The 116,711-nt window shown below is 47.9% G+C and overlaps 2 protein-coding genes across 2 annotated transcripts; one reads left to right on the top strand and one right to left on the bottom strand.

The window, feature by feature from the left end:
* Positions 1 to 27,037: 27,037 nt before the first annotated feature.
* On the bottom strand, positions 27,038 to 39,063 carry RPL9 (ribosomal protein L9). The gene is made up of 7 exons (XM_063922768.1): positions 38,981 to 39,063; positions 38,780 to 38,895; positions 38,202 to 38,297; positions 37,278 to 37,410; positions 28,259 to 28,339; positions 27,446 to 27,555; positions 27,038 to 27,093 (listed from the first exon to the last, which is right to left on the bottom strand). Exons 1-6 carry the CDS (start codon positions 39,024 to 39,026, stop codon positions 27,449 to 27,451), a joined length of 579 nt encoding a protein of 192 aa, XP_063778838.1. The 5' UTR covers positions 39,027 to 39,063; the 3' UTR covers positions 27,038 to 27,093; positions 27,446 to 27,448.
* Positions 39,064 to 40,377: 1,314 nt separating this feature from the next.
* LIAS (lipoic acid synthetase) lies at positions 40,378 to 101,028 on the top strand. Its single transcript, XM_063922779.1, has 11 exons — positions 40,378 to 40,828; positions 86,809 to 86,975; positions 87,460 to 87,553; positions 88,169 to 88,249; positions 88,378 to 88,534; positions 90,221 to 90,278; positions 91,859 to 91,987; positions 94,431 to 94,576; positions 97,121 to 97,191; positions 98,579 to 98,690; positions 100,465 to 101,028. Exons 1-11 carry the CDS (start codon positions 40,778 to 40,780, stop codon positions 100,515 to 100,517), a joined length of 1,119 nt encoding a protein of 372 aa, XP_063778849.1. The 5' UTR covers positions 40,378 to 40,777; the 3' UTR covers positions 100,518 to 101,028.
* Positions 101,029 to 116,711: the final 15,683 nt, after the last annotated feature.

Genomic DNA, 116,711 nt, shown 5'->3' on the forward strand with positions numbered 1-116,711 from the left:
CTTTTACAAACGTCTGAACTTCAGGGACTGAAGCTAGTTTTTTTTTTTGGAAGAAAATTGACAGGGCCGAAATTTGAACCTTAATGGACCCCAATTTCAGGCCCATAGACACTCCTGTTTGCAGGAAATGTAGGAATCGACCCAGTTGAATTTCCTCCGTCGGGCCTTACTGGCCTCGCACCACGCAACATATTTTCGCCAATTGCGGTGATAATGTTTTTGCGGTTACATCCTTCCTGGCTTTGATCAGGATAGGGATGACTTCATCCGGAATGCCTTTTTTCCTTCAGGATCCGGCGTTCAACCGCCATGCCGTCAAACGCAGCCGCTGTAAGTCTTGGAACAGACAGGGTCCTTGCTGGAGCAGGTCCCTTCTTAGAGGTAGAGGCCACGGATCCTCCGTGAGCATCTCTTGAAGTTCCGGTTACCAAGTCCTTCTTGGCCAATCCGGAACCACGAATATAGAGCTTACTCCTCTCCATCTTATCAATCTCAGTACCTTGGGTATGAGAGGCAGAGGAGGGAACACATACCCTGACTGGTACTCCCACGGTGTTACCAGAGCGTCTACAGCTTATTGCCTGAGGGTCCCTGGACCTGGCGCAATACCTGTCGAGTTTTTAGTCATGTGGAAGACTTCTGGGTGAAGTCCCCACTCTCCCGGGTGGAGGTCGTGCTGAGGAAGTCTGCTTCCCAGTTGTCCACTCCCGGAATGAATACTGCTGACAGTGCTATCACATGATTTTCCGCCCAGCGAAGAATCCTTGCAGCTTCTGCCATTGCCCTCCTGCTTCTTGTGCCACCCTGTCTGTTTACGTGGGTGACTGCCGTGATGTTGTCCGACTGGATCAACACCGGCTGACCTTGAAGCAGAGGTCTTGCTAAGCTTAGAGCATTGTAAATGTCCCTTAGCTTCAGGATATTTATGTGAAGTGATGTCTCCAGGCTTGACCATAAGCCCTGGATATTCCTTCCCTGTGTGACTGCTCCCCAGCCTCGCAGGCTGGCATCCGTGGTCACCAGGACCCAGTCCTGAATGCCTAATCTGCGGCCCTCTAGAAGATGAGCACTCTGCAACCACCACAGGAGGGACACCCTTGTCCTTGGTGACAGGGTTATCCGCTGATGCATCTGAAGATGCGACCCGGACCATTTGTCCAGCAGGTCCCACTGGAAAGTTCTTGCGTGGAATCTGTCGAATGGGATTGCTTCGTAGGAAGCCACCATTTTACCCAGAACCCTTGTGCATTGATGCACTGAGACTTGGCTCGGTTTTAGGAGGTTCCTGACTAGCTCAGATAACTCCCTGGCTTTCTCCTCCGGGAGAAACACCTTTTTCTGGACTGTGTCCAGGATCATCCCTAGGAACAGAAGACACGTCGTCGGAACCAGGTGCGATTTTGGAATATTGAGAATCCAAATCGTGCTGCCGCAACACTACCTGAGATAGTGCTACACCGACCTCCAACTGTTCCCTGGATCTTACCCTTATCAGGGAATTGTCCAAGTAAGGGATAACTAAAATTCACTTCCTTCGAAGGAATATCATCATTTCGGCCATTACCTTGGTAAAGACCCGGGGTGCCGTGGACCATCCATACGGCAGCGTCTGAACTGATAGTGACAGTTCTGTACCATAAACCTGAGGTACCCTTGTTGAGAAGGGTACATTTTGAGATGAAGGTAAGCATCCTTGATGTCCCGAGACATCATGTAGTCCCCTTCTTCCAGGTTCGCAATCACTGCTCTGAGTGACTCAATCTTGAATTTGAACCTCTGTATGTAAGTGTTCAAAGATTTTAGATTTAGAATCGGTCTCACCGAGCCGTCCGGCTTCGGTACCACAACAGTGTGGAATAATACCCCGTTCCCTGTTGCAGGAGGGGTATCTTGATTATCACCTGCTGGGAATACAGCTTGTGAATGGCTTCCAAACTTGTCTCCCTGTCAGAAGGAGACATCGGTAAAGCCGACTTTAGGAAACGGCGAGGGGGAGACGTCTCGAATTCTAATTTGTACCCCTGAGATATCACCTGAAGGATCCAGGGGTCTACTTGCGAGTGAGCCCACTGCGCGCTGAAATTCATTGAGACGGGCCCCCCACCGTGCCTGATTCTGCTTGTAAAGCCCCAGCGTATACTGAGGGCTTGGCAGAGGCGGGAGAGGGTTTCTGTTCCTGGGAACTGGCTGATTTCTGCAGCCTTTTTCCTCTCCCTCTGTCACGGGGCAGAAAATAAGAATTTACTTACCGATAATTCTATTTCTCGTAGTCCGTAGTGGATGCTGGGGACTCCGTCAGGACCATGGGGATCAGCGGCTCCGCAGGAGACAGGGCACAAAAGTAAAAGCTTTTAGGATCAGGTGGTGTGCACTGGCTCCTCCCCCTATGACCCTCCTCCAAGCCTCAGTTAGGATACTGTGCCCGGACGAGCGTACACAATAAGGAAGGATTTTGAATCCCGGGTAAGACTCATACCAGCCACACCAATCACACTGTACAACCTGTGATCTGAACCCAGTTAACAGCATGATAACAGCGGAGCCTCTGAAAAGATGGCTCACAACAATAATAACCCGATTTTTGTAACAATAACTATGTACAAGTATTGCAGACAATCCGCACTTGGGATGGGCGCCCAGCATCCACTACGGACTACGAGAAATAGAATTATCGGTAAGTAAATTCTTATTTTCTCTGACGTCCTAGTGGATGCTGGGAACTCCGTAAGGACCATGGGGATTATACCAAAGCTCCCAAACGGGCGGGAGAGTGCGGATGACTCTGCAGCACCGAACGAGAGAACTCCAGGTCCTCCTCAGCCAGGGTATCAAATTTGTAGAATTTTGCAAACGTGTTTGCCCCTGACCAAGTAGCAGCTCGGCAAAGTTGTAAAGCCGAGACCCCTCGGGCAGCCGCCCAAGATGAGCCCACCTTCCTTGTGGATTGGGCATTTACAGATTTTGGCTGTGGCAGGCCTGCCACAGAATGTGCGAGCTGAATTGTACTACAAATTCAACGAGCAATCGTCTGCTTAGAAGCAGGAGCACCCAGCTTGTTGGGTGCATAAAGTATAAACAGCGAGTCAGACTTTCTGACTCCAGCCGTCCTGGAACATATATTTTCAGGGCCCTGACAACGTCTAGCAACTTGGAGTCCTCCAAGTCCCTAGTATCCGCAGGTACCACAATAGGTTGGTTCAGGTGAAACGCTGACACCACCTTAGGAAGAAACTGGGGACGAGTCCGCAGTTCTGCCCTGTCCGAATGGAAAATCAGATATGGGCTTTTGTAAGACAAAGCCACCAATTCTGACACTCGCCTGGCCGAGGCCAGGGCCAACCGCATGGTCACTTTCCATGTGAGATATTTAAAATCCACAGATTTGAGCGGTTCAAACCAATGTGATTTGAGGAATCCCAACACTACGTTGAGATCCCACGGTGCCACTGGAGGCACAAAAGGGGCTGTATATGCAATACTCCCTTAACAAACGTCTGGACTTCAGGAACTGAAGCCAATTCTTTCTGGAAGAAAATCGACAGGGCCGAAATCTGAACCTTAATGGACCCCAATTTGAGGCCCATAGACACTCCTGTCTTCAGGAAATGCAGGAATCGACCGAGTTAAAATTCCTCCGTGGGGGCCCTCCTGGCCTCACACCACGCAACAATTTTTCGCCAAATACGGTGATAATGTTGTGCGGTCCCCTCCTTCCTGGCTTTGATCAGGATAGGAATGACTTCCTCCGGAATGCCTTTTTCCTTCAGGATCCGGCGTTCAACCGCCATGCCGTCAAACGCAGCCGCGGTAAGTCTTGGAACAGACAGGGTCCCTGCTGAAGCAGGTCCCTTCTTAGTGGCAGAGGCCATGAGTCCTCTGTGAGCATCTCTTGAAGTTCCGGGTACCAAGTCCTTCTTGGCCAATCCAGAGCCACGAGTATAGTTCTTACTCCTCTCCGTCTTATAATTCTCAGTACCTTGTGTATGAGAGGCAGAGGAGGGAACACATACACTGACTGGTACACCCACGGTGTTACCAGAGCGTCCACAGCTATTGCCTGAGGGTCTCTTGACCTGGCGCAATACCTGTCCAGTTTTTTGTTCAGGCGGGACGCCATCATGTCCACCTTTGGTCTTTCCCAATGGTTCACAATCATGTGGAAGACTTCCCGATGAAGTCCCCACTCTCCCGGGCGTCGGAATGAACACTGCTGACAGTGCTATCACCTGATTTTCCGCCCAGCGAAGAATCCTTGCAGTTTCTGCTATTGCCCTTCTGCTTCTTGTGCCGCCCTGTCTGTTTACGTGGGCGACTGCCGTGATGTTGTCCCACTGGATCAATACCGGCTGACCTTGAAGCAGAGGTCTTGCTAAGCTTAGAGCATTGTAACTTGCCCTTAGCTCCAGTATATTTATGTGGAGATAATTCTCCAAACTTGATCACACTCCCTGGAAATTTTTTCCCTGTGTGACTGCTCCCCAGCCTCTCAGGCTGGCATCCCTGGTCACCAGGACCCTTCCTGAATGCCGAATCTGCGGCCCATTAGTAGATGAGTACTCTGCAGCCACCGCAGAAGAAACACCCTTGTCCTTGGAGACAGGGTTATCCGCTGATGCATCTGAAGATGCGATCCGGACCATTTTTCCAGCAGATCCCACTGAAAAGTTCTTGCGTGAAAACTGCCGAATGGAATCGCTTCGTAAGAAGCCACCATTTTTCCCAGGACCCTTGTGCAATGATGCACTGACACTTTTCCTGGTTTTAGGAGGTTCCTGACTAGCTCGGATAACTCCCTGGCTTTCTTCTCCGGGAGAAACACTCTTTTCTGGACTGTGTCCAGAATCATCCCTAGGAACAGCCGATGTGTCGTCGGAAACAACTGCGGTTTTGGAATATTTAGAATCCACCCGTGCTGTCGTAGAACTACTTGAGATAGTGCTACTCCGACCTCCAACTGTTCTCTGGACCTTGCTCTTATCAGGAGGTCGTCCATTTTCTTTGAAAAAGAATCATCATTTCGGCCATTACCTTGGTAAAGACCCGGGGTGCCGTGGACAATCCAAACGGCAGCGTCTGAAACTGATAGTGACAGTTCTGTACCACGAACCTGAGGTACCCTTGGTGAGAAGGGCAAATTGGGACATGGAGGTAAGTATCCCTGATGTCCCGGGACACCCTATAGTCCCCTTCTTCCTGGTTCGCTATCACTGCTCTGAGTGACTCCATCTTGATTTGAACCTTTGTAAGTGTTCAAATATTTCAGATTTAGAATAGGTCTCACCGAGCCTTCTGGCTTCAGTACCACAACATAGTGTGGAATAATACCCCTTTCCTTGTTGTAGGAGGGGTACTTTGATTATCACCTGCTGGGAATACAGCTTGTGAATTGTTTCCAATACTGCCTCCCTGTCGGAGGGAGACGTTGGTAAAGCAGACTTCAGGAACCTGCGAGGGGGAAACGTCTCGACTTTCCAATCTGTACCCCTGGGATCCTACTTGTAGGATCCAGGGGTCCTGTACGGCCCCAGCGTCATGCTGAGAAACTTGGCAGAAGCGGTGGAGGGCTTCTGTTCCTGGGAATGGGCTGCCTGCTGCAGTCTTCTTCCCTTTCCTCTATCCCTGGGCAGATATGACTCTTATGGGGACGAAAGGACTGAGGCTGAAAAGACGGTGTCTTTATCTGCAGAGATGTGACTTAGGGTAAAAACGGTGGATTTTCCAGCAGTTGCCGTGGCCACCAGGTCCGATGGACCGACCCCAAATAACTCCTCCCCTTTATACGGCAATACTTCTTTGTGCCGTTTGGAATCTGCATCACCTGACCACTGTCGTGTCCATAAACATCTTCTGGCAGATATGGACATCGCACTTACTCTTGATGCCAGAGTGCAAATATCCCTCTGTGCATCTCGCATATATAGAAATGCATCCTTTAAATGCTCTATAGTCAATAAAATACTGTCCCTGTCAAGGGTATCAATATTTTTAGTCAGGGAATCCGACCAAGCCACCCCAGCTCTGCACATCCAGGCTGAGGCGATCGCTGGTCGCAGTATAACACCAGTATGTGTGTATATACTTCTTAGGATATTTTCCTTGAGGACGGCCCTATCTGGAGACGGTACCGCCACTTGTTTTGATAAGCGTGTGAGCGCCTTATCCACCCTAAGGGGTGTTTCCCAACGCGCCCTAACTTCTGGCGGGAAAGGGTATACCGCCAATAATTTTCTATCGGGGGAAACCCACGCATCATCACACACTTCATTTAAATTTATCTGATTCAGGAAAAACTACAGGTAGTTTTTTCACACCCCACATAATACCCTTTTTTGTGGTACTTGTAGTATCAGAAATATGTAACACCTCCTTCATTGCCCTTAACAAGTAACGTGTGGCCCTAAAGGAAAATACGTTTGTTTCTTCACCGTCGACACTGAAATCAGTGTCCGTGTCTGTGTCGACCAACTGAGGTAAATGGGCGTTTTAAAGCCCCTGACGGTGTTTGAGACGCCTGGACAGGTACTATTTTGTTTGCCGGCCGTCTCTGTTGACATTATCACGTAATTCCTTGAATAAGCCATCCATTCCGGTGTCGACTCCCTAGAGAGTGACATCACCATTACAGGCAATTGCTCCGCCTCCTCACCAACATCGTCCTCATACATGTCGACACACACGTACCGACACACAGCACACACACAGGGAATGCTCTGATAGAGGACAGGACCCCACTAGCCCTTTGGGGAGACAGAGAGAGAGTTTGCCAGCACACACCAAAAACGCTATAATTATACAGGGACAACCTTTATATAAGTGTTTTTCCCTTATAGCATTTTAATATATATAGTCATATCGCCAAATAAGTGCCCCCCCTCTCTGTTTTAACCCTGTTTCTGTAGTGCAGTGCAGGGGAGAGCCTGGGAGCCTTCCCACCAGCATTTCTGTGAGGGAAAATGGCGCTGTGTGCTGAGGAGAATAGGCCCCGCCCCCTTTTCGGCGGGCTTCTTCTCCCGTTTTTCTGAGACCTGGCAGGGGTTAAATACATCCATATAGCCCCCAGGGGCTATATGTGATGTATTTTTAGCCAGAATAAGGTACTATCATTGCTGCCCAGGGCGCCCCCCCCCAGCGCCCTGCACCCTCAGTGACCGCTGCTATGAAGTGTGCTGACAACAATGGCGCACAGCTGCAGTGCTGTGCGCTACCTTATGAAGACTGAAAAGTCTTCTGCCGCCGGTTTCTGGACCTCTTCATTTTTCGGCATCTGCAAGGGGGTCGGCGGCGCGGCTCCGGGACGAACCCCAGGGTGAGACCTGTGTTCCGACTCCCTCTGGAGCTAATGGTGTCCAGTAGCCTAAGAAGCCAATCCATCCTGCACGCAGGTGAGTTCACTTCTCTCCCCTAAGTCCCTCGATGCAGTGAGCCTGTTGCCAGCAGGACTCACTGAAAATAAAAAACCTAACAAAACTTTTACTCTAAGCAGCTCTTTAGGAGAGCCACCTAGATTGCACCCTTCTCGGCCGGGCACAAAAATCTAACTGGAGGAGGGTCATAGGGGGAGGAGCCAGTGCACACCACCTGATCCTAAAAGCTTTTACTTTTGTGCCCTGTCTCCTGCGGAGCCGCTGATCCCCATGGTCCTGACGGAGTCCCCAGCATCCACTTAGGACGTCAGAGAAATGAGGAACCTTTTGCCCGCTTGTCCACGAAAAGACTGCGCCTGATAATACGGCGTCTTCTCATGTTGAGAGGCGACCTGGGGTACAAACGTGGAATTCCCAGCTGTTGCCGTGGCCACCAGGTCTGAAAGACCGACCCCAAATAACTCCTCCCCTTAATAAAGCAATACTTCCAAATGCCGTTTGGAATACGCATCACCTGACCACTGACGTGTCCATAACCCTCTACTGGTAGAAATGGACAACGCGCTTAGACTTGATGCCAGTCGGCAAATATTCCGCTGTGCATCACGCATATATAGAAATGCATCTTTTAAATGCTCTATAGGCAAAAATATACTGTCCCTATCTAGGGTATCAATATTTTCAGTCAGGGAATCCGACCAGACCACTCCAGCACTGCACATCCAGGCTGAGGCGATGGCTGGTCGTAGTATAACACCAGTATGTGTGTATATACTTTTTAGAGTAGTTTCCAGCCTCCTATCAGCTGGATCCTTGAGGGCGGCCGTATCAGGAGACGGTAACGCCACTTGTTTTGATAAGCGTGTGAGCGCCTTATCCACCTTAGGGGGTGTTTCCCAGCGCGCCCTAACCTCTGGCGGGAAAGGGTATAATGCCAATAACTTTTTAGAAATTAGCCCTTTTCTATCTGGGTTAACCCACGCTTCATCACATACATCATTCAATTCCTCTGATTCAGGAAAAACTACAGGTAGTTTTTTTCACCCCCCACATAATACCCCTTTTTGTGGTACTTGTAGTATCAGAGATATGCAAAGTCTCCTTCATTGCCGTGATCATATAACGTGTGGCCCTACTGGAAAATACGTTTGTTTCTTCACCGTCGACACTAGATTCAGTGTCCGTGTCTGGGTCTGTATCAACCGACTGAGGTAAAGGGCGTTTTACAGCCCCTGACGGTGTCTGAGACGCCTGGGTAGGTACCAACTGGTTTGACGACCGTCTCATGTCGTCAACTGATTTTTGTAATGTGCTGACATTATCACGTAATTCCATAAACAAAGCCATCCATTCCGGTGTCGACTCCCTAGGGGGTGACATCACCATTACCGGCAATTGCTCTGCCTCCACACCAACATCGTCCTCATACATGTCGACACACACGTACCGACACACAGCAGACACACAGGGAATGCTCTATTGAAGACAGGACCCCACTAGCCCTTTGGGGAGACAGAGGGAGAGTTTGCCAGCACACACCCAAGCGCTATAATATATATGGGAACAACCCTATATAAGTGTTGTATCCTTATAGCAGCTTAAATATAGTAATATCGCCAAAAAAAAGTGCCCCCCCTCTCTGTTTTACCCTGTTTCTGTAGTGCAGTGCAGGGGAGAGTCCTGGGAGCCTTCCTCACAGCGGAGCTGAGCAGGAAAATGGCGCTGTGTGCTGAGGAGAATAAGCCCCGCCCCCTATTTCGGCGGGCTCTTCTCCGGAGTCTGTGAGATCTGGCAGGGGTTAAATACATCCATATAGCCTCAAGGGCTATATGTGATGTATTTTTAGCCATAAAAAGGTATTATACATTGCTGCCCAGGGCGCCCCCCCAACGCCCTGCACCCTCCGTGATCGCTGTGTGAAGTGTGCTGACAACAATGGCGCACAGCTGCAGTGCTGTGCGCTACCTCAGGAAGACTGAAAAGTCTTCTGCCGCCTGCTTCTGGACCTCTTCCATCTTCGGCATCTGCAAGGGGGGTCGGCGGCGCGGCTCCGGGACGAACCCCAGGGTGAGACCTGTGTTCCGACTCCCTCTGGAGCTAATGGTGTCCAGTAGCCTAAGAAGCCAATCCATCCTGCACGCAGGTGAGTTCACTTCTCTCCCCTAAGTCCCTCGACGCAGTGAGCCTGTTGCCAGCAGGACTCACTGAAAATAAAAAACTTTTTCTAAGCAGCTCTTTAGGAGAGCCACCTAGATTGCACCCTGCTCGGACGGGCACAAAAACCTAACTGAGGCTTGGAGGAGGGTCATAGGGGGAGGAGCCAGTGCACACCACCTGATCCTAAAGCTTTATTTTTGTGCCCTGTCTCCTGCGGAGCCGCTAATCCCCATGGTCCTGACGGAGTCCCCAGCATCCACTAGGACGTTAGAGAAATACCTTTTAGGATACCCTCCTGCTTTCTATCAGCAGGATCCTTAAGGGCGGCCATCTCAGGCGAAGGTAGAGCCCTTACAAGCGTGTGAGCGCTTTATCCACCCTAGGGGATGTTTCCCAACGCACCCTAACCTCTGGCGGGAAAGGATATAATGCCAATAACATTTTAGAAATTATCAGTTGTTATCGGGGGAAACCCACGCATCATCCCACACCTCATTTAATTTCTCAGATTCAGGAAAACTACAGGTAGTTTTTCCTCACCGAACATAATACCCCTTTTTTGGTGGTACTCGTATTATCAGAAATGTGTAAAACATTTTTCATTGCCTCAATCATGTAACGTGTGGCCCTACTGGAAGTCACACTCGTCTCTTCACCGTCGACACTGGAGTCAGTATCCGTGTCGGCGTCTATATCTGCCATCTGAGGTAACGGGCGCTTTAGAGCCCCTGACGGCCTATGAGACGTCAGGACAGGCACAAGCTGAGTAGCCGGCTGTCTCATGTCAACCACTGTCTTTTATACAGAGCTGACACTGTCACGTAATTCCTTCCAACAGTTCATCCACTCAGGTGTCGACCCCCTAGGGGGTGACATCACTATTACAGGCAATCTGCTCCGTCTCCACATCATTTTTCTCCTCATACATGTCGACACAAAAGTACCGACATACAGCACACAAACAGGGAATGCTCTGATAGAGGACAGGACCCCACTAGCCCTTTGGGGAGACAGAGGGAGAGTTTGCCAGCACACACCAGAGCGCTATATATATACAGGGATAACCTTATATAAGTGTTTTTCCCCTTATAGCTGCTGTATAGTTAATACTGCGCCTAATTAGTGCCCCCCTCTCTTTTTTAACCCTTTCTGTAGTGTAGTGACTGCAGGGGAGAGCCAGGGAGCTTCCCTCCAACGGAGCTGTGAGGGAAAATGGCGCCAGTGTGCTGAGATAGGCTCCGCCCTCTTATCGGCGGCCTTATCTCCCGTTTTTCTATGTATTCTGGCAGGGGTTAAATGCATCCATATAGCCCAGGAGCTATATGTGATGCATTTTTTGCCATCCAAGGTGTTTTTATTGCGTCTCAGGGCGCCCCCCCCCCCCCCCAGCGCCCTGCACCCTCAGTGTGCTGAGAGCAATGGCGCACAGCTGCAGTGCTGTGCGCGACCTTGTTGAAGACAGGATGTCTTCTGCCGCCGATTTTCCGGACCTCTTCTGCCTTCTGGCTCTGTAAGGGGGCCGGCGGCGCGGCTCTGGGACCCATCCAAGCTGGGCCTGTGATCGTCCCTCTGGAGCTAATGTCCAGTAGCCTAAGAAGCCCAATCCACTCTGCACGCAGGTGAATTCGCTTCTTCTCCCCTTAGTCCCTCGATGCAGTGAGCCTGTTGCCAGCATGTCTCACTGAAAATAAAAAACCTAAACTAAAACTTTCACTAAGAAGCTCAGGAGAGCCCCTAGTGTGCACCCTTCTCGTTCGGGCACAGAGATCTAACTGAGGCTTGGAGGAGGGTCATAGGGGGAGGAGCCAGTGCACACCAGATAGTCCTAAAGCTTTCTTTAGATGTGCCCAGTCTCCTGCGGAGCCGCTATTCCCCATGGTCCTTACGGAGTCCCCAGCATCCACTTAGGACGTTAGAGAGATGACAGGGGTTCCCCCATATTTAAGCAACCAGCATCGGGCTCTGCGCCTGGTCCTGGTTCCAAAAATACGGGGGACAAAAAGAGTAGGGGTCCCCCGTATTTCTAAAACCAGCACCGGGCTCCACTAGCTGGACAGATAATGCCACAGCCGGGGGTCACTTTTATATAGTGCCCTGCGGCCGTGGCATCAAAAATCCAACTAGTCACCCCTGGCCGGGGTACCCTGGGGGAGTGGGGACCCCTTCAATCAAGGGGTCGTCCCCCCCCAGCCACCCAAGGGCCAGGGGTGAAGCCCGAGGCTGTCCCCCCCCCATCCAATTGGCTGCGGATGGGGGGCTGATAGCCTTTTGTGAAAATGAAAAGATATTGTTTTTAGTAGCAGTACTACAAGGCCCAGCAAGCCTCCCCCGCATGCTGGTACTTGGAGAACCACAAGTACCAGCATGCGGCGGAAAAACGGGCCCGCTGGTACCTGTAGTACTACTACTAAAAAAATACCCCAAAAAAGACAATACACACACACCTTGAAAGTAAAGTATTACATGCATCCACACAAACATACATACTTACCTTATGTTCACACGAGGGTCTGTCCTCTTCTCCAGTAGAATCCATGGGTACCTGTTGAATAAATTCTACTCACCAGATCCAGGGTCCCAGGCTCCTCGTAGCATCCATTTGTAATCCACGTACTTGAATAAAATAAAAAAACGGAGAGCCGAGCCACGCACTGAAAGGGGACCCATGTTTGCACATGGGCCCCCTTTCCCCGAATGCCAGAAACCCACTCTGACTGATGTCTAAGTGGGTTTCTTCAGCCAATCAGGGAGCGCCACGTTGTAGCACCCTCCTTATCGGCTGTGTGCTCCTGTACTGACTGACAGGCGGCACACGGCAGTGTTACAATGTAGCGCCTATGCGCTCCATTGTAACCAATGGTGGGAACTTTCTGCTCAGCGGTGAGGTCACTTTCGGTCAACCGCAGGGCAGAAAGTTCCCACCATTGGTTACAATGGAGCGCATAGGCGCTACATTGTAACACTGCCGTGTGCCGCCTATCAGTCAGTACAGGAGCACACAGCCGATAAGGAGGGTGCTACAACGTGGCGCTCCCTGATTGGCTGAAGAAACCCACTTAGACGTCAGAGTGGGTTTCTGGCATTCGGGGAAAGGGGGCCCATGTGCAAACATGGGTCCCCTTTCAGTGCGTGGCTCGGCTCTCCGTTTTTTTATTTTATTCAAGTACGTGGATTACAAATGGATGCTACGAGGAGCCTGGGACCCTGGATCTGGTGAGTAGAATTTATTCAACAGGTACCCATGGATTCTACTGGAGAAGAGGACAGACCCTCGTGTGAACATAAGGTAAGTATGTATGTATGTATGTTTGTGTGGATGCATGTAATACTTTACTTTCAAGGTGTGTGTGTATTGTCTTTTTTTGGGTATTTTTTTTAGTAGTAGTACTACTACTACTACTACTACTACAGGTACCAGCGGGCCCGTTTTTTCCGTCGCATGCTGGTACTTGTGGTTCTCCAAGTACCAGCATGCGGGGGAGGCTTGCTGGGCCTTGTAGTACTGCTACTAAAAACAATATCTTTTCATTTTCACAAAAGGCTATCAGCCCCCCATCCGCAGCCAATTGGATGGGGGGGGGGGGGGGGGACAGCCTCGGGCTTCACCCCTGGCCCTTGGGTGGCTGGGGGGGGGGGGGGGGGGGGGGGGGACACCTTGATTGAAGGGGTCCCCACTCCCCCAGGGTACCCCAGCCAGGGGTGACTAGTTGGATTTTTGATGCCACGGCCGCAGGGCACTATATAAAAGTGACCCCCGGCTGTGGCATTATCTGTCCAGCTAGTGGAGCCCGGTGCTGGTTTTAAAAATACGGGGGACCCCTACTCTTTTTGTCCCCCGTATTTTTGGAACCAGGACCAGGCGCAGAGCCCGATGCTGGTTGCTTAAATATGGGGGAACCCGTGTCAATTTTTTCCCCATATTTCTGCAACCAGGATCGGCTCAAAGAGCCCGAGGCTGGTTATGCTTAGGAGGGGGGACCCCACGCAATTTTTTTAAAGAAAATAACCACTTTCCCACCCCTTCCCACTGATATACATGCCCGGATCTCATGGATCCCTGCATGCCTATACAATCACGGATTAAAAAAGCAGGTCTGTTTTTTTTAGCACTTTTTTACGAGTTGTAATTTTTCACGGCAGTGTTTTTTTTTTTTTTGCTTTGCACTTCTTAGTAAATTACCGAGATTCATTCTTAAACAGCCGCGTTTTGACCGATGGTGTATTCATTCGTATTTTTTTTGTTGGACTTCCAAAAAAATAAGATTTTACTTACCGATAAATCTATTTCTCGTAGTCCGTAGTGGATGCTGGGACTCCGTAAGGACCATGGGGAATAGCGGCTCCGCAGGAGACAGGGCACAAAATAAAAGCTTAAGGATCAGGTGGTGTGCACTGGCTCCTCCCCCTATGACCCTCCTCCAAGCCTCAGTTAGGATACTGTGCCCGGACGAGCGTACATAATAAGGAAGGATCTTGAATCCCGGGTAAGACTCATACCAGCCACACCAATCACACCGTACAACTCGTGATCTGAACCCAGTTAACAGTATGATAAATGCAAAGGAGCCTCTGAAAAGATGGCTCAAACAATAATAACCCGAATTTTTGTAACAATAACTATATACAAGTATTGCAGACAATCCGCACTAGGGATGGGCGCCCAGCATCCACTACGGACTACGAGAAATAGATTTATCGGTAAGTAAAATCTTATTTTCTCTGACGTCCTAGTGGATGCTGGGACTCCGTAAGGACCATGGGGATTATACCAAAGCTCCCAAACGGGCGGGAGAGTGCGGATGACTCTGCAGCACCGAATGAGAGAACTCCAGGTCCTCCTCAGCCAGGGTATCAAATTTGTAGAATTTAGCAAACGTGTTTGCCCCTGACCAAGTAGCTGCTCGGCAAAGTTGTAAAGCCGAGACCCCTCGGGCAGCCGCCCAAGATGAGCCCACTTTCCTTGTGGAATGGGCTTTTACGGATTTTGGCTGTGGCAATCCTGCCACGGAATGTGCAAGCTGAATTGTACTACAAATCCAACGAGCAATCGTCTGCTTTGAAGCAGGAGCACCCAGCTTGTTGGGTGCATACAGGATAAACAGCGAGTCAGTTTTCCTGACTCCAGCCGTCCTGGAAACATATATTTTCAGGGCCCTGACAACGTCTAGCAACTTGGAGTCCTCCAAGTCCCCAGTAGCCGCAGGCACCACAATAGGTTGGTTCATGTGAAATGCAGAAACCACCTTAGGTAGAAATTGAGGACGAGTCCTCAATTCCGCCCTGTCAGAATGAAAAATTAAGTAAGGGCTTTTATATGATAAAGCCGCCAATTCTGACACACGCCTGGCTGAAGCCAAGGCTAACAGCATCGACACCTTCCACGTGAGATATTTTAAGTCCACAGTGGAAAGTGGTTCAAACCAATGTGATTTTAGAAAACTCAATACAACATTGAGATCCCAAGGTGCCACTGGAGGCACAAAAGGAGGCTGTATGTGCAGCACCCCTTTCACAAATGTCTGAACTTCAGGTACTGAAGCCAGTTCTTTCTGGAAGAAAATCGACAAGGCCGAAATTTGAACCTTAATGGACCCTAATTTTAGGCCCATAGACAGTCCTGTTTGCAGGAAATGCAGGAAACGACCCAGTTGAAATTCCTCTGTAGGGGCCTTCTTGGCCTCAGGGATGACTTCTTCTGGAATGCCCTTTTCCTTTAGGATCCGGCGTTCAACCGCCATGCCGTCAAACGCAGCCGCGGTAAGTCTTTTAACAGACAAGGCCCCTGCAGTAGCAGGTCCTTTCTTAGAGGTAGAGGCCACGGTTCGTCCGTGAGCCTCTCTTGAAGTTCCGGGTACCAAGTCCTTCTTGGCCAATCCGGAACCACGAGTATAGTTCTTACTCCTCTCCTTCTTATGATTCTCAGTACTTTTGGTATGAGAGGCAGGGGAGGGAACACATACACTGACTGGTACACCCACGGCGTTACCAGAGCGTCCACTGCTATTGCCTGAGGGTCCCTTGACCTGGTGCAATATCTGTCCAGTTTTTTGTTTAGACGTGACGCCATCATGTCCACCTTTGGTTTTTCCCAACGGTTTACAATCAGGTAGAAGACTTCTGGGTGAAGTCCCCACTCTCCCGGGTGAAGGTCGTGTCTGCTGAGGAAGTCTGCTTCCCAGTTGTCCACTCCCGGAATGAATACTGCTGACAGTGCTATCACATGATTTTCCGCCCAGCGAAGAATCCTTGCAGCTTCTGCCATTGCCCTCCTGCTTCTCGTGCCGCCCTGTCTGTTTACGTGGGCGACTGACGTGATGTTGTCCGATTGGATCAACACCGCCTGACCCTGAAGCAGAGGTTTTGCTTGACTTAGGGCATTGTAAATGGCCCTTAGTTCCAGAATGTTTATATGAAGAGACGTTTCCAAGCTTGACCACAGGCCCTGGAAATTCCTTCCCTGTGTGACTGCTCCCCAGCCTCTCAGGCTGGCATCCGTGGTTACCAGGATCCAATCCTGAATGCCAAATCTGCGGCCCTCTAGTAGATGAGCACTCTGCAGCCACCACAGGAGAGACACCCTTGTCCTTGGCGACAGGGTTATCCGCTGATGCATCTGCAGATGCGATCCGGACCATTTGTCCAGTAGATCCCACTGAAATGTTCTTGCATGGAATCTTCCGAATGGAATCGCTTCGTAAGAAACCACCATTTTCCCCAGGACCCTCGTGCACTGATGCACTGAGACCTGTCCTGGTTTTAGGAGGTTCCTGACTAGCTCGGATAACACCCTGGCCTTCTCCTCCGGGAGAAACACCTTCTTCTGGACTGTGTCCAGAATCATTCCTAGGAACAGTAGACGTGTCGTTGGAATCAGCTGCGATTTTGGAATATTTAGAATCCACCCGTGCTGACGTAACACTACCTGAGATAGTGCTACTCCGACTTCTAACTGTTCCCTGGATCTTGCCCTTATCAGGAGATCGTCCAAGTAAGGGATAATTAAAATGCCTTTTCTTCGTAGAAGAATCATCATTTCGGCCATTACCTTGGTAAAGACCCGAGGTGCCGTGGACAATCCAAACGGCAGCGTCTGAAACTGATAATGACAGTTTTGTACTACAAACCTGAGGTACCCTTGGTGAGAAGGGTATATTGGGACGTGGAGATAAGCATCTTTGATGTCCAGAGACACCATATAGTCCCCTTCTTCCAGGTTCGCTATCACTGCTCTGAGTGACTCCATCTTGAATTTGAACCTTTTTATGTAAGTGTTCAAGGATTTCAGATTTAAAATTGGTCTCACCGAGCCGTCCGGCTTCGGTACCACAAACAGCGTGGAATAATACCCCTTTCCTTGTTGCAGGAGGGGTACCTTGATTATCACCAGCTGGGAATACAGCTTGTGAATGGCTTCCAAAACTGCCTCCCTGTCGGAGGGAGACTTTGGTAAAGCAGACTTCAGGAAACGACGAGGGGGAAACGCCTCGAATTCCAGTTTGTACCCCTGCGATACTACCTGTAGAATCCAGGGATCCACTTGCGAGTGAGCCCACTGCGCGTTGAAATTCTTGAGACGGGCCCCCACCATATCTGAGTCTGCTTGTAAAGCCCCAGCGTCATGCTGAAGACTTGGCAGAAGCAGGGGAGGGCTTCTGCTCCTGTGAAGCGGCTGCATGGTGCAGTCTTTTTCCTCTTCCTCTGCCCCGGGGCAGAAAAGAGTGGCCTTTTGCTCGCTTGTACTTATGGGAACGAAAGGACTGAGTTTGAAAAGACGGTGTCTTTTTCTGCTGATGTGGAGTGACCTGGGGTAAAAAGGTGGATTTTCCAGCCGTTGCCGTGGCCACCAGGTCCGATAGACCAGCCCCAAATAACTCCTCCCCTTTATACGGCAATACTTCCATGTGCCGTTTGGAATCCGCATCCCCTGACCACTGTCGCGTCCATAACGCTCTTCTGGCAGAGATGGACATAGCACTTACTCTTGATGCCAGGGTGCAAATATCCCTCTGTGCATCACGCATATATAGCAATGCATCCTTTAAATGTTCTATAGTTAACAAAATATTGTCCCTATCCAGGGTATCAATATTCTCGGTCAGGGAATCCGACCATGCGACTCCAGCACTGCACATCCAGGCTGAGGCGATTGCTGGTCGCAGTATAACACCAGTATGTGTGTATATACTTTTTAGGATATTTTCCAGCCTTCTATCAGCCGGTTCTTTGAGGGTGGCCGTATCAGGGGACGGTAACGCTACTTGTTTAGATAAACGTGTGAGCGCCTTATCTACCCTAGGGGGTGTTTCCCAGCGCGTCCTAACCTCTGGCGGGAAAGGATATAGTGCTAATATTTTTTTAGAAATCAGCTGTTTTTTATCGGGGAAAACCCACGCTTTTTCACACACCTCATTTATTTCATCTGACTCAGGAAAAATAAGAATTTACTTACCGATAATTCTATTTCTCGGAGTCCGTAGTGGATGCTGGGGTTCCTGAAAGGACCATGGGGAATAGCGGCTCCGCAGGAGACAGGGCACAAAAAGTAAAGCTTTTCCAGATCAGGTGGTGTGCACTGGCTCCTCCCCCTATGACCCTCCTCCAGACTCCAGTTAGGTACTGTGCCCGGACGAGCGTACACAATAAGGGAGGATTTTGAATCCCGGGTAAGACTCATACCAGCCACACCAATCACACCGTACAACTTGTGATCTAAACCCAGTTAACAGTATGATAACAGAGGAGCCTCTGAAAGATGGCTCCCTAAACAATAACCCGAATTAGTTAACAATAACTATGTACAAGTATTGCAGATAATCCGCACTTGGGATGGGCGCCCAGCATCCACTACGGACTCCGAGAAATAGAATTATCGGTAAGTAAATTCTTATTTTCTCTATCGTCCTAGTGGATGCTGGGGTTCCTGAAAGGACCATGGGGATTATACCAAAGCTCCCAAACGGGCGGGAGAGTGCGGATGACTCTGCAGCACCGAATGAGAGAACTCCAGGTCCTCCTTTGCCAGGGTATCAAATTTGTAGAATTTTACAAACGTGTTCTCCCCTGACCACGTAGCTGCTCGCAGAGTTGTAATGCCGAGACCCCTCGGGCAGCCGCCCAAGATGAGCCCACCTTCCTTGTGGAATGGGCCTTAACAGATTTAGGCTGTGGCAGGCCTGCCACAGAATGTGCAAGTTGAATTGTGTTACAAATCCAACGAGCAATCGACTGCTTAGAAGCAGGCGCACCCAACTTGTTGGGTGCATACAGTATAAACAGCGAGTCAGATTTTCTGACTCCAGCCGTCCTTGAAATGTATATTTTTAAAGCTCTGACAACGTCCAACAACTTGGAGTCCTCCAAGTCGCTTGTAGCCGCAGGCACTACAATAGGCTGGTTCAGGTGAAACGCTGATACCACCTTAGGGAGAAAATGCGGACGCGTCCGCAGCTCTGCCCTATCCGAATGGAAAATTAAATAAGGGCTTTTATAAGATAAAGCCGCCAGTTCAGATACTCTCCTGGCGGACGCCAGGGCCAGTAACATAGTCACTTTCCATGTGAGATATTTCAAATCCACATTTTTTAGTGGTTCAAACCAATGGGATTTGAGGAAATCTAAAACTACATTTAGATCCCACGGTGCCACCGGAGGCACCACAGGAGGCTGTATATGCAGTACTCCTTTGACAAAAGTCTGGACCTCAGGAACTGAGGCCAATTCTTTTTGGAAGAATATTGACAGGGCCGAAATTTGAACCTTAATAGATCCCAATTTGAGACCCATAGACAATCCTGATTGCAGGAAATGTAGGAAACGACCCAGTTGAAATTCCTCCGTCGGAGCACTCCGATCCTCGCACCACGCAACATATTTCCGCCAAATGCGGTGATAATGCTTCGCGGTGACTTCCTTTCTTGCCTTAATCAAGGTAGGAATGACTTCTTCTGGAATGCCTTTTCCTTTTAGGATCTGGCGTTCAACCGCCATGCCGTCAAACGCAGCCGCGGTAAGTCTTGGAATAGACACGGTCCCTGCTGAAGCAGGTCCTGTCTTAGAGGTAGAGGCCACGGATCGTCCGTGACCATCTCTTGAAGTTCCGGGTACCAAGACCTTCTTGGCCAATCCGGAGCCACTAGTATCGTTCTTACTCCGCTTTGCCGTATGATTCTCAATACCTTTGGTATGAGAGGCAGAGGAGGAAACACATACACCGACTGGTACACCCAAGGTGTTACCAGCGCGTCCACAGCTATTGCCTGCGGATCTCTTGACCTGGCGCAATACCTGTCCAGTTTTTTGTTGAGGCGAGACGCCATCATGTCCACCATTGGTCTTTCCCAACGGTTTATTAGCATGTGGAAAACTTCTGGATGAAGTCCCCACTCTCCCGGGTGAAGATCGTGTCTGCTGAGGAAGTCTGCTTCCCAGTTGTCCACTCCCGGGATGAACACTGCTGACAGTGCTATCACGTGATTCTCCGCCCAGCGAAGGATCCTGGCAGCTTCTGCCATTGCACTCCTGCTTCTTGTGCCGCCCTGTCTGTTTACATGGGCGACTGCCGTGATGTTGTCCGACTGGATCAACACCGGTCTTCCTTGAAGCAGAGGTTCCGCCTGGCTTAGAGCATTGTAGATTGCTCTTAGTTCCAGAATGTTTATGTGAAGAGACTTTTCCAGGCTCGACCACACTCCCTGGAAGTTTCTTCCTTGTGCGACTGCTCCCCAGCCTCTCAGGCTGGCGTCCGTGGTCACCAGGATCCAATCCTGTATGCCGAATCTGCGGCCCTCCAATAGATGAGCCCTCTGCAACCACCACAGAAGAGATACCCTTGTCCATGGAGACAGGGTTATCCGCAGGTGCATCTGAAGATGCGTGCATTGATGTACAGACACCTTTCCTGGTTTTAGGAGATTCCTGACCAGGTCGGATAACTCCTTGGCTTTTTCCTCGGGAAGAAAAACCTTTTTCTGAACCGTGTCCAGAATCATCCCTAGGAACAGCAGACGAGTTGTCGGCATTAATTGGGATTTTGGAATATTCAGAATCCATCCGTGCTGCTTTAGCACCTCGAGATATTGCTAATCCCATCTCTAGCTGTTCTCTGGACCTTGCCCTTATTAGGAGATCGTCCAAGTATGGGATAATTAATACGCCTTTTCTTCGAAGAAGAATCATCATCTCGGCCATTACCTTTGTAAAGACCCGAGGTGCCGTGGACAAACCAAACGGCAGCGTCTGAAACTGATAGTGACAGTTTTGTACAACGAACCTGAGGTACCCCTGGTGTGAGGGGTAAATTGGAACGTGGAGATACGCATCCTTGATGTCCAAGGATACCATAAAGTCCCCTTCTTCCAGGTTCGCTATCACTGCTCTGAGTGACTCCATCTTGAACTTGAACTTCTTTATGTACAGGTTCAAGGACTTCAGATTTAGAATAGGCCTTACCGAGCCATCCGGCTTCGGTACCACAAATAGAGTGGAATAATACCCCTTCCCTTGTTGTAGAAGAGGTACCTTGACTATCACCTGCTGAGAGTACAGCTTGTGAATGGCTTCCAAAACCGTCTCCCTTTCGGAAGGGGACGTTGGTAAAGCAGACTTCAGGAAACGGCGAGGTGGATCTGTCTCTAATTCCAACCTGTACCCCTGAGATATTATCTGCAGGATCCAGGGATCTACCTGCGAGTGAGCCCACTGCGCGCTGTAATTTTTGAGACGACCTCCCACCGTCCCCGAGTCCGCTTGAGAAGCCCCAGCGTCATGCTGAGGCTTTTGTAGAAGCCGGGGAGGGCTTCTGTTCCTGGGAAGGAGCTGCCTGTTGCTGTTTCTTCCCTCGACCTCTGCCTCGTGGCAGATATGAATAGCCCTTTGCTCTCTTATTTTTAAAGGAACGAAAGGGCTGCGGTTGAAAAGTCGGTGCCTTTTTCTGTTGGGGAGTGACTTGAGGTAGAAAGGTGGATTTCCCGGCTGTAGCCGTGGCCACCAAATCTGATAGACCGACTCCAAATAACTCCTCCCCTTTATACGGCAAAACTTCCATATGCCGTTTTGAATCCGCATCGCCTGTCCACTGTCGCGTCCATAAAGCTCTTCTGGCCGAAATGGACATAGCACTTACCCGTGATGCCAGTGTGCAGATATCCCTCTGTGCATCACGCATATAAAGAAATGCATCCTTTATTTGTTCTAACGACAGTAAAATATTGTCCCTGTCCAGGGTATCAATATTTTCAATCAGGGACTCTGACCAAACTACCCCAGCACTGCACATCCAGGCAGTCGCTATAGCTGGTCGTAGTATAACACCTGCATGTGTGTATATACTTTTTTGGATATTTTCCATCCTCCTATCTGATGGATCTTTAAGTGCGGCCGTCTCAGGAGAAGGTAACGCCACTTGTTTTGATAAGCGTGTTAGCGCCTTGTCCACCCTAGGAGGTGTTTCCCAGCGCTCCCTAACCTCTGGCGGGAAAGGGTATAATGCCAATAATTTCTTTGAAATTATCAGCTTTTTATCAGGGGCAACCCACGCTTCATCACACACGTCATTTAATTCTTCTGATTCAGGAAAAACTATAGGTAGTTTTTTCACACCCCACATTATACCCTGTTTAGTGGTACCTGTAGTATCAGCTAAATGTAACGCCTCCTTCATTGCCAAAATCATATAACGTGTGGCCCTACTGGAAAATACGGTTGATTCGTCACCGTCACCACTGGAATCAGTGTCTGTGTCTGGGTCTGTGTCGACCGACTGAGGCAAAGGGCGTTTTACAGCCCCTGACGGTGTTTGAGGCGCCTGGACAGGCACTAATTGATTGTCCGGCCGCCTCATGTCGTCAAACGACTGCTTTAGCGTGTTGACACTATCCCGTAATTCCATAAATAAAGGCATCCATTCTGGTGTCGACCCCCTAGGAGGTGACATCCCCATATTTGGCAATTGCTCCGCCTCCACACCAATATCGTCCTCATACATGTCGACACACACACGTACCGACACACAGCAGACACACAGGGAATGCTCTAAACGAAGACAGGACCCACTAGCCCTTTGGGGAGACAGAGGGAGAGTCTGCCAGCACACACCAAAAAACGCTATATATGACAGGGATAGCCTTATAATAAGTGCTCCCTTATAGCTGCTTTATATATATATCAAGATATTGCCATTAAATTTGCCCCCCCTCTCTGTTTTACCGTTTCTGTAGTGCAGTGCAGGGGAGAGACCTGGGAGCCGTCCTGACCAGCGGAGCTGTGAGAGGAAATGGCGCCGTGTGCTGAGGAGATAGGCCCCGCCCCTTTTTCGGCGGGCTCGTCTCCCGCTATTTTGTGAATACAGGCAGGGGTTAAATATCTCCATATAGCCTCTGGGGGCTATATGTGAGGTATTTTTAGCCTTTATATAGGTTTACATTTGCCTCCCAGGGCGCCCCCCCCCAGCGCCCTGCACCCTCAGTGACTGCGTGTGAAGTGTGCTGAGAGGAAAATGGCGCACAGCTGCAGTGCTGTGCGCTACCTTTAGAAGACTGCAGGAGTCTTCAGCCGCCGATTCTGGACCTCTTCTTACTTCAGCATCTGCAAGGGGGCCGGCGGCGCGGCTCCGGTGACCATCCAGGCTGTACCTGTGATCGTCCCTCTGGAGCTGATGTCCAGTAGCCAAGAAGCCAATCCATCCTGCACGCAGGTGAGTTCACTTCTTCTCCCCTCTGTCCCTCGTTGCAGTGATCCTGTTGCCAGCAGGAATCACTGTAAAATAAAAAACCTAAGCTAAACTTTCTCTAAGCAGCTCTTTATGAGAGCCACCTAGAATTGCACCCTTCTCGGCCGGGCACAAAAATCTAACTGGAGTCTGGAGGAGGGTCATAGGGGGAGGAGCCAGTGCACACCACCTGATCTGGAAAAGCTTTACTTTTTGTGCCCTGTCTCCTGCGGAGCCGCTATTCCCCATGGTCCTTTCAGGAACCCCAGCATCCACTAGGACGATAGAGAAAACTATTGGTAGTTTTTTCTCACCCCACATAATACCCTTCTTTGTGGTACTTGTAGTGTCAGAAAGGTTCAATGCCTCTTTCATTGCTGTGATCATGTAACGTGTGGCCCTGCTGGACATCACGTTTGTCTCGTCACCGTCGACACTAGACTCAGTATCTGTGTCTGTGTCGACCCACTGAGGTAACGGGCGTTTTAGCGCCCCTGACGGTGTCTGAGACGCCTGGACAGGCACTAATTGATTTGCCGGCTGTCTCATGTCGTCAACAGTTTTTTGCAAATTGCTGACATTATCACTTAATTGTTTAAATACAATCATCCAGTCAGGTGTCGACTCCCTAGGGGGTGACATCACTAACACAGGCAACTGCTCCGCTTCCACCTCATTTTCCTCCTCATACATGTCGACACACGCGTACCGACACACAGCACACACACCGGGAATGCTCTGATAGAGGACAGGACCCCACTTAGCCCTTTGGAGAGACAGAGGGAGAGTCTGCCAGCACACACCCAGCGCTATATATATATATATATATACAGGGATAACCTTATATAAGTGTTACTCCCTTATAGCTGCTGTTAATATATTTATTTGCTGCCAAACGTGCCCCCCCTTCTCTATTTTACCCTGATTCTGAAGCAGGACTGCAGGGGAGAGTCAGGGAGCCGTCCTTCCAGCGGAGCTGTGAGGGAAAATGGCGCTTGTGTGCTGAGGAGATAGGCTCCGCCCCTTCACGACGTCCTTATCTCCCGCTTTTTCTGTGTAAAATGGCAGGGGTAAAATACATCCATATAGCCCAGGAGCTATATGTGATGTATTCTTTTTAGCCACCTAAGGTATATACTGTAATATTGCGTCTCAGGGCGCTCCCCCCCCAGCGCCCTGCACCCTCAGTGACCGGAGTGTGAAGTGTGCTGAGAGCAATGGCGCACAGCTGCGGTGCTGTGCGCTACCTTAGTCTGAAGACAGGATCGTCTTCTGCCGCCGATTTCACCGGACCTCTTCGTCTCTTCTGGCTCTGTAAGGGGGACGGCGGCGCGGCTCCGGTGACCCATCCAGGCTGAACCTGTGATCGTCCCGCTGGAGCTAATGTCCAGTAGCCTAAGAAACCCGATCCACTCTGCACTCAGGTGAGTCCGTTTCTTCTCGCCTTAGTCCCACGATGCAGTGAGCCTGTTGCCAGCAGGACTCACTGAAAATAAAAAATCCTAAACTAAACTTTTATTCTAAGCAGCTCAGGAGAGCCACCTAGATTGCACCCTTCTCGGCCGGGCACAAAAATCTAACTGAGGCTTGGAGGAGGGTCATAGGGGGAGGAGCCAGTGCACACCACCTGATCCTTAAGCTTTTATTTTGTGCCCTGTCTCCTGCGGAGCCGCTATTCCCCATGGTCCTTACGGAGTCCCAGCATCCACTAGGACGTCAGAGAAATTACGAATGCCCTCATCACTGCCGTGATTATTGCTTAGTAAATTACCGAGATGACACTTTGATGAAAAAACGGCATCTCGGTCAAAATCGGGACCTTAGTAAATATACCCCCTTGTGTCTTTGCACATTGGATTACCTTCTTACTCTCCTGTCTAACTACATAGATATCTAGGTCTCCATTATTTTGAGTCTCCTTATATTTCCTAAAAGCAATTTTTTTTCCCCCATTCACACTACTTGCTATTTATTACACAAACCACACTGGCTTCCTTTTCTTTGTTTTTCCCTAACACTTTTGATACAAATGTCTGTTGCCTTTAATATTACACTTTAATGTTTCTCAACACTCCTTGAAAGTTCCTCCACTTTGCCAAATAATCACTTACATATATTTTCCCATCCCTACAAAATTAGCCTTCCTACAACGGAACACCTTTGTTTTTGTATAGGATGAGTCAGTATCTGTCTTTATGCTGAACAGGGGAGTAACGTGACTGTTCTTTATACCGTGACCAGTTGGCAGATGAAAGTTCCAAGAAAGATGTTAGATTTCGAAGACTTGCATGTTCAGCATTGGGGAGACTGGCAGAAAATGGAGTAAATCCCAAATATTGTTCCGGAGAACCAACACCCTCCACTGATTCGTAAAAAAACTAAATCCATCTGATCTTAATCTATTTCAGTCTCCCAAGGACCGGAAAGAATTAAATGTCTGATATTTCTCAATAATGGATGGAATGAGCTGGTCTGCGTTACACTGTACAATGCAGTGCATGCATCTTGGTACAGCAGGCAGTTTACATTATTATAGTTCTGTATGGATATTGTTTTACCATTTACATCAATCCCTGGCCCAGTGGCAGATAAAATATGAACCTGTTCTGAGGAGGGCACAGACTAGCTGATGTGCCCAGTTTCATGCAGATAGATATTTTATATCTTTAGTTTCCATTTCCTTCATCCGCTGTTAACTTTAACACCATGCCAGACCATCCAAGGAAAGTGCTCGCCCTGTCTACTCTTCTTCCTGGATTTAGTGGATATCAAGACAATGCACATTTTTTCAGTTTCTTGGTCACAGCAGCACAGTGCACTGCCGACTTACTCTGTGCATATTGCCTAGCCACATACTGAAGTTGCACCCTTCTTTTAGCATCAGATCTAGCACAATGTTTGTCAGGAGCCTTCTCACAGACACGAAGTAGTAATGCCTGTGAGAGGCAGAGTCAGGCTGAAGGATGTGTGGACACCTCTTGAGGTTCACATGGTCCTGCATAAAGTGCAGCCTCATGAGGAAACATTCAGCACCAAACTCACACAGCTCACCATTGTGGTAAACCTCTAATACTAACAGTTGCCGAGCCTCCATAAGTTCACATAAACCGCCATAAGTAAAGGGTTGGAACATATTAAGGAGGTACGCAATGGAGCTGGGGTAGTTTTCCCCCTTGTTACAAGACACAATGGAGAAGTCCTGGCAGTTGTCCTCATGAACCTCCATAGCCATGAGCAGTGTCATACATGAGTTAGGAGAGTGCCCAGAACAGACAGGCTTCCATTGCCTGTGATGGTTACAATGGTGTGACATTCAAAGTGAATTGCCATGTTCGATAAAATGCAAAAGCCAAATACAAAGCAAGTATCCAAAAAGGAAAAACCTAAGCAAAGTGTTAAGTCCTTAGCAGTGGCTGCTAGAGTGGTGGGGCTGCAGCACAGTCCATTATTCATATAGGGGAGACACCCGATAATCACTGGCAGCTGCCGTGGCTCCAACATTTGAATAATGGACTGTGCTGCAGCCCCACCACTCGAGCTGCTGCAGATAAGATTTTACTCCTTTGGAGTAAAATTTTAGTTTTTTTTAAACCCTGCTCAGTGGGTACTTACATCATGGAAGTAATATAACCTTCCCCTCTGAATTTTATGTTTCTAGGTCCAGGGATTTGGTTTGGGTGCTGATCAGCCAGGACACCTGTATAAAATAAGTCTCTCTAGCTGCAGAGGAAATGTGATTCATTATGAACTACTACAATGCAGTTCTACGTACAGGCCAGCTACAAGAAAGCAAGCAGTAACAGCCAAACACTTAGATAAATGGACTTTTAATCGATGTAGCATAGGATTCAAACTTCTGAGTACACACTGTAGAAAGAAAAGAAACAAAACACTTGTTAATGCTTTCAGTACAAGTAATGACCAAGCAACACATCAGATGCTCCAGTAACCAATGAATCTACACTAATACATATATAAGTATCTGGGGATGGGTTCAGACTGCAATGTGTCAATATTTGTTACACTCCATTGCGCCACAAGCAGGAATGTATAAGCTCTCAGAGTAATCTGTACAACGACAACACAAGTACAGAGCTGCTTTATCTAGCACAGATATATTACGATTTATGCTTAAGGAAAATATTGGTACAGACTACAGTAACAAAAAAAAAAAAAAAAAGACTCAGTCGCCCACATGAAGTGAAAATACCACACTAACCTTTTACTCTTCCTGCTGCTGAACTGTTCCCTTCTCGGAGACATAGATACCATCCAAGAACTTTCTGATATCCTTATTCTTTACTGTGGTGGCTTGCTGGATCAAGGCCGCTACACCCAATAAGGAGATAAAACATGACAACGATGTTTATATGGACTGGCTATATAAAGAAATCTACACTCTAGAAATACTGCCAGACTACTGTGTGCCAACTAAAGTGTTGTAAATGTATCAGTGCGGCCCATTACATGTCAAAGTCATTTCAGTATTTACAGAGGGGGCATTCCAGAGTCACATTACACTCATATGTACTTGTTTTAGGCCACAATCGTTTTCAAGAATGAAATATGCTGTGATCTGAATCGCCTGTGCCACACAAAGTTTCCAGGATGATGCAGGTAACACATTTAAAGAAACAGATTTGGAAAAACAGCCAATAAAATGGACATAACGCCACCAAGCATATGCTCACTCTGCCGTTTAATTACACGCACTCAGTTATACTACACAATTAGTCACCTTTCACACCCTGAGAATATATTAGGATTTTGAAAGGGTGGATGTCAACTGTGATATTCAAGAGAGCGAGAGGTATGGACATTTTACAAATGTATCAGTTATCCATTAGCAGAAGCAGGCACGCTTCTATCACATCCACTGTATGCACAGACACAGCTCTTATCCAAGTGGTAATGTGCCTGCGGCTGAGTGTACAGTTCTGGGTAAGTAACATGGTCCACCTCCTGCAATTCTAATCTGCTTGGATGAAATGGCTAATAACGGGAGTGTGAGGGAAAATAAGTCTTCACTTACCTGAGTTTGACACAAGTTCAATGTCATTCCCCTCAAGTATCAGCTCGTCCTTCTGGGCCTGAGACACAGCACAGTAGACACCTAAAGAACCAACAGATTCAGATCACTGCACTGGGCCAGTCCTTATCTAAGGACACAAAAGCTACAATCAACCTATTCCTAAGAACCTGCCATGTTTGGCTTAAAGCCTATTTTACATAGTGCCCACTACAATATAAGCATGCCTCTGACTGTGCATTCAATGCATGCTAAACATTCAAGTAGGTTATTAACAAGCTACTTTGTAACGGCAGTACCGGTAGTATTCCCCACACCCAAACCAGTAGGCAACAACACCAGTAAGTACTGCCAACTAGCTAGTAGCAGTACTAGCTGTATGCCCCACACAAAAACCACTAGATCAGTAGTTCAACCGGTCAGGTTTGGTACAACTGGCCATGTTTAGTACAGTCACCACACGCAAGCTGGATAATAGCGCAAAGGGTAAATTAGGTCAGGTCATAAATAGCATTTACTTAACCATTTTGAAATTGGGGGGTGGAGTTGGGGGTAGAGAATACAGGGTAGTTTGAGCGCCCTAACCAGAGCTGTAGACTGTTTAGCAGTGCTAAACCAAAGTACTAATGGGCACACACAGTAAGGTGGGTGGGGCACTGTACAACTGAATAGCTTTGGTGGGCACCCATTATGCTTGGGTGCCCACAAAAAAATTGAATTCTGCCCAAAGAAACCAATGAAGCGTCAAACAAGATCAAAATACACAAGAATCCAGCTTCATCAAGAAAACAGGCAGAGGTAACAGATTTTTTTTGTAGAAGGCCTTCCCAAGGAGGATTAATAAGTGGGGCTGTATAAAACAGAATTGCAATTTACTTAAAGTATAAACACAGGGTTCAGATTACGTAGAGACAAAAAATAAGAATTTACTCACCGGTAATTCTATTTCTCGTAGTCCGTAGTGGATGCTGGGGACTCCGTAAGGACCATGGGGAATAGACGGGCTCCACAGAAGACTGGGCACTCTAAAGAAAGATTCAGTACTATCTGGTGTGCACTGGCTCCTCCCTCTATGCCCCTCCTCCAGACCTCAGTTAAGGAAACTGTGCCCGGAAGAGCTGACATTACAAGGAAAGGATTTTGGAATCCAGGGTAAGACTCATACAAGCCACACCAATCACACTGTACAACTTGTGATAAACTTACCCAGTTAACAGTATGAACAACAACTGAGCATCATTCAACTGATGCTACATAACCCTTTGTTAAGCAATAACTATATACACGTATTGCAGAAAGTCCGCACTTGGGACGGGCGCCCAGCATCCACTACGGACTACGAGAAATAGAATTACCGGTGAGTAAATTCTTATTTTCTCTAACGTCCTAGTGGATGCTGGGGACTCCGTAAGGACCATGGGGATTATACCAAAGCTCCCAAACGGTCGGGAGAGTGCGGATGACTCTGCAGCACCGAATGGGCAAACACATGGTCCTCCTCAGCCAGGGTATCAAACCTGTAGAATTTTGCAAAAGTGTTTGAACCCGACCAAGTAGCAGCTCGGCAAAGCTGTAATGCCGAGACCCCTCGGGCAGCCGCCCAAGAAGAGCCCACTTTCCTTGTGGAATGGGCTTTCACCGATTTCGGCTGCGGCAATCCCGCCGCAGAATGAGCCTGCTGAATCGTGTTACAGATCCAGCGAGCAATAGCATGCTTTGAAGCAGGAGCACCCAGCTTGTTGGATGCATACAGGATAAACAGCGAGTCAGTCTTCCTGACTCCAGCCGTTCTGGTTACATAAATCTTCAAAGCCCGGACTACGTCCAGCAACTTGGAGTCCTCCAAGTCACGAGTAGTCGCAGGCACCACAATAGGATGGTTCAAATGAACAGATGACGCCACCTTTGGCAGAAACTGCGGACGAGTCCGCAATTCTGCCCTGTCCATATGGAAAACCAGATAGGGGCTTTTACATGACAAAGCCGCCAATTCTGACACACGCCTAGCTGAAGCTAAAGCCAACAGCATGACCACTTTCCACGTGAGATACTTTAGTTCCACGGTCTTAAGTGGCTCAAACCAGTGGGATTTCAGGAAATCCAACACCACGTTAAAATCCCAAGGTGCCACTGGTGGCACAAAAGGGGGCTGAATATGCAGCACTCCCCTTTTCACTCTTCTTTTCCTTACGATTCTCAGTACCTTGGGTATGAGGGGAAGAGGAGGAAACACATTGACCAACTGGAACACCCACGGTGTTACCAGTGCGTCCACAGCTATCGCCTGAGGGTCCCTTGACCTGGCGCAAAACCTTTTTAGCTTTTTGTTAAGGCGGGACGCCATCATGTCCATTTGTGGCAGTTCCCACCGACTTGCAATCTGCGTGAAGACTCCCCACTCTCCCGGGTGGAGGTCGTGCCTGCTGAGGAAGTCTGCTTCCCAGTTGTCCACTCCCGGAATGAACACTGCTGACAGTGCTTGCACGTGATTCTCCGCCCAACAAAGAATCCTGGTGGCTTCCGCCATCGCCACTCTGCTTCTTGTGCCGCCCTGGCGGTTTACATGAGCCACTGCGGTGATGTTGTCCGACTGAATCAGCACCGGTTGGTTGCGAAGCAGAGGCTCCGCTTGACTCAGGGCGTTGTATATGGCCCTTAGTTCCAGGATATTTATGTGCAGACAAGCCTCCTGACTTGACCACAACCCTTGGAAGTTTCTTCCCTGAGTGACTGCCCCCCATCCTCGGAGGCTCGCATCCGTGGTCACCAGGACCCAGTCCTGTATGCCGAACCTGCTGCCCCCGAGGAGGTGAGCCCTCTGCAGCCACCACAGAAGAGACACCCTGGCACTGGGGGCCAGGGTGATCAGCCGATGCATCTGAAGATGCGATCCGGACCACTTGTCCAACAGATCCCATTGAAAGATCCTCGCATGGAATCTGCCGAAGGGAATGGCTTCGTATTATGCCACCATCTTTCCCAGGACTCGCGTGCAGTGATGCACCGACACCTGTTTCGGTTTTAAGAGGTCTCTGACTAGAGTCACGAGCTCCTGAGCCTTCTCCGCCGGGAGAAACACCTTCTTCTGGTCTGTGTCCAGAATCATGCCCAGAAAGGGCAGACGCGTCGTAGGAATCCGCTGCGATTTTGGGATATTCAGAATCCAGCCGTGCTGTTGCAACACTTCCTGAGTGTGCTACGCTGATCAGCAACTGCTCTCTGGACCTCGCCTTTATGAGGAGATCGTCCAAGTATGGGATAATTGTGACTCCTTGCTTTCTCAGGAGCACCATCATTTCCGCCATTACCTTGGTAAATATTCTCGGTGCCGTGGAGAGCCCAAACGGCAACGTCTGGAATTGGTAATGACAGTCCTGTACCACAAATCTGAGGTACTCCTGATGAGGTGGATAAATGGGGACATGCAAGTAAGCATCCTTGATGTCCAGAGACACCATAAAATCCCCCTCTTCCAGGCTTGCAATGACCGCTCTGAGCGATTCCATTTTGAACTTGAATTTCTTCAGATAAATGTTCAGGGATTTTAAATTCAAGATGGGTCTGACCGAACCGTCCGGTTTCGGTACTACCAGCATAGTGGAACAGTAACCCCTTCCCTGTTGAAGGAGAGAAACCTTTACAACCACCTGCTGGAGGTGTAACTTGTGAATTGCTGCCAGCACTACCTCCCTTTCATGGGGGATACTGGCAAGGCCGATTTTAGGTAACGGTGAGGGGGCGTCACCTCGAATTCCAGTTTGTATCCCTGAGACACAACTTGTATAGCCCAAGGATCCACCCGTGAGCGAACCCACTGGTGGCTGAAATGTCGGAGACGCGCCCCCACGGCTCCTGGCTCCACCTGTGGAGCCCCAGCGTCATGCGGTGGATTTAGTGGAAGCCGGGGAGGACTTTTGTTCCTGGGAACTAGCTGCGTGGTGCAGCCTCTTTCCTCTACCCCTGCCTCTGGCAAGAAAGGATGCACCTCTGACTTTCTTGCTTTTTTGCGAACGAAAGGACTGCATTTGGTAATACGGTGCTTTCTTAGGCTGTGGCGGGACATAAGGCAAGAAATTTGACTTCCCAGCCGTAGCTGTGGAAACTAGGTCTGAGAGACCGTCCCCAAACAATTCCTCACCCTTATAAGGTAAAACCTCCATGTGTTTTTTAGAGTCGGTATCCCCTGTCCATTGCAGAGTCCATAAGACCCTTCTGGCAGAAATGGACACTGCGTTAACTCTAGAGCCCAGCAGGCAAATGTCCCTCTGGGCATCCCGCATATATAGGACCGCGTCCTTGATATGTGCCAGGGTCATTAGAACAGAGTCCCTGTCCAGGGTATCTAACTCCTCAGAGTATCCGTCCATGCAGCTACCGCACTACACATCCAGGCCGAAGCAATTGCTGGCCTCAGCAGCGTACCAGAATGTGTGTAAACAGACTTCAGGATAGCTTCCTGCTTTCTATCCGCAGGATCCTTTTGGGCGGCCGTATCCTGAGACGGCAGGGCCACCTTCTTAGATAAGCGTGTCAACGCCTTGTCTGCCCTGGGGGAGGATTCCCAGCGTAACCTGTCCGTTGGCGGGAAAGGATACGCCATCAGCAATCTCTTGGAAATTACTACCTTCCTATCAGGGGAATCCCACGCTTTTTCACATAATTCATTCAATTCATGCGACGGGGGAAAAGCCACTTCTTGCTTTTTCTCCCCATACATATAAATCATCTTGTCAGGGACAGGATTTTCCTCAGAAATGTGTAACACATCCTTCATTGCCACAATCATGTAGCGGATGGCTTTAGTCATTTTAGGCTGCAACTTTGCATCATAGTCATCGACACTGGAATCAGATTCCGTGTCGACGTCTGTGTCAACTAACTGGGATATTGGGCGCTTTTGAGACCCTGACGGCCTCTGCGCTGTGGGAGCAGGCATGGGTTGAGACCCAGACTGTCCCAAGGCTACAGCTTTATCCAATCTGTTATGTAAGGAGCTTACATTATCATTTAACACCTTCCACATATCCATCCAATCAGGTGTCGGCCCCGTCGGGGGCGACACTACATCTATTTGCACTTGTTCTGCCTCCACGTATCCTTCCTCATCAAACATGTCGACACAAGCGCACAGACACACTGCACACATACAGGGAACGCTCTGACTGAGGACAGGACCCCACAAAGGCTTTTGGGGAGACAGAGTATGCCAGCACACACCCCAGTGCTATATAACCCAGGGATTACACTGTACCTTAGTGTTTACCCAGTAGCTGCTGATCTCTGCGCCTAAATTTATGTGCCCCCCCTCTCTTTTTTACCCTCTATTGCACCTGTATACTGCAGGGGAGAGCTTGGGGAGCATCCTTCCAGCGGAGCTGTGAAGAGAAAATGGCGCTGGTGTGCTGAGGAAGAAGGCCCCACCCCCTCAGCGGCGGGCTTCTGTCCCGCTTCTCATGTGTAAAAATGGCGGGGGCTCGCACATATACAGTGCCTGACTGTATATATGTATACTTTTGCCATCAGGTATCTTAATTGCTGCCCAGGGCGCCACCCCCCCCCCCCCCTGCACCCTACAGTGACCGGAGTGTGTGGGTGTGCTGCGAGAGCAATGGCGCACAGCTGCAGTGCCTTGCGCTACCTTAAGTGAAGACAGGAGTCTTCTGCCGCCGATTTCAATGTCTTCTTGCTTCTGCTGCTTCTGTACGTCTGGCTCTGCGAGGGGAACGGCGGCACGGCTCCGGACGATCAAGGTTAGGTACCTGTGTTCGATCCCTCTGGAGCTAATGGTGTCCAGTAGCCTAAGAAGCGCAACTTAGCTGCAGTGAGTAGGTTTGCTTCTCTCCCCTCAGTCCCACGTAGCAGAGAGTCTGTTGCCAGCAGAAGCTCTCTGAAAATAAAAAACCTGACAAAATACTTTCTTTTCTAGCAAGCTCAGGAGAGCCCACTAGGAGCACCCAGCTCTGGCCGGGCACAGATTCTAACTGAGGTCTGGAGGAGGGGCATAGAGGGAGGAGCCAGTGCACACCAGATAGTACTGAATCTTTCTTTAGAGTGCCTAGTCTCCTGCGGAGCCCGTCTATTCCCCATGGTCCTTACGGAGTCCCCAGCATCCACTAGGACGTTAGAGAAATGAAGAATTACTATGCTGCACATAATGAGTCAGTCCAATGGTAAAGCCAACTGCCCTGTAAGAATTGAAGCACTGACCAGTACAAAGGTGCCACATGCTAAAGCAGCAACGGCACAGAAGCACTGTAACGTGTGCTCATCCAGTATAACAAAGCAGTGTCAGGAGGCTTTAACCAAATCTATCTCCGCAGTCTACCTAATTATTACCGGTAATGTATATAGCGCACACATTCCGCAGCGCTTTACAGAGAATATTTACCCATTCACATCTAAAATAGCGTTATTACAGAAGACACTGGATAACAAAACCCCAAGTTTATTAAAATAAAGCAAAGACTCAAAAGTAGTAAAAATGACCTAACTTAAGCTTCTGGAGTTGATATATCAAGCAGTGAAAAGAGGAGACGAGGACCAGTGGAGAAGTTGCCCATAGCAACTGATCTACATCATAGAGGCAGATACCAACTATTCTATAAAGTGATAGGTAGTTGCCGATTGGTTGCATTGGGCAACTTCTCCACTCTTTCCACTGCTCAATACATAAATCCCAGAGAGCTATTTGGCCAGAGCAGTAAATGGGAATGACTGGAATCTGCCCGACTGCTTCCGGATTACACTGAGGCCAGCACAGCAGGATTGTGAATGCTCAGCAGTATAGGGATCACTCTCCCAACACGTCCACTACCATTCAGATTCATTTCAAGCCACACATCATAGTTCAAAGGTTCTCAAACGCAGTGCTCAGAGCACCCCAACGGTCCAAGTTTTAAGAATATCCAAGCTTGACCACAGGTGACTTAACTAGCACCTCAGTTAATTTGATTTAACCTTCTGTGCCGAGCCATGGATGTACCCAAAACCAGGACCGCGTTTAGAGAACCTCTGGCATAGTTCAACAAAAATCAGTGATAGCGTGTTAAGATTTCACAGAACCTTGAAAGGAATTCTGGACCTTACTCTAAACGAATTTAACAAATACCATATCACTACTCTGATGTTTAACAAATATACATTTAATGGGTGATATTTCCATCTGTAAACTATAAGGACAGTAATGTCTAGATGGTATATCACTGTTACACCCATATATGCCGCTACATGAGAGCCAACAAAGTGCAAAGGATAAAGCTCTTACTACTCTGAATTGCAAGCTCTCAAAAACATAACCAGCTGACCTGCTAAATAATTTCTTCCCCATACTGTGCAAGCTGAAGCACATAAGGTACAGCCATTCAGTTAGACATGTTCTACAAGGCGCAGCAGCTCTGCAACATCCATTAGTATTCCACATCACAACTGCCAACTGTTACATATTCTGGTGTATATAGACATATACCTACATATCTGAGGAAGTTTTAAACTGGGCATACACTATACAATTATCTGACAGATAATATGTGGTTGGAAAAAAAACCTGGTAAAGTATGAGCAACGGATTGCTACCAAACACTGGAAAATGGACAAAACCTGTTCGTGATTTAACCAATTTCTATAAAATGACAAGTTGTGCAATTTCCAGTGTTTGCGAGCAAATGGTCGATTGTCAGTTGCTCGCATCCATTACCAGGTTTTCATTCCAACCCCAGATTATCTGCCAGACAATTGTATAGTGCACAGGTTCTCAAACTCAGTCCTCAGGACCCCACACAGTACATATTTTGCAGGTAACCCAGCAGGTGCAAAGGTGGAGCTAATTTCACTTGTGATTCTGAGGAGACCTGCAAAACATGCACTGTGTGGGGTCCTGAGGACTGAGTTTGAGAACCTATGTTATAGTGTATGCCCATTTTAAGTTAGAACTATAATGTTCAACTGTAAAATGGAGAAAGAGGAGAGGGGGGGGTTTACCAAACCTGTCCAGCCAATGATGAATATGATGAATATGCAGAAAACTTATAAATTCACCCCTAGTCTGAAACCATAGCAAACTCTTGCCTAAACATGCCACCCCTGAAGCATATCATGGTGGACAAGCTAGAAGTATCCTAGAGACGTATTAGGCTGTCCTCAGCATCCAAGACTTCCCTGTTCAATTGATAAGAGTTGGGTGGTTGGAGTTAAGCGTTCTATTAAATGGAAGTTAGAGGAAAGTTCTAGGGAATCACTAATTCTCCCAAAAAGGAGTGACAAAACCCTCCAGCATCCAGACAATCATCCTTTTGGTTAAAGTGCTCCCAGTCTAGACAAAATCCAGACCATCAGTGAGTATCCCAAAACTCAAGAGGCCCACACGGGATAAGGCTCTCCATGGAGGCCCACACGGGATAAGGGTCTCAATGAAGACTTCACAGCTTTAAAATAAACAGATCAAATTCCACATTAGCTAAATAGTCACTATCTTAGTTTAGTGGTGCCCTCCCTTATATGCTTGTAAATTACATCAATCCCAATATGTTCTGCTGAAGTAATCAATGAAGGTTACTCCAGCAATGTTTAACTACTGTCTGCTGCCCATGCTATAAGCAATGACAGGGGGGAGCAGCTCATATCAGACTGTTTGAGCAACAAATGTTTAGGAAACCACAGAACCTGAACATTAAGGGCAGGACTGAAATGTCCTCGGCCCCCTCCATCACGCCTGCTGGCAGCTATTCTAATGTTGCTGCCGACAGGCGCGACAAGTTCATTTCAGCTTGCTACAGCCGGGGGTAGAAAGCCGAGATGTGTGTAAACGCACTCATTACCTTAGTTGTGTTTAGGTGCTTTGTGAGCCTAAACCAGAGTGTAATGGGCGCGATCAGCGGGATAAGGGGAGACATTTGAATATAGTTTCTTAATCTCCTGTCACTTTAGATGGGAGATGGGGGGTGCAATAACATTTGAATTCCCCCAAAATGTCCAGCAGCAATCAGGTAAGTTATCCCAGACTGAGCATATAAAGTACTGTACATACCTTGCCTCATGCGCACCCTGCGGATGTACTTTTCACCCAAGAAGTTTCTGATCTCGACGAGTGAGCCGGTCTCCTGGATAACTACGTTGATGGGAAAGTGAGCGTACACAGACCTCATCTTGTAACGAAAACCCTGTGAATGAGATGATCATGGATGACTATTACCTGCAGAACTAAATCTACTGTTCCAAGCAGCAAAATACACTAAAACGGATTATACCGACACAATGATATATTGCTGTGTAAATAGTAAATCTCTCATGCTTTCTATAATTAGCTGTGTATTAATGGATGTGTAGATTGCCAATCTACACATCCATTAATATACCCCTAACAGCTGCCAATGCCACTCGTAACCGAGACTATGCATTAAGCACTGATTTAACTCAGTCTACGCAGGCTAGCGTCAGTCTTTACAGCCATGAACCTGATGTGATACCACGATGGAGGAGTGTATTTTCCCGAACACTGTGCTAGTCCTTCATGGAAAAGGATAAAAGATAAAAAAGGCTTTCCATAACCTAGCCACATCACATTATGGGTTCGATCCAACTACCAGCAAAGGTTGCAAGTTGCTGTAACTTTAAGATGTGGGCAAGGGCACTGCATCATCTCGCACCCCATATTTCACACTTTCAGCCCAACTTCGCTCATTATCACAGCCCGGAGCAGTTTTGTGCAAGTCCAGATTATGTTAAAGTTGTCAGTGACTGAAACGGTGACCTCATCCCTGTGCCTCCACATTCTAATCAGGGAGGTTTCGCAGTGGGACAGTCATACTGGTTGGATGTATTCCGCTATATGCAGAGTTTTCTGCTTCTACACACAATGTTGTCATAAATCTAAAATGCTCTTTAGAATACAAACTGCCCAACCGCTTTCAGCAAGGAGACTGAGCACCTCTGGTATGAGGCTGCCACTTACCAGCGTGACTCCCTTGATCATGTTTTGTACATGGCTGCAGATTGTGCGCACTGTGGCCAGCTCCTTCCTGTTACCCCACCATTTGTCTACACGGAGCTGGGGAGGGAAACAAAAAAACAAAGTCAAACCACAAATACAGACACCACTTGTGCCGATGGACTAAATACTGTACACTCATAGGTCACAAGACTGCTCTACTGTAAACCTATTAATGGCTTGCCAATTATCACTGAAAACAGTCGAGTCAACTATGAGGTTCCATTACATAGAGGGACATTTACTTAAATGCTTGTACAAATGTTGACACTCCTTTCAGTACCTTCCTAGAATAGCAGTGGAGGCCTAATATCTTGAATTGCCCAGCCGCTGCAAATACTGAGAAACCCCATACAATACAATGGTAACGTGATCGTGAGAGGGTGCACCATTTATATTACAACCTTTGCAAGGTACTGACAAACATCACTTGACCACGGTAATTAAAATAAACGCATATAAACCGAGATGTAGCGTAAATAATCCACCCATAAGTTTAAGCTTTTGGAACCAAAGAAAAAAGCAATATTGTAGATCCTCACCCTCCGCTTCTTCTTGCCCAGCAAGCACAGTTCTACATTGATGTGGTTGAAGTTTTTCCGCAGGGTTCCTCTGGGCCCCTTCACAGTTACTGTGCGGCCCTTCAAGGAAATTTCAACTGTTGAAGTAAACAAAGCTGTCAGAAAGGACTAAGCTCAAAGCAAGCAAAACAATGCAAGGACTGTTATGGGGTGGAAACTCACCCTTGCTGGGTATGTCAACAGTCTGGTTGCTGAGAATGGTCTTCATTCTAGAGAAGAGAACAGTCTATTTAGTTTCATTAAGTGCTGAACACAGTGCAAGGATAAGACCTTCATAAACCAAACACTACAATACCAGCTCCAGCAACATATAGTCCCAATACTCATACATATGGCAGTGATTAATAACTTCCTGCGTACACTGTACTAACCAAACATCTCTGTTCAGAACCACACACTTAATCATATAGTAATAATGTTATTTATATATTCAAGTCAGTTACATACTTATTGTATGTTATGTATTCCCACCACATGCAGGGAATTTCCCAGAAGTCTCATTGCCACTGCAGATCAGTCCTCATTAGCAATGGGGGACTACAGATTGACCCCTAATATCAAACTGGCTCTGGCGGTTTACGCTATTCTCAGATGACAAACTGCCTTATACCTATGGAGGCATTCTCACAATCCCTCTCCTGCAGACTCCAGCAGACACGCAAGCACACAGTGTCAGACTCTCAAAACGTTATACTACTCCAATATGCCAGGGATGTAACTCAAGCCCTGCAGTAGCATTTTTGGGAAAACAAAACAAAAAACTCCCCTGCAACTATTAATACATGGGCCCCTTAGTTGGCTGGTTGGCACAATCAAGCAGTGTATCGTTAGCCTAAGTCAACTCAAACATTAGAAAAACTTCCAAAAGAAAAATCAGCACAACACATTCTGACAGGTCCATAGTGTATAAGATCCATGTGTTCAGCCATTACCACCGGAACCAATCTTTGGTACTCTATGGGGGAGGCAAATAAACTGAGGAAAGACTAAACAGGTTATTGCTGCAAGCCCACAGGAGGCCCCTGCACAACCCAGACACCAGCACATACTGTACATGCTCAGCACTAGACACCAGTACATACATGCTCAGCACAAGTGGCATCAGAGCGGTCAGCTGCAACACAGAACTTGTTATGTACCACACACATACACTGCAAGTTACACTGCGCACACCGCCGGCGTGAAGGAGCCAGACTAATCAGAGGAAGTACCTGGGTGCAGGCAATGTCACAGAGCGGAGCGCAGCCCCCAGCACACTCACTACCTACAGCCGCCACCAGTGCTAGGCCAGGCCGGGGGAAGGGGACGTCACCACACCGTTACCCCGCGCACACAGCACGCCCATATCTCGCACAGCATCAGCCACACACCCCGAGGGGGCCGCTACACCGTGCCCGGCAGTATGGTGACCGGCACACAGTCAGGATGGACCGGGATTCCGGCATCCAGCCAGTCGATGGCCGCCATCTCCTTACCTCGCTGGTGACAGAGGAAAGGGAGGACGTCTGACGTCATCACGTATTTATACTGCCGGCGTCGCCAGGGACAAGTCAGCAACGCCATCAACGCAGCCGTGATCAATCGATTGCCTGATGCAAGAGTAGGGATAGTAGTAGATGGCAGCCTGCTGTGGTCTAACAGCTGCTGTGACACTACATGCCCCGGCGTGAGAGACTAGCAAGGCTGGCTGCGACTTATGGTTTCACAGCAGCTGTGGTGACCTACATACAGTGCTACGACTGCTGTACATCTGAAGCGCATAGCCTCAAGGAACAAATCAACTACCGTTTTTTTTTTTTATCAACTAGCACTGGCTGGCTACGGAAGCCCGCGGGTGCCTATCTTAGCGCGAGCTGATTGTAAAGTATGTGTATGTGAAGGCGCGACCAATCGCTGCCAGAGCAGTGCCCTTACGTGCAGTCAGCCCAGGAGCAGACACTCAGGAGAGTGAGTGGCACGATGAGGCTGGTCGGGCTGAGAAAGTGCGCAGAGCTGATTCGGGTCACTGGGGTGAGATATTACAATGATGTAAATACAATGGCTCTGTGATATGCACACCCATCCTTTGCTAACCCGCACCTTTACTCATTTACTCAGGGCAAGGGTGCTTGTTGGCTTTGCAGTGCAGTCATGGGGGAGGGAACCCAGATAATCTTGGGGAGAACATCAGAACTCTTCACAGATAGGGCCCTGGTCAGCATGAGCGAGCCCCGGCACTATTAGGTTGTAATACTTACCACTGTGCTGCCACACTTACAGCTGTACATAATTTTATTATCTGGTGTACAGCTTCAGCACAGCGCTGGTCTTCTCGCACCGATTATATATATATATATATATATATATATATATATATATAATTTCTCTAACGTCCTAGTGGATGCTGGGGACTCCGTAAGGACCATGGGGATAGACGGGCTCCGTAGGAGACATGGGCACTTTAAGAAAGAATTTAGGTTCTGGTGTGCACTGGCTCCTCCCTCTATGCCCCTCCTCCAGACCTCAGTTAGAGAAACTGTGCCCAGAAGAGCTGACAGTACAAGGAAAGGATTTTGGTAATCCAGGGCAAGATTCATACCAGCCACACCGTATAACATGTGATAACAACCAGTTAACAGTATGACAAATAACAGAGCATCAGGTCAAACCCTGATGCAACCATAACTTAACCCTTATTGAAGCAATAACTATATACAAGTATTGCAGAAGAAGTCCGCACTTGGGACGGGCGCCCAGCATCCACTACGGACTACGAGAAATAGATTTACCGGTAAGTAAAATCTTATTTTCTCTAACGTCCTAGTGGATGCTGGGGACTCCGTAAGGACCATGGGGATTATACCAAAGCTCCCAAACGGGCGGGAGAGTGCGGATGACTTGGAAGCACAGATGGAGCAAACACAAGGTCCTCCTCAGCCAGGGTATCAAACTTGTAGAACTTTGCAAAAGTGTTTGAACCTGACCAAGTAGCCACTCGGCAAAGCTGCAATGCCGAGACCCCTCGGGCAGCCGCCCAAGAAGAGCCCACCTTCCTAGTGGAATGGGCCTTAACTGATTTTGGCAGCGGCAATCCAGCCGCAGAATGAGCCTGCTGAATCGTGTTACAGATCCAGCGAGCAATAGTTTGCTTTGAAGCAGGAGCACCAAGCTTGTTGGAAGCATACAGGATAAACAAAGACTCTGTTTTCCTGACCCTAGCCGTTCTGGCTACATAAACCTTCAAAGCCCTGACCACATCAAGTAACTCGGAATCCTCCAAGTCAGTAGTAGCCACAGGCACCACAATAGGTTGGTTTATATGAAAGGATGAAATCACTTTCGGCAGAAATTGTGGACGGGTCCGCAATTCTGCTCTATCCGCATGGAAAACCAGATAGGGGCTTTTATGTGACAAAGCCGCCAACTCTGACACACGCCTAGCCGAAGCCAAGGCTAATAGCATGACCACCTTCCACGTGAGATATTTCAACTCCACCGTTTTGAGTGGTTCAAACCAGTGGGATTTCAGGAAACTCAACACCACGTTAAGATCCCAAGGTGCCACTGGAGGCACAAAAGGGGGCTGAATATGCAGCACTCCCTTTACAAACGTCTGAACTTCAGGTAGAGACATGGGCACTTTAAGAAAGAATTTAGGTTCTGGTGTGCAATGGCTCCTCCCTCTATGCCCCTCCTCCAGACCTCAGTTTGATACTGTGCCCAGACGAGCTGGGTGCTTTTCAGTGAGCTCTCCTGAGTTTGCTGAGAGAAAGTATTTTGTTAGGTTTTTTATTTTCAGGGAGCTCTGCTGGCAACAGACTCCCTGCATCGTGGGACTGAGGGGAGAGAAGCAGCCCTACTCTCTGAAGCTAGGTCCTGCTTCTTAGGCTACTGGACGCCATTAGCTCCAGAGGGATCGTACGCAGGATCTCACCCTCGCCGTCCGATCCCAGAGCCGCGCCGCCGTCCCCCTCGCAGAGCCGGTGGACAGAAGCCGGGTGAGTATGAGAAGCAAAGAAGACTTCACAGGCGGCAGAAGACTCCGTTCTTCACTGAGGTAACGCACAGCACTGCAGCTGTGCGCCATTGCTCCCACACACCTCACATACTCCGGTCACTGTAAGGGTGCAGGGAGGGGGGGGCGCCCTGGGCAGCATTTGGGACCACTTTTGGCAAAAGTTAAACATATATACAGCTGGGCACTGTATATATGTATGAGCCCCCGCCAAAAATTGCATATTTAAGCGGGACAGAAGCCCGCCGCCGAGGGGGCAGAGCTTCTTCCTCAGCACTCACCAGCGCCATTTTTTCTCCACAGCTCCGCTGAGAGGAAGCTCCCCAGGCTCTCCCCTGCAGATACATGGTAGAAGAGGGTAAAAAGAGAGGGGGGGCACATAATTAGGCGCAAAAAACATTATATAAACAGCAGCTACTGGGTTAACATTAAGTTACTGTGTTATTCCTGGGTTTATAGCGCTGGGGTGTGTGCTGGCATACTCTCTCTCTGTCTCTCCTAAGGGCCTTGTGGGGGGACTGTCTTCAAAAAGGGCATTCCCTGTGTGTGTGGTGTGTCGGTACGCTTGTGTCGACATGTCTGATGAGGAAGGCTATGTGGAAGCAGAGCGGAAGCAAATGAATGCGGTGTCTCCGCTGACGGCGCCGACACCTGATTGGATGGATATGTGGAAGGTTTTAAATGATAATGTTAATTCCTTGCATAAAAGGTTAGAAAAAGCTGAAGCCTCAGGACAGTCAGGGTCCCAACCCGTGCCTGATCCTATGTCGCAGAGGCCGTCAGGGTCTCAGAAGCGCCCACTATCCCAAATTGTTTACACAGATACCGACATGGATTCTGACTCCAGTGTCGATTACGATAATGCAAAGTTACAGCCAAAATTGGCTAAATCCATCCGTTATATGATTATAGCAATTAAGGATGTGTTGCACATCACAGAGGAAATCCCAGTCCCTGACAAGAGGGTACATATGTATGGGGAAAAGAAGCCAGAGGTAACCTTTCCCCCCTCACACGAGCTAAATGAGTTATGTGAAAAGGCTTGGGAACCTCCAGATAAAAAACTGCAGATTTCCAAAAGGATTCTTATGGCGTATCCTTTCCCGCCAACGGACAGGTTACGCTGGGAATCCTCCCCTAAGGTGGACAAAGCTTTAACATGCTTATCCAAGAAGGTAGCCCTGCCGTCGCAGGATACGGCTACCCTCAAAGATGCTGCGGATCGCAAACAGGAGGTTACCCTGAAGTCCATTTATACACATTCAGGTACCTTACTGAGGCCGGCGATCGCGTCGGCCTGGGTGTGTAGTGCTGTAGCAGCATGGACGGATACCGTGTCTGAGGAAATTGATACCTTAGACAAGGATACTATATTGTTGACCTTGGGGCATATTAAAGACGCTGTCCTATATATGAGAGATGCTCAAAGAGACATTAGTCTACTGGGTTCTAGAATAAATGCTATGTCAATTTCTGCCAGAAGGGTCCTGTGGGCTCGGCAATGGACAGGTGATGCCGACTCAAAAAGGCATATGGAGGTTACTTTACAAGGGTGAGGAATTGTTTGCGGAGGGTCTCTCGGACCTGGTCTCCACAGCTACTGCTGGAAAGTCAAATTTTTTGCCATATGTTTCCTCACAGCCTAAGAGAGCACCGTATTATCAAATGCAGTCCTTTCGATCACAGAAAAACAAGAAAGTCCGAGGTGCGTCCTTTCTTGCCAGAGGCAGGGGCAGAGGAAAGAAGCTGCACAACACAGCTAGTTCCCAGGAACAGAAGTCCTCCCCAGCCTCTACAAAATCCACCGCATGACGCTGGGGCTCCACAAGCGGAGCCAGGCCCGGTGGGGGCACGTCTTCAAAATTTCAGCCACAAGTGGGTTCACTCCCAGTTGGATATTGTGTCTCAGGGATATAAGCTGGAATTCGAGGAGATGCCCCCTCACCGATACCTCAAATCGGCCCTGCCAGCTTCCCCCCACGAGAGGGAAATAGTGTTAACTGCAATTCACAAATTGTATCTTCAACAGGTGGTGGTCAAGGTTCCCCTCCTTCAACAAGGAAGGGGTTATTATTCGACCATGTTTGTAGTCCCGAAACCAGACGGTTCGGTCAGACCCATATTGAATTTAAAATCCCTGAACATATATCTGAAAAGGTTCAAGTTCAAGATGGAATCGCTGAGAGCGGTCATCGCAAGCCTGGAAAGGGGGGATTTTATGGTGTCTCTGGACATAAAGGATGCATACCTTCATGTCCCCATTTATCCACCTCATCAGGCGTACCTCAGATTTGTGGTACAGGATTGTCATTACCAATTTCAGACGTTGCCGTTTGGTCTCTCCATGGCTCCGAGAATATTTACCAAGGTAATGGCGGAAATGATGGTACTCCTGCGGAAGCAAGGAGTCACAATTATCCCATACTTGGACGATCTCCTCATAAAAGCGAGATCAAGAGAGCAGTTGCTGATCAGCGTAGCACTTTCTCTGGAAGTGTTACGGCAACACGGCTGGATTCTAAATATTCCAAAGTCGCAGTTGGTTCCTACGACTCGTCTGCCTTTCCTGGGCATGATTCTAGACACAGACCAGCAACGGCTTATCTCCCGATGGAGAAAGCTCAGGAACTCATGACACTGGTCAGGAACCTATTAAAACCAAAACAGGTGTCAGTGCATCACTGCACTCGTGTCCTGGGAAAGATGGTGGCATCATACGAGGCCATTCCCTTCGGCAGGTTCCATGCAAGGACTTTTCAATGGGACTTACTGGACAAGTGGTCTGGATCACATCTTCAGATGCATCAGTAAATCACCCTATCCCCCAGGGCCAGGATGACACTCCTGTGGTGGCTGCAGAGCGCTCACCTTCTCGAGGGCCGCGGATTCGGCATTCAGGACTGGGTCCTGGTGACCACGGACGCAAGCCTCCGAGGTTGGAGTGCAGTCACACAGGGAAGAAATTTCCAAGGTCTGTGGTCAAGTCAAGAGACTTGCCTTCACATCAACATCATGGAACTAAGGACCATATACAACGCCCTACGTCAAGCGGAGACCCTGCTTCGCGACTAACCGGTTCTGATTCAGTCAGACGACATCACCGCAGTGGCTCATGTAAACCGCCAAGGCGGCACAAGGAGCAGAGTGGCGATGGCGGAAGCCACCATAATTCTTCGCTGGGCGGAGAATCACGTCAGCGCACTGTCAGCAGTGTTCATCCCGGGAGTGGACAACTGGGAAGCAGACTTCCTCAGCAGACACGACCTCCACCCGGGAGAGTAGGGACTTCATCAGGAAGTCTTCGCACAGATTACAAGTCGGTGGGAACTGCCACAGGTGGACATGATGGCATCCCGCCTCAACAAAAAGCTACAGAGGTATTGCGCCAGGTCAAGAGACCCTCAGGCGATAGCTGTAGACGCCCTGGTGACACCGTGGGTTTTCCAGTCGGTCTATGTATTTCTTCCTCTCATACCCAAGGTGCTGAGGATAATAAGAAAAAGAGGAGTGAGAACAATACTCATTGTTCCAGATTGGCCACGAAGGACTTGGTATCCAGATCTGCAAGAAATGCTCACAGAGGACCCGTGGCCTCTTCCTCTAAGACAGGACTTGTTGCAACAGGGGCCCTGTCTGTTCCAAGACTTACCGCGGCTGCATTTGACGGCATGGCGGTTGAACGCCGGATCCTAGCAAAGAAAGGCATTCCGGATGAGGTAATTCCTACGCTGATAAAGGCTAGGAAGGACGTGACAGCTCAACATTATCACCGTATATGGCGAAAATATGTTGCTTGGTGTGAGGCCAGGAATGCTCCTACGGAGGAGTTCCAGCTGGGCCGTTTCCTTCACTTCCTACAGTCCGGAGTAAATTTGGGCCTAAAATTGGGTTCCATTAAGGTCCAGATTTCGGCCCTATCCATTTTCTTTCAAAAAGAGTTGGCTTCTCTACCTGAAGTTCAGACGTTTGTAAAGGGAGTGCTGCATATTCAGCCCCCTTTTGTGCCTCCAGTGGCACCTTGGGATCTTAACGTGGTGTTGAGTTTCCTGAAATCCCCCTGGTTTGAACCACTCAAAACGGTGGAGTTGAAATATCTCACGTGGAAGGTGGTCATGCTATTAGCCTTGGTTTCGGCTAGGCGTGTGTCAGAGTTGGCGGCTTTGTCACATAAAAGCCCCTATCTGGTTTTCCATGCGGACAGAGCAGAATTGCGGACCCGTCCACAATTTCTGCCGAAAGTGGTTTCATCCTTTCATATAAACCAACCTATTGTGGTGCCTGTGGCTACTACTGACTTGGAGGATTCCGAGTTACTTGATGTGGTCAGGGCTTTGAAGGTTTATGTAGCCAGAACGGCTAGGGTCAGGAAAACAGAGTCTTTGTTTATCCTGTATGCTTCCAACAAGCTTGGTGCTCCTGCTTCAAAGCAAACTATTGCTCGCTGGATCTGTAACACGATTCAGCAGGTTAATTCTGCGGCTGGATTGCCGCTGCCAAAATCCGTTAAGGCCCATTCCACTAGGAAGGTGGGCTCTTCTTGGGCGGCTTCCCGAGGGGTCTCGGCATTACAGCTTTGCCGAGCGGCTACTTGGTCAGGTTCAAACACTTTTGCAAAGTTCTACAAGTTTGATACCCTGGCTGAGGAGGACCTTGTGTTTGCTCCATCTGTGCTGCAGAGTCATCCGCACTCTCCCGCCCGTTTGGGAGCTTTGGTATAATCCCCATGGTCCTTACGGAGTCCCCAGCATCCACTAAGACGTTAGAGAAAATAAGATTTTACTTACCGGTAAATCTATTTCTTTATCATCCACTAGGGGTCACTGGAGTACTCTTGGGATATGGACGGGCTTCCGTAGGAACAGCACTGAATATTTAAATTTAGAAACACTCCACCCCTCCATATCCCCGAGCACTTCTCAGTGTTTTTTCTGTGCTACACGTGGCAACAGCTCTGTAACTGAAGTCACGGTTACTTGAAGAATTTTTTATTTTTTATTTTTTTTCTACTATTTGACACATCCCTTTCCCCCTTCCAAAGGCAGGGTCAGGGATAGTGCAGCTGCGGATAGCAGCACGGGCGTGTCGGGCCTCTCTGAAAGAGCTCCCTCACAGCCACACACACAGCCTCTTGCACAGGCTGGCCGGCGCTTGTTCAAGAAGCCCCGTCGGAGCCTCCGCACAACTGCAGGATTCAGGTATGTGAAGGGGGCGGTCAGCTCCCGCTGCCGCCCCGAGGTGTGGGGACATTGTAGTGCTTAGCGCTCCAGGCCGTCTGTCCACGCCGCTGCTCTCCCCACTCAGCGCCCTCCCAACGGCCACAGTCTTCAGACCTCCGTGCAGGCCACCGCTGATCTCCTCTCAGAGGCCGCCGGCCGCCGCAGCTCTCTCGCTCACGGGGCTGGCCGCCGTTATTGCTCCGGGTCCCAACACGCGGCTCACTCGGGCTCACAGCGCTCTGCGATACCCGCTGGGGCCCCACACGCTGTGCTGGCGCTGCTCTGAGTCGAAAAGAGCAGGCAGCCATTACAGGGGGGACAAACAATAATAAATACAGGGGCAATAAGCGGCATATGAAATACTGCAGCAGCAGATAAGAGGCTGCAGGGATTGTTGCATTATAATCAGTGAAAGTTTTGTAACCAGCACTAAGATTATATGTATAAGATAGCATGGCAGCCATGTTTAACCATGCTTCCTGTGTCTTCCTGCTGTGATTCCAGAACGTTCCTGTCCTACATCTCTACTCCACCGGAGGCGCAGGGGTGTTAGTGGGAATTTGGGATCACATTTCTTAGTACTGGCCACGTGTACTGCACTTGGCCAGATATATATACAGAGACACCTTATTGCTATTTTACTGAGTCGTGCAGGTGTCTGGTTTTTTGTGTATTGTATTGTCTGTCGCCATAATGAGTAAGGCACCAGCAAAAACTAAAAAGCATAATTGCAAAGTATGTGGCAGTGTGTTACCGGATGCATCTACCACATGTACAGTATGTTTTGTGGATTCCGTTCAGAATACCATTTCTGCGCCAGTTTTACAACCAATGTCCTCACCGGACCCGCCGTGGGGTATGTTAGTAAATGTACTGGATAGATTACAGACAGAAATGACCGCTGCTCGTCTGGAGCGAGAAACGATAAGATCTGAGTCTAGGGTGAGACCGCCAGAACTACCGGAGGCATCTCAGCCTTGCGTAAGGTCCAAATCCATTTTGGGCAAACGGGATAATTTTCATATGTCTTATGATTTTCCAGTGTCTGCTATGTTGCATTCTGACGATTCCATGCCAGACCTCACGGAACACGATGAGGGTGAGGAGGGCGAAGTGGAGTCAGATGGCGAGGATTTTAACAGTTCCGGCATTGATGATCTCATCAGAGCGGTACGTCAGTCTCTAAGGTTTCCTGAAGCTGAGCAGCCTCTCACCAATGATCAGGTCGTATTTACTAAACGACGGAAGACGCCAGTAAGTTTTCCTGTGTCGGATTCTCTAAATCAGATGTTAGTAGAAACACGACAGAATCCAGATAAACGGTTTTCTATACCTCGCAGATTTAAGTCTAGTTATCCGTTTCCAGACTCGGTAACGTGTACATGGGAGAATCCACCAATAGTTGATTCTTCAGTGTCGAAGCTTACCAAGAAATTAACCATACCAGTGCCAGCAGCTACTACGCTTAAAGATCCTTCAGATCGCAAGATAGAAACTATGCTAAAAACCATGTATGTAGCAGCAGGTGTGATGCTAAGACCTGGATTGGTTGGCATTTGGGTAACTAAGGCGCTCATAATATGGCTTACAGAACTCAAATCTTCTTTACATGACGAAAACCTGATAATTCTTGTAAATCAAATGATTGAGGCTGTAGAGTATCTCTGTACAGCGTCTACTGACGTCTGTCAGCTCACTTCTCGTATTTCATCGTCGCTAGTTACGGCACGAAGAGCACTCTACCTGCGTACTTATCAGGCGGAGGCAGAGGTCAAACGAAGTATAGAGGCGTTGCCTTACGATGGCAAGAAGTTGTTTGGTCCAGAATTGGACGCATGGATTGCGGAGGCTACGGGAGGTAAGTCTGTTTTCTTACCATTGCCTCCACCGGCTCCAAGACGAAGGTACGCTGGACCTTCGTTCACATCCTTTAGACCTCAGCCCTTTCGAGGACGTGGCAGAGGATCAGCCACGCCTGCTAGACGTGGTCGAGGACGTGGTTTCCATCAAACCAACACAACTCGCCAAGACGCTAAGGTTACCGACAAGCCAGTGGCATGACGGGTTACCAGCCCATCTCGGTTCTCCAATTGTGGGAGCACGCCTTCAGACGTTCCATGTGGCGTGGTTCCACACATCCGCGGAGGGCTGGATCCGCAATTTAGTGTTAAAAGGTTTTTCAAGACAGGATTGCCTCTGTCGGACGACAAGAGGACGGTTTTGCAAATTGCCATTCAGTCCTTACTGGATTCGGCAGTGTTGATTCCGGTCCCTGTACACCAACAGGGTCAGGGTTATTATTCAAGTCTGTTTGTGGTCCCGAAGCCGGATGGCTCAGTTAGACCAATATTGAACTTAAAGGGGCTCAATCAGTACGTAACTTACTACAGATTCAAAATGGAGTCTCTACGTTCGGTGATTACGGGGTTAGAGACAAAGGAATTTATGATTGCGTTAGACCTCAAGGATGCGTACTTACACATTCCAATTTGGCAGCCTCATCAGAAATTCTTGCGGTTTGCAATACGCCAGAACCATTACCAGTTTCAGGCTCTACCGTTTGGCCTGTCATCAGCGCCTCGGGTATTCACCAAAGTGATGTCTGTGATGATAGCTCACCTCAGATCCCTGGGAGTGACAATAGTTCCGTATTTAGACGATCTGCTCATCAAAGCTCCGTCTCAACAGATACTTACCCAACATGCGCTGCTAACATACAATGTACTGGTTCACCACGGTTGGATTGTAAACTTCAAGAAATCACATCTAATTCCGTCTCAACGCCTTCAGTTCCTAGGTATGATTCTCGATACGGTCAATCAAAGAATTTACCTACCACAACAGAAAGTACAAATGCTACGCCATCTAGTACAATTAGTGCTCAAGCCACGCACAGTGTCGGTACACTTGTGCATTCGCCTTTTAGGCACAATGGTGGCAGCTTTCGAGGCGCTTCAGTTCGGAAGATTTCATTCTCGTCCATTTCAGCTGAACGTGCTTGCCCAGTGGTCGGGCTCGCATCTGCAGATTCACCACAGGGTGAGGTTGTCGCCAACAGCAAGAGTATCTCTGCTCTGGTGGCTCAAGGAACACAATTTAACCGCAGGAAGACGGTTCGGAGGTTGGAATTGGATAATTCTAACTACGGACGCCAGTCTCAGAGGTTGGGGAGCGGTAATTCAAAATTGTCAGCTCCAGGGTCTCTGGGCGGATCACGAGAAATTGCTGTCTATAAATGTTCTAGAACTCCGCGCAATTTACAATGCGCTACGACAAGCAGTGCATATGCTTCGCTGTCAGCCTGTCCAAGTGCAGTCGGACAATGCGACGGCGGTCGCATACATCAACAAACAAGGAGGAACGAGAAGCCGCATGGCAATGCGGGAAGTAGCTCGAATCCTCAATTGGGCGGAATGTCACCAAGTGATATTGTCGGCCGTGTTCATTCCGGGAGTGGACAACTGGGAAGCGGATTATCTCAGTCGTCGGGATTTTCATCCAGGCGAATGGGCATTAAATCCAGAAGTGTTTCACATGTTGGTTCAGCGGTGGGGTTATCCTCAGGTGGACCTGATGGCATCTCGACACAATCACCAAACGTTCCAGTATGTGTCCAGAACAAGAGATCCAAAGGCAGTGGCGGTGGATGCTCTCACTGTAGCGTGGCCGTACAGTCTTGTGTATCTGTTTCCACCGTTTCCGTTGCTCCCTCTGGTGCTAAAACGGATCAAAAGAGAGTCGGTCACAGTCATACTAGTGGCACCTCATTGGCCCCGGAGAGCTTGGTTCTCGGATCTCCGAGGATTACTCGCAGACGATCCTTGGCCGCTCCCGCTACGTACAGACCTGTTACAACAGGGTCCGTTCTTTTACCCCGATTTAGCGCGGCTGCGTTTGACGGGGTGGCTGTTGAGACCGCCCTCTTAAGAAGAGAGGGCATTCCAGATTCGGTTATACCAACCATGTTACGAGCTAGGAAGCCGGTTACGGCAGCTCATTATTACAGAATATGGCGTGCCTATATAGGTTGGTGTGAAGCTCAGAAATTTCCGACATCAGCTTTCAAAGTATGCCGCCTGTTGTTGTTTCTACAAACAGGGTTAGATGGAGGACTGCGTTTATCTACACTAAAGGTGCAGGTATCTGCTTTATCAATTTACTTTCAAAGACGATTGGCTCTATTGCCGTCTATACGCACTTTTCTCCAAGGTGTACTCAGGGTACAACCTCCATTCATTCCACCTACAGCGCCATGGGACTTGAATTTGGTTTTGGAGTTCTTACAGTCTTCATATTTTGAACCCTTACAGCAAGTGGATATAAAGTTTCTCACTTGGAAAACAATTTTTCTCCTAGCCTTAGCTTCGGCAAGGCGTGTTTCGGATTTGGGTGCCTTGTCATGCAAGGCACCGTATTTGGTATTTCATGATGACAGAGCGGAACTTCGGACGAATCCCGTTTTCTTACCAAAGGTAGTGTCATCTTTTCACATCAATCAACCAATAGTAGTTCCTGTGTTGACAGCACATTCTGGAACGCTGGATGTGGTACGCGCTTTACGCGTTTATGTATCCCGAACGTCTGCAGTTCGTAAAACGGATACGTTGTTTGTTCTATATGATGCGGCCAAGATGGGTTGGCCAGCGTCTAAACAAACCTTATCCAGATGGATAAAACTGACCATACGTCAGGCTTACCTTCATGCTAGGTTACAACCGCCTACGTCAGTAACCGCTCATTCCACACGTTCTGTGGGAACTTCATGGGCAGCTGGTCGTGGGGCTTCTGCGACGCAGCTTTGCCGGGCGGCTACATGGTCTTCAGTGCACACGTTTGTGCGCTTTTACAAGTTTGATACTTTTGCGGCATCAGCATCTAGCTTTGGCCGCCTAGTGTTACAAGTGCCAAACAGCTCTCCCGCCCATGGGGGAAGCTTTGGTACGTCCCAAGAGTACTCCAGTGACCCCTAGTGGATGATAAAGAAAATAGGATTTTGGTACTTACCAGGTAAATCCTTTTCATTGAATCCATAGGGGGCACTGGACGCCCACCCAGAGCAGTTTTACCTACTTGTGGTTAGTTCTGAGGATCTTATGGTAACACACTTTCACCGACTGGTTCAAATTACAAGTGCTGGTTAGGGTGTCAACTGTTTAGTTGTCAGTAACGTTATGTGTTAACTTCGTTATTGTCAGTTATGTTATATAGTAATACTCCATTGTCAACATCTCTATAGTTCCTGTTCGGCTCAGTAAAAAACACTGAGAAGTGCTCGGGGATATGGAGGGGTGGAGTGTTTCTAAATTTAAATATTCAGTGCTGTTCCTACGGAAGCCCGTCCATATCCCAAGAGTACTCCAGTGCCCCCTATGGATTCAAAGAAAAGGATTTACCTGGTAAGTACCAAAATCCTATTTTCTTGTAGTCCGTAGTGGATGCTGGGCGCCCGTCCCAAGTGCGGACTTCTTCTGCAATACTTGTATATAGTTATTGCTTCAATAAGGGTTAAGTTATGGTTGCATCAGGGTTTGACCTGATGCTCTGTTATTTGTCATACTGTTAACTGGTTGTTATCACATGTTATACGGTGTGATTGGTGTGGCTGGTATGAATCTTGCCCTGGATTACCAAAATCCTTTCCTTGTACTGTCAGCTCTTCTGGGCACAGTTTCTCTAACTGAGGTCTGGAGGAGGGGCATAGAGGGAGGAGCCAGTGCACACCAGAACCTACATTCTTTCTTAAAGTGCCCATGTCTCCTGTGGAGCCCGTCTATCCCCATGGTCCTTACGGAGTCCCCAGCATCCACTACGGACTACGAGAAATAGATTTACTGGTAAGTAAAATCTTATTTTCTCTAACGTCCTAGAGTATGCTGGGACTCCGTAAGGACCATGGGGTATAGACGGGCTCCGCAGGAGACATGGGCACTTTAAGAAAGACTTTGACTCTGGGTGTGCACTGGCTCCTCCCTCTATGCCCCTCCTCCAGACCTCAGTTTGAGACTGTGCCCAGAGGAGGATGGGTGCACTGCAGGGAGCTCTCCTCAGTCTCCTGCTAAGAAAGTATTTTGTTAGGTTTTTTATTTTCAGGGAGCACTGCTGGCAACAGACTCCCTGCATCGAGGGACTGAGGAGAGAGGAGCAGACCTACTTAAATGATAGGCTCTGCTCCTTAGGCTACTGGACACCATTAGCTCCAGAGGGATTGGAACACCGGTTCGTCCTGGGCGTTCATCCCGTAGCCGCGCCGCCACCGTCCTCCTCACAGAGCCGTAAAAAAGAAGAAAGAAGGCTTCAAAGGCGGCAGAAGACTTCGTGAGCTTCACTGAGGTAACGCACAGCACTGCAGCTGTGCGCCATTGCTCCCATACACCTCACAAACTCCGGTCACTGTAAGGGTGCAGGGCGCAGGGGGGGCGCCCTGGGCAGCAATATAAACCTCTCCTATGGCAAAATTAACTATATACATGTACAGGTGGGCACTGTACATGTATATTAAAGAGCCCCCACCATGTTTTACATATTTTGAGCCGGGACAGAAGCCCGCCGCCGAGGGGGCGGGGCTTCTCCCTCAGCACTCACCAGCGCCATTTTTTTCTCCACAGCACCGCTGAGAGGAAGCTCCCCGGACTCTCCCCTGCTTGACACACGGTGAAAGAGGGTTTTAAAGTAGAGGGGGGGGCACATAATTGGCGCGCATATATACTTTCTCTGACGTCCTAGTGGATGCTGGGAACTCCGTAAGGACCATGGGGAATAGCGGCTCCGCAGGAGACTGGGCACAAAAGTAAAGCTTTAGGACTACCTGGTGTGCACTGGCTCCTCCCCCTATGACCCTCCTCCAAGCCTCAGTTAGATTTTTGTGCCCGGCCGAGAAGGGTGCACACTAGGGGCTCTCCTGAGCTTCTTAGTGAAAGTTTAGTTTTAGGTTTTTTATTTTCAGTGAGACCTGCTGGCAACAGGCTCACTGCATCGAGGGACTAAGGGGAGAAGAAGCGAACCTGCCTGCTTGCAGCCAGCTTGGGCTTCTTAGGCTACTGGACACCATTAGCTCCAGAGGGACCGAACACAGGCCCAGCCTCGGAGCTCGGTCCCAGAGCCGCGCCGCCGGCCCCCTTACAGAGCCAGAAGCAAGAAGAGGTCCGGAAAAATCGGCGGCAGAAGACATCAGTCTTCAACAAGGTAGCGCACAGCACTGCAGCTGTGCGCCATTGTTACTCAGGCACACTTCACACTTCGGTCACTGAGGGTGCAGGGCGCTAGGGGGGGCGCCCTGAGCAGCAATGTAAACACCTTGGCTGGCATAAATACACCACATATAACCCCCAGGGCTATATGGATGTATTTTAACCCCTGCCAGAACTCACCAAAAAGCGGGAGAAAAGGCCGCCGAGAAGGGGGCGGAGCCTATCTCCTCAGCACACAGGCGCCATTTTCCATCACAGCTCCGCTGGAAGGACGTCTCCCTGACTCTCCCCTGCAGTCCTGCACTACAGAAAAGGGTAAAAAAGAGAGGGGGGCACTAATTTGGCGCAGTTTTAATACTAACAAGCAGCTATAAAGGGAAAAGCACATTTTATAGTGGTATTCCTGTCTATATATAGCGCTCTGGTGTGTGCTGGCATACTCTCCCTCTGTCTCCCCAAAGGGCTAGTGGGGTCCTGTCCTCTATCAGAGCATTCCCTGTGTGTGTGCGGTGTGTCGGTACGATTGTGTCGACATGTTTGAGGAGGAAAATGAGATGGAGGCAGAGCAATTGCCTATTATAGAGTTGTCACCCCCTAGGGAGTCGACACCTGAGTGGATGAGCTTATGGAAGGAATTGCGTGACAGTGTCAGCTCTTTACGACAGACAGTTGACGACATGAGACAGCCGGCTACTCAGCTTGTGCCTGTCCAGGGGTCTCAAACGCCATCAGGGGCTTTAAAACGCCCGTTACCTCAAATGGCAGACACAGACACGGATACTGACTCCAGTGTCGATGATGAGGAGACAAACGTGACTTCCACTAGGGCCACACGTTACATGATTGAAGCAATAAAAAATGTATTGCATATCTCTGATAATACAAGTACCACTAAAAAGGGTATTATGTTTGGTGAGAAAAAACTGCCTGTAGTTTTTCCTGTATCCGAGGAATTAAATAAAGTGTGTGATGAGGCGTGGGTTTCCCCCGATAAAAAACTGATAATTCCTAAAAGGTTATTGGCATCGTACCCTTTCCCGCCAGAGGATAGGGCACGTTGGGAAACACCCCCTAGGGTGGATAAAGCGCTCACACGCTTGTCTAAACAGGTAGCACTACCTTCTCCTGATACGGCCGCCCTAAAGGAACCTGCCGATAGAAAGCTGGAGAATATCCTAAAATGTATATACACTCACACGGGTGTTATACTGCGACCAGCAATCGCCTCAGCCTGGATGTGCAGTGCGGGCCTGGCGTGGTCGGATTCCCTGACTGAAAATATTGATACCCTAGATAGGGACAGTATATTACTGACTATAGAGCATTTGAAGGATGCATTTCTATATATGCGTGATGCACAGAGGGATATTTGCCGACTGGCATCAAGAGTTAGCGCGCTGTCCATTTCTGCAAGAAGAGGTTTATGGACGCGGCAGTGGTCAGGTGATGCGGATTCTAAAAGGCACATGGAAGTATTGCCTTATAAGGGGGAGGAGTTATTTGGGGTAGGTCTATCAGACCTGGTAGCCACGGCAACTGCTGGAAAATCCACATTTTTACCCCAGGTAGCTTCTCAACCCAAGAAGATGCCGTATTATCAGGCGCAGTCCTTTCGGCCCCATAAGGGCAAGCGGGCAAAAGGCGCCTCATTTCTGCCCCGTGGCAGAGGGAGAGGAAAAAGGCTGCAACAAACAGCCAGTTCCCAGGAACAAAAGCCCTCTCCCGCCTCCGCAAAGTCCTCAGCATGACGCTGGGGCTTTACAAGCGGACTCAGGCACGGTGGGGGCCCGTCTCAAGAAGTTCAGTGCGCAGTGGGCCCACTCGCACTGTGGACCCCTGGATCCTTCAGGTGGTATCTCAGGGGTACAAATTGGAATTCGAGACGTCTCCCCCTCGCCGTTTCCTAAAGTCTGCTTTACCGACGTCTCCCTCAGACAGGGAGGCAGTATTGCAAGCCATTCACAAGCTGTATTCCCAGCAGGTGATAATCAAGGTACCCCTCCTGCAACAGGGAAAGGGGTACTATTCCACACTATTTGTGGTACCGAAGCCGGACGGCTCGGTGAGACCAATTTTAAATCTAAAATCCTTGAACACTTACATACAAAGGTTCAAATTCAAGATGGAGTCACTCAGAGCAGTGATTGCAAACCTGGAAGAAGGGGACTATATGGTCTCTCTGGACATCAAAGATGCTTACCTACATGTCCCAATTTACCCTTCTCACCAAGGGTACCTCAGGTTTGTGGTACAGAACTGTCACTATCAGTTTCAGACGCTGCCGTTTGGATTGTCCACGGCACCCCGGGTCTTTACCAAGGTAATGGCCGAAATGATGATACTCCTTCGAAAGAAGGGAGTTTTAGTTATCCCTTACTTGGACGGGGTGGTCTTCTGTTTGCCGGCGGTCGGGCTCCCGGCGCTCAGTATACCGGCGCCGGGAGCCCGACAGCCGGAATACCGACAATTATTTTCCCTCGTGGGGGTCCACGACCCCCATAGAGGGAGAATAAACGCGCCACCGTGCCCGTAGCGTGGCGAGCGCAGCGAGCCCGCAAGGGGCTCATTTGCGCTCGCCAAGCTGTCGGTAAGCCGGCGGTCGGGCTCCCGGCGCCGGGATGCTGGTCGCCGGGAGCCCGACCGCCGGCCAGCCGTAGTGAACCCCTTGGACGATCTCCTGATAAGGGCAAGATCCAGGGAACAGTTGGAAGTCGGGGTAGCACTATCTCAGATAGTGCTGCGGCAGCACGGTTGGATTCTCAATATTCCAAAATCGCAGCTGATCCCGACGACACGCCTTCTATTCCTAGGGATGATCCTGGACACAGTCCAGAAAAAGGTGTTTCTCCCGGAGGAGAAAGCCAGGGAGTTATCCGAGCTAGTCAGAAATCTCCTAAAACCAGGCCAAGTCTCAGTGCATCAATGCACAAGGGTCCTGGGAAAGATGGTGGCTTCTTACGAAGCAATCCCATTCGGCAGATTCCACGCAAGAACCTTCCAGTGGGATCTGCTAGACAAGTGGTCCGGGTCGCATCTTCAGATGCATCAGCGGATAATCTTGTCACCAAGGATAAATATCCTGGAGCTAAGGGCCATCTACAGTGCTCTAAGCCTAGCAAGACCTCTGCTTCAAGGTCAGCCGGTGCTGATCCAGTCAGACAACATCACGGCAGTCGCCCACGTAAACAGACAGGGCGGCACAAGAAGCAGGAGGGCAATGGCAGAAGCTGCAAGGATTCTTCGCTGGGCGGAAAATCATGTGATAGCACTGTCAGCAGTGTTCATTCCGGGAGTGGACAACTGGGAAGCAGACTTCCTCAGCAGACACGACCTCCACCCGGGAGAGTGGGGACTTCACCCAGAAGTCTTCCACATGATTGTGAACCGTTGGGAAAACCCAAAGGTGGACATGATGGCGTCCCGCCTCAACAAAAAACTAGACAGGTATTGCGCCAGGTCAGGGGACCCTCAGGCAATAGCTGTGGACGCTCTGGTAACACCGTGGGTGTACCAGTCAGTGTATGTGTTCCCTCCTCTGCCTCTCATACCCAAGGTACTGAGAATCATAAGAAGGAGAGGAGTAAGGACTATACGCGTGGCTCCGGATTGGCCAAGAAGGACTTGGTACCCGGAACTTCAAGAGATGCTCACAGAGGACCCGTGGCCTCTACCTCTAAGAAGGGACCTGTTCCAAGACTTACCGCGGCTGCGTTTGACGGCATGGCGGTTGAACGCCGGATCCTGAAGGAAAAAGGCATTCCGGATGAAGTCATCCCTACCCTGATCAAAGCCAGGAAGGATGTAACCGTACAGCATTATCACCGTATTTGGCGTAAATATGTTGCGTGGTGCGAGGCCAGGAAGGCCAGGCGTGTCTCAGAATTGGCGGCTTTATCCTATAAAAGCCCTTACCTAATTTTTCATACGGACAGGGCAGAATTGAGGACTCGTCCTCAATTTCTCCCTAAGGTGGTTTCAGCGTTTCACTTGAACCAGCCTATTGTGGTACCTGCGGCTACTAGGGACTTGGAGGACTCCAAGTTGCTGGACGTAGTCAGGGCCCTGAAAATATATGTTTCCAGGACGGCTGGAGTCAGAAAATCTGACTCGCTGTTTATCCTGTATGCACCCAACAAGCTGGGTGCTCCTGCTTCTAAGCAGACTATTGCTCGTTGGATTTGTAGTACAATTCAGCTTGCACATTCTGTGGCAGGCCTGCCACAGCCAAAATCTGTAAAAGCCCATTCCACCATGAAGGTGGGCTCATCTTGGGCGGCTGCCCGAGGGGTCTCGGCTTTACAACTTTGCCGAGCAGCTACTTGGTCAGGGGCAAACACGTTTGCTAAATTCTACAAATTTGATACCCTGGCTGAGGAGGACCTGGAGTTTCTCTCATTCGGTGCTGCAGAGTCATCCGCACTCTCCCGCCCGTTTGGGAGCTTTGGTATAATCCCCATGGTCCTTACGGAGTTCCCAGCATCCACTAGGACGTCAGAGAAAATAAGAATTTACTTACCGATAATTCTATTTCTCGTAGTCCGTAGTGGATGCTGGGCGCCCATCCCAAGTGCGAATTGTCTGCAATACTTGTACATAGTTATTGTTACAAAAATCGGGTTATTATTGTTGTGAGCCATCTTTTCAGAGGCTCCTCTGTTATCATGCTGTTAACTGGGTTCAGATCACAGGTTGTACGGTGTGATTGGTGTGGCTGGTATGAGTCTTACCCGGGATTCAAAATCCTTCCTTATTGTGTACGCTCGTCCGGGCACAGTATCCTAACTGAGGCTTGGAGGAGGGTCATAGGGGGAGGAGCCAGTGCACACCAGGTAGTCCTAAAGCTTTACTTTTGTGCCCAGTCTCCTGCGGAGCCGCTATTCCCCATGGTCCTTACGGAGTTCCCAGCATCCACTACGGACTACGAGAAATAGAATTATCGGTAAGTAAATTCTTATTATAACAGCGCTACTGGGTAAACATTGTGTTTTTTCCTGGGTCATATAGCGCTGGGATGTGTGTTGGCATACTCTCTCTCTGTCTCTCCAAAGGGCCTAAAAGGGGAACCTGTCTTCAGAAAAGAGATTCCCTGTGTGTGTGGAGTGTGTCGGTACGCGTGTGTCGACATGTTTGACGATGAAGGCTCACCTAAGGAGGAGGGGGAGTGCATGATTGTCAGGCCGCCGTCGGCAACGCCGACACCGGACTGGATGGATATGTGGAATGTCTTGAATGCTAATGTAAATTTATTACATAAGAGATTAGACAAAGCTGAGGCTAGGGAACAGTCAGGTAGTCAGACCGTGCCTGTCCCAGTGGCACCGGGACTTTCCGGGTCTCAAAAGCGCACATTATCCCAGATCACTGACACAGATAGCGACACGGATTCAGATTCCAGTGTCGACTATGAGGATGCAAAGTTACAGCCAAAAGTGGCTAAGGGTATTCGTTACATGATTATTGCTATTAAAGAGGTTTTGCATATCACGGAGGAACCCCCTGTCCCTGACACGAGGGTACACATGCATAAAGAGAAAAAACCTGAGGTCACCTTTCCGTCCTCATATGAGCTAAGCGAATTGTGCGAAAAGGCTTGGGAATCTCCAGACAGGAGATTACAAGTTTCCAAGAGGATTCTTATGGCGTATCCCTTCCCACAAAAGTACAGGATACGATGGGAATCTTCGCCTAAAGTAGACAAGGCGTTGACACGCTTATCAAAGAAGATAGCACTGCCATCCCAGGATACAGCTACCCTCAAGGATCCTGCTGATAGTAAGCAGGAAGTTACCATGAAGTACATTTACACACATTCTGGTACTATTATTAGACCGGCTATGGCATCGGCCTGGGTTTGTAGTGCTGTCGCAGCATGGACAGATTCCTTATCTACGGAGATTGAGACCCTAGATAAGGATACCATTTTAATGACCCTAGGGCATATCAAGGATACTACGTTATATATGAGGGATGCTCAAAGAGACATTTGTTTACTAAGCTCCAGAATTAATGCTATGTCTATTTCTGCTAGGCGACTCTTGTGGACCCGGCAGTGGACGGGGGATGCCGACTCAAAGCGGCATATGGAGTCGTTGCCTTACAAGGAGGAGGAGTTGTTTGGTGACGGCCTCTCTGACCTTGTCTCTACTGCTACAGCAGGTAAATCGATTTTTTTGCCTTATGTTCCCCCGCAACCTAAGAAGGCGCTGCATTACCAAATGCAGTCCTTTCGTTCCAATAAAAACAAAAAGGTACGGGGTTCGTCCTTTCTTGCCAGAGGTAAAGGCAGGGGAAAAAAGCTGCACACAGCTAGTTCCCAGGAGCAAAAGTCCTCCCCTGCGTCTGCAAAATCCACCGCATGATGCTGGGGCTTCCCTGGGGGAGTCAGCTCAAGTGGGGGCACGTCTTCGATTTTTCAGCCACATCTGGGTCCACTCGCAGGTGGATCCCTGGGCAATAAAGATTGTTTCCCGGGGATGCAAGCTGGAATTCGAAGAGGTGCCTCCTCGCCGGTTTTCAAATCGGCCCTACCAGCTTCTCCTTCAGAGAGGGAGTTAGTGTTAAATGCAATTCAAAAATTGTGTCTTCAGCAGGTAATAATCAAGGTTCCCCTTCTGCAACAAGGGAAGGGGTATTACTCAACCCTGTTTGTGGTCCCGAAACCGGACGATTCGGTCAGGCCCATTTTGAATTTAAAATCCCTGAACCTGTACTTAAAAAGGTTCAAGTTCAAGATGGAATCGCTCAGAGCGGTCATCGCCAGCCTGGAGGGGGGGGATTGGATGGTTTCCCTGGACATAAAGGATGCATACCTTCATGTTCCGATATTCCCTCCTCATCAGGCGTTCCTGAGATTTGCGGTACAGGACTGTCATTACCAATTTCAGACGTTGCCGTTTGGGCTTTCCACGGCCCCGAGGATTTTTACCAAGGTAATGGCGGAGATGATGGTGCTCCTGCGCAAGCAGGGTGTCACAATTATCCCATACTTGGACGATCTCCTCATAAAGGCGAGATCTCGAGAGAAGTTACTGGACAGCGTTTCACTGTCTGTGAGGACGTTACAGCAACACGGCTGGATTCTCAATATTCCGAAGTAGCAGCTGGTTCCTACAACGCGTCTGACCTTTTTGTGCCTGATTCTGGACACAGACCAGAAAAAGGTTTTCTTCCGATGGAAAAGGCTCAGGAGCTCATGGCTCTTGTCAAGAACCTATTGAAGCCAAAGACGGTTTCAGTGCATCACTGCACACGTGTCCTGGGGAAGATGGTGGCGTCTTAAGAGGCCATCCCCTTCGGCAGGTTCCATGCGAGGACTTTTCAATGGGACCTACTGGACAAGTGGTCCGGGTCTCATCTACAAATGCATCAAAGGATCGTTCTGTCTCCCAGAGCCAGGGTATCTCTCCTGTGGTGGCTGCACAGTGCTCACCTCCTAGAGGGCCGCAGGTTCGGCATTCAGGACTGGATCCTGGTGACCACGGATGCAAGCCTCCGAGGTTGGGGAGCAGTCACACTGGGATGAAATTTTCAAGGTCTCTGGTCAAGTCTAGAGACTTGTCTTCACATCAACGTCCTGGAATTGAGGGCCATATACAACGCCCTACGTCAAGCGGAGGCATTGCTTCGCGACAAGCCAGTCCTGATTCAGTCGGACAATGTCACAGCAGTAGCTCATGTAAACCGCCAAGGCGGCACAAGGAGCAGGGTGGCAATGGCAGAAGCCACCAGAATTCTTCGCTGGGCGGAAGGTCATGTAAGCGCACTGTCAGCAGTGTTCATTCCGGGAGTGGACAACTGGGAAGCGGACTTCCTCAGCAGACACGACCTGCATTCGGGAGAGTGGGGACTTCATAAGGAAGTCTTCGCACAGATCGTGGGTCAGTGGGGACTGCCCCAAATAGACATGATGGCGTCCTGTCTCAACAAAAAGTTAAAGCGGTATTGCGCCAGATCAAGAGACCCTCAGGCGGCAGCGGTAGACACCCTGGTGACACCTTGGGTGTTCAGGTCGGTCTATGTGTTTCCTCCTCTTCCTCTCATACCCAAGGTGTTGAGAATAATAAGACAAAGAGGAGTGAGAGCAATCCTCGTGGCTCCGGATTGGACACGAAGGACTTGGTATCCAGATCTGCAGGAGTTGCTCACAGAAGATCCGTGGCCTCTTCATCTACGGCAGGACCTGCTGTAACAAGGGCCCTGTCTGTTCCAAGACTTACCGCGGCTGCGTTGACGGCATGGCGGTTGAACGCCGGATCCTAGAGGAAAAAGGTATTCCGGATGAGGTCATTCCTACCCTGATCAAGGCTAGGAAGGACGTGACATCGAAACATTATCACCGCATATGGAGAAAATATGTTTCTTGGTGTGAGGCCAGGAATTCTCCTACAGAGGAGTTCCATTTGGGCCGTCTCCTTCACTTCCTTCAGACTGGAGTGAATTTAGGCCTAAAATTAGGGTCCATAAGGGTTCAAATTTCGGCCTTATCCATTTTCTTTCAAAAAGAATTGGCTTCTTTTCCTGAAGTACAGACTTTTGTAAAGGGAGTACTGCATATTCAGCCCCCGTTTGTGCCTCCGGTAGCGCCTTGGGACCTTAATGTGGTGTTACGTTTCCTTAAGTCACATTGGTTTGAACCTCTCAACACGGTGGAGTTGAAATACCTCACTTGGAAGGTGGTCATGTTGTTAGCCTTAGCTTCAGCAAGGCGAGTTTCGAAACTAGCGGCTTTGTCACATAAAAGCCCCTATCTGGTTTTTCATGTGGATAGGGCGGAATTGAGAACTCTTCCTCCGTTCCTTCCTAAGGTGGTCTCATCTTTTCATATGAACCAACCTATTGTTGTGCCTGTGGCTACGTGTGACTTGGAGGATTCCGTGTCCTTGGATGTGGTCAGGGCTTTGAAGATTTATGTGGCCAGAACAGCTAGGGTCAGGAAGACAGAAGCACTGTTTGTCCTGTATGCAGCCAACAAGGTTGGTGCTCCGGCTTCTAAGCAGACTATTGCTCGCTGGATCTGTAACACGATTCAGCAGGCGCATTCTACGGCAGGATTGCCGTTACCAAAATCGGTTAAGGCCCATTCCACTAGGAAGGTGGGCTCTTCTTGGGCGGCTGCCCGAGGGGTCTCGGCTTTACAGTTGCCGAGCAGCAACTTGGTCGGGTTCAAACACCTTTGCAAAGTTCTATAAGTTTGATACCCTGGCTGAGGAGGACCTTCTGTTTGCTGTATCGGTGCTGCAGAGTCATCCGCACTCTCCTGCCTGTTTGGGAGCTTTGGTATAATCCCCATGGTCCTTACGGAGTCCCAGCATCCCCTAGGACGTTAGAGAAAATAAGATTTTACACCTACCGGTAAATTTATTTCTCGTAGTCCGTAGAGGATGCTGGGCGCCCGTCCCAAGTGCGGACTTCTCCTGCAAGACTTGTATATAGTTATTGCTTTAATAAGGGTTAAGTTATAGTTTCATCGGTTTGGACTGGGACTATGTTGTTTGTTCATACTGTTAACTGGGTAGTTTATCACAAGTTATACGGTGTGATTGGTGTGGCTGGTATGCATCTTGCCCTTGGATTAACTAGAATCCTTTCCTCGTACTGTCCATCTCCTCTGGGCACAGTTTCTCTAACTGAGGTCTGGAGGAGGGGCATAGAGGGAGGAGCCAGTGCACACCCAGAGTCAAAGTCTTTCTTAAAGTGCCCATGTCTCCTGCGGAGCCTGTCTATACCCCATGGTCCTTACGGAGTCCCAGCATCCTCTACGGACTACGAGAAATAGATTTACTGGTAGGTGTAAAATCTTATTATTTCTCTTCTACAGCTTGTGTACTGCTATACATCCTTCGTGGTGCACAAAAAGGGATAATATCTATAAGATTTTTTTAAATATGGAAATGTTGGTAAATGGAATTATGTTTTTAAATCATTATCTAAAAAAGAAACCTCATATTGACCCAAAAGAGTGAGGGCAAAGTTACATGCTGAGTGTTTTTCTATAGCAGAAATGTTATAGTGAAATTATGACAACTCCTGTTATTGATTAAAATATCAAAGTTCAGTATTATATCTGTGTGTTTGGTTTATTATACCACGTTTATTGTTACCCAGGGTCCACAGCTGTAGGTGGAACAAATCTTCCCCAAGATTTCAGGGCACCAGGCATTATATTGACAAAAGATGAGCTAGGCCTGGGGAGAGCCATGTAGTAACTATTCAGACTTTGGGGAACAATTGGTTGCCTAGAGAACCCCACTGAGCTCCGGCTCGGTGGACGGACAGCTTCATATTCTACAAGGCGGCAGAGCAGCTTTATAACACAATGTTTCTCCTTATGGGTCTACAGTGATCCACAGAATCTACCTTGGGATATGATGAAGCGGCAGCAGATTGGGCACCAAACAGTCAAGCTCTTCAGACTCCCAGGATGCACTGGGCCCGCCCTCTATATATCCCCGCCTCCCGGCTCGGGCAATTCACTTTTCTGTTTGGTGCGGCAGGAGCCGCCACGTTGAAACAGTGGGGCTGCTAGCCTTTTTTGCAGCCACAAGCTTTGTTATTTTCTAGTATTTTTCTTTTTATGAGTGTTCTTGGTATGCGTCTTCTATAAATGTGATTTAAGACGCTCCAACAACTCTCCGTTGGGTCGCGACAACTGTTACCTTCGAGTACAGTGCTGTTTCGGCGGGAGTCAGACTGGATGTGTTAGCAATTCCGTACTGATGATCCCAGGCTGCGGCCGGAGAACGGGGAGAAGGTAAGCGTCTCATTACCGATAGTGGTGTGCGACCTGTGTAACGCAGCCTTACTGTACTGGGGGGAGACTACCAGACAGCCGTTGGCGCGGCTGCCACCTCGGGTGCACCAGCGCTAGGCCACAAGGATCATAGTTACCGGGAATCAGTTGAGACCGCGATCCCTGAGGTTGATGTCAGCAGTGGGGAGTAAGACGCTCCCCTGGTCGCCCCTCCCTCCAGTTCATGACCAGTTTCGAAACCTCCGAGTCTCCCGCCATGAACTGCTATTCCCGCTTCCGTCTGAGATGCATAGTTGTGATTCCGGTCACAGTCACATGTGCGGCTGGGTACACCGAGGCGTCAGTCTATCAGCCAGCTGCTTGCAGCAGGGTCGCTCATGTAAGCGGGAGTTAAGTCTCCTTGTATCCCGCTGTCCTGAGGCAGGTGATACGGTACTGAGTTCCTACCTACCCTTGGTGGTACGAGTAGCGAGTAGGTGCCTGAGGCATATGACCGTTGGAACATACAGCTGTATTATTCGCTGTGCGTTTGAATACATATGGGTAATTCCATGTCAGTTCAACCAGGCGTGTCCACCACCCATCTCAGATTTGTGAACATTTTTTAGTTAAGAGAGGATGTCAAAACAACTTTCTCTATCGTCCTAGTGGATGCTGGGGTTCCTGAAAGGACCATGGGGAATAGCGGCTCCGCAGGAGACAGGGCACAAAAAGTAAAGCTTTACGATCAGGTGGTGTGTACTGGCTCCTCCCCCTATGACCCTCCTCCAAGCCTCAGTTAGATTTTTGTGCCCGGCCGAGAAGGGTGCAATCTAGGTGGCTCTCCTAAAGAGCTGCTTAGAAAAGTTTAGCTTAGGTTTTTTATTTTACAGTGAGTCCTGCTGGCAACAGGATCACTGCAACGAGGGACTTAGGGGAGAAGAAGTGAACTCACCTGCGTGCAGGATGGATTGGCTTCTTGGCTACTGGACATTAGCTCCAGAGGGACGATCACAGGTACAGCCTGGATGGTCACCGGAGCCTCGCCGCCGGCCCCCTTGCAGATGCTGAAACGAGAAGAGGTCCAGAATCGGCGGCAGAAGACTCCTCAGTCTTCTTAAGGTAGCGCACAGCACTGCAGCTGTGCGCCATTTTCCTCTCAGCACACTTCACACGGCAGTCACTGAGGGTGCAGGGCGCTGGGAGGGGGGCGCCCTGGGAGGCAAATGAAAACCTTTTTTGGCTAAAAATACCTCACATATAGCCTCCGGGGGCTATATGGAGATATTTAACCCCTGCCAGAATCCACTAAAGAGCGGGAGACGAGCCCGCCGAAAAAGGGGCGGGGCCTATCTCCTCAGCACACAGCGCCATTTTCCTCACACAGCTCCGCTGGTCAGGAAGGCTCCCAGGCTCTCCCCTGCACTGCACTACAGAAACAGGGTAAAACAAGAGAGGGGGGGCAAAATTGTGGCAAAACTATATTATTAAAGCAGCTATACAGGGAGCACTTATTATAAGGCTATCCCTGTCATATATAGCGCTTTTGGTGTGTGCTGGCAAACTCTCCCTCTGTCTCCCCAAAGGGCTAGTGGGGTCCTGTCTTCGTTAAGAGCATTCCCTGTGTGTCTGCTGTGTGTCGGTACGTGTGTGTCGACATGTATGAGGACGATATTGGTGTGGAGGCGGAGCAATTGCCAAATATGGGGATGTCACCTCCTAGGGGGTCGACACCAGAATGGATGCCTTTATTTATGGAATTACGGGATAGTGTCAACACGCTAAAGCAGTCGTTTGACGACATGAGACGGCCGGACAATCAATTAGTGCCTGTCCAGGCGCCTCAAACACCGTCAGGGGCTGTAAAACGCCCTTTGCCTCAGTCGGTCGACACAGACCCAGACACAGGCACTGATTCCAGTGGCGACGGTGACGAATCAACCGTATTTTCTAGTAGGGCCACACGTTATATGATTTTGGCAATGAAGGAGGCGTTACATATTGCTGATACTACAGGTACCACAAAACAGGGTATCATGTGGGGTGTGAAAAAACTACCTATAGTTTTTCCTGAATCAGATGAATTAAATGAGGTGTGTGATGAAGCGTGGGTTGCCCCCGATAAAAAAATGCTAATTTCAAAGAAGTTATTGGCTTTATACCCTTTCCCGCCAGAGGTTAGGGCGCGCTGGGAAACACCTCCTAGGGTGGACAAGGCGCTCACACGCTTATCAAAACAAGTGGCGTTACCCTCTCCTGAGACGGCCGCACTTAAAGATCCAGCAGATAGGAGGATGGAAAATATCCAAAAAAGTATATACACACATACAGGTGTTATACTACGACCAGCTATAGCGACAGCCTGGATGTGCAGTGCTGGGGTAGCTTGGTCAGAGTCCCTGATTGAAAATATTGATACCCTGGATAGGGACAATGTTTTACTGTCTTTAGAGCAAATAAAGGATGCATTTCTTTATATGCGTGATGCACAGAGGGATATCTGCACACTGGCATCACGGGTAAGTGCTATGTCCATTTCGGCCAGAAGAAGTTTATGGACGCGACAGTGGTCAGGCGATGCGGACTCAAAACGGCATATGGAAGTTTTGCCGTATAAAGGGGAGGAGTTATTTGGTGTCGGTCTATCGGATTTGGTGGCCACGGCTACAGCCGGGAAATCCACCTTTTTACCTCAAGTCACTCCCCAACAGAAAAAGACACCGACTTTTCAACCGCAGCCCTTTCGTTCCTTTAAAAACAAGAGAGCAAAGGGATATTCATATCTGCCACGAGGCAGAGGAAGGGGGAAGAGACAGCAACAGGCAGCTCCTTCCCAGGAACAGAAGCCCTCCCCCGCTTCTACAAAAGCCTCAGCATGACGCTGGGGCTTCTCAAGCGGACTCGGGGGCGGTGGGGGGTCGTCTCAAGAATTTCAGCGCGCAGTGGGCTCACTCGCAGGTAGATCCCTGGATCCTGCAGATAATATCTCAGGGGTACAGGTTGGAACTAGAGACGGATCCACCTCGCCGTTTCCTGAAGTCTGCTTTACCAACGTCCCCCTCCGACAGGGTGACGGTCTTGGAAGCCATTCACAAGCTGTACTCTCAGCAGGTGATAGTCAAGGTACCCCTTTTACAACAAGGAAAGGGGTATTATTCCACTCTAATTGTGGTACCGAAGCCGGATGGCTCGGTAAGACCTATTCTAAATCTGAAATCCTTGAACCTGTACATAAAGAAGTTCAAGTTCAAGATGGAGTCACTCAGAGCAGTGATAGCGAACCTGGAAGAAGGGGACTTTATGGTATCCTTGGACATCAAGGATGCGTATCTCCACGTTCCAATTTACCCCTCACACCAGGGGTACCTCAGGTTCGTCGTACAGAACTGTCACTATCAGTTTCAGACGCTGCCGTTCGGATTGTCCACGGCACCTCGGGTCTTTACCAAGGTAATGGCCGAGATGATGATTCTTCTTCGAAGAAAAGGCGTCTTAATTATCCCATACTTGGACGATCTCCTAATAAGGGCAAGGTCCAGAGAACAGCTAGAGATGGGATTAGCACTGTCTCAAGAAGTGCTAAAACAGCACGGGTGGATTCTGAATATTCCAAAATCCCAGTTAATTCCGACAACACGTCTGCTGTTCCTAGGGATGATTCTGGACACGGTTCAGAAAAAGGTTTTTCTCCCGGAGGAAAAAGCCAAGGAGTTATCCGAGCTTGTCAGGAACCTCCTAAAACCAGGAAAGGTGTCTGTACATCAATGCACAAGAGTCCTGGGAAAAATGGTGGCTTCTTACGAAGCAATTCCATTCGGCAGATTCCACGCAAGAATTTTCCAGAGGGATCTGTTGGACAAATGGTCAGGGTCGCATCTTCAGATGCACCAGCGGATAACCCTGTCTCCAAGGACAAGGGTATCTCTTCTGTGGTGGTTGCAGAGTGCTCATCTATTGGAGGGCCGCAGATTCGGCATACAGGATTGGATCCTGGTGACCACGGACGCCAGCCTGAGAGGCTGGGGAGCAGTCACACAAGGAAGAAACTTCCAGGGCGTGTGGTCGAGCCTGGAAACGTCTCTTCACATAAACATTCTGGAACTAAGAGCAATCTACAATGCTCTAAGCCAGGCAGAACCTCTGCTTCAAGGAAAACCGGTGTTGATCCAGTCGGACAACATCACGGCAGTCGCCCATGTGAACAGACAGGGCGGCACAAGAAGCAGGAGTGCAATGGCAGAAGCTGCAAGGATTCTTCGCTGGGCAGAGAATCATGTGATAGCACTGTCAGCAGTGTTCATCCCGGGAGTGGACAACTGGGAAGCAGACTTCCTCAGCAGACACGACCTTCACCCGGGAGAGTGGGGACTTCATCCAGAAGTTTTCCACATGCTGGTAACCCGTTGGGAAAGACCAATGGTGGACATGATGGCGTCTCGCCTCAACAAAAAACTGGACAGGTATTGCGCCAGGTCAAGAGATCCGCAGGCAATAGCTGTGGACGCGCTGGTAACGCCTTGGGTGTACCAGTCGGTGTATGTGTTTCCTCTGCCTCTCATACCAAAAGTATTGAGAATTATACGGCAAAGAGGCGTAAGAACGATACTAGTGGTTCCGGATTGGCCAAGAAGGACTTGGTACCCGGAACTTCAAGAGATGATCACGGAAGATCCGTGGCCTCTACCTCTGAGAAGGGACTTGCTTCAGCAGGGTCCCTGTCTGTTTCAAGACTTACCGCGGCTGCGTTTGACGGCATGGCGGTTGAACGCCGGATCCTAAAGGAAAAGGGCATGCCGGAAGAAGTCATTCCTACTTTGATTAAAGCAAGGAAGGAAGTAACCGCGCAACATTATCACCGCATTTGGCGAAAATATGTTGCGTGGTGCGAGGATCGGAGTGCTCCGACGGAGGAATTTCAACTGGGTCGATTCCTACATTTCCTGCAATCAGGATTGTCTATGGGTCTCAAATTGGGATCTATTAAGGTTCAAATTTCGGCCCTGTCGATTTTCTTCCAAAAAGAATTGGCTTCAGTTCCTGAAGTCCAGACTTTTGTTAAGGGAGTGCTGCATATACAGCCCCCTGTGGTGCCTCCAGTGGCACCGTGGGATCTCAATGTTGTTTTGGACTTTCTCAAATCTCATTGGTATGAACCACTAAAAACTGTGGATTTGAAATATCTCACATGGAAAGTGACCATGCTACTAGCCCTGGCTTCGGCCAGGAGAGTGTCAGAACTGGCAGCTTTATCTTACAAAAGCCCATATCTGATTTTCCATTCGGACAGGGCAGAACTGCGGACTCGTCCGCATTTTCTCCCTAAGGTGGTGTCAGCATTTCATCTGAACCAACCTATTGTAGTGCCTGCGGCTACAAGCGACTTGGAGGACTCCAAGTTGTTGGACGTTGTCAGAGCTTTAAAAATATACATTTCAATGACAGCTGGAGTCAGGAAATCTGACTCGCTGTTTATACTATATGCTCCCAACAAGTTGGGCGCTCCTGCGTCTAAGCAGACTATTGCTCGCTGGATTTGTAGTACGATTCAGCTTGCACATTCTGTGGCAGGCCTGCCACAGCCAAAATCGGTAAAAGCCCACTCCACAAGGAAGGTGGGTTCTTCTTGGGCGGCTGCCCGAGGGGTCTCGGCATTACAACTCTGCCGAGCGGCTACGTGGTCGGGGGAGAACACGTTTGTAAAATTCTACAAATTTGATACCCTGGCTAAGGAGGACCTGGAGTTCTCTCATTCGGTGCTGCAGAGTCATCCGCACTCTCCCGCCCGTTTGGGAGCTTTGGTATAATCCCCATGGTCCTTTCAGGAACCCCAGCATCCACTAGGACGATAGAGAAAATAAGAATTTACTTACCGATAATTCTATTTCTCGGAGTCCGTAGTGGATGCTGGGCGCCCATCCCAAGTGCGGATTATCTGCATTACTTGTACATAGTTACAAAAATCGGGTTATTATTGTTGTGAGCCATCTTTTCAGAGGCTCCGCTGTTATCATACTGTTAACTGGGTTTAGATCACAGGTTGTACGGTGTGATTGGTGTGGCTGGTATGAGTCTTACCCGGGATTCATAAATCCTTCCTTATTGTGTACGCTCGTCCGGGCACAGTACCTAACTGAGGCTTGGAGGAGGGTCATAGGGGGAGGAGCCAGTACACACCACCTGATCGTAAAGCTTTACTTTTTGTGCCCTGTCTCCTGCGGAGCCGCTATTCCCCATGGTCCTTTCAGGAACCCCAGCATCCACTACGGACTCCGAGAAATAGAATTATCGGTAAGTAAATTCTTATTATTTCTGCCAAATATCGACTGTACGACAATTAGTTTAAATATTGAATTTTCAATTTATGAAATTATTTACTAATCGCGGCTTCTTTATTCAGTTTATTTGAAGTATCACGAGTTACCTTAGGGGGTCCACATTTCATGGTGATTCCTTAATAAACACCCGTAATACTTCAAATAAACTGGATAAAGAAGCTGTGATTAGTAAATAATGTAATAAATTGAAAAATCAATATTTAATAAACAAATTGTCAGACAGTCGATATATTGGGCAGAAATAGTTGTTTTGACATCCTGTCTTAACTAAAAAAATTTCATCAAAATCTGAGATGGGTGGCGGACATTTAATTTTTTTTGAGGGGTGATTTGATGTGGAATGACCCATATAATGTCCAGTTTAAGGTCATGCAGTGTCTGTTTTTCCTACTTTTATGTACATGTAGTTGAAATGTTCTCATATTGCAATGTATACTAACGCATTCTTGTTTCTTGTGACCGATTGCTGGTGTGATTGCTGACTCCAAAGGGTGCATACACACTGGGCGTTTTTTGCCCAGCGTTTATGCACTGCGATGATCGTAAACATCGTTGGCAGGAAAATAGCTCAGTGCATACACACTGAGCTATTTTCCCTATTCCCAGCGATGTTCACAGGGGGGTGAAGCACTTTCCACAGTAGGAGAGTGTGGAAAGTGCTTAACTCAGCTATTCAAACAGCCCGACAGACGGCGGCGGCCAGCGATGATGCAGGAGCGCGCATCAGCGCTCATCGCCTGCCCATACACATTGGCCAAGTTTGAGCTCAAAGTAGCTCAGAATGCCAAAAGTGAGCTACTTTGAGTTCAAAATCGCCCAGTGTGTACCCCCTTTAGGGGTAAATTTACTAAGATGGAAGTTCTATTTAAAATGGGATGTTGCCCATAGCAACCAATCAGATTCCAGGTATTATCTTCTAGAAGGTGATAGATAAATGAGAAGTAGAATCTGATTGGTTGATATGAGCAACATCCCATCTTAAATAGAACTCCCATCTTAGTAAATGTACCCCTAACTCTGTTATATTTTAGCTGTCTCTTGTGTTGTCAGATCCTCAATGCTGGTGCGAGGTGGGATCTGATTGTATTTCACTTTAGGAGTTTAAAGTGAATACGGTTTAATTTATGCATATTATACACTGAATAGTGTGGTAAATAGTTGCTATGTCTGCGAAAGGCAAAATTGACGCGGTACCTACTTTAATATCATGTTTGTCCTGCACATCTGGATTAACAGCCAAGGATCTGGTACAGGATGATTAATGTGCAAATTGCTATAGTTTCCATAAAACCTTATAAGCAGACCGGCCCCCAGTCAGGTACATGTTCAGTCACAGGGGCCTCCTTGGGCAGCATTTGCACAGACATTATCAAATCTAGCAGACCGTATGATACCTGCTACTGTACCAGGTACCAGGTTCCCATTTAACCCTTACATGCAACATCCCACATGGGTTATGCCACATCCAGTGTTAACCCAGTCCTCGTTTGCTTTTCAGCTAAATTTAGCTGATCTGCCCAAGGAGCGGAGGTCAGATAGACAGGGAGCTTTGTCCACACTGTCTACTCATTCTCAGAAGCAGAGGTCACTTCAGATGATGACACTGATTCTTCCCATTCTAAATATGCCTCTAGAGTGGAGGAGCACTCCTCATCAGTGGATATACTTGATTTAATTCAGGCAGTTAAATCCATTCTGCCGATTGAAGAGGCAGCTGAGCCTGTGTTGAGAACTAAGGCAACTGTATTTAAACGTCAAATGACGGTTAAATCAGAGTCTCCTAATTCAGACTAGCTGAAGGAAATTATGCAGGAGGCTTGGGTCACACCCAGTAAGAAATTTAAGATTCCCAAAAAATTGGATTTTTTTTATCCTTTTCCTGCTGAGGACTCTATCAAGAGAGAGGTTCCTCCCAAAGTAGATGCGCATGTAGTTCAGCTGGCACGCAATTCTACACTACCGCTGCCTTCAACATCATTAAATCATGTGACAGACAGAAAGAATGATGGTTTCTTAAAGACTGTTTTTTTTTCCCTGGCAGGGTAAGTTACCAGCCCAGCTATGGCTAAGGCTGTAGCAGGGTGGACTGAACCTTTGGAAGATGATCTTTCAACAGCTACGAGAATATAGCTATCCTATATTGCATATATAAAGCAGGTGGCTGCTTTTATGGAAGAAGCTGCCCTGGATATGGATACAGTAGCTTCTCAGGCAGTAGCTTCCTCAGTAGCAACTGGTAGAGCTATTTGGCTGTGTGCATGGAAGGCTGATTCAGAGTCCAAAAATGTTATGGAATCCTTGCCGTTTGTTGGGAATATCCTGTTTGGCAATTAGATAATATTCTTGTGTCTGAAGCAGACTCTAGTTAAATTTCCCGCTTCTTCTAAGACCTAAACTAGCTTTCCGGTCCTTTCAGGTCCAAAGTAAAGCTAAAAGAAAGGCTTACAGCAGTCTCAGCCAGACAGAGCTAGTAAAACTAAGAAGGGAAAACAGGCATGGTTATCCAGACACCCAGCTTCTAAGCCAGAAGACAAGCCGTCAGTTTGACGGGGCTGGCCTTCACCTGGAGGAACCCAGGGTCTTTAAAAATTCCACCACAGATACCTGGGTGCAAGAAGCCGTGACTCATGGTTACACTTTTTCCTTCAGGAAGAATCTGCCTCAAGGATTCTTTTGTACCAGCCCTCTCCAGTGGAATCAAAGGCCCTGGCTCTGCAACAGGCAGTACAAAAATTACTGCAGTCGGGAGTGATAGTGTCGGTTCCTACTGCTCAGAGAGGACGAGGTTTCTATTCCAACCTGTTTCTAGTTCGGAAGTCAAATGGATCTTACCGACCCATTCTCAATTTCAAAACTCTGAACTAATACATTTGGGTGCCTCTGTTCCGTATGGAAACCTTACAGTCTATTTTCTCTATCGTCCTAAGTGGATGCTGGGGTTCCTGAAAGGACCATGGGGAATAGCGGCTCCGCAGGAGACAGGGCACAAAAGTAAAGCTTTTACAGGTCAGGTGGTGTGTACTGGCTCCTCCCCCTATGACCCTCCTCCAGACTCCAGTTAGATTTTTGTGCCCGGCCGAGAAGGGTGCAATTCTAGGTGGCTCTCATAAAGAGCTGCTTAGAGAGTTTAGCTTAGGTTTTTTATTTTACAGTGATTCCTGCTGGCAACAGGATCACTGCAACGAGGGACAGAGGGGAGAAGAAGTGAACTCACCTGCGTGCAGGATGGATTGGCTTCTTGGCTACTGGACATGAAGCTCCAGAGGGACGATCACAGGTACAGCCTGGATGGTCACCGGAGCCACGCCGCCGGCCCCCTCACAGATGCTGAAGCAAGAAGAGGTCCAGAATCGGCGGCTGAAGACTCCTGCAGTCTTCTTAAGGTAGCGCACAGCACTGCAGCTGTGCGCCATTTTCCTCTCAGCACACTTCACACGGCAGTCACTGAGGGTGCAGGGCGCTGGGAGGGGGGCGCCCTGGGAGGCAAATGAAAACCTTTAAAAAGGCTAAAAATACCTCACATATAGCCCCAGAGGCTATATGGAGATATTTACCCCTGCCTAAATGTACTAGATAGCGGGAGACGAGCCCGCCGGAAAAGGGGCGGGGCCTATCTCCTCAGCACACGGCGCCATTTTCTGTCACAGCTCCGCTGGTCAGGAAGGCTCCCAGGTCTCTCCCCTGCACTGCACTACAGAAACAGGGTATAACAGAGAGGGGGGGCAAAATAAATGGCAATATATCAATATAAAAGCAGCTATAAGGGAGCACTTAATCATAAGGCTATCCCTGTCATATATAGCGCTTTTTGGTGTGTGCTGGCAGACTCTCCCTCTGTCTCCCCAAAGGGCTAGTGGGTCCTGTCTTCGTATAGAGCATTCCCTGTGTGTCTGCTGTGTGTCGGTACGTGTGTGTCGACATGTATGAGGACGTTATTGGTGTGGAGGCGGAGCAATTGCCAAATATGAGGATGTCACCACCTAGGGGGTCGACACCAGAATGGATGCCTTTATTTGTGGAATTACGGGATAGCGTCAACTCGCTTAAGCAGTCGTTTGCCGACATGAGGCGGCCGGACACTCAATTAGTGCCTGTCCAGGCGCCTCAAACACCGTCAGGGGCTGTAAAACGCCCCTTGCCTCAGTCGGTCGACACAGACCCAGACACAGGCACTGATTCCGGTGGTGAAGGTGACGAATCAACCGTATTTTCCAGTAGGGCCACACGTTATATGATTTTGGCAATAAAGGAGATGTTACATTTAGCTGATACTACAGGTACCACTAAACAGGGTATTATGTGGGGTGTGAAAAAACTACCAGTAGTTTTTACCGAATCAGAAGAATTAAATGACGTGTGTGATGAAGCGTGGGGTGCCCCGATAAAAAAAAAACTGCTAATTTCAAAGAAGTTATTGGCTTTATACCCTTTCCCGCCAGAGGTTAGGGAGCGCTGGGAAACACCTCCTAGGGTGGACAAAGCGCTAACACGCTTATCAAAACAAGTGGCGTTACCCTCTCCTGAGACGGCCGCACTTAAAGATCCATCAGATAGGAGGATGGAAAATATCCAAAAAGGTATATACACACATGCAGGTGTTATACTACGACCAGCTATTGCGACTGCCTGGATGTGCAGTGCTGGGGTAGTTTGGTCAGAGTCCCTGATCGAAAATATTGATACCCTGGACGGGGACAATATTTTACTGTCGTTAGAACAAATAAAGGATGCATTTCTTTATATGCGTGATGCACAGAGAGATATCTGCACACTGGCATCACGGGTAAGTGCTATGTCCATTTCGGCCAGAAGAGCTTTATGGACACGACAGTGGACAGGCGATGCGTAGAGGAGTTATTTGGGGTCGGTCTATCGGATTTGGTGGCCACGGCTACGGCCGGGAAATCCACTTTTCTACCTCAAGTCACTCCCCAACAGAAAAAGGCACCGACTTTTCAACCGCAGCCTTTTCGTTCCTTTAAAAATAAGAGAGCAAAGGGCTATTCATATCTGCCACGAGGCAGAGGACGAGGGAAGAGACAGCAACAGGCAGCTCCTTCCCAGGAACAGAAGCCCTCCCCGGCTTCTACAAAAGCCTCAGCATGACGCTGGGGCTTCGCAAGCGGACTTGGGGGCGGTAGGCGGTCGTCTCAAAAATTACAGCGCGCAGTGGGCTCACTCGCAGGTAAATCCCTGGATCCTGCAGATAATATCTCAGGGGTACAGGTTGAAATTAGAGACAGAGCCACCTCGCCGTTTCCTGAAGTCGGCTTTACCAACGTCCCCCTCAGAAAGGGAGACGGTTTTGGAAGCCATTCACAAGCTGTATTCTCAGCAGGTGATAGTCAAGGTACCTCTTCTACAACAAGGGAAGGGGTATTATTCCACTCTTTTTGTGGTACCGAAGCCGGATGGCTCGGTAAGGCCTATTCTAAATCTGAAGTCCTTGAACCTGTACATAAAGAAGTTCAAGTTCAAGATGGAGTCACTCAGAGCAGTGATAGCGAACCTGGAAGAAGGGGACTTTATGGTATCCTTGGACATCAAGGATGCGTATCTCCACGTTCCAATTACCCCTCACACCAGGGGTACCTCAGGTTCGTTGTACAAAACTGTCACTATCAGTTTCAGACGCTGCCGTTTGGTTTGTCCACGGCACCTCGGGTCTTTACAAAGGTAATGGCCGAGATAATATTTCTTCTTCGAAGAAAAGGCGTATTAATTATCCCATACTTGGACGATCTCCTAATAAGGACAAGGTCCAGAGAACAGCTAGAGATGGGTTTAGCACTATCTCAAGAGGTGCTAAAGCAGCACGGATGGATTCTGAATATTCCAAAATCCCAATTAATGCCGACAACTCGTCTGCTGTTCCTGGGGATGATTCTGGACACAGTTCAGAAAAAGGTTTTTCTTCCCGAAGAAAAAGCCAAGGAGTTATCTGACCTGGTCAGGAACCTCCTAAAACCAGGAAAGGTGTCTGTACATCAATGCACAAGAGTCCTGGGAAAAAATGGTAGCTTCTTACGAAGCAATCCCTTTCGGCAGATTCCATGCAAAGGGATCTGTTGGACAAATGGTCAGGGTCGCATCTTCAGATGCACCTGCGGATAACCCTGTCGCCGAGGACAAGGGTATCCCTTCTGTGGTGGTTGCAGGAGGCTCATCTATTGGAGGGCCGCAGATTCGGCATGCAGGATTGGATCCTGGTGACCACGGATGCCAGCCTGAGAGGCTGGGGAGCAGTCACACAGGGAAGAAATTTCCAGGGAGTGTGGTCGAGCCTGAAAAAGTCTCTTCACATAAGCATTCTGGAACTAAGAGCAATCTACAATGCTCTAAGCCAGGCGGAACCTCTGCTTCAAGGAAGACCGGTGTTGATCCAGTCGGACAACATCACGGCAGTCGCCCATGTAAACAGACAGGGCGGCACAAGAAACAGAATGGCAGAAGCTGCCAGGATCCTTCGCTGGGCGGAGAATCACGTGATAGCACTGTCAGCAGTATTCATCCCGGGCGTGGACAACTGGGAAGCAGACTTCCTCAGCAGACACGACCTTCACCCGGGAGAGTGGGTACTTCATCCAGAAGTTTTCCACATGCTATTAAACCGTTGGGTAAAACCAATGGTGGACATGATGGCGTCTCGCCTCAACAAGACACTGGACAGTTATTGCGCCAGGTCAAGAGATCCGCAGGCAATAGCTGTGGACGCGTTGGTAACACCTTGGGTGTACCAGTCCGTTTATGTGTTTCCTCCTCTGCCTCTCATACCAAAGGTATTGAGGATTATACGGCAAAGAGGAGTAAGACTAGTGGCTCCGGATTGGCCAAGAAGGACTTGGTACCCGGAACTTCAAGAGATGGTCACGGACGATCCGTGGCCTCTACTTCTGAGAAGGGACCTGCTTCAGCAGGGTCCTTGTCTTTTTCAAGACTTACCGCGGCTGCGTTTGACGGCATGGCGTTTGAATGCCAGATCCTAAAAGGAAAAGGCATTCCAGAAGAAGTCATTCCTACCTTGATACAGGCAAGGAAGGAAATCACCGCGAAGCATTATCGCCGTATTTGGCGAAAATATGTTGCGTGGTGCGAGCAGCGGAGTGCTCCGATGGAGGAATTTCAACTGGGTCGGTTTCCTACATTTCCTGCAATCAGGATTGTCTATGGGTCTCAAATTGGGATCTATTAAGGTTCAAATTTCGGCCCTATCAATATTCTTCCAAAGAGAATTGGCCTCAGTCCCTGAGGTCCAGATTTTTATCAAAGGAGTACTGCATATACAGCCTCCTGTGGTGCCTAAGGTGGCACCGTGGGATCTAAATGTAGTTTTAGATTTCCTCAAATCCAATTGGTTTGAACCACTAAAGAATGTGGATTTGAAATATCTCACATGGAAAGTGACTATGTTACTGGCCCTGGCTTCGGCCGGGAGAGTATCTGAACTGGCGGCTTTGTTTTATAAAAGCCCTTATTTAATTTTCCATTCGACATAGGGCAGAGCTGCGGACGCGTCCGCATTTTCTCCCTAAGGTGGTATCAGCGTTTCACCTGAACCAGCCTATTGTAGTGCCTGCGGCTACAGACGACTTGAAGGACTCCAAGTTGTTGGACGTTGTCAGAGCCTTAAAAATATACATTTAAAGGACGGCTGGAGTCAGAAAATCTGACTCGCTGTTTATACTGTATGCACCCAACAAGTTGGGTGCACCTGCTTCTAAGCAGTCGATTGCTCGTTGGATTTGTAACAAAATTCAACTTGTACATTCTGTGGCAGGCCTGCCACAGCCTAAATCTGTTAAGGCCCATTCCGCAAGGAAGGTGGGCTCATCTTGGGCGGCTGCCCGAGGGGTCTCGGCATTACAACTCTGCCGAGCAGCTACGTGGTCAGGGGAGAACACGTTTGTAAATTTTTACAAATTTGATACCCTGGCAAAGGAGGACCTGGAGTTCTTTCATTCGGTGCTGCAGAGTCATCCGCACTCTCCCGCCCGTTTGGGAGCTTTGGTATAATCCCCATGGTCCTTTCAGGAACCCCAGCATCCACTTAGGACGATAGAGAAAATAAGAATTTACTTACCGATAATTCTATTTCTCGGAGTCCGTAGTGGATGCTGGGCGCCCATCCCAAGTGCGGATTATCTGCAATACTTGTACATAGTTATTGTTAACTAATTCGGGTTATTGTTTAGGAAGCCATCTTTCAGAGGCTCCTCTGTTATCATACTGTTAACTGGGTTTAGATCACAAGTTGTACGGTGTGATTGGTGTGGCTGGTATGAGTCTTACCCGGGATTCAAAATCCTCCCTTATTGTGTACGCTCGTCCGGGCACAGTACCTAACTGGAGTCTGGAGGAGGGTCATAGGGGGAGGAGCCAGTACACACCACCTGACCTGTAAAAGCTTTACTTTTGTGCCCTGTCTCCTGCGGAGCCGCTATTCCCCATGGTCCTTTCAGGAACCCCAGCATCCACTACGGACTCCGAGAAATAGAATTATCGGTAAGTAAATTCTTATTATCCTGGCTATGGAACTGGGAGATTTCATGGTCTTCCTGGATATCCAGGATGCTTACCGCCATGTACCGATAGCAATGTCACATCAGAGCTATCTCAGGTTTGCTATCCTACAACAGCATTTCCAGTTTCAGGCCCTGCCTTTTGGACTCGCAACAGCTCCAAGGGTATTTACCAAAATTATGGTGTTGATGGCAGCTCACCTTCGTCGTCAGGGAATAAGAATTTTCCCATATCTGGATGACCTGTTGATCCCTGGCTCAGTCTCAGGAAATTCTGTTATGCCATCTCCATGTGACGATAGCCTGTTTGCAGGCTCACAGCTGGCTCAATAATTGGGCAAAGTCTTCCTTAGTCCTGTCACAACGAATGACACATCTGGGAGCGGTGTTGGAACCAGTCTGCAGGGAATCTTTTTGCCTCAGTGCAAGATTTCCTCTATTCAAGGGAGAGTTCAGAAAATACTGCACGGTCGGAAGACATCCATCCATGCAGCGATACGGGTTATGGGGTTGATGGTTTCAACCTTCGACATGGTGGAATATGCTCAGTTCCATTCAAGACCTCTTCAACATCTGATTCTTTCCAAATGGAACATAAATCATCAGACAAGAAAAACCCAGACAATAATCCTTCGTCGGGAAGTGTGTCGGTCTCTAACCTGGTGGCTACAGATGTCCCATCTGGATAAGGGTCACCCCTTTTGGATCACATATTGGGAAATTATGACAACAGATGCAAGCCTCCAGGGATGGGGAACTGTGACAGGTCAGTATTCATAAAAGGGACAATGGTCCAGCGAAGAAAGTCATCTGTCAAGAAACATTCTGGAGCTTCGAGCCATATACATGGCACTCACCCAGGCAAAGGGATTTCTCCACGGCAAGCCAATTCAGATTCGATCAGACAGTTTCACGGCAGTGGCGTACCTCAACCATCGGGGAGGTACTTGGAGTCAAATGGCAATGAAGAAGGTAAGCCGCATAATAAAATGGGCGGAATGTTATCATCCAGCCATGTCAGCAGTGTTCATACCGGGAGTTCTAAACTGGGAGGCAGACTTTTTCAGTAGGCATGACATTCTTTCAAGCGAATGGGCCTTGCACCCAGTAGTCTTTCAGATTCTGGTAGACAGATGGGGTCTGCCGGAGGTAGATCTGATGGCCTCTCATCAAAACAACAAGATACCTGTGTACGGATCAAAAACAAAAGATGCCAAAGCAAGCTTTGTGGATGCTCTATCCGTGAGATGGAAATTTTCATCTGGCTTGCGTGTTTCCTCCAATCTCTCTGGTACCTGAGTGATTCGAAAATTCAAACAGGAAGGGGGCGCTGTGATATTAATAGCTCCGACGTGGCCCAGAAGGAATTGGTACACAGATCTGCAGAGGCTATCAAAGGATGGTCTGTTTCTGTTGCCTCAACATCCAGATCTACTGACTCAGGGTCCCTGTCTTTACAAACATTTGGATCGACTGTCTTTGGCGGCGAGGCTCTTGAAACATCCGTCTTAAAGGCGAAAGGGTTTTCGCAAGAGGTAATCCAGACGATGCTAAAAGCAAGAAAACCTTCTTCTGCTCGCATCTATTATAGAATATGGTATGCTTATTTTTAATGGTGCACTGCCAAAAACTTGGATCTGAGATCCTTCAGAGTTTCTAGAATTCTAGCTTTTCTTCAAGCAGGAATGGACAGGGGTCTCCGCGTGGCTTCCTTGAAGGTACAGGTGTCAGCATTATCTGTATTGTTTCAAAAGAAAATTGCAGACCTACAGGATGTTTTTCACATTCTTCAAAGTATTGCTTCACATTCAACCTCTGGTTGTTCCCCCGATTACTCCCTGGGATCTAGGTTTAGTTCTCAGGGCCTTGCAAGTTGTTCCATTTGAACCGCTATCTAGAGTGGATCTGAAATCCAACAGCCAAGGTGCTGTTGGATTAACAGCCAAGGTTAACAGCCAAGGTGCTGTTTCTTCTGACAATAGCTTCTGCTAGAATAGTATCAGATTTAGGGGCACTGTGGGTCATTCCGAGTTGTTCGCTCGCAAGCTGCTTTTAGCAGCTTTGCACACGCTAAGCCTCCGCCTACTGGGAGTGAATCTTAGCTTATCAAAATTGCGAACGAAAGATTAGCAGAATTGCGAATAGACACTTCTTAGCAGTTTCTGAGTAGCTCCAGACTTACTCGGCATCTGCGATCAGTTCAGTCAGTTTCGTTCCTGGTTTGACGTCACAAACACACCCAGCGTTCGCCCAGACACTCCTCCGTTTCTCCAGCCACTCCCGCGTTTTTCCCAGAAACGGTAGCGTTTTTCCGCACACACCCATAAAACGGCCAGTTTCCGCCCAGAAACACCCACTTCCTGTCAATCACATTACGATCACCAGAACGAAGAAAAAACCTTGTAATGCCGTGAGTAAAATACCTAACTGCATAGCAAATTTACTTGGCGCAGTCGCACTGCGGACATTGCGCATGCGCATTAGCGACGAATCGCTCCGTTGCGAGAAAAAAATAACGAGCGAACAACTCTGAATGACCCCCACTGTTGTGTTGGCCCCCTTGTTTGGTATTTCATCCAGTTAGAGCAGTTCTTAGAATTAAATCTGGATATCTTCCTAAGGTGGTCTCTATGTTTCATCATAATGAGGAGATACATCATTGGACGTAGTTTGTGCTCTAAGGACCTACGTGGATCGTACCAGTGCCATCAGAAGAAGGACAGACACTCTCTTTATCCTCTATGGATTCCACAAGAGAGGATGGCCTGCCAATAAGGAAACACTGGTGAGATGGATTCGGATGACAGTGGGCGTCATTCCGAGTTGATCGCACTTAGCAACTTTTTGCTGCTCGTGCGATCAACTAGACGCCGCCTATGGGGGAGTGTATTTCAGCATAGCAGGGCTGCGAACGCTTGTGCAGCCCTGCTATGCTAAAAAAGTTTCACTAAAAACAAGACTAGGGCTGCAGTTACTCACCCAGTGCGACGGATCCAGCGATGAAGGTCCCGGTCCTTACGTCAGACATCCGCCCTCCGTTCGCCTGGACACGCCTGCGTTCGTCTTACCACTCCCCGAAAACGGCTGGAAACGGTGAGTATCCGCCCCAGAACGCCTCCCATCTTCTTGCGATCGCCGCTGCGATCACATTTATCGCTGACGTCGTCGTTGCCCAGCGACGATCGTCGCCGGGCAATGACGCGCGTGCGCAATGCGCCCGTCGCACATGCGCATTTCTGACCCGTTCGCACGTGCGAACGGGTCGGAATGACCCCCAATATCAGAAGCATACTCCCGAGCTGATCTCTCGATTCCGGATAATGGGGGTCATTCCGAGTTGATCGCTCGCTAGCTAGTTTTAGCAGCCGTGCAAACGCTATGCCGCTGCCCACTGGGAGTGTATTTTAGCTTAGTAGAAGTGCAAACGGTTGTATCGCAGAGCGGCTACAACATTTTTTGGTGTAGTTTCAGAGTAGCTCAAAACCTACTCAGCGCTTGCGATCACTTCAGACTATTCAGTTCCGGATTTGACGTCACAAACCCGCCCAGCCACGCCTGCGTTCTTCCTGGCACGCCTACGTTTTTCCGCACACTCCCTGAAAATGGTCAGTTGCCACCCAGAAATGCCCACTTCATGTCAATCACTCTGCGGCAAGTAGTGCGACTGAAATGCATCGCTAGACCCTGTTCAAAACTACATCGTTCGTTGTGCCGGTGCGTTGCACATGCACATTGTGCCGCATACGCATGCGCAGAACTGCTGATTTTTAGCCTGATCGCTGCACTGCGAACAAATTCAGCTAGCGATCAACTCGGAATGACCCCCAATGGGCCTAATTCAGAGTTGATCGCAGCAACAAATTTGTTAGCAGTTGGGCAAAACCATGCCCCTTATTCCGAGTTGTTCGCTCGCTAGCTGCTTTTAGCAGCTTTGCACACGCTAAGCCACCGCCTACTGGGAGTGAATTTTAGCATAGCAGAATTGCGAACGAAAGATTAGCAGAATTGCGAATAGAAATTTCTTAGCAGTTTCTGAGTAGCTCGAGATTTACTCTGCCACTGCGATCAGTTCAGTCAGTTTCGTTCCTGGTTTGACGTCACAAACACACCCAGTGTTCGCCCAGACACTCCCCCGTTTCTTCAGACACTCCCGCATTTTTCCCAGAAACGGCTGCGTTTTTTCGCACACACCCATAAAACGGCTAGTTTCCGCCCAGAAACAACCACTTCCTGTCCATCACACTCCGATCACCAGAACGAAGAGATTTCTTCGTTAAGCCGAGAGTAAAATACCAAACTTTTTATCAAATTTACTTGGCGCAGGCGCACTGCGAATGTTGCACATGCGCAGTTTGCGACTAATCGCACCGATGCAAAGAAAAATAACGAGCGAACAACTCGGAATGAGGGCCCATGTGCACTGCAGGGGGGGCAGATATAACGCGTGCAGTGAGAGTTAGATTTGGGTGGGGTGTGTTCAAACTGAAATCTAAATTGCAGTGTAAAAATAAAGCAGCCAGTATTTACCCTGCACAGAAACAAAGTAACCCACCTAAATCTAACTCTTTCAGCAAATGTTATATCTGTTCACCCCCCCCCCCACCCCTCCCCCACAGTGCACACGGTTTTGCCCAACTGCTAACAAATTTGCAGCTGCAATCAACTCTGAATTACCCCCAATGTCTCTGCTTGGAAGGTAGGTCCTACTGGGTAGCTTATCGTGGTGCCTCAGCTGAACAGATCTGTAAGACAGCCACTTGGTCGTCCATTAACACATTTATTAGACATTATGGGGGTCATAGCGAGTTGATCGGCAGCTGTCGTTGTTCGCAGCGCAGCGATCAGGCTAAAAATCGGCATTTCTGCACATGCGTATGGACCGCAATGCGCACGCGCGACGTACGGGTACAAAGTCCTTTGTGGTTTTGCACAGGTTCTAGCAAAGTTTTCATTCGCACTGATGGCCGCAAGAAGTTTGACAGGAAGGGGGCGTTTCTGGGTGTCAACTGATCGTTTTCAGGGAGTGCTTAGAAAAACGCAGGCGTGGCTGGCCGAACGCTGGGTGGGTGTGTGATGTCAAAAGCCAACCCACCAACGTTAGAATCAACGCACACGAAGAGTAACTACAGGGCTGGTCTTGTTTTGCACAAAATGTTTTTGCAGGCGCTCTGCTACACAGGCGTTCGCACTTCTGCAAAGCGAAAATACACTCCCCGGTGGGCGGCGACAATGCGTTTGCACGTCTGCTAAAAACTGCTAGCAAGCGATCAACTCGGAATGACCAAATATGCCTTTTACACATTTGGCTCTTAGGATGCTGAATTTGGGTGGAAGATTCTCCTGTCTGTCCAGGAGCGTCCCCTCTCTTAGTACGGCTTTGGGATGTCCCAAGGTAGATCCTGTGGATCACTGTGGATCCTGAAGGAGAAATCATTGGTTATGGTAGACTTACCTAGATAACCCTGTTTCTCTGAAGTCAACAGGGATCCCACCATGACGCACCTGATTTGAGAATCTGTATACCTACTAATGTCTTCCTATACTTTGGTGTGGAAGTGTGTGTATGTTTCTCACCTGAATAGGTCTCCCTCTTATGTAAACTGCTCCTGCCTTGAGCTTTGGTATTAACTGAATTGCTTGAGCCAGGAGACGGGGATATAGATGGCGGGCCCAGTGCATCCTGAGAGTCTGAAGAGCTTGACTGTTTGGTGCCCAATCCGCTGCCGCTCCATCATATCCCAAGGTAGATCCTGTGGACACTGTGGACTTCAGAGAAACAGAGTTATCTAGGTTAGTCTACCATAACCACTGATTTTTCAAACAGCATTTTATGTATTTCATTCAGCTCTATAATACACAGCCTTTGTCATATAAACATAGAAAATAGAACCTTTTACTCGCTCTTTAGTATTTTATGTGAGTTTCATAAATGATTTAAACAAAACAGAAGAAAATAAAATCTGAATATAATGTGATTATTTTCTGTCTATACAAATATATTGTTTTATAGTTGGCTGAGTACCACACGTCCTACAGAGTGTTGGCCACTTTATCAGATGAAAAGAAGGACCTTATTCAAAATGGGCCAGACCTGGGTGATTTCATATCTGGGGACTTGACAGACAAACACGTTTGGGCAGATTACAAAGGCAACCTGAAACGGCAGAAGGGAGAGAGGTAGGAAAGTGATTTATCTGTAGGAGTATTACCATCTACACTGTATGAGATGTGAGTAACCACTGTGCACCACTAGCCTCTAAATGTAGCTTTGTTCTCAATGAGAGCCTGTAACTTTTGAAACCATATGTAGACTGATATAGGATAGAATAGTAATGTACCCCAGGGCCTGACAAATTTTTCTATAATCTAGGAGCCAAAGGTCGACTAGCTGAATGAACTAAATGAATACCCCCCTAGGAGTGGCTGATCTGCCGATCAGAGTATGTGCCATTGCAGGCAATAGGGAAGACCTTAGGCTTCCATGGTTAAAGGATAAAGAAAATGTAGATATATTAAGTATTCCTGTGAACTTAAGATAACTAACCAATATGTACATTTTGAGTCTTTCTGGGGTTTCTCTAAATCACCTTTTTATATTGAGGTTTAGGTTAACAGAGTAATATTTTTAACATAATATAAGTCTTTTTTTTTTTTTCTGCAGACTAAGACTTCCACCTTGGGCAAGGTCTGAAATTCCGATGGGCAAAAATTACAATAAATTGAAAAACACATTGCGAAATCTGAATCTTCACACAGTAAGTATACGCATACATATGGGCTCTAATTGCGTGGCCCCTCGACTTTCTATAAGTGAATGTGACCTCTCCCACATCCATAATCACTCCTGATGCCCCACCCCTATTTTTAGCTTTTCTCTCCCTCCCCCCGGCAATCCACAGAGGGGAGCCAGACAGCACTAGCGCACTCCGCACTGCCAGAATGGTATTTGCTTTTCTCTGTGCCGAAAGGCTACCCCAGCAAGAGATAGAAAATTACTCCATGATCCCAGCCAAACAAATAATATACATATAATGCTTTTTTTATTCAGGGAGTACAGACTTGGGGCTCAATTCAATTAGGTGCAACTGTGGCTATAAGTGTGGCTATATGTTGCACTTATGTAGCTCCAGACTCGCTGACTTTGCTTGCAGACCTATAGGTCTGCATACAGATATTGGGCTGCATTCAGATTATGTCAACCAGCCAGACTGCAATGCCCAAATATAGTTTATTGATTAAGTTTTGTTGCTGTGTAAGTAACACATGGAAATGTTTAGCTCTTGAAGAGGTAAAATACCTGTGCATAAGGGAGATAATGTATAATGGTAGCTTTGTAAGCACAGTAGTAAGTGAGTATCTATGTTGATCAGGTATGTGAAGAAGCTCGGTGTCCCAACATCGGAGAGTGCTGGGGAGGTGGAGAATATGGCACGGCTACTGCAACGATCATGGTGTGTGATGACTTTATTTACTGCCAGTTCCTATTATCTATTCTCTAATGGTCTGACTTACCCCTCTGTAGGGTCTGCAGATAGAACATTCTTCTGGTTTCTGTAACTTATTCCTTTTATACTCTCAGTTAATGGGAGATACGTGTACCCGCGGCTGCCGCTTCTGCTCTGTGAAAACTGCTAAGAATCCTTCACCCCTGGACCCAGATGAACCATACAACACTGCTAAAGCCATAGCGGACTGGGGACTGGACTATGTGGTCCTGACGTCTGTGGACAGAGATGGTTGGTATGCGCCCAGGGGCAGAGCTACACTTTTCTTTTATGTGGTGCATTTAACAATTAATATGGACTCTGCACCTTTATATTCATGACTCCTCCCACTTTTTAGTCTGTACTCCTCTGTATACTTACAATACAAAGAAAATTAAAATGTCATACACCTGTACATCCCCTGTAGTAAAGCACTTACTTCACAGCTCTTTCTGCAGGGGATTCAAACTCCAGACCACATGTGCCATAGTCAGACATTTCTCTGGAGAGAGAGCCGTAATTTTGTTGTGTGCATTTACATCATGGTAATAACAATCGCTGACTTAATCCTCCTGTATTTAAATAAACAACACTCTAAGCAAGGGATTGTAACACTAAACCCCCTATACTACATCCAGACATTTAATTTGTGACTTGAAAAGAATATTGAGCAGCTCAGACGGTGTGTATTCAATTAATCTGATCTAGACTGTGTGAGATAACAAGCAAATTGTTTTATTTTGACACCGCTTCGTTAGAGGCATTCACAGGACAACGTTACAAGATTTACTTGTCTATATTATTATATGGTGCACAAGGACTGCGTTAGGATAATACGTTCTCTACCTCCTGGTTTTATATGACGCCTACAAGTACTATATTTTTCAGTCTAACTGATTTTCCAGCTCCGTAGTGAAATTTAGCATATATATGTATTGTGAGTTATATGTGGCATTTTGATTATATATTTTTTTTTTACAGATTTTAATATACTAAAACCATTTTATTGTTACCTAACACCATCTATATCAGATTATTTGAATATACACTGATTCTGCTGTTCAATGGGGGTCATTCCGATTTGATCGCTCGCTAGCAACTTTTTGCAGTGCTGCGATCAGGTTAAATCTCGATAAACTGCGCATGCATATGCACCGCAATGCACAGGCGCATTGTACGGATACAAAGAGGATCGGTACTGGGTGATGGATTTAACGAAAAATCCATTCGCACAGCCGATCGCAAGAAGATTGACAGAAAGAGGGCGTTTGTGGGTGTCAATTGACCGCTTTCTGGGAGTGTTTGGAAAAATGCAGGCGTGTCCAAGTGTTTGCAGGGCAGGTGTCTGACGTCAATTCTGGGGCCAAAAAGACTGAAGTGATCGCAGCGGCTGAGTAAGTCCAGAGCTACTCAGAAACTGCAAAAAAAAAATTTGTGCCGTCGGCTGCAAAAGCGTTCGCACACTTGCAAAGCGAAAATACACTCCCCCATAGGCGGCGACTATCTGATCGCAGCGCTGCAAAAAGTTACTAGCGAGCGATCAACTCGGAATGACCCCCAATATTCTTTTTGTATATCCTTTGATAAATGCACCATAAACAGCTGCACAAAGGAGTACTTTTAAAATAAAGTGTATCATACCCTATTTTAATTATTGTATTCCTGACAGCGCTACGTAGTATAATTTTTTGCTTGTTTCATTCATTTGTGACTTGTCATCAGTATAGTAATGTATGTGTGCACTTTATTAATAATAACTTAGTTTAATCCCCTGGTATTAACATTCACATCACTCCATGCAGGGGACTTGAATCTCAGGCCTCATGTACCACAGTCAGAGTGAATATACTGTACACATACATTAACATTGTTTGCACCTCTACTGAGCAGTTTAAATCTCTTTTACAATGTTTTCATTTTGATGTCGCTGTTTTTTAGATCTCCCAGATGGGGGCGCTGAACATATTGCAAAAACTGTGTCTCATTTAAAAGAAAGGTGAATTTTTCTGTCTTTTTTAATTTTTCTTTTTTCTTTTTTGTCCTTCTCGTTAAACACCATATCGTGTGCAAGTTTTATATTCTACAGAAATCATTGCCGACACTCTGGTTAGTAGTCTGGGTTGGACTAATCTTATGATAGCCACACACGATATTGGAGCTGATGTTGCATATGTTGGACTAAAATAATGTACATGCCCAAAAAAGTCCGATCAGTTATGAGTATGGCCAAAGATCTGTTCAACAGAGGCCAGCTAATTGGCTTGTGTGCAGCCATTTGCCAACCACATGAACAGGTTCCATGGGATCTGACGGATTGACCGGAGTACCGTACATATAAATCGCATTGAAGAGATTTATGAAATATGTTGCAAAACAAAAATGTAGTATTGCCATTGGCAACTTATCAGATTGTTTAATTTTCTAAACTGCACTAAAAGTGGGGCTTGAATATTCATTTCTTGCAGTCTGTTCACTTTGCTGCAGCCATAACATTCCTTATGTATCACTGCATATCGCGATGATACATAATGTACTGTTGTAGCAAAAACCTCACTCCCTAGCAAGGCTTTTCTCCTGGTCAGCAGCCTAGCGCTGCCTGCAAAGGGTTAAAGTGGTATTTGCATATGTGGCTTGCGTACGCATATTTGCATAGTAATTTCACCTAACGGAGAACCAGAAAAGCCTGTCTGACACTGCTGGTCACCATTGGCGGGTGTAAATAACGCTATCCTGAGACTGAGCTAGATAGTGGCTATGCTTTTCTTAGCTTGGTAAACCGTGATAAACCTTTTCTCTGGTGAAAACACCGGAAGGGCTTAGCTCCGCTTCATAAATAGACTCCTTACTCTCCATTCTCTGCACTTTTAATCCAGCCAATCAGCTTGTAACTGTCATTTTTCAAACACAGCCTGTAATACAGGTTGAGTATCCCATATCCATATATTCCGAAATACGGACTTTTTTGAGTGAGAGTGAGATAGTGAAACCTTTGTTTTTTGATGGCTCAATGTACACAAACTTTGTTTAATACACAAAGTTATTAAACATATTGTATTAAATGACCTTCAGGCTGTGTGTATAAGGTGTATATGAAACATAAATGAATTGTGTGTATGTACACACACTTTGTTTAATGCACAAAGTTATAAAAAGTATTGGCAAAAATGACCTTCAGGCTGTGTGTATATGGTGTATATGTAACATAAATGCATCCTGTGCTTAGACTTGGGTCCCATCACCATGATATCTCATTATAGGATGCAATTATTCCAAAATACAGAAAAATCCGATATCCAAAATACCTCTGGTCCCAAGCATTTTGGATAAGGGAGACTCAACCTGTATATCAGTTAGGAGCTGATTGGCTGGAACTTTCTCTCAGTCCACTTTATCTCCGTCCAAGGCTTAGTAAATAGACCCCTATATACTAATGTACAGTATGTCCACTTTCAACAACAGTGCTCCGTTTGTAATGCCTTATATAATGTCATTACTTTGTACACCTACGTTACAGTGCTCTTTTCTGTAGCACAATACGTTAGGTTTCTTTGTTTCTTTGTTTGTTTTTTGCTCCAGGAATTCAAAGATTATTATCGAGTGCCTAACGCCAGACTTCCGAGGGGATATGAAAGCTGTAGAAACCATCGTCCATTCTGGGCTGGACGTTTACGCCCACAACGTAGAGACCGTGCCAGCCTTACAAAGGTACTAACTGCACTAAAGGAAAAATCAGATATGGTTTGATTTGCATTGATTTATTCATTCCTATGATTTGATTTACGTGATGTTTGACCTCTCGAAGGCTAAAATAACTTGGGAAGATATTAATCTGCATTTTCAGTTTGTATTGATGTTATCTGTATATCTGTAGTGTGCACTTTACAGCATACAGTATATGTACAGCCCATGTATGCTGGCGGAGATCATGTGTTTCCATGGTTACTGCAGAAAACAACAGTGTGGTTGGAATTCACTTGTGGGATCTCGCAATCAGAAACTCGTTATGCACATAGAAAAAAAACATAATGGTGAAACTGTTATTCTGCTTACAGACCGTTTCTCAGTCATATCCATAATATATATATTTTGTCTAAATTAATTTACCAAAAAGCGTGGGCAATTTAAAATGACTGCAGAAACTGCAACCCGTCCTTCTCTATGACCACATTGGCTGTGAGGGACTTCAGTTGTTTTTATAGTTCCGGTTGGAGCTTGGTGCTTGTTTTATGGCTGCTTATAGCAGCCTTTCTACGCTTTATGTAGAGGTCAACAGAAAACCAGAGTTTAGCTCTCTTTACAGAAGCAGTCGGCACAATGAGTAATACGCCCTCCCAGAGTTTCCCGTGGAGAGAGCCTGTCTGTTGATTACACTACTGCGGGCACTAGAAACCCACCTATTCATCAAAGCATACTCTCCTGATGCATAACCTAGCCCTGAGGCCGCTCCTCCGTCCCCCTGCCTCATACCTTGAACATCTCAGCTTTGCTTACATAACACCACCAGTCTGCCTCCCGGTTACTTGCACCTCATGTCATCTGTCTGTCGACCCTTTCCACTAGATTGTTAGCTCATCAGAGCAGAGCCCTCTTTCCTCTTGTTGTCTAAGCCCTCTTCTCGACACATTTCAGAGCAGGGCCCTCTTCCATTCAGCGACCATCTTTACCCGCTTTTTCTGCTGCTGGTAAAGGCTCATGTCTATCTATGGCCACCAGCCCCAAGTAGCATGATGATCACTCCATCACTACTTACATTTTAGCTGTATTATGTTTTGAGAATTGTGGTGCTCTTTGTTACCTGTACTCTGTTTCTGTTATTTATTTACTGTAATGCTATGTTTTGTCTCCCTGTACTGTCCTTTGTACGGCTCTGCAAAACACTTGTGGCGCCTTTATAAATAAAATGTAATAATAATAATAAAATAATACTATCACCCGTGCAAGAAACTGCAAATCGGGAGTACTTACTAGCTCTTTACTGGAGACATAAACATTATGTTTTGCCCTAAAAGAAGCCATCCAGTGGAGGTACCATTCCTATCCTGGAATTATAGAGTAGAACACGTTTTTGCTCTGTTCTTTTATTGTTTCAGAATCCAGACGGATCCTTTTGATCCATCCTGAACCTGACATTCCTTAGCATTCTGACAGCAGGTGGACAGCTTTATGATGCGAGTCCTGCAGGTCAGCCATTAATAGTATGAAACTGTCCAAAGACATCAGGTATATGCATGCATGTTCCAAGCCAGAGAGGACATTAGGTTAGTATTTGCATGTTCCAAGCCAGAGAGGACATTAGGTTAGTATATGCATGTTCCAAGCCAGAGAGGAATCCCAGTGCCACCTCAGATGTGCCGGTCAGTTCCATCTCTCTCTGGTTCTGCCTTTTGGCCTAGCCTCAGGCTGAGGATGTACGTAGGACCAGGAATTGCACAGCTACTTCTGAGAGTAACCCCCCATCCCCCCCCCCCCCCCTGTAATTACAACTTTGGGATATTCCCAGTCCAATGGCGCCCTTGGATGAAAGAAAGATTAGGACGTTATACTCTTGTTAAATATTTCTATCTGACTCCATTGGTTGATACGGGCCACTCACCGGTTATACGGTGTTCATGGTTTGTCACTGTTATTCTTGTTAGGACTGTAGTTCTCATAGGAGAGGCGACGGATGATTGCCAGTAATTTTCAGGTGTCCAAGCTTCTGCCTCTGCACTCTATAACCCAGTTAGATTCAGAGAAAAAATGTTTTATCATAAGTCCAAAAATCCCATTTTTATGCTTCTACATAGTATTGAAAGGGAATGCTGAACTTTAATACTGAATTTCCATCCGGCCAGAACCTCGCTGTAACAGTAATATGGTGGGATACTCTCAATATTTGCTTTCCTCGCACTAATATATAGTTGGGATGCATTGCTACAGAGACACGCAAGCAGTTTCAATTTGTTGTTGCAAATGAAAATCAGCTGCTGATCAAAGGAGTTTCCCAGGGTAGAGGAGACCCAATTACTGAACTTACTGCCATAGGGAGAGACTTTGTTAAATTGGACCAAATGACATTATTACTGCCAATATCACAGACTGATGAAAGATATAAAGGTATAAATTATGCTTAGAATGACTCTTTGTATGGCTTGCATTATGTTTCTAGGCAGGTACGTGACCCACGTGCTAATTTTGAGCAGTCTGTGAGTGTGTTGAGACATGCTAAGAATGTTCATCCTGACATCGTTACAAAGACCTCCATCATGCTGGGTTTGGGAGAGACAGATGAGCAGGTCCATGAGACAATAACAGGTGAGTGACTGAAGATAATCATTGGTTTTACCCACCTATGATCAACATACCACGAGTCTACCTCAACACGCTGGGAAGAATTCTAAAGGATCTCCGGATAAGGCTCACGAAAAGGTATTTGAGCACCAGAGCCGGGAGTGAGCAAAGAATTCCGACCCAGGAGGAAAGTGGTAATATATAACATGGCCATGTTTTAAATATCAGCTGAGGTGTATGAACTTTTATCATCGCTATAAGCAAAAGCAATTACATATATCCTTGCATGTCAATCTATAAGCAATTAATTGGCTGCTGCCATATATTGAACTAGTTCTGAATATCAGCTGAGCTGCATGAACTTTTACTATTGCCTTGAGGAAAGCATGTATATTTCCCTGTAGATCAGGGGTGTCAAAGACAAGGCCCGCGGGCCAAATCCGGCCCGCCAGACCTCGTCTGATGGCCCGCGGTGCCGCCGCCATGAAACCCCCTTCTCCCGAGTGCCCAGCTCGGGGGGGGGCGGGGTTTCGCGGAATGACGCGATTGCGTCGTGACGTCACGGCGCAAACGCGTCATTCAACGAAACCCCGTCGGAGGAGGGAGAAGGGAGCCGCGCAGACGAGGAGGGAGAGGCGGCTGAAGAGCGGCGAGAACCGCTTCAAATGTAAGTCAGCCCCTCTCCCTTCCTCTCTTTCTCTCTCTCTCCCTCCTTCCACCACCTGCCGCAATGTGTAAAATGGGGACCTGTGCCTGCCACAATGTGTAAAATGGGGACCTGTGCCTGCCACAATGTGTAAAATGGGGACCTGTGCCTGCCACAATGTGTAAAATGGGGACCTGTACCTGCCGCTATGTGTAAAATGGGGACCTGTGCCTGCCACAATGTGTAAAATGGGGACCTGTGCCTGCCACAATGTGTAAAATGGGGACCTGTACCTGCCGCTATGTGTAAAATGGGGACCTGTGCCTGCCGCTATGTGTAAAATGGGGACCTGTGCCTGCCACAATGTGTAAAATGGTGACCTGTACCTGCCGCTATGTGTAAAATGGGGACCTGTGCCTGCCACAATGTGTAAAATGGGGACCTGTACCTGCCGCTATGTGTAAAATGGGGACCTGTGCCTGCCGCTATGTGTAAAATGGGGACCTGTGCCTGCCACAATGTGTAAAATGGGGACCTGTACCTGCCGCTATGTGTAAAATGGGGACCTGTGCCTGCCACAATGTGTAAAATGGGGACCTGTACCTGCCGCTATGTGTAAAATGGGGACCTGTGCCTGCCGCAATGTGTAAAATGGGGACCTGTGCCTGCCGCAATGTGTAAAATGGGTACCTGTGCACTATAAAAGGGGGCACATGGCTGGGCACTATAAAAGGGGGCACATGGCTGGGCACTTTAAAAGGGGGCAGATGGCTGGGCACATATAAGGCAGGTGGAGCGGTAAATTTTGGATAGACCTACAGATACAACCGGCCCTTTGATGGGGACCAAACTGCTGATGCGGCCCCCGATGAATTTGAGTTTGACACCCCTGCTGTAGATCAATCTATGAACAACTAACCCACTACTGATGTGTATTAAATCAGCGACACTCTCTAAATGAAAAGGAGCAGCTATTAAAATCACATACTAATTCATCTGGAAGTTCTAAGTGTTGTGGTCAGTAGAGTGTGGATCTGGGAACTTAATTATACACCCTGACCAATAAATAAGGAATTGTAACAGCTATTTTTCAACATAGCAACAATCTATAAAAAAAGCTTCTACTTCAAGCTGAATGAGCAATCTAATATCAACTTAGAGGCTGGAGACCTCTACAGCATTGGAAGGAAACAGTTTGTTGCATTTGTATCCAATTGTTTCAGTGGTGTATTGAAAAATCAAGTATACAGAGCAGAGCTATTGTACTATATTATATATATTATTGATGTATTATTGTTTTATTGGCTTGAATTTTAATAAAATATATAAGTGATATGTGGAATTAGATTTATAGGTAGGGGGAAAAAAAGGGCTATTTTAGCTAAAGAAAAATCTAGATAAAATTAATGAATAAAAGTATTTTATTAAGAAATCTATTAGCGCTGTCTGTTTTTTCTTTTTTTTTGAGCATATTGCATTGAGGGGGTAGAGAAGTCCCCCTATCTACAGTGAGCTGCTTGCAGATTTCTTCGATTGCTTGTTTGATCGATCCTTTGGAAACGGTATAGCATAAACATAGGTATTAACTACTAATTGTCAACCAGCGCTAAGGGGCCACTTTATTGTGTCTTTTGTCTGTTGACTGAAGATATGATGGCCTATGCACTGGAGGTGGGGTGCAGTGGGGTCTGTCCAGGGTGCTACAATACAATGGGACATCACTGGGTGCAACGCAACCACCGTTTTGTTCTTAAAAATTTTTTTTAGATGAAGTATACGTCTAGATTTAGGCAGCTGTAATTCCCCGTCCGTTTTTTAAATGTCCCTACACTATGCATGTTAAGTGTGGATAGCAATATTTATATTACCACAAGCACCTATTTATACACAGGAATATAAACTTGTATCTTGTACATTAACAGCTTTGCGAGAAGCAGACGTGGACTGTTTGACTCTCGGTCAGTACATGCAGCCGACAAAGCGTCACCTTAAGGTAACAACCTATGAACCTTGCACTGTGGACTTTGGGAGTAATTCAGAGTTGATCACAGCAGCAAATTTGTTAACAGTTGGGCAGACCCATGTGCACTGCAGGGGGGCAGATACATTTGTAGAGAGAGTTAGATTTGGGTGGGTTATTTTGTTTCTGTGCAGGGTTTATGGCTGCTTTATTTTACACTGCAAATTTAGATTTCAGTTTGAACACACCACACCCAAATCTAACTCTCCCTGCACATGTTATATCTGCCCCCCCTGCAGTGCACATGGGGGGTCATTCCAACCTGATCGTAGCTGTGCCCCCCCCCCCCCCCCCCTCGCAGTGCACATGGTTTTGCCCAACTGCTAACAAATTTGCTGCTGCGATCAACTCTGAATTAGGCCCCTTATTCCATGTGATCTGACAGGTCCCGTGCAACTCTGCTAGCTTCTGGCGTTTTATTGCCGAAAATGCACTTCATATTAGGGGTGTGCAATAATTTTTCAGATGCACAAGTATTATGCAATGTTGTATACGCTCAAACTACTTGTTGAAGCAGCTGGACCAGTCCGAAGCAGGTATATCTGCTACATGCTGGATGAAGGTCTCCACTGCAGCTTCCAGTGACTCAAAACGCACTCCACGTGCTTGATTTGTGGGAGCACGAAGAAGTCGCAGGGGCCAGCTGTGGACTGTATGGCAGATTACCAAGCTCCTGGATGCGTTCATTGGCCAAAAAATCCACCAGTTTCCTGGACTTGTGGGCAGGTGCATTGTTGTGATAGAGAAGAGCACCACGAGCGTGAGTTCTTGGGCAGCGCCTGGAAATGGCTTCCAACTGTTGTGGCGGGCATTGGTTGGTGAACCAGTGCCCAGTGACGGTGTGCTGCTGCACGACTTGTACAGTAGCTACATGACCAGTCTTGGCCAGAAAAATAGCCACCATCTGCTTGGCCATGATGGGCTCATGTGGTGGTGCACCTCCAACTGGGGTCCACTGACCCGTCTTGTTGTTTTGTCTTGGGGTCAAAACTCTAGATCCAGGATTCATAGCCACTGATGATCTCCCAGACAGAGTTTGAGCGACCACCATCAAACCTGACATTAAAAAAAGCTATGGCTGTGATATTGTAACACTTAATATATAAATTCAGAGACTACGTCGCACACAGATCAGCACAGTCTCCTGGTGCATCATAGTCACATCACGTTGTGATAACTTTTTTTTTGTAAAAAAAGATGTCTAGTGCTAGCAGAGTCTCACGGGACATGGCATGCCAAGAGGGGCTGTTTGGCGTGACTGCAACAAAGATGTATGAGGACACATCTGTACATACTCTTTTCAGAATTGCAGTAGGATCAGTTTAATTTGCCTAAAAACTGATATTTATCTCTTTTGCAGGTTGAAGAATATGTCACACCGGAGAAGTTTCAGCACTGGGAGAAAATAGGCAACCAGTTAGGTTTCCTGTATACGGCCAGCGGCCCTCTGGTGCGATCATCGTATAAAGCAGGTATGGCATATTACCCATGACATTTGTCTAGAACACCTAGAACTCCTATCTTATAAGTTCAGTTTGTTTTTCCTATTTTATATGTATTTTATTCCTTATAATTTCTCTTGCGTATCGTCTAAAAGTTGTTCGGATAATGTAGTATATGAACCACACACAGTACGGGCCCAGGTTGCTTCTCTTTTTGCTGAAATATAGCGAATTCTCCTCCAAGTGACCTTCAAAGTTCACGCCAACTTCTTGTTTTATAGGAGAGTGTCTGTAACCTGACATCTGCAGGCGGCAGACACTTTGTATGTTGTTTCCAAGAGTGTGTAGTTCAGTAATAGGCCTGCGGCATCCACAACACACATGATGGCGCTGATGACTCTTAAGGCGAGATATAATAGCATCCGAGATTGCAGGAATTGCGGGGGATGCCGGATGATCTGTGTTCTTTTTCTTAAAGCAGCAGTCATTTACAAGGCATGATTTTTCCTTGTAAATGACTGCCGTTTAAAAAAAAAAACGTCAGAGATCAGCCGACATCTCGCTCCTCCGGCAGTCTCAGACGCCATTACTTTACGCCATTTACGCCAATCCCACCTTTACTGTTTTAGTCTTTGTCACACAATTCACTTACCTCTTAGTGAAGCAGTCATTTATTTGCATGTGATTTACACAGCTTGTGGGTTGTCCCCTTTGTGGAGGGGACAAGATTAATATCATAAAGAGAGATGATATTATTAGATTTGTGGTGTCTAGGCATCTGCGCAGGAACAGAGGATAAATGCACAGCCCGCCTACGTTTATATATAAATAGTAGTGTTTGCCTGATACAGTCCACCCTGAGCCCCTAGCACTGGAGGGTGACAGCATCAAAGGCTCTCCCAGCTGCTCCCAAAGACTTCTGTGCCTCCTCCTGGGGGGATTGACTAACAGCTGCTGGTGTGTTTGTGTCAGGATCTACCTCGAGAGGTGTCTAAGCTCCGATGGCGTATTTTTCTCAATAGGACTCTCATCGGCCGCAGCATTAGCATAGAGATGCAGTAAGCAGTTGCTACTGCAAATGCGCCCACCTCTGAAATTATTATTATTATTATCCTTCATTTATATGGTGCCACAAGGGTTCCACAGCGCCCAATTACAGAGTACATAAATAATTAAACAGGAAAACAGCAACTTACAGTTGAGGACAGTATAGGCCAAGTACAGATTAAATAAACATAGTTACATCAGCAGATGACACTGGAATAAGTATCAGGTGGCAGAAGACTGCTGGATGTGGTACAGTTGAAGATTATTAAAGTAAGACAAAGGATAAGCACATGAGGGAAGAGGGCCCTGCTCGTGAGAGCTTACAATCTAAAGGGGAGGAGTAGACAGACAGGGGTGACACAGATGGGGTACATAGAGAACGTGGAACAGAGGGTTAGGATGAGATTTGGCTGGGTTTGGTGAAGAAGTGGGTCTTGAGAGCCCGTTTGAAGTTTTGTAGAGAGGTGGAGAGTCTGAGGGGGAGAGGTAGGGAATTCCAGAGAAGTGGTGCAGCACGTGAAAAATCTTGGAGGTAGGATTGGGAGGAAGTAATCCGTAGGCAGGAGAGTCGTCGTGCATTAGCAGAGCGAAGAGGACAGGTGGGATCACCTCACCCCCCTCCCCTCTCAATGTTATTACATGTCATGCGTGGTGATGTAAGTGTTCTCTGTGTTATTTTGGTGAAATATGTGTATTTGGTGTATATTGGGGGGATACTCACTGCCTTTAACCAAAATAATTCTCATACATTTATTAGGTGAATACTTTTTGAAGAATTTGGTGGAGAAGAGGAAAACTAAAGCCATTTAAGGAAGGAAATTCAATTTTTATGTGGACTGTCGCACCAGGGACCCAGAAATATGTCATGAATAGGCTAAGCCGTGTACCCTGGCATTGTGAACTCCTTACCCGCCTAAGGAATGCAATCTGGGTTAATACAGAAGAGACAGACAGGTGATGTGGGGTACATGCGGAGGGTAGGCTATTTCAGGAACAACCTTACAGACTGCATCTGCCTTGTAATGTGCACATACCTTACTAACAGTGATGCAGGCGATTTCCTTGTGTGCATAAAGAAAACTACACAATGGATGTGTTATTGCTGTAACAGCTGCCCTACACACATTTTCTCCATGTTTACTTAGTGTTGTCTTGAACTTGCAAATCAAAACATTTCTCAAAATCACAGCGATGTAGTATGGTGTATAGTCCAGCATACGGAACGTTGCTGACCGTTTTGGATTATTTAAAATAATTAAATACATTAATGAATAAAAGAATAGGATATTTATTGTCTATGAATAAAGAAAAATTATCCTCATGGTTTGAATTGTGTCAGTAAGTCAAGTGTGTGGGAAAACAGCTGTAATGCAGTAAATGTGCTGCATAACCATGGTGATCATTCCGAGTTGTTTACTCGCTAGCAGTTTTTAGCAGCCGTGCAAATGCTATGCCGCCTCCCACTGGGACTGTAGTCTAGCTTAGCAGAAGTGCGAACGAAAGGATCGCAGAGTGGCGGCATAATTATTTTGTGCAGTTTTAGAGTAGCTCAATACCTACTCAGCGCTTGCGATGACTTCAGACTGTTCTGTTTTGACGACACAAACACACCCTGGTTTCGGCCAGCCACGCCTGCATTTTTTCGAACACTCCCTGAAAACGGTCAGTTGACACTCAGAAACGCCCACTTCATGTCAATCACTGCGGCCAGCAGTGCGACCGAAAAGCTTAGCTAGACCTTGTGTGAAACTACATAGTTCGTTGTAATATTACTTCGCGTGTGCGCATTGCGCCGTTTTTTTGCCTCATCTCTGCACAGCGAACTAATGCAGCTAGCAAACAACTCGGAATGACCACCTATATTGGTTGGTGGGTCACTCATCCCTCTTCCTAAAGCCAAAGGCGTTCTCTAATTACTAGCATGCTGGCAGTCTCCACTCTCTCATTTCTGAACCGTAATTAATTAGTATTGTCAGAATTTCAGAACATACGGCTCACATAGAAGCCATGTATTATCATCTACTATTCGGGGAATGTTGATTAGTGACAGGTTCACTTTAAGGGGGGGAATTCAAATGTTTGAAAAGTCGGTTGGGTGTCTGTTATTTCCTGTCTATTAGATAGGAAAAAACAGACACCCAACTGACTTTTCAAACAATTGAATATCCCCCTAAATGTCTGTCATTTAGCTGACTGCAAAATCTGTTACGTTGTGCAGCACGTCACAGTATAAGGTTGTAGACGACGCATTTCACATGCAGAGTAAACTTCTGATATACAATCTGGTTAACCTTGTATATAGGTTTTTTTTTGCATTGATGTCCAAGGTGTATTTGGGTTCATGGAGGTAATGAAGACATAGGCCCCAATACACAAGCCCCCATTCCTCAACATACGAGCCATTATGTACCTGCCAGATGTTCCCTCAGGATTAAATACCAGTCAGCATATATAGCATACAGATATGCCCAGATAATACACTATACAGTAATGTGCACATAATGTATCTTCTTGTAGAACCACCAGTAGAACGTTTAAAAATAGGATTTTGGTACTTACCAGATAAATCCTTTTCTTTGAATTCACAGGGGGCACTGGAGTACTCTTGGGATATGGACGGGCATTAGCAGGACAGGCACTGAATATTTAAATTAGCAAGTCTCCTCCCCTCCATACTCCCATAGTACCTCAGTGTTTTTTACTGAGCCGAACAGGAGCGATAGAGAAGATCAACAATGGAGAATTACATATAACATTATAACATAACGGACAACAATGAAGTTGACACATAACGTAACGGACAACTAAACAGTTGACAATCGATATAACCTGAACATTTGAACAAGTCTGTGAGAATGTGTTACCATAAGATCCACTGAACTTACCCTAATACAGGTAAAAACTGGTCTGGGTGGGCGTCCAGTTCCCCCTGTGGATTCAAAGAAAATTATTTATCTGGTAAGTACCAAAATCCTATTTTCTTCTTCATCCACTAGGGGTCACTGGAGTACTCTTGGGACATACCAAAGTTTCCCCCTTGGGCGGGAGAGCTGTTTGGCACCTGTAACACTAGACGGCCAAAGCTAGATGCTGATGCCGCAAACGTATCAAACTTGTAAAAGCGCACAAACGTGTGCACTGATGACCATGTAGCCGCACGGCAAAGCTGCGTCGTAGAGGTCCCACGACCTGCTGCCCATGAAGTTCCCACAGAACGTGTGGAATGAGCTGAAACTGATGCCGGTGGCTGTAGCCTGGCATGAAGATAAGCCTGACGTATGGTCAGCTTAATCCATCTGGATAAGGTCTGCTTGGAAGCTGGCCAACCGATCTTGGCAGCATCATAGAGAACAAACAATGTATCCGTTTTACGTACTGTAGACGTTCGGGCTACATAAATGCGTAGTGCGCATACCACATCCAAAGTAGCGGAAGTTGCTGAACCTTCTGATAACACAGGAACTACGATTGACTGATTGATGTGAAAAGATGATACTACCCTTGGGATTCGTCCAAAGTTCCGCTCTGTCATTATGAAACACCAGATACGGTGGCTTGGATGACAAGGCACCCAATTCTGAAACACGCCTTGCTGAAGCTAAGGCTAGGAGAAAAACACTTTTCCAAATGAGAAACTTAACATCTACTTGTTGTAAGGCAGGCTTTTTCAACCAGTGTGCCGTGGCACACTAGTGTGCCGCGACCAGTTGCAAGGTGTGCCGCGGAGCCAGAGCAGCTTCCTGCACCTTCAGAGTTAACTGTTGCTCTGGCTGTGACCTATGCCTTAAAAGTGGTGTGATATCATAGGTCACGGCTGCCGCGTCTCACCACCCAGCTAGTCCACTTGTCTGAATACACATCTTCCAGTTCCCACCTGCATCCACAGCTTTCCTTGCCAATCCACATCCACACCTGCCCGACCGCCCGCTGCTCAGTATTCGCAGAACTCCACTATGAACAACCCCCGCCACTGAGGGACAGGGAGGAGGACAGCTGATAATATTATTTGTTATTTTATTTCTCCTGTGGGGAACAATAGGATTTCAATAGGATTTATGTGGGGAGAATAAGAATTTATGGATGTATTGGGGGAACAATGTGAATAATTCATGTGGGGAGCAATAGGATTTATGTGAGGAGAAATGTGATTGATTTATGTGTAGAGCAGTAGGATTTATGTAGGGAGCAACATGATTTATGTGGGGAGCAATGTGATTGTTTTTCTGTGTAGGCCAATGTATGTGTGGATATTTGTTTTACTGTGAGGGCACATGTGTGTTTTTTTTTTTTTATGTTGGGAACTGATGGTGTGCCTTGGCAATTTTAAAATATTGTTCGGTGTGCCGCGAGTAAAAAAAAGGTTGAAAATCCCTGTTGTAAGGGTTCAAAATATGAAGACTGTAAAAAATCTAAAACCAGATTCAAGTCCCATGGCGCTGTAGGTGGTATAAATGGAGGTTGTACTCTGAGGACACCTTGCAGGAAGGTGTGTACAGTTGGCAAAAGAGCCAAACGCCTTTGAAAGTAAATTGACAAGGCAGAAACCTGCACCTTTAGTGTAGATAAACGTAGTCCTCCATCCAACCCCGTCTGTAAAAATAACAAAAGATGGGATAACTTGAAAGATGATGTTGGAAACTTCAGAGCTTCACACCAAGCTATATAGGCACGCCAAATTCTGTGATAATGAGCTGCCGTAACTGGCTTCCTAGCACGTAACATGGTTGGTATAACGGATTCCGGAATACCCTCTCTTCTTTAGAGGGCGGTTTCAACAGCCACCCCATCAAACGCAGCCGCGCTAAATCGGGGTAAAGGAACGGACCCTGTTGTAACAGGTCCGGACGTAGCGGGAGCGGTCAAGGATAGTCTGCGAGTAGCCCGCGGAGATCCGAGAACCATGCTCTCCGTGGCCAATGAGGCTCCACTAGTATGACTGTGGTGGACTCTCGTTTGATCCGCTTTAGCAACAGAGGAAACGGTGGAAACAGATACACGAGGCTGTACGGCCACGCGATCGTGAGAGCATCCACTGCCTTTGGATCTCGTGTTCTGGACACATACTGGGGTGTTTGATGATTTTGGCGAGATGCCATCAGGTCCACCTGTGGGTAACCCCACCTCTGGACCAACATGTGAAACACTTCTGGATTTAATGCCCATTCTCCTGGATGAAAATCCAGACGGCTGAGATAATCCGCCTCCCAGTTGTCCACTCCCGGAATGAACACTGCCGACAATATCACCTGGTGATGCTTGGCCCAATTGAGGATTCGAGCTACTTCCCGCATGGCCATGCGGCTTCTTGTTCCTCCTTGTTTGTTGATGTACGCGACTGCCGTCGCGTTGTCTGACTGCACCTGGACAGTCTGAGACCGGAGCATGTGCACTGCTTGTCGCAGCACCTTGTAAATTGCCCGGAGTTCCAGGACATTTATAGACAGCAATCTTTTGCGAACTGTCCAGAGACCTTGAAGCTGATAATTTTGGATCACAGCTCCCCAACCTCTGAGACTTGCGTCCATCATTAGAATTATCCATTTCCAGACGCCAAACCTTATTCCTGCAGTGATATTGTGTACTTAGAGCCACCAAAGTAGTGATACTCTGGCCCGTGGAGACAACCGCACCATCTGGTGAATCTGCAGATGCGAGCCTGACCACTGTGCGAGCACATCCAGTTGAAAAGGACGTGAGTGAAATCTTCCGAACTGGAGCGCTTCAAAAGCTGCCACCATTTTTCCTAACAGTCGAATGCACAAATGTATCGAGACTGTGCGTGGCTTGAGCACTAACTGTACCAGATGACGAATACTCTGTACCTTCTGTTCTGGCAGGTAAATTCTTTGATTCACCGTATCGAGAATCATTCCTAGGAAGTCGTTGAGACGGAATCAGATTTGATTTCTTGAAGTTGACAATCCAACCGTGCTGAACTAGCACATTGTATTGTCAGCAAGGCATGTTGGCGGAGTATCTGTTGAGACGGAGCTTTGATGAGCAGATCGTCCAAGTAAGGAACTATTATCACTCCCAGGGATCTGAGATGAGCTATCATCACAGACATCACTTTGGCCTCTCGTCAGCACCTCGGGTATTCACCAAACGGTAGAGCCTGAAATTGATAATGGTTTTGCTGTACCGCAAACCTTAAGTACTTCTGATGCGGTGGCCAAATTGGAATGTGTAAGTACGCATCCTTGAGATCCAGCGCAATCATGAATTCCTGTGGCTCTTAACCTGCAATTACTGACCGCAGGGATTCCATCTTGAATCTGAAGTAAGTGACGTACTGATTGAGCCCCTTTAGGTTCAGTATTGGTCTGACAGAGCCATCCGGCTTTGGAACTACAAAAAGACTGGAATAATAACCTTGACCTTGTTGGTTAACTGGGACCGGAATCAACACTGCTGAATCTAGCAGAGACTGAATTGCGATCTGCAGAACCGCCTTCTTGTCTTCTGACACAGGCAGTCCTGTCTTGAAAAAGTGCTCTGGAGGGAGACAATCAAACTCTATTTTGTAACCTTTTAACACTAAACTGTGGATCCACCCATCTGTGGATGTCTGGAACCACGCCAAATGGAACGTCTGAAGGCGTGCCTCCACAACTGAAGATCTGAGATGGGCTGGGAGCCCGTCATGCCACTGGCTTGTCGGTGGTCTTAGTGTCCTGACGACGGGTGGTGGTTTGTGGAAACCCATGTCCTCTACCATGTCTACCCTTTGTGGTTGTTCCTTTACCACGGCCTTGAAAGGGCTGAGGTCTAAAGGATTTGAACGCTGGTCCAGAGTATTTCCATCTAGGTACCTGTGGAGGCAATGGTAGGAAAACAGACTCTCCCCCTCTCCCCCCCCCCCCCCCCCCCACACCGTGGCCTCAGAAATCCATTTGTCCAATTCAGGACCAAACAACTTCTCGCCAGCGTAAGGTAACGCTTCTATTCCTCGTTTGACCTCTGCCTGCCAAGAACGCAGCCAGAGTGCCCGTCGTGCCGTAACTAGTGACGCCAAAAGGCGAGAAGTGACCTGGCAGACGTCCGTAGAAGCTGTACATAGGTACTCAGCAGCTTCACAGATTTGATCAGCGAGAACTATAAGGTGGTCGTCTTGTAGGGTGGACCTGAGCGCTGTTATCCATATAATCATAGCCTTAGTTACCCAAATTCCAACCAAACCAGGTCTAAGCAGCACCCCTGCTGCTGTATACATTGACTTTAGCATAGCTTCTAGCTTACGCTTTGATGGGTCTTTAAGCGTAGTAGCAGTTAGTACTGGATTGGTTAACTTTTTAGAAAGTTTTGACACTGACAAATCCACCATTGGAGGATTCTCCCATTTAGATGTCACCGACTCTGGAAACGGGTAACTAGACCGAAACTGGCGAGATATAGAAAACCGTTTATCTGGATTCTTCCATGCCTCTATGAACTGCTTATTAAGAGATTCTGAAAAAGGAAAACATACTGGAGATCTCTGTCGCTTAGCAAATACCACCTCATCATTTGTTAGAGGGTCTTCAGTCTCTGTAAAATTCAGAGACTGACGTACCGCCCTGATGAGATTATCAATGCCCGGGCTGTCAATATCCACTATCTGACTGCTGGTTCAATTCACATTGAATCGTCAGAATGCAACATAGCAGAAACTGGTAAATTATAAGACAAATGATAACTATCTTTGTGACCCGAACTAGACTTGGACCTTTGCAAGGACTGAGACATTTCCCAAGACCATTCTGGTATCTCTGGCGGTCTCACCCGAGCCTCAGATCTTGCCGCTTCCCGCTCTTGTCGAGCGGCGGCCAATTCTGATTGCAACCCAGCCATTACATCCGCTAGTATTGCCCATTGAGGATCAGGAGACGAAATTGGGTTAGAAATCATATTTGTAGCTGAATTTACAAAACATACTGTGCATGTGGTAGATCCATCAGGTAACACACTCGCACAGACATTGCAGTTAAACTGCTTTTTGATTTTGCCGGTGTCTTGCTCATTATGTACACAGACAACACAAATAGACAAAGACAGACACTAAGGTGTGTATACGGCCGAAGTGCAGTGCACGTGGCCAGACTATATGAAACCTGATTCAAAAGTCCTACTAACACCCCTGCGCCATCCGGTGGAGTATTTTTGTAGGACAGCACCTTCCTGGAAGAAGAAGCAGGAAGCGTGATTAAACTGGCCTCCAGCCATGTGCTTACATTCCATGTATAACATAGCACTACCAGGTTATAAATCCGTGCCCTTAAAACCATGCCCTTAACAGTGACAGGTTAACATAAAGCAGCCTATTCTCAATATAAAGCAGCCTTTTCTTAATATAATGCAGCCTTTTCTTATAATATAGGCTTAACAGCCTGCATAGTGCTGCATGGGCATTATCTCCCCCCCCCCCCCCCCCCCCCTGCAGCTGCGCTGCCTGTAATAGGGACAGACCGCGGCTGGCAGTGGGCGCTGCTGTATACTATCTCCCTCTACAGCGGCGGGAGCTGGGGAGCGCGTCAGATGGAGCAGCGGCCGGGAGCTGGGGAGCGGCAGTGGGGGGCTGGTATCAGCGGCCAGCGGTGGGCAACAGGTATTAGCGGTCTGGCGGCCGGCAACAGGTATTAGTGGTCTGGCAGCGGGCGGTCCCCACACATGGCGGGGCAGCAGCGTGAGCTGACCGCCCCGATCTCCAGCAACTATAAATACCTGCTGTAATGTTGGGCTATGACGGGGCTTCTGCACACAAGCTCCGTCCAGCTTCCTTCTTGCAGCCTCAGCTGGAAATAGCTGAGCTGACTGTAGTCCATGGCAGTGCTCCTCTCTGAGCGCCAACAAGCTAAGAGCTGCCTGCAGCAGCTTCCACAATCCCGGACCCAAAGCTTCTTTCTAAAGCTGGGAAGGGATTGGTAATATAAAATTAAAAAATAAAGTAATTGTGGAGGAATCCACTAGTGCTTCTATCCTGTGAGGCACTGAAAAAACACTGAAGTACTATGGGAGTATGGAGGGGAGGAGAGTTACTAATTTAAATATTCAGTGCCGGTCCTGCTAACGCCCGTCAATGGCCCTCATTCCGAGTTGTTCGCTCGCTAGCCGCTTTCGCAGCATTACACACGCTAAGCCGCCGCCCTATGGGAGTGTATCTTAGCTTAGCAGAATTGCGAACGAAAGATTCGCAATATTGCGAAAAGATTTTTCTGTGCAGTTTGAGTAGCTCGAGATTTACTCTTCCAGTGCGATCAGTTCAGTGCTTGTCGTTCCTGGTGTGATGTCACAAACACACCCAGCGTTCGCACCAGACACTCCCCCGTTTCTCCAGCCACTCCCGCGTTTTCCCAGAAACGGCAGCGTTTTTTCACACACACCCATAAAACGGCCAGTTTCTGCCCAGAAACACCCACTTCCTGTCAATCACACAACGATCACCAGAACGAAGAATAAACCTTGTAATGCCGTGAGTAAAATACCAAGCTTCTTAGCAAATTTACTTGGCGCAGTCGCAGTACGAACATTGCGCATGCGCAATTAGCGGAAAATCGCTGCGATGCGAAGAAAATTACCGAGCGAACAACTCGGAATGAGGGCCCATATCCCAAGAGTACTCCAGTGACCCCTAGTGGATGAAGAAGAAATGTATACTACACCAGATGGTGGTGGGATCAACAATGCTAAAGAACTTGGATACGCTGATGTTTGTTATGCTGACATCACTTCATCATATCCTTACTGTATTTCCTCCAGCTCAGTTGTGTTCTCATATGTAAAGCACATGAGTTATAGGATGGTCAGATCACTGATTGCACTGTAATAAAATGGAGAGGTAAGGCAGTGTGTCTGTCGTTCGGTTACCGCTATACTACCTGTTGCATTGCCTCTCCCACCCACCAGTTACAGAACTTGGTCTCTGTCTACTTTTTGAGGTTTCAGAAACTCATAGGTAGCAGATCACAAAGATCCCTCTTTTTGATATCTATTTAGATTTCATTAGGGTACAGTGGGGGAGATGTACTAAGCCCTGGAGAGTGATAAATTGAAGAGAGATAAACTACCAGCCGACCAGGTAACTGTCATGTTTCAAACGCAGCCTGTGACATGGCAGTTAGGAGCTGGTTGGCTGGTAGCTTATCTCTCTTCGCTTTACCACTCTCCAAGACTTAAGCTGAGTACACACTGGGACGATGTGTACCCAGCAGATATGTTGGCCCAGTGGCTGATATATCAGATCCGGAGTACACATTGAGCGATGTAATGAAGGTCAGAGCGACATGTCGCTTCTACCTTTATTCCCCATACCGCGGTCACTAGTGTTATCAACCATCAGGGCTAAACCGATGATGTCGTTAGCCACCGTGGCACCCGCAGATCGGGCATACATACTGAGTGATATGCCTGATTTTGTCGTTCTGATTCATCCAGAAACTACAAATCGGGTCGATATCATCTCATTGTTTTCCCAGCTTTAGTACATCTGCTCCAGATTATGATGTTCCTGTGTAGGCTGCATTTCCATAAGGAACGGAGATTTCTCAGCAAGATTAAACTCTAGGAAATGTCAGACACAGAATTCGGTTTATTCATGTGAAAGCTGTATCTCTGGTGTTTGTGGGGGAGATGTACTAAGTACTCAGCTCCTGCAGTAACTGACATGTTATTATAGGTTGTGTTTGAAAAATGACAGGATCTGATTGGCTGGTACTTTATCTCTCTCTCTCTCCAAGGCTAAGTACATCTCATGAGTGAGAATCCAATACATCAAAGATCCAGGGGGTATTATTTACTAAGCTCCCGACTTTGACCGATTTGCTGTTTTTTCTTCAAAGTGTCATCTCGGGAATTTACTAAACTAAAATCTCGGCAGTGATGAGGGCATTCGTATTTTTTTGGAAGTCAAAGAAAAAAAATACGAATGAATACACCATCGGTCAAATACGCCTGTTATTTCATACAACTCGGTAATTTACTAAAAATTCTATTTCACAAACACTGTCGGCAATAGCCAAACACTGCCGTGAAAAAATACAAATCGTAAAGAAAAAGCAGTTTTAAAACAGATCTGCTTTTTTTTTTTACTGTGTTCTGATAGTCATGCACAGATCCATGAGATCTGTGCATGTTTATCAGTGGGAAGGGGTGGGAAAGCGATAAAAATCTATAAAAAAAAATGTGTGGGTTCCCCCTTCCTAAGCAAAACCAGCCTCGGGCTCTTTGAGCCGATCCTGGTTGAAAAAATATGGGGGAAAAATTGACAGGGGTTCCCCCATATTTGATCAACCAGCACCGGGCTCTGCGCCTGGTCCTGGTGCCAAAAATACGGGGGACAAAAAGCGTAGGGGTCCCCCGTATTTTTAACACCAGCACCGGGCTCCACTAGTCAGAGATAATGCCACAGCTGGGGGACACTTTTATATCGGTCCCTGCGGCCCTGGCATTAAATCACTAACTAGTCACCCCTGGCCGGGGTACCCTGGAGGAGTGGGGATGCCTTAAATCAAGGGGTCCCCCCCCTCCAGCCACCCAAGGGCCAGGGGTGAAGCCCGAGGCTGTCCCCCCCCATCCAAGGGCGGCGGATGGGGGGCTGATAGCCAAGTGTAAAAAAAAAGAATATTGTTTTTTGTAGCAGTACTACAAGTCCCAGCAAGCCTCCCCCGCAAGCTGGTACTTGGAGAACCACAAGTACCAGCATGCGGTGGAAAAATGGGCCCGCTGGTACCTGTAGTACTACTACAAAAAAATACCCAACAAAACGCAGAACACACACACCGTGATAGTAAAACTTTATTACATACATACATACATACATACTTACCTATGTTCACACGAGGGTCGGTCCACTTCTCCATGTAGAATCCACGGGGTGCCTGTGAATAAAATTATACTCACACAATCCAGTGTAGATCGGTCCTCTTCTACTTGTAATCCACGTACTTGGCAAAAAAAATAAGATTTTACTTACCGGTAAATCAATTTCTCGTAGTCCGTAGTGGATGCTGGGGACTCCGTAAGGACCATGGGGAATAGACGGGCTCCGCAGGAGACAGGGCACTTTAAGAAAGAATTTGGATACTGGTGTGCTCTGGCTCCTCCCTCTATGTCCCTCCTCCAGACCTCAGTTAAAGAAACTGTGCCCGGAAGAGCTGACCGTACAAGGAAAGGATTTTGGAATCCAGGGCAAGACTCATACCAGTCACACCGTATAACTTGTGATAAACTTACCCAGTCAACAGTATGAACAATAACGGAGCATCAGATCAACCCTGATGCAACCAACATAACCCTTATTTAAGCAATAACTATATACAAGTATTGCAGAAGAAGTCCGCACTTGGAACGGGCGCCCAGCATCCACTACGGACTACGAGAAATAGATTTACCGGTAAGTAAAATCTTATTTTCTCTAACGTCCTAGTGGATGCTGGGGACTCCGTAAGGACCATGGGGATTATACCAAAGCTCCCAAACGGGCGGGAGAGTGCGGATGACTCTGCAGCACCGAATGAGCAAACACAAGGTCCTCCTCAGCCAGGGTATCAAACTTGTAGAACTTTGCAAAAGTGCTTGAACCTGACCAAGTAGCCGCTCGGCAAAGCTGTAACGCCGAGACCCCTCGGGCAGCCGCCCAAGAAGAGCCCACCTTCCTAGTGGAATGGGCCTTAACTGATTTTGACAGCGGCAATCCAGCCGCAGAATGAGCCTGCTGAATCGTATTACAGATCCAGCGAGCAATAGTTTGCTTTGAAGCAGGAGCACCAAGCTTGTTGGAAGCATACAGGATAAACAAAGATTCTGTTTTCCTGACCCTAGCCGTTCTGGCTACATAAACCTTCAAAGCCCTGACCACATCAAGCAACTCGGAATCCTCCAAGTCACGAGTAGCCACAGGCACCACAATAGGTTGGTTCATATGAAAGGATGACACCACTTTTGGCAGAAATTGTGGACGGGTCCGCAATTCTGCCCTGTCCATATGGAAAACCAGATAGGGGCTTTTATGTGACAAAGCCGCTAATTCTGACACACGCCTAGCTGAAGCCAAGGCTAATAGCATGACCACCTTCCAGGTGAGAAATTTTAATTCCACGGTTTTGAGAGGCTCAAACCAGTGTGATTTCAGGAAACTCAACACCACGTTAAGATCCCAAGGTGCCACTGGAGGCACAAAAGGAGGCTGAATATGCAGCACTCCCTTTACAAACGTCTGGACTTCAGGAAGAGAAGCCAGTTCTTTTTGAAAGAAAATGGATATGGCCGAAATCTGGACCTTAATGGAACCCAATTTTAGGCCCAAAGTCACTCCCGACTGTAAAAAGTGAAGGAAACGGACCAGCTGGAATTCCTCCGTAGGTGCATTCCTGGCCTCACACCAAGCAACATATTTTCGCCATATACGGTGATAATGTTTAGCCGTCACGTCCTTCCTAGCCTTTATCAGCGTAGGAATAACCTCATCCGGAATGCCTTTATCTGCTAGGATCCGGCGTTCAACCGCCATGCCATCAAACGCAGCCGCGGTAAGTCTTGGAACAGACAGGGTCCCTGTTGCAACAGGTCCTGTCTTAGAGGCAGAGGCCATGGGTCCTCTGTGAGCATTTCTTGCAACTCTGGATACCAAGTCCTTCTTGGCCAATCCGGAACAATGAGTATTGTTCTCACTCCTCTTTTTCTTATGATTCTCAGCACCTTGGGTATGAGAGGAAGAGGAGGAAATACATAAACCGACTGGAACACCCACGGTGTCACTAGTGCGTCTACAGCTATCGCCTGAGGGTCTCTTGACCTGGCGCAATACCTCTGTAGCTTTTTGTTGAGGCGGGATGCCATCATGTCCACCAGTGGCAGTTCCCACCGACTAGTTCCCACCGACTTGCAATCTGCGCGAAGACTTCTTGATGAAGTCCCCACTCTCCCGGGTGGAGGTCGTGCCTGCTGAGGAAGTCTGCTTCCCTGTTATCCACTCCTGGAATGAACACTGCTGACAGTGCTCTTACGCGATTCTCCGCCCAGCGAAGAATTCTGGTGGCTTCCGCCATCGCCACCCTGCTCCTTGTGCCGCCTTGGCGGTTTACATGAGCCACTGCGGTGATGTTGTCTGACTGAATCAGCACCGATTGGTCACGAAGCAGGGTCTCCGCTTGACTTAGGGCGTTGTATATGGCCCTTAGTTCCAGAATATTGATGTGAAGGCAAGTCTCCTGACTTGACCACAGAATTTGGAAAGTTCTTCCCTGCGTGACTGCCCCCCACCCTCGGAGGCTTGCATCCGTGGTCACCAGGACCCAGTCCTGAATGCCGAATCTGCGTCCGTCGAGAAGGTGAGCACTCTGCAGCCACCACAGAAGAGACACCCTGGCCCTGGGGGATAGGGTGATCAGCCGATGCATCTGTAGATGTGATCCGGACCACTTGTCCAACAGATCCCATTGAAAGGTCCTCGCATGGACCCTGCCGAAGGGAATGGCCTCGTACGATGCCACCATCTTTCCCAGGACTCGCGTGCAGTGATGCACCGACACCTGTCTTGGTTTTAAGAGGTCTCTGACCAGTGTCATGAGTTCCTGTGCCTTCTCCGTCGGGAGAAAAACCTTCTTCTGGTCTGTGTCCAGAATCATGCCCAGGAAGGGCAGACACATCGTAGGAATCAGCTGCAACTTTGGAATATTTAGAATCCAGCCGTGCTGCTGTAACACTTCCCGAGAGTGTGCTACACTGATCAGCAACTGCTCCCTGGACCTCGCCTTTATGAGGAGATCGTCCAAGTATGGGATAATTGTGACCCCCTGCTTTCGCAGAAGCACCATCATTTCCGCCATCACCTTGGTAAATATTCTTGGTGCCAGGGAGAGACCAAACGGCAACGTCTGGAATTGGTAATGACAATCCTGTACCACAAATCTGAGGTACGCCTGATGAGGTGGATAAATGGGGACATGAAAGGTAAGCATCCTTTATGTCCAGAGACACCATAAAATCCCCCCCTTCCAGGCTTGCGATGACCGCTCTGAGCGATTCCATCTTGAACTTGAACCTTTTCAGGTATATGTTCAGGGATTTTAAATTCAATATGGGTCTGACCGAACCATCCGGTTTCGGTACCACAAACATGGTCGAATAATAACCCTTTCCTTGTTGAAGGAGGGGAACCTTGACCACCACCTGCTGAAGATACAATTTGTGAATTGCAGCTAACACTATTTCCCTCTCTAAGGGGGAAGCTGGCAGGGCCGATTTGAGGTATCGGTGAGGGGGCATCTCCTCGAATTCCAGCTTGTATCCCTGAGACACAATCTCTATAGCCCACGGATCCACCTGGGAGTGAACCCACTTGTGGCTGAAATTTCGGAGACGCGCCCCCACCGGGCCTGGCTCCGCCTGTGGAGCCCCAGCGTCATGCGGTGGATTTAGTGGAAGCCGGGGAGGACTTCTGTTCCTGGGAACTAGCTGTATTGTGCAGCTTCTTTCCTCTACCCCTGCCTCTGGCCAGAAAGGACGCACCTCAGACTTTCTTGCCTTTTTGTGATCGAAAGGACTGCATTTGGTAATACGGTGCTTTCTTAGGCTTTGAGGGAACATATGGCAAAAAATTTGACTTTCCAGCCGTAGCTGTGGAGACCAGGTCCGAGAGACCGTCCCCAAACAATTCCTCACCCTTGTAAGGTAAAACCTCCATGTGCCTTTTTGAGTCTGCATCACCTGTCCATTGCCGAGTCCACAGGACCCTTCTGGCAGAAATAGACATTGTATTTATTCTAGAGCCCAGTAGGCTAATGTCTCTTTGAGCATCTCTCATATATAGGACAGCGTCTTTTATATGCCCCAGGGTCATTAATATAGTATCCTTATCCAAGGTATAAGCTCCTCAGATAAGGTATCTGTCCATGCTGCTACCGCACTACACATCCAGGCCGACGCAATCGCCGGCCTTAGTAAGGTACCTGAATGTGTATAAATAGACTTCAGGATACCCTCCTGCTTTCTATCCGCAGCATCTTTTAGGGTGGCCGTATCCTGTGACGGTAGGGCTACCCTCTTGTAGAGCTTTGTCCACCCTAGGGGAGGATTCCCAGCGTAACCTGTCCGTTGGCGGGAAAGGATACGCCATAAGCATCCGTTTGGAAATCTGCAGTTTTCTATCTGGAGATTCCCAAGCCTTTTCACATAACTCATTTAACTCATGTGAAGGGGGAAAGGTCACCTCTTGCCTTTTTTCCCCATACATATAAACCCTCTTGTCAGGGACTGGGGTTTCCTCTGTGATGTGCAACACATCTTTCATTGCTATAATCATGTAACGGATGGCTTTAGCCATTTTCGGCTGCAACTGTGCATCATCGCCATCGACACTGGAGTCAGAATCCGTGTCGATATCTGTGTCAACAATTTGGGATAGTGGGCGCTTCTGAGACCCTGACGGCCTCTGCGACATAGGATCAGGCATGGGCTGAGACCCCGTCTGTCCCAAAGCTTCAGCTTTATCCAACCTTTTATGCAAGGAAGTAACATTATCATTTAAAACCTTCCACATATCCATCCAATCGGGTGTCGGCGCCGTCAGCGGCGACCCCACATTAATTTGTTCCCGCTCTGTTTCCACATAGCCTTCCTCGTCAAACATGCCGACACAAACGTACCGACACACCACACACACAGGGGATGCTCTATTTGAAGACAGTTCCCCCACAAGGCCCTTTGGAGAGACAGAGAGAGAGTATGCCAGCACACACCCCAGCGCTATATGTCCCAGGAATCACACAGTAACTTAGTGTTAACCCAGTAGCTGCTGTATATACTGTTTTTGCGCCAAATTTATATGCCCCCCCTCTCTTTTTACCCTCTTCTACCGTGATTCTGCAGGGGAGAGCCTGGGGAGCTTCCTCTCAGCGGAGCTGTGGAGAGAAAATGGCGCTGGTGAGTGCTGAGGAAGAAGCCCCGCCCCCTCAGTGGCGGGCTTCTGTTCCGCGTTTTAGTGTAAAAATATGGCGGTGGCCCATGCATATATACAGTGCCCAACTGTAT

Source organism: Pseudophryne corroboree, chromosome 1, assembly GCF_028390025.1.
Source record: "Pseudophryne corroboree isolate aPseCor3 chromosome 1, aPseCor3.hap2, whole genome shotgun sequence".
Classification (NCBI taxonomy): Eukaryota; Metazoa; Chordata; class Amphibia; order Anura; family Myobatrachidae; genus Pseudophryne; species Pseudophryne corroboree.

Bases quoted from the DNA above. Each gene is read 5' to 3' on its own strand.
- RPL9 (XM_063922768.1), bottom strand. From the start codon at position 39,026: ATGAAGACCATTCTCAGCAACCAGACTGTTGACATACCCAGCAAGG. The intron at 38,896-38,980 runs GTGAGTTTCCAC...TTACTTCAACAG, and splicing joins TGTTGACATACCCAGCAAGG to TTGAAATTTCCTTGAAGGGC. The intron at 28,340-37,277 runs GTATGTACAGTA...TTGGTTCTTTAG, and splicing joins CAGGGTGCGCATGAGGCAAG to GTGTCTACTGTGCTGTGTCT.
- LIAS (XM_063922779.1), top strand. From the start codon at position 40,778: ATGAGGCTGGTCGGGCTGAGAAAGTGCGCAGAGCTGATTCGGGTCACT. The intron at 87,554-88,168 runs GTAAGTATACGC...TATGTTGATCAG, and splicing joins GAAATCTGAATCTTCACACA to GTATGTGAAGAAGCTCGGTG. The intron at 97,192-98,578 runs GTAACAACCTAT...TCTCTTTTGCAG, and splicing joins CGACAAAGCGTCACCTTAAG to GTTGAAGAATATGTCACACC.